Source organism: Tubulanus polymorphus, chromosome 3 (assembly GCF_964204645.1).
Source record: "Tubulanus polymorphus chromosome 3, tnTubPoly1.2, whole genome shotgun sequence".
Lineage (NCBI taxonomy): Eukaryota > Metazoa > Nemertea > Palaeonemertea > Tubulaniformes > Tubulanidae > Tubulanus > Tubulanus polymorphus.
Window position 1 is genome coordinate 3,114,069 of NC_134027.1, and position 133,805 is coordinate 3,247,873.

General features: G+C 36.9%; 17 protein-coding genes across 29 annotated transcripts; 9 read left to right on the forward strand and 8 right to left on the reverse strand.

Annotated features, from left to right (window-relative positions):
• Window positions 1–289: 289 nt before the first annotated feature.
• On the forward strand, window positions 290–13,012 carry LOC141901164 (retroviral integration site protein Fli-1 homolog). The gene is made up of 7 exons (XM_074788268.1): window positions 290–839; window positions 4,752–4,955; window positions 5,462–5,620; window positions 7,814–7,867; window positions 9,377–9,436; window positions 11,482–11,529; window positions 11,654–13,012. The coding sequence occupies exons 1-7, from the start codon at window positions 290–292 to the stop codon at window positions 12,178–12,180; spliced, it is 1,602 nt and encodes a 533-aa protein (XP_074644369.1). The 3' UTR covers window positions 12,181–13,012.
• A 1,605-nt stretch (window positions 13,013–14,617) lies between these two features.
• On the forward strand, window positions 14,618–16,963 carry LOC141901165 (uncharacterized). The gene has a single exon (XM_074788270.1). The coding sequence runs from the start codon at window positions 14,618–14,620 to the stop codon at window positions 16,961–16,963; it is 2,346 nt and encodes a 781-aa protein (XP_074644371.1).
• A 1,280-nt stretch (window positions 16,964–18,243) lies between these two features.
• Window positions 18,244–30,336, forward strand: LOC141901610 (maestro heat-like repeat-containing protein family member 1). Its single transcript, XM_074788957.1, has 39 exons — window positions 18,244–18,382; window positions 18,768–18,913; window positions 19,065–19,196; window positions 19,295–19,457; window positions 19,546–19,644; window positions 19,788–19,939; window positions 20,018–20,158; window positions 20,242–20,334; window positions 20,427–20,505; window positions 20,577–20,764; window positions 20,844–20,966; window positions 21,046–21,150; window positions 21,242–21,386; window positions 21,471–21,511; window positions 21,648–21,789; window positions 22,276–22,334; window positions 22,420–22,527; window positions 22,601–22,720; window positions 22,796–22,915; window positions 23,011–23,160; window positions 23,245–23,447; window positions 23,794–23,935; window positions 24,022–24,117; window positions 24,244–24,354; window positions 24,435–24,570; window positions 24,637–24,749; window positions 24,835–24,987; window positions 25,073–25,227; window positions 25,332–25,497; window positions 25,570–25,704; window positions 25,791–25,894; window positions 26,004–26,141; window positions 26,372–26,486; window positions 26,567–26,713; window positions 27,811–27,999; window positions 28,088–28,243; window positions 28,330–28,464; window positions 28,781–28,949; window positions 29,035–30,336. The coding sequence occupies exons 1-39, from the start codon at window positions 18,325–18,327 to the stop codon at window positions 29,115–29,117; spliced, it is 5,010 nt and encodes a 1,669-aa protein (XP_074645058.1). The 5' UTR covers window positions 18,244–18,324; the 3' UTR covers window positions 29,118–30,336.
• Window positions 30,322–31,600, reverse strand: LOC141901664 (pre-mRNA-splicing factor ISY1 homolog). The gene is made up of 2 exons (XM_074789070.1): window positions 31,518–31,600; window positions 30,322–31,253 (listed from the first exon to the last, which is right to left on the reverse strand). The coding sequence occupies exon 2, from the start codon at window positions 31,197–31,199 to the stop codon at window positions 30,333–30,335; it is 867 nt and encodes a 288-aa protein (XP_074645171.1). The 5' UTR covers window positions 31,200–31,253; window positions 31,518–31,600; the 3' UTR covers window positions 30,322–30,332.
• A 267-nt stretch (window positions 31,601–31,867) lies between these two features.
• On the forward strand, window positions 31,868–43,371 carry LOC141901611 (cortactin-binding protein 2-like). 2 transcript variants are annotated; one of them, XM_074788959.1, is made up of 19 exons: window positions 31,870–32,002; window positions 32,103–32,234; window positions 32,356–32,457; window positions 32,910–33,149; window positions 33,461–33,568; window positions 33,654–34,766; window positions 37,071–37,164; window positions 38,260–38,454; window positions 38,782–39,032; window positions 39,352–39,516; window positions 39,605–40,016; window positions 40,111–40,206; window positions 40,279–40,358; window positions 40,436–40,522; window positions 40,747–41,002; window positions 41,084–41,150; window positions 41,514–41,810; window positions 42,007–42,321; window positions 42,410–43,371. In XM_074788959.1, the coding sequence occupies exons 2-19, from the start codon at window positions 32,136–32,138 to the stop codon at window positions 42,660–42,662; spliced, it is 4,230 nt and encodes a 1,409-aa protein (XP_074645060.1). In that variant the 5' UTR covers window positions 31,870–32,002; window positions 32,103–32,135; the 3' UTR covers window positions 42,663–43,371. The 2 variants fall into 2 exon arrangements, with proteins under 2 accessions (XP_074645059.1, XP_074645060.1); XM_074788958.1 differs by having other exon boundaries at window positions 31,868–32,234.
• Window positions 43,372–43,800: 429 nt separating this feature from the next.
• On the reverse strand, window positions 43,801–46,133 carry LOC141901645 (sphingomyelin phosphodiesterase 5-like). The gene is made up of 7 exons (XM_074789024.1): window positions 45,340–46,133; window positions 45,184–45,259; window positions 44,760–44,894; window positions 44,581–44,670; window positions 44,291–44,354; window positions 44,079–44,217; window positions 43,801–44,005 (listed from the first exon to the last, which is right to left on the reverse strand). Exons 1-7 carry the CDS (start codon window positions 46,129–46,131, stop codon window positions 43,919–43,921), a joined length of 1,383 nt encoding a protein of 460 aa, XP_074645125.1. The 5' UTR covers window positions 46,132–46,133; the 3' UTR covers window positions 43,801–43,918.
• Window positions 46,134–46,924: 791 nt separating this feature from the next.
• Window positions 46,925–51,913, reverse strand: LOC141901654 (beta-alanyl-dopamine/carcinine hydrolase-like). Its single transcript, XM_074789032.1, has 11 exons — window positions 51,899–51,913; window positions 49,096–49,307; window positions 48,916–48,996; window positions 48,735–48,833; window positions 48,561–48,659; window positions 48,291–48,429; window positions 48,112–48,207; window positions 47,901–48,000; window positions 47,623–47,820; window positions 47,341–47,525; window positions 46,925–47,104 (listed from the first exon to the last, which is right to left on the reverse strand). Exons 2-11 carry the CDS (start codon window positions 49,150–49,152, stop codon window positions 47,004–47,006), a joined length of 1,155 nt encoding a protein of 384 aa, XP_074645133.1. The 5' UTR covers window positions 49,153–49,307; window positions 51,899–51,913; the 3' UTR covers window positions 46,925–47,003.
• On the forward strand, window positions 50,588–70,961 carry LOC141901670 (synaptophysin-like). Of its 2 annotated transcripts, XM_074789077.1 has the most exons (6): window positions 50,588–50,698; window positions 51,626–51,691; window positions 65,723–65,841; window positions 67,587–67,782; window positions 68,221–68,418; window positions 68,622–70,961. In XM_074789077.1, exons 1-6 carry the CDS (start codon window positions 50,681–50,683, stop codon window positions 68,754–68,756), a joined length of 732 nt encoding a protein of 243 aa, XP_074645178.1. In that variant the 5' UTR covers window positions 50,588–50,680; the 3' UTR covers window positions 68,757–70,961. The 2 variants fall into 2 exon arrangements, with proteins under 2 accessions (XP_074645178.1, XP_074645179.1); XM_074789078.1 differs by lacking the exons at window positions 50,588–50,698; window positions 51,626–51,691 and adding an exon at window positions 58,017–58,139.
• LOC141901166 (uncharacterized) lies at window positions 70,837–71,926 on the reverse strand. The gene has a single exon (XM_074788271.1). It carries the CDS (start codon window positions 71,924–71,926, stop codon window positions 70,838–70,840), a length of 1,089 nt encoding a protein of 362 aa, XP_074644372.1. The 3' UTR covers window position 70,837.
• Window positions 71,927–75,660: 3,734 nt separating this feature from the next.
• LOC141901606 (uncharacterized) lies at window positions 75,661–90,945 on the forward strand. Of its 3 annotated transcripts, XM_074788949.1 has the most exons (50): window positions 75,661–75,772; window positions 76,382–76,539; window positions 76,850–76,922; window positions 77,040–77,150; window positions 77,590–77,714; window positions 77,802–77,985; window positions 78,071–78,142; window positions 78,306–78,644; window positions 78,761–78,886; window positions 78,982–79,176; window positions 79,257–79,402; window positions 79,482–79,725; window positions 79,816–79,913; window positions 80,269–80,373; window positions 80,455–80,592; window positions 80,940–81,045; window positions 81,127–81,240; window positions 81,331–81,531; window positions 81,845–81,954; window positions 82,070–82,093; window positions 82,573–82,663; window positions 82,776–82,913; window positions 83,007–83,153; window positions 83,238–83,297; window positions 83,395–83,546; window positions 83,635–83,728; window positions 83,811–83,950; window positions 84,040–84,214; window positions 84,310–84,407; window positions 84,492–84,614; window positions 85,205–85,285; window positions 85,380–85,651; window positions 85,729–85,907; window positions 86,025–86,176; window positions 86,266–86,355; window positions 86,431–86,639; window positions 86,717–86,885; window positions 86,966–87,116; window positions 87,194–87,331; window positions 87,406–87,584; window positions 87,683–87,846; window positions 87,921–88,077; window positions 88,162–88,265; window positions 88,356–88,504; window positions 88,608–88,778; window positions 88,858–88,953; window positions 89,037–89,225; window positions 89,331–89,379; window positions 89,464–89,669; window positions 89,760–90,945. In XM_074788949.1, the coding sequence occupies exons 2-50, from the start codon at window positions 76,403–76,405 to the stop codon at window positions 89,853–89,855; spliced, it is 6,867 nt and encodes a 2,288-aa protein (XP_074645050.1). In that variant the 5' UTR covers window positions 75,661–75,772; window positions 76,382–76,402; the 3' UTR covers window positions 89,856–90,945. The 3 variants fall into 3 exon arrangements, with proteins under 3 accessions (XP_074645050.1, XP_074645051.1, XP_074645052.1); XM_074788950.1 differs by lacking the exon at window positions 82,070–82,093 and having other exon boundaries at window positions 84,043–84,214; XM_074788951.1 differs by lacking the exons at window positions 88,608–88,778; window positions 88,858–88,953; window positions 89,037–89,225; ... (1 more) ...; window positions 89,464–89,669; window positions 89,760–90,945 and having other exon boundaries at window positions 88,193–88,265; window positions 88,356–88,486.
• A 324-nt stretch (window positions 90,946–91,269) lies between these two features.
• On the reverse strand, window positions 91,270–92,458 carry LOC141901169 (uncharacterized; the record flags this gene model as incomplete). Its single annotated transcript, XM_074788275.1, has 5 exons — window positions 91,270–91,720; window positions 91,802–91,935; window positions 92,011–92,135; window positions 92,224–92,362; window positions 92,445–92,458. Coding segments are annotated over 5 exons (855 nt in total), but the record flags the coding sequence as incomplete, so codon positions are not given.
• A 5,750-nt stretch (window positions 92,459–98,208) lies between these two features.
• Window positions 98,209–102,492, reverse strand: LOC141901643 (serine/threonine-protein kinase Kist-like). 3 transcript variants are annotated; one of them, XM_074789018.1, is made up of 11 exons: window positions 102,371–102,492; window positions 102,020–102,197; window positions 101,821–101,938; window positions 101,421–101,568; window positions 100,880–101,012; window positions 100,463–100,801; window positions 100,251–100,378; window positions 100,099–100,175; window positions 99,907–100,008; window positions 99,725–99,813; window positions 98,209–99,640 (listed from the first exon to the last, which is right to left on the reverse strand). In XM_074789018.1, the coding sequence occupies exons 2-11, from the start codon at window positions 102,164–102,166 to the stop codon at window positions 99,491–99,493; spliced, it is 1,431 nt and encodes a 476-aa protein (XP_074645119.1). In that variant the 5' UTR covers window positions 102,167–102,197; window positions 102,371–102,492; the 3' UTR covers window positions 98,209–99,490. The 3 variants fall into 3 exon arrangements, with proteins under 3 accessions (XP_074645119.1, XP_074645120.1, XP_074645121.1); XM_074789019.1 differs by having other exon boundaries at window positions 102,020–102,193; window positions 102,371–102,440; XM_074789020.1 differs by lacking the exon at window positions 102,371–102,492 and having other exon boundaries at window positions 102,024–102,150.
• Window positions 102,493–104,419: 1,927 nt separating this feature from the next.
• LOC141901620 (FYVE, RhoGEF and PH domain-containing protein 2-like) lies at window positions 104,420–112,652 on the forward strand. The gene is made up of 19 exons (XM_074788975.1): window positions 104,420–104,782; window positions 105,029–105,214; window positions 105,441–105,545; window positions 105,880–105,948; window positions 107,057–107,688; window positions 107,772–107,888; window positions 107,999–108,147; window positions 108,279–108,438; window positions 108,707–108,794; window positions 108,911–108,961; window positions 109,042–109,100; window positions 109,224–109,373; window positions 109,476–109,571; window positions 109,659–109,738; window positions 109,839–110,082; window positions 110,173–110,310; window positions 110,394–110,522; window positions 110,609–110,739; window positions 110,863–112,652. Exons 1-19 carry the CDS (start codon window positions 104,587–104,589, stop codon window positions 110,924–110,926), a joined length of 2,844 nt encoding a protein of 947 aa, XP_074645076.1. The 5' UTR covers window positions 104,420–104,586; the 3' UTR covers window positions 110,927–112,652.
• Window positions 112,653–114,926: 2,274 nt separating this feature from the next.
• On the reverse strand, window positions 114,927–116,980 carry LOC141901631 (uncharacterized). Its single transcript, XM_074788991.1, has one exon. The coding sequence runs from the start codon at window positions 116,976–116,978 to the stop codon at window positions 114,981–114,983; it is 1,998 nt and encodes a 665-aa protein (XP_074645092.1). The 5' UTR covers window positions 116,979–116,980; the 3' UTR covers window positions 114,927–114,980.
• A 257-nt stretch (window positions 116,981–117,237) lies between these two features.
• Window positions 117,238–119,746, forward strand: LOC141901659 (sorting nexin-20-like). Of its 6 annotated transcripts, none has more exons than XM_074789053.1 (4): window positions 117,238–117,259; window positions 118,076–118,293; window positions 118,538–118,668; window positions 118,818–119,746. In XM_074789053.1, exons 2-4 carry the CDS (start codon window positions 118,131–118,133, stop codon window positions 119,487–119,489), a joined length of 966 nt encoding a protein of 321 aa, XP_074645154.1. In that variant the 5' UTR covers window positions 117,238–117,259; window positions 118,076–118,130; the 3' UTR covers window positions 119,490–119,746. The 6 variants fall into 6 exon arrangements, with proteins under 6 accessions (XP_074645154.1, XP_074645152.1, XP_074645155.1 ...); XM_074789051.1 differs by having other exon boundaries at window positions 117,247–117,259; window positions 117,944–118,293; XM_074789054.1 differs by lacking the exon at window positions 117,238–117,259 and adding an exon at window positions 117,282–117,300.
• A 238-nt stretch (window positions 119,747–119,984) lies between these two features.
• LOC141901661 (uracil-DNA glycosylase-like) lies at window positions 119,985–122,068 on the reverse strand. The gene is made up of 6 exons (XM_074789056.1): window positions 121,980–122,068; window positions 121,457–121,726; window positions 121,222–121,372; window positions 120,862–120,993; window positions 120,595–120,773; window positions 119,985–120,499 (listed from the first exon to the last, which is right to left on the reverse strand). The coding sequence occupies exons 1-6, from the start codon at window positions 122,055–122,057 to the stop codon at window positions 120,356–120,358; spliced, it is 954 nt and encodes a 317-aa protein (XP_074645157.1). The 5' UTR covers window positions 122,058–122,068; the 3' UTR covers window positions 119,985–120,355.
• Window positions 122,069–122,266: 198 nt separating this feature from the next.
• LOC141901653 (GATOR1 complex protein NPRL2-like) lies at window positions 122,267–129,000 on the forward strand. 2 transcript variants are annotated; one of them, XM_074789030.1, is made up of 12 exons: window positions 122,267–122,424; window positions 122,740–122,932; window positions 123,013–123,104; window positions 123,210–123,378; window positions 123,470–123,578; window positions 123,956–124,092; window positions 124,240–124,337; window positions 125,146–125,182; window positions 125,271–125,364; window positions 125,601–125,718; window positions 127,540–127,694; window positions 128,053–129,000. In XM_074789030.1, exons 2-12 carry the CDS (start codon window positions 122,852–122,854, stop codon window positions 128,118–128,120), a joined length of 1,158 nt encoding a protein of 385 aa, XP_074645131.1. In that variant the 5' UTR covers window positions 122,267–122,424; window positions 122,740–122,851; the 3' UTR covers window positions 128,121–129,000. The 2 variants fall into 2 exon arrangements, with proteins under 2 accessions (XP_074645131.1, XP_074645132.1); XM_074789031.1 differs by having other exon boundaries at window positions 122,267–122,932.
• The last annotated feature ends 4,805 nt before the right edge of the window (window positions 129,001–133,805 follow it).

A 133,805-nucleotide genomic window follows, 5' to 3' on the forward strand; every position in this document is an offset into this window, starting at 1 on the left:
TGCTAAGATCATGAAAATATTGTTTTTTTTTTTTACAAATCAATATTTACACCCCGGCAAATTTTTGTCAATTGATAGTTAACTATAGGGTCATATTTTACTTCAGGAGATAACTGCGCATCACAAGGAGATAAGCGATATTTCTACGAACTGGGACAACTCTCGAATTTATCCCGTCAAATCTGAAAATCAAAGTTTGAATATAAGTTCGCCAGTGAATGTTTCCTGCGATGTAGAAGGAAAGACCGGTCATCATGAGAAAACCCAGCCCTACAATAATAATTGGCACATGTGGAACTCCGTCGGCGAAAAAGGTGATAATAATGAAATAGGCGCGAGTCCAATGGCAGATACGCAAGTTTATTCGGCAGATTATAACTGTCAACAGCAAGCGACAAGTTGTAGCAATCAGTCACGCGATATGAGTAGCATGCATGGCCATCCATCTACATCCACAGGATACGGAACCTTTCAACCGGCAAGTCGGGCTGATTGCGCCCAGTCCGAGACAAACAACTTATCCGCGTTCAACGACCCATTGATGCCGCCAAACTCAGGCGCCTCAAGCATTCAGGTATCGAATGCAGTTGAGAAAGACACTGGACAACTATTACAGCCAAAGTTTCCAGGACCGGAAATGAGCAAAATCAACAAACTTGACTTAGGTGGTAAATACGATGCTAAGTATAACAATAAGAATCAACAGCAGTCAACAGAATTCAATAAATTCCATCAGCAACATTCACGCGTACCTCTAGATACAGATAACAACGGTACAGGGTCATCAGCACGTCAGGACTGCTGCTCTTCGGGACAAAAAAGAGTCATCGTTCCAGCAGGTAAGAAAATATATTAACATATATTACCACGTTTATTATCAAGAAAAATACGAATGCGTGTGTTTTTTAAATCATAAGCCATAAGAATTAGCCATAAGCCTTCAAATTCTTTAGTCATATGACAATAAGAAAACCACAAAAAAGTAAAAACTCGAAGGTATACATGACTTATATGTTATTCATTGTGGAATATTTTCGTGATACTTAAACTGTTTATTGATGAAAAAAAAACAGGAGAATTTCTATTTTTGTATCAAAAACTCGCGCACGTTTCGTACGCGCGCCGGCTTCAGAAATTAATTGGAAATCAGGTTTAATCGACCTTTACTCAATAGAGCCGCAGAATTTGGTGCGCTTTACAATCAAGTTCGCGACATGTTTTGCCCGAAGCAAATCGTTAGCATGATCGTTATCTTCACGCGGTTTTAAACATCTGATTTATTACGCGTGCCAAGGCGTGCCAACCTGTCGTCCATTTGTCTCAATTCAGTTATAACAAATGACCACTGGATTTGGACTTTCGATAAAAACTGAAACTCGATCATAAAATGAATTCATTTATTTAAACCAACCGGCGAATTATTCTCCAAGTACCAGCGAGAAATTGTCGCCATTGTTTCATACGGTTTGGTTTGATTATTTTTACTGGGCAAACTAATAACTATCCCGTTTAGTTAAAGAATCAAACTTGAAATGGGATGAAATGGATTAAGTCGCTTTTAGCGCGCGAATGTCTGATATCTGTTTATCGCGTGTCGAATGTCGTAAAGTTTGTCGCCGACAATCAGTTGTATGGGTTAAGCACGATAGGAAGGAAGTCGTAGTTTGTTGTTGTACACTATGCCGCAACGGTAGATACATTAATAAATTTCACCGGGGCCGGAGACTTCGGGGGAGCTACAGATCGAAAAGAGACATGAATTAATAGGTTCATCACGCATCTACGTGGAAATCACCTGCCTTGTCCGGTGCGAGGCAGATGCTATTGATAATTGCCTTCAGTGTGTCTCCCCCATCAAATTGATACACATAAAATGTACCCGGGATGATGGTCGAAGTATTCTTAATGGACAGAATCCAATTTACAACATATCGATTATAATATAACATACATTGTTTTTATCAAGAAATTACGATTCTCATCCGCTAACGTCATGCAATCTCGTGTGTCAAATTTCTCAGAAACCCGCACAAGTATACATATGTATACATGGATGTGGCAAAGCGAGACATTTTATTTCTTTAGAATTTTTTATTATTATGGAAAATTGGAGACCTAGCAATATACAATTGAAATCGATAGATATGCGCGGTTCGGTGAGTGACGTGGAATATTCTTGAGCGAATAATCTACCAAATCTTAACTCGTTCTTCCTCGAATAGCCGGAAAACCCACTAAACTGAATCGTAAATTTCTCGTTAGGAAAACATTTCTCTAGTACATATCTTAACCTGCTGGTGAGGTTACTGTGGCCCTACCGACGTCCAATTTTCATTGCACAACTTGTCGATTTTGTTGAAATTTCATTTATTTATAAAGGCCACTGATAATTTCCGATTAAACCAATGCCCAAAGCGGCCGAAAGAAATTTGATATTAAGCGCACTGACCCACCGATTACTATTACAGCATAGCGGACAGTCTGGAACGGTCACACCCGGTAGAGCTGAACATTTTAGTGATCATTTCCATAGAAAAGTACATAGTAACAACACTAAATTACGATCTATGAAATAAGATATTATTACATCCGAATTTTTGGATTCATAGCATCCTATTTTGTTTTAAGTTTCGCAGATTCTTTTAAACGAAATATTTGATTCGAAATTGATGTAAAATGAGAGCTGAAAACCGCAAAAACTGCGGTCTTTTTTCGATTGTCATTGATTTCGATTTTATTGTGGTATTTGGATCTTTTGGCTTAATGCCTCGCTTAATTATACTGATGTGCAAAAACCGTGTTTGAGAACGAGGAATCAAGCTGTATAGGAGGCTCTTATTGAAAGAACATTTCTAATGAAGAATGAATTACATTGACGAACAAAGTGCGAACACCTTGTTCACTGCATTATCAACTATAATAACGAAGCGCTGATGAAGTAGACGGGTAGATTTTTCGACCACCTGCCTTTATAGGATGCACAAATGAGCTCTTATAATGTATCGACAATATGGGCGTAATGCCGGTCATTAACGCGTTTAGGAATCTTACTGATGAGCCACGTAAATGATTGGCTTTGTGCGCTGATGATCGGCAAACTGATCGGGGTATTTGCACATCATGAGAACAGGAATTAATTAACTCGTCTACAGGATGCGTTTTCACGAAATTGTCGATCATCGGTTGAGACAATGAAAGATGATGAATTTTTTATGACTCAATTATTCTTTCGTTTATGACGAAATTCTTATTTCGCCTCCCGGAATCATATCGGATCCTCGAAACAACAATTTTTGATATCCAGCATCTGACAATCCCTCGAGCTGGATGGATGTTGAATATATTTGATTAACACGATTCACGCATGAACCATCCCATGAAATGGTGTAAATGGTTTGTTAATTCATATGTGTAAATCGCAGGTGCGCGTAGAACTTCCGTTGAAAAGTTGAAAGAGGTACACCTTTCCCGTGATTATACGAGAATTGAGGGAAAATATATCTCAGACTAATAACATAAAATCCCACTATTTACAGATTAAAAGAATTTAAAAACCAGAATTTATTTATTCAATCAAAAATATATAAAAGACACTTTTATAAATAAATTCTGGTTTTTAAATTCTTTTAATCTGTAAATAGTGGGATTATTTAAAAACCAGAATTTATTTATTCAATCAAAAATATATAAAAGACACTTTTATAAATAAATTCAGGTTTTTAAATTCTTTTAATCTGTAAATAGTGGGATTTTATCTTATTATCCGTTCACCACGTTTGAGTGTGGTTATCGTTCTATATCTCAGACTGTTTCAGACATCAACAACTATTATGTCTAAGATAATAATATTTCTTGATGTCTGAAATATTCGTTAATTGAAAATGTTTGATTAATCACCTCATTATTTTTGACACGGTGATTAGATGGGTTAAGCGCGTCGCCGGTCAGGGAATTTTCTACAAATCAATTAATGTTTATAACTAGACCATGTTTTGACAACAGTCATCAACAGAGACATTGTATTCTATTGACACGACTTCATTTACAATTACGCATTACATTCTTAAAGAATGAGTCTGAGAGCATTGTTCTTTGAATTATGCGGCGTAGAGAAAGTAGAAAAATAGAAACACTCTGGAGAGGTTTGAAGAGTCAAATACCGCACGCTGTGGTAATATCGGTAGACGCTGACGAACCCCACGGGACCTGCCATCCGCCATTGTCGTCGACTTCCGAGGGTGTCGACACAACCAATCATACGTTTTATAACAAAAGGATACTAACTAAGTGGGCGGGAAAACATGTTGAACGCACGTGCAACACAGCTGAAAATAATTCAATATTTTGGAATTCCCGACACCTTGGGCCATTCAAATAGCCGCTATGGTAATTAATGTACAGAGGTAAATCGTAATGAATCAAACCTGACTAATCAACCGGGTATTAAATACAAGGCGATTCCAATCAAATCTTCATTAAATCGTCAACATCCTTACGGGACGAAACTATCGACTGGACCCGCAGATTTTTGGCATCTTTGGAATATAAACATCGCGTTACAGAATTAAACACGTTTGTACGACTGTGTTGATTTACGAGCGTCTGAAGATATAAAACTGCATTTGAAACTGGGACACGAAACGGACATTTTTATTTACTTCATCGCCTGCGCATATACACACGACGTACAGAGGCGGTTGCTGGGTTTATATAATAATTAATAATGTGTCGATATTTTTGTAATGATACAGATCCAAATCTGTGGACACCGGATCACGTCAGGCAGTGGTTGGAATGGGCGAAGAAAGAATTTACTCTGACGGATTTTGATACGCGAAGATTTCAGCATCTCGACGGACGGGATTTGTGTCGACTCGGTCGAGACGATTTCAACCGACTGACTGGTCCGTACAACGGAGAGATTCTCATAGCTCATTTGGACGTCCTACGAAAATGTAAGTTAACCAAGAAATTTATTTTCAAAAAAAAAGTTCAAAAATAAGCTCCGTTTCCATTTGGTTTTTTTTTTCAAGAGCGACCCGAATTTGAAATAGTTCTATAAGATCGATACTAATTTCACTTAATTCATTATCACGTATACGGAAGGATTTCTGTAGAATGGGAAACTGTGAAAGAATTTTTGATATTTTTTTATGCACAAGCAAATCATGTTGGCCATTAATTTCACTTATATACTTTACCATAAACAGTTGATATTTATTTGGTTCAATATTGAAAATGTCAATTACATTTAAAGGGCAACACGCTCCCATAGTAAGAGGTGGGTTTTTTATGAAGTGGCTATAACTGAAAAGGACATAATTCTTAAGTTGTCATGGTTTTGATTGTGATACCAATCTACGGTTCTTTGAATTCAGTATACTATTTGAACCTTAGGGTTGGCAAAATATATACAAGTATAAATCTGCTGATACATGCTGCGTATAAATGTATCTTACAGCTTCTTCGATGTCAGCTTGCTCGAATACGGCGACTGACTGCCACGAATCAGCCACCGCTCCCAGAACGACTGGTCGTAAACTAGCTGCAGATATGTCGCACCTTTCTCCCTGTTCATACGCCAGTATGCCGGAACCCGTCCGAGATACATTGAAATCCGGTAAGTTCAACAGCGGATCTAGGAATTTATAAATGCCAGGTGGACCTGAAGATTCGAGGGCTACAAGCGAAACATTGGTGGGGGTTCTAGTGGTTCTTCCCTCAGAAATTTTAAGAAAAAGGGGGCTTTCTTTGAATTATCTTAGGTCTTTTTCAAATTTTCTTTAAAAAAAACAGAATATCAGATTATTTGAAGGGCACATTCGAATTATGAAGGGGGTGGACCAGTCCACCTGGTCTATCCCCCCCCTAAATCCACCCTTGAAGCTTGCTAATTACAATAATTTGCTATCGACCATCAACTTGTGATTTGATATCTTGTTGATCTTTTTTCAATTTGTGCTCATGGATTTCATCAAAAACACATAGTATTTTTTATTTCATCACTCATAACGGATCTAAAAATCTCTTATCTGATGGCTTGTTGATTGTCGGCGCGGGACTCACAAAGTTCAGCATAGTTTCAGTTTAGCTTCAAGATTTTACGGCCAGATGTCGCATCGATCTACGAGCAAAATTGCTCGTAGCATCGATCAAGAGGATTTTATATTCATTTCGACTCAATGACTAATTATTTGAGGCTTAAACCACGCTATTGGCCTTCGCAAAGTAAATGGATTAGGAAACGCACTTATTGGCGATTCTCCTTATCGCAAGAATAGTGCAAATTAGCAATTCTTCAGACTCCATATGAGTGGTCCCCGGAAAAATCATTTGGTATTGCTTTGAACATTAACATCTACCAGAAGTATGGTCTCCAAACAAGGAAATAACTTATAACAGAGGTACCACGACCCTGGGGTCAGTCTTATAGACCGGTATTAACTATAACCTGGGGCTAACTCAATTCATTTCCATCGGGTTTAAGTTGATACCAGTCTATAAAACCGTTAGGCCTCAGTTTTATATTCGCCTCAGATACACAGTAAGTGAACCGCACTTTTTCTTAGCTATTTGTATAGTGTTGGTCCACAACAAAACCACAAAATAGTCATCTGGCTCTTTCGTTAAAAATCTACAATCAAACACAAAATGACATACATGTATATGTAAAAATGATATGCTGCATTTTAAGTCCGGTAATTTGAGAGACAATGTCTCAACTCGTTATCTGTTCTGATTTCACGAATCTGAAAATTTTTTGCCGTTAACCGACCTAATCTCCTCATGCCAAAAAAATGTGTTCATGTCCTTTCCAATCACAATAGATCAACCTCTAATCCCACTTAATCAGCTGCAATTATTTGATTTTTGCTCTTCCATTTAGTCGGTGGCTTTTTTCGATAATCATTCTCTTTGGATGTGTCATTAACACACGGCCTGCGGCCCTCATAAATCTTGGCGCGACGCGAGACTTCCTCGGCCGTGTAAATGTCTTCCTGCTCGGCCCGGAACATTTCCTGAGCGATTGCGATACGGATGCGCTCTTTAGCGGCTCAACGGAAAAGCTTTTCAATTTGCTCGTGTCTATAAACTCATTGACAATAATCATATTAGTCTGTCACTGCGCTTATCGGTTGCGCTCAGATTCATTTCGGCAAATCATCATGTTTAGAAAGTGCAGCTTTCACTTGACGATAAACCCAACTCCATTTCCAGCGGCGTCAGTCATGTGTGTAATGCCGTTAGGCGGACGCAAATCAGCGTCAAAAAACTCATGGCAGAACGAGCAAATTTAACCAGCATAAAAGGTGCTCACGGAACCTTTGTTTTGTCAATATTGACATAAAATCAGTGGATGTAACTGCACAAGGCCTGACTTACGGTTGACAGGACACCATGTAAACGTCATTAGGGCACGTTTATAGCTAGTGCGAGAGATCGGTCGACAATCAGAACTGGTTCATCATCATCAGGAGTCGATTGTGACAAACGACATGCAGGAAACCACCAGGATGTACCTGGGCCGTTTGGCCGATATGCACTGCCTGAAACAGGCTGAGTATCTACGCACATCGTGTTTGGCGGCCGGTTTCCAATTTCATGGTACGAACCAAATAAAAAACTTTTTAAGATAAAGTTTTTAAAAGCGCGCTTTTTATACGTTCTATTTGTGCGCGGCTTGATTGGTATTGTAATCTGAAGTTTACACTAAGGATGCGATGCGGAGATATTGATAGAATATTATATATATTTTATTGAGAATTAGTTTGTAGTTATTACAAAGTTACGAAGTGTGTTTTTGTTGTTACAGATCCTCTTCACGCTAAAGCCGTATGGTCACCTCCACCTACTCATCAGAGTCAAGGTAAGCAGATTTTATACTGATTTATTATCAATGACTAATGCAGGGCAACTGCAATTTTCTTTTTTGTTCAATCATTCAGAAATATTGCGAACTATTCATACATGGAATATAAGAAAGCCTCTTTGATTATTCAATTTTCTAAAGCTTTATTGACTTACATTGAAAGGAATTTATTTACAGTCAACGTAGATAGGATATATCTTTATATTTCTAAAAACGTGTAATGCTATAGTTAAATTCCAATAAAATCGTAAACTTATTACAAATGATGATTTTGAATATAAGATTTAAAAGAAATTATTACCGAGTTGAAATACTAACCAAAATGAACAGCAAAGCGTGTCGTTTAGTTCATTATACAATTCCATAAACTGAATGGAAATCAAAAAAATATTTTAGTTAATGGATACAATTGGACATATTTCGTCCGAGTGCTAGTTGAGATAAATTTCCAATCCATCATAGTCAAAAAATCTGAATGTGTCATTTAATGTTTATTCACGCAATGTACGCGGCGGCTCTTCCATAAACTGCTAAATGGCACCGTTATGTTTATATAATATTCGTAATGTGCATCGGGACTGACGTTTTGGTATTTCAATCCTTTTGGTTCATTAGCATCAATTAGAGAGAATTCTGAGCGGTGTTTGCATTGAGTAAACCTCGTTATTACCGCAATTGTGCTTCGTATGAGGGAAATGTTTGTTCTTTTGAAATACGTAAAAATATCTTTGAAACATCAATGATCGAAATAGGAAATACCATGCTATATCGGTCTACTTTGCGAGAGTTTTCAGTCGTAGAACTTAAAGATTATAGATATCCTTGTTAAAAAATTCGAAAGCCATAGATAAGAAAATATGTCATGAAAATAAAATCAATTGCAAATAAGACTATGTTAACACAATACAATAATTTGGATAATGATGCCGTGCTATGTTTGAAAAATTTTTCAAAATCTTGTTATCATATATCCGTATATTTCTGGTTGTTCCCTGCTGCGTTTCTAATATGGGCTAGGGTGGTTCAAGACGATTGAAGACTTATTAAAGGGCGTTGTTTGCACGGGAATCATCGCGACTACCAAGGGACGAGTACTGCGCGATCTGAACTAACTAGTACTATTATCACTGCTGTGCACTACTGCCACAGTGCAGCCAACTGGAAAATTAACAACCACGAACACAATACACATCAGACTCTGCAGCCAGGCTGAAACGGTTTTCCGGCGTGTTAAATTTGTCGTAAAATTCCACCCAGATTTCAAATATGAATCCGTCGAATCGTTGATAAAATTTCCGGATATGGAAGTTTATGCGGTTCATCGTAATCAGCTGCGCACAGGAAAACGAATATTACGCTCAACTTGATGCGTGTTTTCTAACAACCACCGTCGTCTACAAGAATAAATTCTCTTTCAGACATAAATACTTTTTGAAAAGCTCACGTACATAGGAAGATTCCATTGAATCTAATCAGTTTCCTGCATTTATTTTTGGTTTATTCAAGGTTACTTTCACAGCTGCGTTCAACAAAACAGAGATGTGCACCCCCACTGGCGGACACAAGGTAAGGGTATTTTCGTGAAATTCATAATTTCTAACGACAATCTCTTATAACGAAAAACTTGGAATCGGTTCAGCGCGAAAAAATTGTTTTGATAAGCCAAAAGATGATGCGCGGTATACACTTAACCAGTGACTGGAATAACGGCGCGCTAACAACTGGAAATCAGAGGATGAAATAAATTTACCGGTCTGTCATTGGCATTTACCCTGATATGTGATTCGATTTAGCGACTTATTCATAACTGACGATAAACACAATTAACTGTAGAGAATACGGAATAACCGTCTAAACGGTAGTTCGATCACCAATCACTTCTCTTTGATAGTCTGACATCCTTGGCATGGGTAAGATTACATCGTGAAAGATATCTTATCGATTCGTCATTAAAGTTCCTTGTGAGGTTTAGCAATTCAAAACTATCAACAGGAAAAAAAAACATTTTATTCATCGATGTGGTTTTAAATAGTCAGACTCGATCAAGAAAATTATTGATTACTTCCCAAACTTGTCACCGGAACTGACGTAGTAGATGGTGATCGGCAGTGTTTACGCGCAATAGTTGTTCAACCCATAAAATGAGTGAGTGAGCGAAAATCGGAAATACAAATGGGAAATTCATGGCGCTTGGCCTGTTATGTGAAACTTCCTTCCTCGTTTGTGGGGGGCAATTTACCGGGCAGATTACAACCCCTGAATTGACAGGTCCCGAGAGAAATCAACAACCGACTTGGCTTGCATAGCGTATGCTAGCGACGGTAGCGACGACCTAACGTCGTTAAGCAGTATGGGGAAATCACTTTATCAGGCTGTGTATATTCAATAAAATTGGGCAGAGCCGCGTAAAATCGGTTCGTGAATTGAAAAGTAATGGCGCCAAATCGCGGAATCGGCGCAGAATCCGAGGAAATACACCGGTAACCTCGTCATGCTAATGTTGCCGTGTTTGAAAAGATCAAGGAACTACCGACTTCCACGATGACGATTGTCGAAGATTGTGGAATTGAGTTTTCAGATAACTTCGTCTCCTCTTGATTTCTGCCACTGGTTTTTATTCCAAATTAGCGGTCGTTTCACAAGTTTCTACCGACTCTTTCATCAACATAATAGAGACCTTTAGGGGATTCATACACAATCGACTGAAAGCTCAGATCGTCGTCACACCCCGGAGAATGACACATCATTTCGATTGATATCAATCCAGAATTGATAACATCGTTTTTAATTTCCTTCTCTTTTCGCGCGTGTTTGAACCAAAAATCTAAACGATAATTCGATTACGTCCGGTATATTTGCAATCTGTTTTTAAATTCATTTAACTTCACGAAAGTTTTTTTTTATTCAATCGATTGTTTCGAAGAATTTAAGCCAATACGCGCGGTGGTCAACGAATTACCGTCAGACAACAAGCCCGTCTGTCTCCGGAGATTTCGTTGATGGAATTTGTACCTTCATAAAACGTTCAGCTTCATCGTCGCGAATCGGCGAGCAAATTACTGAGTAAATACCACTCACAACGACGTAAATTACATTATTCTTGTAGAGAATTAAAACGACAGATACCGAGCTTCAAACATGGGTTAAATTGGATGATTATCGGATCGTTTAACCGGGCAAATGGTTTTTGACGTTAGCTATCAGGCCCGGAATAGAGTGAAACTTGTAATCAAGTTGCAGTCGTGATTTGATAACTGATACACGTGCCTCTGATTGGGGGGTGTCTTTCATGTCGTTAAGTGGCTGAGACAACAGCGTAATCAAATACTTTGGAAATTATTCCGGATAATCTCGACGTTTCGACCTTCGCGTTTTTCGGAAGTTCAAACAGACCGGCGACGCGTTCGATTTTTCACTGATAATCAAATCACGCGATAAGAATAGGAAATGGCGCCCAGGAACCGGATAATCAGATGATATGCGTAGAATTAGAAATGATGCGTCGGGATCGAAACGAGTTGATAATCGCATTATGAATCTCGAGATGACGATAGTAAACATTGTTCGCTACCGATACGCATCTAATATCCCGCTTCATTTTCTATTTACAGATCCATATCAACTGTTCGGACCAATATCGAGTCGTCTGTCAAATTCAGGTAAATTATTCTTCGAAAATCAAAACGATACACGGAACAATTTATTCATCACTTTTTTTTTCATTTTGCACAGAAATTTTGTGTGTACTATCTATATTATATCAACTTATATCATCCTTTACAGGGAGCGGTCAAATTCAGCTGTGGCAATTTCTCCTGGAACTTCTCAGCGACAGTAGTAATGCTAGTTGTATCACGTGGGAAGGTACGAATGGAGAATTCAAACTGGTCGACCCGGATGAGACGGCGCGACGATGGGGCGAGAGAAAAAGTAAACCGAACATGAACTACGACAAACTGAGTCGAGCACTTCGGTATTATTACGACAAAAACATAATGACAAAGGTGCACGGAAAACGCTACGCTTATAAATTTGACTTTGCCGGTCTCGCTCAAGCCCTCCAGCCGTCTGCTACCGATCCGATTTCGTATAAGTATCAACAAGATTTGTTCATGACCGGATATCCCTACAACCAGGGAATCAACTTTATGAGTGCCCATTCTTCGATGCAGTCGACGCGATCGGATTTTTTCGCGACGCCGAATCCTTCGTGGTCAAATACGGGTGCTAACATTTATCCGAACTTATCTAATCATAGTATGCTTCACCAGCCGCGTTTATCATCTCACATCAGTCCGTATTACGCGTAAGATATCTGTGCTATGAATGTATGTACGCTTATTTCGACAGTAAAAGTGTAACGATTCCCGCCGACAAAAAAAAACAATACATTGTATTTACTGTTAGTTTGATTTATTGGATGATTATGATGATGATCATGATGATGATCATGATGATGATGATGATGATGATGATGATGATGATGATGATGATTTATATGAATGTTTTGTGAGGTTACTACGCACGGACAACGTCGTTTAGCTGTCAATTGTGACTCCCAGTCCACATTGCCGAACTTCGGTTATCGGAGTCAGTCGACTATTTGTGAAATAAGTAAAACCGAATGTCAGTAAGTCGTAACGAGTCCGGAAATCGCCGATATTCCTACTGAGCACGGTCGCTGTAGATCGGGCCTGTATCAATGATCGCCGATACTGTGATAAGCATAAGACCGAGTGTTTTTTAGCTTCGACCACTAGTCGACTAACTACGAAATGCGGAGTTCGCCTTTAACGGGCAATTCGACAGCACGCTGTGGTGTTATGCATCCTTCACATTCCTAAGCTATTTTTGTTGTGTACATAAAATGAAATATATGAATATATATATTTATTGTTTTCAACTTTTGTTTAAAAGTCGACCTGATGCAGTTTCATGCAACGGAATATCTGCAAAATTAAAAAATAATGAATAATATAAGTTATGTATTCTGCGCTAAATTGTATAACATCCAACATTGCTCCGCCTAATAATCCCTCGTAACGTTTCTTGTATACTTGATTGAATTTCATGCTGTATTCATTTAAAAAAATGAAAAGAGAAAAATATAATCAAAATAACAATATTTTAATGTTATAGATATATGAGATGACCTTGGTGACGATGGTGTCGTAATGTCCATTAGTATATAGATATATATCATTTTGACATTGGACAGAACGCTGTGAAAATAAAGTATGTTGTCCTACATTTGCAAACTCATCTTCTTTCGATCTTTAAAGTGTACGAGAAATTCAGAAGAACGCCCAATTTGAACTATTTATTTTTCGACCGAAGACGACAATGGCGACTTTTTCAATCAAAAAAGGACTGATGCTGTACATTCCAATAGTTGACCGAAAACCTTTCTTTCTTGCCTAGAAGAATTATTCTTGTTATCATGATGATGAACATCCCAAAAAGCGTCATATAAACCGCTATAAGGTATATTTTTTGCTTATTAGTATCTCTTCAGAGCAAGAAATCGACATTCCCTTCCTGAGTGAATGAATTCAATCTTAAGATATACCTTGACCATTAGAGGTATACTGAGAATTCATTTGAAATTGCTGAAACCATTTGTTGACAGAGAAACCCTCGTGGCGACGACATAATTCATACCTGGCCTGTATTTGAATAATTCTCAATTGAATCCTTTTTAGTTTGTGAATGGAAACATACATGAATTTCTATGATGCAACACAAAAAGATTTGAAGATGATAAAGTATCCAGAAATCACACATGATTTTCCCATGCAGATATACCTTTTAGTAAGGTACAATTACTGTATTATTTACTTTATTCCCGATAAACTCAGGTCAATTATATATGACAATAGTGTAATACATTAACAAGGAAAATAAGAAATATCAGATATTTGTAGTGTCATATTTATATATGTATACAAATGATTAACCATCGTTAATTAGTATCGTTTCGGTCGCATTCGTTCTCATGTGACCAATTATTATCTATGAAACGCGTGTTTGATTCATTCAATCGGTCAATCATAGATTTGAGATTTAGAAATACACGAGAACAAATCGTATCTGGTAATCTGGTAATAATAATAGTATCAACGATCGCTTTAATGGATGTTATTCGAATATCCAATTACGCTATAATTTACGACAAATTAAAAGAACTCCACCCTTTTGACCAGAAATATGTGATTTGATTAGAATTGTTTATCACATTTATTGGACTGACTTCTCGGCGACGAGACAGGTGCTTCGCGAACATGAGGATCGGCTGCGCTATTTGGCTTGGGATATATCTTATTTATCGGTCGATCGAAGGTATGTTCGATTATTGATAGAAAATGATAATGATGAAACATGCATGTATTTCATAAGACACTAGAGACCGGCGTTCTGGAATCTCACAGTGACCATTGCCCGGTATACTTACTACAACACGCCTCATTAAAAGTTTTTCTTATTTCAGTTGACGCGTATAATTTAACAGGGTTGTTGATGATTAGGAACGAATCGTCTACAGATCCAAAGATTATCGGCCCAGATAGAGATGTTTGCTTCGAAGATGAGGTATGCAAGAACGGTACTTGTGATGGGCTACATAAAACCTGTTACTGCGATGCTTTTTGTCATTTGTTCAAGGACTGTTGTAAATTCGCCGATCAATGCATTCAGCCACCAGCGGAAGAAAAGCAAATGTACGACCTTATTTCCCCGCTTTCAGACAAAATGTCTTGCAAAATCTATGGCAATTTTTATCCCGAACAATATCTTTCTGTAAGCGAATGTCCACCTAACGCAGATCGTTCTACCGAAATTTTTTGCAAGGCGTACATGCCAGGTATGCTGACCGAACTTATACCAGTAGTCGGACCTGGAGGCGTTATATATCACAACATTTACTGCGCCTTATGTAACGGCGTTTCTATCAAAGAATTATCGTTTCCAACATTAAACGCAACGTGCCCATTCGTTATAGATGCTAAACTCGGAGATATAAATATTTTAGTTGATACATTTGGATGCGATTCGATATTCCAAATGGCTGACCCACTGAAATTCCGGACCGACACGTTTGATAGAAAATGCTCGAAAAGAATAAGGAGTTGCGAAGATGAGAATCCATATTATAAAGGTTGTATGTCAAGTCTCCATAGTCCAGTGACTAAAGGTCGACTTTCATTCAGCAACGTGTACTGTGCAATGTGTTTTGGATACAAAAATACAAGTATTGAATGTTCGGATAAGGCGACGTTTAATGGAGATAGGTCATCAGAACGGACGCAATATTCGATGACTTTGATATTCAGAAATGGAAATAATCGAGACCAGAAGATGAATCCAGGCGAATGCCCGGATAATTATTTCTATAATAAACTAACAAATTCCTGTCATAATTTCATGTGCGGATTTGGTCACACTCTTGTAAACGGAACTTGTCTTGTCGATCCATACGATTCTGCATATTTTATGCCAAACACTACCAAATATGGAATTTTTGGAAGCCTTTCATTGTATCTCAAACGTTCTTCGCATTTGTTTTTTGCCAATGATTCGGAACAAATCGGTAAGCAATTTGCCCAACTGGTCACATTGCTCTTGAGCTTGAACGGCAGCGTTCCGAATATAACATCATTTCATGATACGAAATTGGGTGCTCATAATAAAATGTATTTATACTCGCTTCCAGACAAGTCTGGATATTTCTTATTGGAACGCGGCCGTTATAACATAACTTTCTTTTCTGAAATGGACATGCGGGAAGCATTCGGCATATTGAAACAAATGAAGGGAACCTTGGACCGATTAACGTTTCCCATTTTACAACAATTGAAAGTTCAATTTGAATTGTCCAATATACACCCGGCAGATCTGGAATCTTGTACTGGTGGCCAATTGAAGGTTGTTCAATTACAGGGAAAACAATTATTCCCACCAGTTAATTCTCCTACGAGATCTGATTACTTTGCTTTGAAATTTCAATATTCATACTCCGATGATTCTAATAACGCAACTGCTTATCTTTGTGATGGCATCAGTCGAAGGTTCGCCGGTTGCCAGCTAACAAAATACAATATTTCGGAAGTTCAGATCAATGAAGATAATTCGTTGAAAATCGGCGGGACGAATTATCTAAGAAATGAATTTTATGTAGATGATTCGGCAGCATACATTTGCATTAAAAAGTTAACGCGTGACTTTTTAACAGGTGATGTCACGGGACAACAGTATTTCTCAACAATAGCCATGGCAGCATCAATCATAGCTTTATTCATTACTATTATGACTTACTTATTATTTCGGCCATTAAGAACTGTGCCCGGTAAGATGGTTTTATGTCTCTGCACTTTTTTGGGATTGGCTCATCTTGTTTTCATGACACTGACGGGAATGACAGATCCACCAATACTCTGTGTCATAGTAGCCATGCTTCAACATTTTCTCTGGTTGTCGGTATTTTGTTGGATGAACTCTTTGGCTATTGACACCGCTCACACCTTTTGGTGGGGTACTGTAATTTCCGCAATGGCCAATCGCAAAAAGATTTCAGGTTATATAATCTATTCTATTATTGTCCCAGTTGTGTTCGTTGGTATCAGTGCGGTCTTTCATTTCACTCAAATCGTCGAAGGTCCAGTCTACGGTGGACAAGTTTCTTGTTGGATTTTAAACTCGACGGTGTTTACGTTCACGTTTATAGGTCCACTCGGATTCGTTTGTAGTTTCAATATTGTCTTGTTCTTGCTTACTTTGTACGGCATTATTTACGCCAGAAAACAGACAAAAGCTGTAAACAAGAACACATCAAAACTAGATATCTTACTGTATCTCAAATTATGTTTAGTTTTGGGTCTTACTTGGATCTTTGGTATTATGTATTATTTTTCGGGTGACACCGTCTCGGCTTATCTGTTCCTCGCGTTCAATGCTACTAATGGTGTACTGATAAGCACGGCTTTTATGCTGAATCCAAGAGTTCTGAGACTTTATCAGCGCAAGCTGCGTTCTCTAAGAGGCAAAGACACCACAACAACAAGCATGAGCACCAGCCAACAGGTATTATCGGCCGATTAGAATCGGTAAGATTTACCAGATTTCACTCTAACTTTTAGAATCAATAGCTACCGTGCTGATTCACTTTTGATATGTCAAAGAGCATAGATCAATGTTTGGTATCGAAAAAATCACATTCATATCATATCTTGATACATGTCAATAAGTTAGCCAATTGTTTCACCACCGGGTCTTCTAGTATAATTAACAACTTTTATCGAATGTCTTCTGCATTTAAATTAGACGCTATTCACACAATTTACGTAATGCTACCAAAGTGACATGATCACAAACAAGACCGCGGCACTTTTCGTAGAAACTTTCGATAGAAAGAAGGTTTATTGTGAAGGTTTAAAAAATTGAATTACAAAATATTGTCCTTCTTTGTAAAATGAAAAGATCAATGTATAAGTTACGAAGTCGTAGTTATAACGTACATGAGAATGTATGAAAATATATAAAATCTTATGTCAAAATGTTGTTAGTTTTCAATCATGGTGCAGTGTTCCAGAGAATGTCAACGCCTTTGAGCTTGTTCAACGTTATAAACACCATAATCTCAACGTAGAAATCATCTCGGTAAAACTGTTACAAATACTTCGTGCAATTAGAACAGAGAGATGTTGGAAAAGATAGGATCATCCCTCCCCCTAATTGGACTGTATCTTGTATGGTAATCCCAAGATAGTATCCCCATTTCGATTCATTCAAGAGGTACAGTAGACAGTGGCCTTTAAGAGCTGCAAACATTTATCGGACTTGACTGATATCCGATTTGGATGATAAGTATTTCACAAATAATGTCCCAAAAATATTTTAACAAACATCCGAGTTGAACAGTTACGAGTTGATCGGATTCGACTCGACGAGCGGAAATCGTACTGTAGGAAATCGTATGAAACAAAGCCCGGCCGATTCAATCTCGAAGGCGTTCCGAAAAAGCAACGACTACTAAACAACCAGTTGAAGTACCGTGGGCCGCAAAACCGCAAAAAAACGATCAGATTTACAATGAAGATCGTGGACCACACACATGCTCGCAGGGTTTTGTCATCTTTTTGCGGATAATCGGAATCAATGATTACAATACCTTGGCCCCACACAATTACAGCGGCACGGTCTACTTTTACGCATAGGAAAAGAATTACGTTGTCCAAACTCGCAGTTTGTCAGTAAGGTTTTAGCCACTGGCAAGTGAGTGAAAAGGGCTATAGTTCTGCCTCTGGCAAGTGAGGTGCTTTTTCATTCTACTCGTTCGCCGTCTATCGGCATAACAATGCAAACCAGGAAATGAACTTTCTCTAAACCAGGAAGTGTCACATGAAAGATTGAAATTTTTTTATTTGTTTCCTTTTAAAATTGTCAAGAGTGATGCACCGTTTATGATAATGCCAGGTCCAGAAGAGTGTGATATCCGTGCTACAGGCGGCAAAGTTGATGGTGAGAATTGTCATCAAAATAAGAGAGTGTAACCACTAAAAAGATCAGACTGCTTCACTGACTAGTGAATGATGACTGACTGGATGTGGTGTCCTGGCAAAAAAGCCATTGCGGGCTTAACCCCTAGAAGAAGGTCCAATTGGTGCAATCCTGCAATATTCATCATATATTATTCTATTAGAAAACATACCATCACACTGTCTGTTCAAGATGCAAAAAATCACTTCTTGGCGCTTTTCACTTTTGTGAAGAAAATCACACCCCGTTCAAGTTAAAACTTTTGGCCTAGTTCAACGGCAGCATAGGTGCATCCATAAACTTACCCTACCCGCAGGAAAACAGTTACCTTCATAGGGTTTATATGAATCCATAAAATATTTTCCAGAGCTTGCCATGGCCTTAATCGATGCAGCCCATGACAAATCGGAAAAAGTTAGGAATGTCATTAGCTCATCATTGGTTGAACTTGGCAAAAAACAACCAGCCATGGTTCTCAGCTCCTGCCATGCATATATTGCCAAGCATACTAAGGTAGGTCGAGCACATATTCTTCATAAGTGATTTCATTCATCAATTTAGAATGGTGTGAAACGGTCTTTGAATGATGATTACAACATTGCAGGTAGAAATATATTTCATCGTTACATGATAAGTTTTGTCATTCTAAAAATTCTAACTTTAGCTTGGTCAAGGCCACAGAGTCATTATTCTTTCTACAATGGAGAAAATAATAAAAGAAACTCTTGATGAAATTAAAGAGTCCTTAGCACTGGATATAATCACTTTAGCATCCGATGAGCTTACCAAATCTAAGGTAGATATATTATAGCCCTATAGCCTGATAATTGTTTTTGAGGCTTATTTTGATGAGTTCTAGCTTCAGCATTATGTTTATTCTATTTTCTTGATTAGGAAGTTGTTCCAGACTGGCAGACTGCTGCTAGTGGAGTGTTAGTTGCAATGGGTAAAAGGTACATCATTCAGGTCATGGAGGAATTATTAAAGAAACTTGTGCCAGGAACATTACCTCATTTCTTTGTGATTCAAACGCTTGGAAATTTGGCAACTTCTAACGGTTTGTACTTTAGTTGAGAAGATATACCAGTGTTTATTAGTGAAAAATGAATAGAGGTATGAAAGTCAAAGATATTTTTCTATTTCAGTCTATGGAATGGTTCCTTTCATTCGAGTAGTTTTAGGGACTATGCTACCGATGTTAGGCATGGCAAAACTAGACAACGTGCGCTGGGTCTTTGCAGCAGGTGAAACTTCATTAAGAAAATCATTTGGCTTCCAGTGAAATAAACTATGAAAAATCTTATGATAATCAGTTTATGGATATGGTGATAAAACTTAAGGTCGTATGGGACTAGTGAAAATGATTTAAGTTTCTACGTTTTTTCAGCGCTTGGGAAATTTTGTGATGCTATTCTTGACTATGTAGCTAACATTGAAAATGCACCAGATACGTCAGTGACAAAGGAAAGCTTTTCAGCTGAGATGTATTCAGCATATGATGTGCTTTTTAATGTCTGGCTGCAGTCAAAAGAACCAAAAGTATATATTTGAACATTCCACTTTCCCCCTGATTATGATAAACGTTGATCATTTATTATCTATACCTTTCGTATTCAGTTGAGAATAGCTATTGTTGAGACAGTTGGTCATATGGCTCACATAATAACATTGGATAAACTTGAGGAACAGTTGCCCCGACTATTGCCAGGCATCATCGCACTGTACAAACGAAATCAAGAACCGTACTATGTTACCCAGGTAGATTAACACAATCCAACCGAAATAATACAAATAGAGTGAAATTTTAGTAGTTCATTTGTGAATTCGTTTTGATTGTGTAGGGATTATGCTACGTGTTGGACGCCGCTACAAGAGATGGATGTAAGATGCTTGAAATTCATTTGGACAATTTACTGAATAATCTTTTCCCACAAGTAGGATTTTATTTTATTTTGTCCTGATTGTTGAGAATTAGGTAAAATACAGTTAACGACCTGTAGATATTGACTTGCTTAATTTTTCTAAGGTTTGCCACAGTCCAGATTATTCCAATCCATATACTATAAAAAACCACAATGAACTTCTGCGCTGCTTCGCTGTTTTAAGTAAGTATCCATCTCTAGATGAACCAACTTTATACAATATGAATGTTCATAGATGTTTTTTGGTGTTTTAGCTCGATCATTTTCTGATAGATTGGTGGGTTTCCTACTACAAAAATTAGAGAACAACAATGAAAAGATAAGAGTTGGAGCTTTGTCCATATTCAGACATATAGTCAATGCAGCAGATGATCACATGGAAAACAAACAGTCTCTTGTCGTTAGTGGACTAAAGATAATGCTGAATGAAACGAACAACAAGGTGAATGGACATTTTTCATTGAAGAACTAATATATTATCGATGGTGATTAATATATCATGAACGTGTTTTTTTGTAAAGGTCAAAAAGTCATTTGCTCAAGTAATTATTGCAATGGCTGATCATGGCTACCTTGAACTAGAGGGTGGAGAGTTGATGGTTGAGTTTATCATACGACAATGCGCGCTACCAGCAGACAGCCAGGTTAGTTGCCAGATCTACTCAAAAAGCTGTTTCTGTGTTCTAGAAAGTCTGGTATTTAGTTATCAATTTTTGATTTTAGTCTAGGCGACCGACTGATGCGGAATATGTGAGCAATGATGCTCTTCGTAGCATGTGTGGAAACATATTGCAGTTAGCAACAACTACTGTTGAGAAAATGGAAGCAGTAAGAATTATTTCATCTTCTGTATGCAATTGTATAGCTATTTAGTTACCGTATACATGTTAGTTAATGAAAAGCATATTTTTTATATCAGGTACTTTGGCCTTATTTACTTGAATTCATTGTACCTGACCAATATGTTGAAGCTCTGGGATCGGTTTGCAAATGCATTGCTCACCTTGCTGGTAAAAAGAGGGAGGAAAATGCTGATGATTACATGATCGTCTACGATGAACAAGGTATGGTGATTTTAGAATCTGTAATTATTTCGGATAAAAATTATTGTTCCAATCGCATTCTGTTATAAATATTAATCATTGCAGTAAATGTTCCCAAGCCAACAGCACTAATAGCGAGACTCTTTGTAAGTTTTCACTGAAATTGAATGCAAGCTTATTTATTTGTCCATCATGAATTTTGACATGAAAGCATTTCAAATTAGATCAAATAAACTGATTACAGGTATACTGTATAGACTGATTGTGTATTTGTACATGTAGGTACTGGCTGGCTTACCTAAGAATGGGCAGAACAGAGGTGTACACGTGCTCAATGCCATGAAAGCGTTATCACCAACTCTACATGAAAATCTTGTGAACCTCTGGGATACCGTCATACCAAAACTCATTCAGTTCCTTGAAGGTATTGTCCCCTTATTGAATATCTCATTGAGAATGCTACACGAATTGATGCACTGATCCTAATACATGTACATGCATGTATGACATCATGACTCATAAACAAATGAATGATTTTCAGTTGCCGGTTTGACCAAGAAATTTCAGCAATATGGTAAACATACATGTACATTAATATGTAGCCTAGTGAATGAATATGGGAGATCTTTTGTGGAAGGAGGGAATTTTCTTTTATTGGATTTTTGTTGTACTTTTCACCCATTAGTGATGTTGTTTCATCTGCTACTTTTTGAACATTTTTCACTTTACTTCATATTCATATGGATAACAGAATATGTTGTTCATCACAAATTTCAGTACTTCATGTATATTTACAGAAATTACAAAAAAGGTTACAGAATTATGGCTCTGTTATTCAACTCTGTCTTAGATTTCCAAGATTGAATAATCAGAAAATGTTATATATTTCTATGTACATGATATATTCTAGATTCGATTGAAGATGATAAGAAATGGTCACAGAAAAGTTGGGAAGACCTGCTACTGAAGGTTTGTTACTAGTCCCTTCACAGTTTTATCGTGTTACGCCCAAACTTTTATCAAATTTGAATACAAATCATTGTCCAATTTCAAGATGTTGTCAAAAAGCCTCGACGAAGTAGAGTATGAGGACTGGATTTGTGAACTTGGTGAAGATATGAAACAACAATTGAGCTTGTACCATTCACTTCCTGAAGAGAAGGTACGATATGATTAGTTTATGCTTACAGTTTTCTTTTGCATCAGAATTCTTAATCTTCCATTGTACATTTCAGAATTTTCTGTACAAGTCTCTTGGCATTGTGATGAGGAAAACGACTAAGAAGGATTTTGTTACCAATTCTTTGGATGTCATATTCGGGACAGTAAAACATACCGAACAACTGGAAAGAGAAGTATTTATCTATTGAAAACCTGTTGCACGATGCTTGGTTCGATATGTGATGATATTGTTATTATGAAATTTTCAGGGTTGTGCCATTGCTCTTGGATTCTGTGCATCTTCACATCTAGACACAGTGCTCACAAAACTGGAAATGATGTCCAAAACAGACAGCAATCGGAAAACAAGTTTCCTAAAAATATTCACGGTACAATTTCTTGTTGAAATCCTTGAACATTATTTGAACATCAAGTTTAATTGAGGTACTATATGTTGAAAAACGTTTTGAATCTTTTGCTGTAGGATAAGTCTGAAGGACCGAATGAGCAAATGAAAGCCACTTTGATGTTATGTTATGGCTATGTGACATTGTACGGACCTCCTTCATTGATAGTGTCACGAATTGAGGCATCGATACTCAGAACTATTGATCCTCAATTTACTTCAGTGAAAGTGAGTCATTTATTTCTGTAAAACACATTGAACTTGTAATGTTTGTTATAACAAGTGTGAACATGTATGTAAATTTATTTCCAGGATTCCTGTGTGAAACAAAACTTGATTCGTGCCGTGGAACTGATTGCTAAAGCATTACACCCTTCACATCTGCAGATGGCGCATAACTTCACGAAAAAATCCGATCTATTGACATATCTCGAGAATTACCTGAAGGCTGAGAGTTTATCTGTTCTGAATAGTGAAACGCGTGCTTTGTGTTTGAGTGCTGCTGCTTCGTTAGTGTATCTTTATACATTTTAGTATTGATAATGTCTCCCTGGTGGGGAAAGAAATCTTATTTTAGTCAGTGTGCACTGATAGCACAGTACAGCCTGTGATTCTTGATGATTTCACTAAACTTCGTGCAAGGATTGGGACAGGCGAGATGCCCACCCCCCCCCCCCTATCGAAAATGCAGGCTATTCCACCATTTACTATGGCAACCGGAGGCAGTTGATGGACAATTAACCAAATTTTGTAGTTTTCTGTGGGGTCACATAGGTGGCTAATGCCACATTTAAGTACTGAACTCTTACCTATTCATATTGCATATGGTAAATCGATATTTTTCTTCACTGCTGACCTAAGTAAACTAGACCCTAAATTGAGTGAAGCAGATGTATTTACCCTTGTTAAAGTAGCCATGGATAGCGTGTATGGTTTGCCGTGCCCTGGTGTATCGGGCAAGAAATCAAAAGAAGAATCATATGAAACCCTGGTTGAAAAAGAGGTGCTGTGCAAAACCAAATACAATCTTGCTACTGTCTAAATTTCATTTTCAATTACTTGTATATTTTGTATATCTGTATATTTTAGGCTCTTTTGGAAGTGATTCTAGATTCATTAAATGACATGTTGAATGAGATTCTAATGAAAGATTTAAATCCTGAAGGGTTTGAAAGTATATTTAAGGTAAAAAAAACTATTACTGTTAGTTTAAGGGTTTTAGTCAGAGGAACTCACTCTGTCAGTTCATTTAGAGGCTTTTACTCATTTTGATTTGACATTAATATCTCACAAATACTGCTGCTTTTGAAGCATGTTGTTCCATGGATGGTATCGGTCAGTGACCATGAAAGGCAACGTGCTGTGCTCACAACTTTGTCCATGTTAACCTGCTACCAGAATAAAATGCAACTTGGAATGGGGGTAAGTAAACCACATAGCAGTCTAGTTTATATAGCTACTGTCGCTATATTTCTTATGAGATATCATATTGCCATTTTTAGCAACCGGACATGATGTCAAATGCTGGATCCGTGTTGGGTTATCTTGTGCCGAGATGCACCGACCCAGATTTACTTGTTCGACAAACTTCAATTGACTGTGTTCAAATTGTGCTGAAAATAATCCTCAAATATGAAGGTAAAAAACATTCGAAAAATTGATATTGAACTTTCTTTTGCTTGATGTTAAATGTTCTTTTTTAAGGTCACAGTGACGATCATCATGACAAAATGGTTGATGCCTTACCTACATTAAAGGACCGTCTCAAGAAAGGAGATTCAAATGTATTGTATAGTGTTATTAATGATTTATCAAAGGTATTATTAAAATTCATCTAAGTTTCATTTCATACATTTTACAAAATATGAACAGATGAATCAATGTGTGTACATTGAATTTTAGGTTTTCACGAAAAAAGTTCCACCTGGTCAACTGATTCAATTTTGTGATCGCCTTTGTGACGGACTGCTTGATGCGCAATCGCACAGTTCATCTGGAGTGTGCGTAGTACTGAATAATGTTGCCAAGTCTCGCGGTGGTGAATTCCATCATGATGTAAGGTTTTGTGCCAATTACTTGTGATTTTCAACGAAATGTACCTCACTGGATTTTAATCTGATAATGCTGCATTTTATCTCAGGTCGAAAGAATATTAGGTGTTCTGCAAAAGCAGCTAAAAGAGATATCATTCCCGCAAACAAGAACCGGTACATTGAGGTGTATTCGAATATTTGCTACCAATCATCTGAACACTACTCTGTCAACATTTCTGAACTACAATTTGCCGTACGATGAGTAAGTTATCACAATTATGAAATAAATATTTTGTATGTACATGAAGTTCCAGTAGGTATTACCGGTAAGCAGAATTGGTATTCGATTGCTATTTCATTGTCTAGGGATATGGGTGATAGCTGGAAAATGATTGCTCAGGATCCACAGTTAGCTCAGAACATTATAGATTTTATGTTAGACATGTTGAGTAGAAGTTTACCGTATGAAGAGAAACCTGATCCGAAAGACAAAAAGAAAACAATTCGAGTGGCAATGCCTCACCCTTTGGCAGTAAGTAGATTCATTAGTGAAATTATTTGTGGTTCAGCAGTTCAACGCTAGTTACTCTTCTTTGTCGTTTAGATCGCATGTGCATTGGGGGAAATGTTCAAAGTTGAAGAAATGAAGGAAGTTATGAGAGAGAATTTCCATCGATTGTTAGCAGCAATAATGATATTGATGGCCTCGATGGTTGGAACAAAACCTCCAAAACCAAAGGTAAACATTAACCGAGTCAATTGATATAGATTTTAGTAAAACTTTTACACAAACTAAGATACTTGGTGTATATGATGTGCATGTAGGAAGAACCAAAGGACAATGAAACCAAGTCGAAAGATAAGAAAGACAAAAAGAGTAAGAAACCACCAGTGTCACCGTCGAAAGATGCACAAATAGAGCCTTGTAGGTGAGGTTTATACCGTAGCTGTATCGTATAAAAGTTTAAGGTTTAGGTAACTAACAATTAGTGATAGAATAGTGAGTAAATCATCGTGAATTCATTATACTTATTACAGCGAGGTAGTCGCAACCTTCCAAACATTCCTCATGAATGCTAACTGTGAAGGAATAATGGAATTACTGGAGGGTGAGGAAGCTTGGAAAAAATTCGAAGATGAAGAAACATATCCTGAAGCATTTGGACTGCTCGCAAAGTACGTGGAGTAACAATCGATCCTTTTCAGAAATAAACAGTTCAGTCAAATGTCATATACAGTGAAAGTCTGTTATAACGCTGCCATCGTTTTTAATGCCACTTAACTTTTTCAGAGAACGAATTTGCTCATTCTTAGCTCAAATGCAATGAAAATACCATTCTTTATAACGCGAAATTATGTTATAATTCCATATTTTTCATTGATCCCAACTGTAACTGTTTTCACAGGGGTGTAGCTGGTCATGAGTCACAGAACATGACGAAGATAGTTGCAAGTTTGAACGTTGTTTTATCAAGCTTGTACGATCCTCAAAGGATTGCAGTCGCTGCTTTCTTTGCAGAGGTGAGCGAAATGAAAATGAACTCAGCGCTATCAGTTTACATCGTACGAATATAGAAAGTTTGAATATGATATTTTTTCAGCTTGTTAATCAACGTTGTAGCGGAGACATGACGCTAGTTGAGTTATTGGTGAACAGCTTACTGGGTCGATTAGTTGATAACAACTATGTGGTCAGGAAGATGTGCATTCGTGGTATGGGGAATGTGGCCAGCGTTGGAAGCGAACAGGTAGGTTAACTATATCTAGCTGATTATCTCAGCTTTTAGGCTAAAAAAAATTGATACCTTGTTTCTCCGCTCTGCTGAGCTTAAATGTTGACCCGGCCGGCCGCCTATCTACCCTATACATTACTTTTTTAAAAATCGTGATCAATTTTACCATAACAGACCCGGCCGCTATAGAAATGAACTGTTTACAAATTTTATGATATTTTACAAAAATGACCCGGCCGCTGCGGAGAAACAAGGTATCATTTTTGTTTAGCCTTAGTGAAATGTATGTGTTTATGTACACACAGATGTAAATAATCCCAAAATTTTCACCTGGATTGTTAACTGCTAAAAGATAAAGATACATTATTGCAGATAATCGAAAGACGAGGAGTGGTAAATTGTTTAGTTTATCTATAGTAAACCTGTTTACTCTGAATCAGCTTGATAATAATAATAATGATAATAAAGTCTTTGTTTCGTAAAAAAGATACAAGGTGAGGAGAGAAAAAAGAAAATACAAAAATTCGTATTTACAATTTGAATGATTCGAGGACATAGATTCAATTGGCGATCATTGGTGATCATAATCTATTTTGTGAGAAGTTACAGGTTAAGCAGGTTTTACTGTATTCATACATAGATTTTGGTGTCTTGATATCGTAAATGAGTAGAGAAGATATTCTAATAGTTCTTGAGAGAGTTCTTCATTAATGACGGTTACCAGTATAAAACATGAAGAGTTGTATAGGAGCCGTGTTTGTTAACCTGGTGTCAAATCAGTAAACATGAAGACAGATTGTACTGTAGATTTCCTCATACCGGCCGAATATACTAGAACCAAACGTTCATCTTCAAAATATGAACTTATCCTACACAGAACTGTCTGTCTTTACATTTACTTATAGTATATAACATATTCATGCACATACTTGGTACATTCTTCACAAATAACATATAATTTAACTTTTAAACGTTAGCTATTGCAGTGGTTGCATGATTTACCCATGTTAGGACTTGCGGGTCTTTATTAAATGTCAGATATAGGAAATAGCTCTCTGTTCCTCTTGATGCGAGACTGACGGCGAGACTAATATATATTCACCTTTTTACAGGTGCAGAAGTTTTCGACGACTGTACTGTCAGCAATGATGGCAGGTATGGATGATAAGGAAGATCCGGAAGATGATATTACTCTCGAAGCCATGAGTGGACTATCTAAAATACTTGCTGAGATTGATGAAGCAAACATTCGAGCCATTTTGATCAATATTGCATTGAGAATACGGCCCTGTTTTGAAAAGGTGAGTTTTTAAAAAGAAAACCTCCGTAATTTACAACATTGATGTTGTACATGTATATTAAATCAACATTGTTAACCTCTTTGAATAGGACAAGGCTTCTGTCAGGGCTGCTGCCTTTACTTTATTTGGCAATTTATCCCGATTTGGAGATGGACCGTCGAAAGCACCTTTCCTTGAACAAACACATTCCAATCTAGTCAGTCTGCTAATGCATCTGAATGATCCAGATTCAGATGTTGTGAAGGTATTAAATAACTAATAATCAATACAGTGGAACCTCAAAGTATTTTACTGAGTGAACTTATTTCTTACCGGTATCTAATTTTTCAGTCTTGTAAATATGCACTTCGCCTACTGGGCCCGCTGATGGGATCTGATGACTTGAATAACATGTTCCAGAAGTTTTTACTGGATGAAGGACATCTTCACTATGGAGAATTTATAAACGACCTTGTGAAAGTTTTGGTAAGAAATCAAAATAGAGGAAGAGAAAGTTATTCTTATGAAGTTATTCTACTCTTAGAAGGCACGTTTTGATTCGTAGAGGAGCCATGTTAAGGGAGCATTCATAAATTACGTACCTCCATTGGGGGCGAGGGGGGTTACTGAATTTTGAGGTACGTAATTTGTGAACGCTCCCTAACGTTGTGTAGAATGAACACGAGACGAATAGTACTTCATAGGTTCACTTGATTATTATACGCTCAAGCTTTCGCTACTAATGAATAGTAGCTTCATCAGGCGAATGGAGCATGTGTAATGTAAAGTTCTGTTATTTCAGATTCACGATTTTCCCGATAAGATCAACTTCTACGTGATGGGAGGAGTTGCATTTTTCAAGAGCATGTGGTCGGAAATCAGAAGCAATGCCGGTTTATTTGTCGGTTTCTTACTCGGTAATTTGCCGAAAGAAAAACATGCCAACGTTTCTAAAGAGCATGTTTGTGGAGGTAAACTTCAACAATTCATCGTGCATTTTATTAAACATTGGTTTCATTTCTTATACTTTTATGAATATACGTGTATCCCTTTTAGCTCTCGTATTGCTGTTGAAAGATGAAGATGCAGACACACGCTGTAAAGCAGCAGAAGCAATGAGCCTCCTTCATGATTATTAACTAGGAAAGAGATTCACTCGAGAGATTATGCAATTTTACGCATGTTTCAGATGACCTGTCCTTATATGCACTTCTGGATTATTGAGTTGTATGTAGCAGAAGATAAAATAGGTGTTATACAAGTTTTCACACTACAGAAGTAGTGAGCTTCCTTTGATAATGAGAATTGTGGCTCAGTTTCACAAAAAGCTTTCAAATTTTTTGTTTGGTTCTGGAAATCATAGAATTTGACCGTAGTTCTATGGGAAAATGAAATGTTTTTCATGAGGAGAGGTCTAATACTTAACTGTTTAGGCTTTCAATGAAATCTAAGAATGTACAACTAACTTGTGTTAGATTAATTACCTAATGCATATTCGAATGGTGCTACATGTGTTGCTTATTGTTGAATCAAACTAGTAAGACTTGATTATTCCAGCCAGAGATAGGCTAACAAATACGCTGTGTTTGATTATTAAGAGTAATTATAGATTCTAATCTTAATTGTTATTGTCTTAGCTTATGTTCATGTTATGTAAATGTATTATATCGATGATTGCTTGACTTTAAAGCTATTTTGTGATAATTCGTCGATTCTAAAAATAAATAACGAACGTTTCCATCATTTCGATTCTAAAAATTGAAAACTCATACCTCTCAATTTAATGAAAAGTTATATCGAATTTGTATTTAAACAATGATACATCAGTTTTCAGTATTCAGATATCTCTCGTTAGATTATCATACATAATATATACATATATTGATACAAATACAAATTTGTTGAAAATTATAATGATGAATGAAATATCAGTTGAACCAAAAGTTGGTTCGATAACCCAAACTTGGGGCAAGTTTCATAGATGTGGGGGAAAGATAACACTTGGAAACATTGAATTTATCCTAAACAGTTTTCTCCATAGGCTGGAATTTTGAAAGGGCTGCATTCATTAGATGTATGTCGTTATTGTGGCTGCTGAAGAAGCAAGGCTTTTGATCCCCAAAAACGAAAATTGAGCTGAATTTTAGTGTTTCTATAAGGGATGGCTGATTTTCAGAGGGGTGGATGTAAAATGAAAGGGGTGGCCGCTCCTCTGAAACCTGTAGTGCAGAACAGTGTCAAGGGTCGCTTTCATACCCAGTCTATGAAACCTACAAACCACAGAAAAACATGATTATAAAATTAAATGCTTCTTTTCAATCCTTAAATAGGAAAACAAATAAATTGTTTCATAATTATTCCGGTGTTGTTAGTCCAAGTAATTTACGAGTATCTTCCGAATCGGATTTCAGCACATCGGACGCGTATCGTTCTAACAATTCCATCTTTTTTCGTCGCACCAACGCTTCTTCGACATCTTTTTGCGATGGCACGGGAACATGCGCGATAAAGTTCGTCTCAACCTCCTCAGTCTCCATGGCAACAGGTTCCCCATCGGTTTCTTTTACGGCATCGACTGCGTATATATCGTCATCATCATCCTCGTTTTTCTCTTCGGAAACTGGCGCCACCTGGTCGGATTCTTTCTTCGCCTTCCATTTAGCGACGAGATTTGCGACAACCTCTTTTTCCATTTGTTTCTCTAACGGAATCAGAACTCCGTCTTCTTCATCTCTATAACCGTAATAATCGGCGCTGACTTCTTTCATCAGTTCCGATCTCGTTTTACGAGGTGCCGGAGGCGGCGCTTGTTCGAACAGTTCTCTCACTCCCGGGAGATCTTTCGCGGCCCCGAAATATTTATAACCGCGATTGCCGGGAACTTCTCTTCCCTCAGAATCGAGCATTTTTGGCCCGATCCTCTTATAGTTCGGACCGTGAAGTTCGATAATTCGATCTTCCCAGTGTCTTTTCTCGCGTAATAATTTATTGATCTCGTCGTTGAGATCGCGTAATTTGAATTCTCCTAAACCGGCGTTTTGAATTTGAGCGACTTTTCTCGAAATTTCTCCGATTATTTGTCGCCGCCATTTCTCGCATTGCGTAAGATCATCGCATTCCGATGCGAGATACGGCCGTCTCGTTTGTTCGTTCACTTTGTCTATATGAGCCGCACGCCAACGCGCGAGCGTCGTCATCGCTTTCTCTGAATTTCTTGCCATTTTGTTTTTAGTTTTGTTTCGTTATAAATCCATGAAACGCACCGAGTTTAAAATCTACAAAATAAAAGAAGACAAACATCACAATGAAATACAGCGCTAAAAATGGAGTTAATTTCCAACCGCCTACATCTCGGGAAAATAAGGTCTTTTCTGAATGTTGGTTTTTTGTTAAAAAAATGTTTAATTTAGTCTTGACTTTTAACAAGAAGCGGCTGTTACACTTTGGTCCTTATCTATCATATACACACACTTCAATCACTCCCTATTTTTGATTAATGATTATTTTGGCTTTGTGTAAACTGGGGATTTAGGACGTACCGGTACCAAATTGCTTTCTCACAAATCGAAATCTACTACGTTCAGATCACGGCGGTGTAGCCCGTAAAGTGCTGCCACTTGGTCAAACTTGGGAAACAGTAAAGTACGGAAGTGGATAAGGAATACAACCCACGAATAAAGGCATTTGTAACCACAGCATCATTGGCAAATTTCTCACGGAGCTTAGACATGACAAAAAAAACTTACTGATGAGAAGGAGGCAGCTGTGTTCAACCATTACTACCCTATTCAAGCGAGATCGCTGATTTTTACACCGTTCTTTCCATGATCCAAATCCACTTCCGTATTTTAGTCAATACCCTCATTACCCTAATAATACGTCACGTGACTATAGACAATGACAGATTTTGAGTATTCATCGATCAAAACGTTAGAATATGTCACAAAATGACTGTTTCGAGAACTAGGTTTGAGCTGAATTGAGAGGATGCTTGCGCTGATGTATCGCGCTAGCGTCGATTAAAGTTGGGACTCTCGTGTTTCAGGAAATTGTGCCTTGTTTAAATGTTGAGAGACCGTGAAAAAATTAAAAATTCAATCAGAATCAATGCAATTAAATTTTAGTATCCAATACTGAGTGTACCTAAAATTATCGCGATGGCAGGCAGAAATCCCCGGTTCGGAAGTTCTGCAGCTATGAATAGATTTGATGTTGTGCCCGATCAAGTTACTCAAGTTCCATCAAATACATTGAAGGTATGTTTTTAATAAGCCAGTTAGGGCAGGCCAGTTTTAGTTAGTTGCTTTATGAACATGTCTCTGCTTGGCTGATTGTTCTAGTTTCATCGTTGATGAAATACTTCAATTTATGTTTCAGCGACACCCGAAAATGGAATTGAGTAAAACGGACCTGATTCAATTGTTAAGTTATTTAGAAGGAGAGTTGCAGGCAAGAGAAGTTGTTATAGCCGCGCTTAAGGTAATTTCTAAATCTCTCAAAGGACTCCACCATTACCAGCTTAACCACTAGATGACATGCCTGTCAATAGGACAACTCAATCAAATTGTTGTTCATTTCATAAGAAACGTCTTAATACCGAGGGTGACACTCAGCTAGTGGCCTTTGGCATAGCTACTTTATCCGAGAGATGCCTTATATTTTCTTCTGGACCTCAGCCTTGCAATTTTCCTAGATCTGCCCCTGACTTTCTTCTAGAATTTTAGCCTCCCAATAAATCATTAGGCAAATCACATCTCTTCATAGGCCTAAACTTGGATTGATCTTTAGGCTTCTTATAGTTTGAGATTTTTCTAAATGTACCACTAGTGAACCTGGTGTATCCTCGATATCCTTGCTAGACATTGTCTAATATTTTGAGAGTCTTAATTACTATGAATAACTATCACATGTAATTGTTTATTTGTTTTCAGGCGGAAAAAGCCAAACAGTTGATGTATCAAGCGAAATACGGACGTTTCGGTTTGACGGACCCGTTCTGTGCGTTACAACGTGACTCAGAGGGTCACAACGATAAGAGCTTCGACGAGAACGCCATTAAAAACATGTACGAAAATCAACTCGTGCAACTTGAAAAACTGATTACCGTTCAGCGGAAAGCTCAAATAAAAATGAAAGATCAAATTGGACTAACTGATAAAAAATATCACAAGGTAAGATTTGAGTTATGAGTTATTGAAATGTGCTAATCTGTGAGACGTATAATTGAAGTGAAAAGTGTCTTAACAAGTCTTGGAGAAAATTCAAAAACTTAAAAAATTGAAACTTATTGTTTTTGCTGGTTCCAGCCATCATCAGGTAAAATTGGTATTTATTAATTCATCTGATGTTTTTGAATTTTTCGGTTTTCTTATCTTCATAAGGAATTTACTCATCTCTAAAGTTCGAGTTGAATCAGATATTTGTACAATATGACATTTGAATGAGTTATTGATATCTATGTGTGTTATATCCGTATTGAAAGGCTTGTCACGAGTTGGATGAAGAGAGAAAGAAACATGCTCAAGATATGGCTCAGGGAGATGACGTCACCTACGCTCTGGAGAAAGAACGACAACGGCTGCGAAATGAGGTTTGTTTTTGAGAATCGTTGCTTCAAACATTTTCAACGCTGCGTCTATGAATGGTTTTGGTGAAATTTTTATAAAATTTTGCAGATCGATTTCGAAAAGAACAACGCGAAAAAATGCGAGAAGGAGCTGAAGAAATTAAAGGAGCAGTTCGAAGAGGAGCATAAATCATCGGCCAAACATAAACAAGTGGCAATAATGCTCATTAAGGAAAGACGCCAAATGGCAGAGAAATTAATAGCGGCGCATAAAAGATGTCGAACGGCCGAAGCTAAAATGAACGAAGAGAGAACTCGGACTAAAAATATGGCCGAGGGATTAGTCGAGGAGAGTAAAAAATCATTGAAAATGGAGGCAGCAATGGAAAAACAGCTCGCTGAGTTCGATACCGAAAAACAACAATTAAAAATGCGCTTGCAACGCGAGGAAACTAAAAATAACGAATTACAACGCGATATCGACCACTTACAACAGCAGGTGACAGCGCTTCAAAAACAATTGAATTTAGATAAAAATCGCGAAGGCCCGAAAAGTATCGAAATCAAAAGCAGCGTGATAACCGGGGTTGATAAAGAGTCGATGCCTAATCCGCAGGTAGCGACGACACAACCAGTGCCTAAATCGCAACCAAAAGTGTTTCGCAATACGCCTCCTAATACTCCCCCCGAGTTACGTAAGAATATGCAAGAAGTTCCCGAGAAAGACGTGGCCACGAAACCCGAGTCGAACATCAAACGCGCGATTTTACAACTTCAAAAATCAGAAAAACCGGAGCGCCCGACAGAGGTCGTGTTGAGTCCGGGCGCGCGAGTTAATTTAAACACCGGCGCCAGTTCGGGAACGACGGTGTTCTCGACGCCTTCCGGAGGAAAAATCTCATTCACCGTCGCCGGAGCTAACGCGCCGAGAAAAACTAGTCCGGCCGGGCGCGGCACTCCACCGCCAGTCCCTCCAAATAAACCTGTACTTAGTGCTAGTTCCGTTCAAAAAGGTTTACGCGCTAATACGTCGAATCTACCGTCAGTCGGCGCCGGTTCGACTAAATATGGACAGACAGGTGTTCGCGAACGTTCCCTTGAATGTCCGCCTATCGAAGGTGCTAAACCGGTTACCGTTACATCAGGAGTACCATCATCATCATCGAGTCAATCGAACATGATCGTTACTAGTGATGGATCGACTGCTCGAAAGGTATCTCAGGTTCGTGTTATAGCTGATTGAATTTACTTTTTACAAGTTTAGTTGTTTATTATTATTATTATTATTATTATTATTTATCCTCACTGTTGACTAGCACTCCTCATCTGACATTCAGTAATAATAATAATCCTCGATTCAATGATCTGACACACTTTCACCAGGCTTTACTGTAGCGATAACCTTTTCTCCTGAAATGTGGCGATATATTCCTATTTCTGTGTTTAGTTGATGTAATGCTTACAGTGATAATTTTGTTTAATGCTTTTAATTCTCTTTCTCGTATGCGACGTACATTCTCTTTGATAATGTTTGCAATGGTTATATAACTGTATACAATTGTACCTTACTTTGACGATGCCTCGCAAACATTACTACGTAGAATATATGTTTTACCGCTCAAATTGTCAGAAGTTTATTTCTGTCATTACAAACCCCTAACACCGGTGTAGTTTCGTTACTTTCTGATTTCATAGCAATAAAAAGTTTAACATACCTGAAGAAAAGATAACTCAACTGAGTAGCTCAATCTTTCGTGGAACTGCTGAAAGTTAAACACTTCTGAAGCTTCTGATAATTTGAGCTATAATTGGTTAATAATGATTTTGGATATTAAAGTATGTTGACTTTATGATCCTAGTACTGATTTCATTTCTATCCTAACCTGCTGTTTAAGTGTATAATTACGCTGTGCTTTAACCTGTCTCAGTTTCTCATACATCAAAATAAGACATTACATCAAAAAGGGTTATATTAAGTTTATGCGGCGGTCTGGTTGGAATCTCTGTAGATATTGTTCATGTTTTTGAAGTTTGCTGGTTAATGATCTGCTCAAATATTTGAACGGATGGAAACTTTACAAAACCTTGATCCAAGTTAGAATTAACTGTTGGAGTAGTGATCTTGAATGCAGTGAACTAAGAATAGGTTTATATTTGAGGCAGTATTTCATTGTTTGTATATAAGAGTTACCGTTGAATGTTGAATATACTCGTATTTACAAAGTCAGTGGTATTTAATAGTAATGTAATTGGCCAACATATTTCAGTGTTAAGACAGTACGTTTTACAATGATTTTAATAAGTTCCCAGTGTGCGTTCGCCAGTATTTTCGAGAAATGTTTATATATTATATCAATGTTAGATGCATGTATGATACTCTATAGATATTGCTTTTATGTAATTGATTTAGGATATTATAAAGTGATAAGATTTGCATGAATTTTGGTGGATATTCTATGTACATGGTTCAGCGAAGAGAAAATCCAGCTGGTGTTAAAAACTCGAATTGTGTTCAGTGATTGATTAGCTTATACAGGGTCCCTATGACTCCTTGATTCCTTAAAACCTTCTTCTAAATTGAAAATGCTTTTTAAAAGTGCTTGAAACTCCTTTGATTTGAGTAAAATGCCCAAAACTGGAAAATAGGCAATTAGGAAAGTTTGTACGTAGTTGTACAGTAGACTATATGCCTAAGCCAGTACAGTTGGAACCAGGATTTTTTGTTACGCAATTAGGCGGTTACCAAATTAGAATTCGAGTTAAATAGTGTGAGGAATTAAATTCGCTTACAAAACCACTGAATTAATGGATTACTGAGATAACAGAACCGATTTAGGAGGAGTCTACAGTAATTGGGATGCGCAAATGATGCGGTCTACTTAAAATAAACTCCTTATATCCAGGAATGACTGATCTTTAGGGACCCTGATATACGGTCGGCCCTTGAGTGAATGATGTTAGTTTAAATTTAGAATGAATTTTTCTATAAAAAGATGATAAGAAATAAAAAAACGATCAATTAATTGAGTTCGATGTTTCGGTTTTTCTTGAACAAGGATCTTCCCGTTGTTATACAGCAAGTATAGGTCTGAGATAGTATTGTAACTATCTTTCCGCGATGAAATCAATTGATAGATTGGTTGCGAAAATTATTATGCTACAAAGTGAACTGATTCGGTGCTGCTTCATCAGAGGATGGTGTGGTGGATATATCGGAGAACTGATGAAGAATATATATCTCGTAGCGCATATTAATTAATACTCTTTAACTACACTTTTCTTTTATCACACCGAGGTAGACCAAGTTTTATTTCTTTGAATGCACATAGATCTAACTTAGATATTTTAGAAATGCTAATTTGTGTCACTTCGTAGAAACTATTTCGAAATGAGACATTTTCCTTTTTGTTGTGGGTGAGCCTCTTTATTTTGCATGTACACACTTTATTTGTCTGTAATTTGTACACGCTATTATTATATTTGTTTGTTATGTAGCTATGTGCATGTGTTGATTTGTTTATTTCAGTTCGTCATCAGCATGTCTTCTAGTAGTACTCACCTTTCTGATTTTGTTTCAATCGACATGGACGATACTGAAACTATAGATCTGAATTCTGCAGGTAAAAGTCCATTAGTTGATGTTCTAACCTGCCTGCTGCTCTTAGCCAGTCACAATTTCCATTTCCTGCGGTAGAAGCTATTTATTTTTAGATTTTTATTAACTGGTAATTTTTTGAAAAATCACTAATGAATATTTTTGTGGATTATATAACAGTGTTTGATTATTTATGCTTAGAATAAAAAGGTAGGTTCAACTGCTTCAATATACAGGAAAAACATCATATAGAACTCTAGATGAAAGTATAAGTGAATTCCTTTGCCATGCTTCCTGATATCTCTACCCTGTAGAAATAAATATACAGCGAAAATTGACTTGTTTCCTACTGCCTCCTACGCACAGTAATAGTTTGTTGGCTTGATTCACCGAGGACTCGCTCTAGAGATACAGAGCTGGGTATTAATACTACACCGCGCGCTGTAGCATATCGCTCAGGTATGCTCTCATCAATAAAGTGCCTTGTGAACTTGTGAGCAAGAATTCTTCCACGCATTTTTCGACCGTTATGCATTTCGTCCAATATTCCGCAGTTTATTTATTTGATATGTGTAAGATTAGCACCCGTATGATGTTAATGCTATGCTATAAATATTTGTTTATGCATTAAACGGATAAAAAACGGCCATAGGAACTGATTGCATTAGTTTCTTGTTACTGATGTTAAATGACTCATTCAGCCATCTGCTACGAGTTTTACTCCTTTCACACACACTAATGTAGCAATTCTACGCTTCACTACTTAAGATATATGATATGATGTATATTCAACAATCACTGCTCTGAAATCCTCTCTATCACCAAAATGTATTTTTTATCTCGAAATATACCCTCATCGTATAAGCCCGTATGGTACATGTATTTAACCAAAAACATTGTTACTGTAATTTGAAAGGTAATTTTTATATCAGTATTTATAAGTATAATTCTGGGTAAAAAGGGTTTTTATGTGCACTGACCATGACATGTAAATATTTTTCTACTCGTAAGAAACAAGTCTCGAAATGCAAACTACCACAAAGCGTATTGCGAGAAACTCGTGTTACAGACATCTGACTACCGGTAGCTAAATGTTGGTTTTATTTTCAATTATTTTCAGGTGAGAGTAGTGCACCTTCAGTAGATCTCTCATCAAATCTCCACTCTTCTCCTTTACATACTTCAGCAGCTTCAGGCGACTACGCTCAACTTTTAAGTTTAGTTATAGATAATCACAATGACACTATAGACGTTAATGAAACCCTTAAAGATGGTGCTACTGCTATTCACTGTGCAGCTGAAAATGGACATGAAGGTATACATATTTACAATTCACATACGTTTTCCTAATGAGGGGTCAGAGCGTGCAAATGCCCTTCTGGGCCATTGTGCCTTTTTGAAATAATAAAAAATATTTTTTTACTAACATGAATATTTTTACTTACACCAAATTCTAGCCAGTCATTTTTGTGTTCTATTTAAAAAACCATTGCGGCAGTGTATGATAGAACCTAGTGAATTTGACCCTTTTAATTAAAGTCTAAGAGAAATTAGACCCCCTTTGATTCATATAGTATTTGTCCAGTTGAATCATAGTGGTGCGTTTTTTGGTGTTTTGTTAAATTTTTTTTTTAATGTACAGATTGTTTGCGACTATTATTGCAACATGGTGGAAATATAAATGCTAGAAGAGATGACAAACTAACACCGTTACACGCTGCATCTGGAGCGGGACATGAGAAAATTGTTCTGATACTTCTGAGCCACGGAGCCCACGTTAATGAAATAGACCAATCGGGCAGAACCTCTCTATATTGGGCTGCTCGACATGGACACTGTGGTGTATGTTCATTGCTTATTAATCACTCAGCTCGGATAGATATTGTTAACTTTGTAAGTATCATTACTATCTCTATAGGACTGTACTGTTACTGTTTAATTCTGCATTTAGATTCATTTTAGTGGCTTTCAGGGGTTTATGTAAAAATGACAGGAGTGGCAGCCCCTCTAACACCTCCTGTGGAGAACACTTGTTTAGCCGTGATAACTTGAAAATGTGAATACTTATCTATGTACATCTGGATCCAGTTATTTAAGTGGGTGGTTATGTTTGACTGGAGGGTTAAGACTAGTTTCGGTAGACTAGAGAACTGATGGAACTGGGTCCTGCTGCACTTGTAAAATTTGACTGACTAATGAATGTTTTTTGCAGGCTGGATGGGGTGTACTTCACGCAGCTATTAATGGTAACCACAATGATTGTTTAGAACTACTGTTGAATCATATCACAAAACATGAATTGTACAAACACTTGTTAAACAGCGGAGATGCTGATGGTCTGACCCCTGTTCATTTAGCAGCCATGAAAGGAGACACGGTCAGTAGTTTTACATCAAGGAATATTTCTATAATAGATTCTAATCATTCGGTTTAAATGTGAATTACTAATTTCTCATATTGTAAAGGCATCGTTGGAGATTCTGGTGAAAGAAGCCGACCTCGATTTAGAGAAAAAAGACCACTACGGACGTACGGCGTTCGATCTCGCTTCTGAAACGTGTTCGGTTTATCTGTCGACGGCGGGATTAGTTTGTAGAGAACGACATTGTACTGTATGCATCGAACCGGATCATTTAAACCATCCAACTCTACACAACTCCTCTCCATTCATAGTCGGCACTGTTTGTATAACTGTGGAAACTTCATGGCCGTCGCTAGAGGGAACACTTAGTGATTTGTTTTTAAATCACTTGACTATCATATCTAAGGGCTTCCATTCGAAGAGTGACAGCAAAAATAACAACCACATTAAGAAATCTCCCGATGCTCCGCCTATGCTTGGCCTGACATTAAACAGTATTAAATACTTTTGTATGGGTGAGTTGAAATACTATTTTATGCGCGAGTTAATTTGACAAGTTTGAAAGAAATTCATCGTCTTTGAATTGAAGAACATTACAATATTTGACAGGTCAACACCACTGGTCACCTGGAACACCATCAGAATATACGCCGTATGATATCTTGATCACTCACAACGCACAACAGATAACTGTTAGTCTGTTCGGTAAGTATATCACTTCAGATTTATGGTTTCATATCTACATGAATTCTAACTTTGCTTTTATATGCATTACAGGTTGGGAAGATAACTGTCAAGATTCTTTAGCCTACGAGATGCTACTACCAGCAACCACTTTACAAAATTACTTAAGACTCGTAAGTTCAATAAACTTAAGTGAGAATGATATTTTGGTGGTGACCCTGGTCTTCATTTCTCTGTCTTATTTTCAAAGGCTGAACAATATCGAAGCGTTGTATTTTATGGTCCTGGTGGAACTGGTAAAAGTTACCTGGCTAGACGATTGGCTGATTGTATACAGGTATTTACAATAATAATAGTAATAATAATAATAATGATACTGATACTAATTTATTATTCAAAAGCGCTTAACATTAAGGAGTCTCAAAGCTCTTCACAAAATATATTTAAAAGAAATACTAATCATAAGATTCTTTGATGAATATTGTACTTAGAAAATTGTACCTGCTTAATTTACTGTCTTCATCAAGCAACGAATAATTGATATTTATTAATTTTCTAAAGACTAAAGAACGACAGAAAGGTTATACGTGCGAAGTAGTTGTCATAACCGTGAACAGTGATTTAAAACAACGAGATTTCACATCTCTGCTCATCGAGGAGGGAGTATTGCTGGAACAAGACGTTACCGATGTTCCCTCGTACACACCTGTCTTAGTATTAGACGACCTCAGTAAGATTTGTTTGTCCGAGATTCTGCGAGATCTTCTCAGTTTGATCGAGAAAAAAGGTGCTGAGAATTCGGTATCATTCGTACGGGGTAAGTCGAGAGTTGAATTACGATTTGATTATGATGTTTTAAAGCCAGCCGTAGAATGAAATTTTGTTCGTTTATGTTTAGGCGGTAAGGAGCGTTCCTACTATCTTCCATCAAATTGTTATATAATTGGAACAATGGACAGGAGCAGGTAAGTTGATACACATAACTCATAAGAATAATTCTCTTTTGAATGTTTGTATGATGCACTGTCAGCCAAGACTATTGATATCCATATAGGGGTCATTCATTTATTACGTACGCATAAAATTTGAATTTTTCAACCCCCCTCCCCCTCTGTACGCAATATCGGCCATTTTTTCATATACATTATGCATTACAGTACGCAATTGCACTGACACCTCCCCCCTCCTCTAATGCGTACGTAATAAATGAATGACCCCATAATATAAGTGTAGTGCAGTATGGGTATATGATATAAACGTTTCCATAATATATGTAATAACAATGATAAGTGTAGTCAACTGTATGTATCATTTGGATGTATTTTCAGGTCTACTGGAATTGAACTATCTGTTCAGCAGCTATTCCGATGGGTTCATTGTCGAATTGATACCGAACCTTACTGCAGTTTGTTATCACGATACTTCACACGTAGCCTCATACATATCTACGGAGGTCAGTATCCACCTGTGGATTGTACTGTTCATCAGGCTCTACAGTGGACGACTAGAGTATGGCATCGTCTGAACGAAGCATTGGGGAAACTAGGCCTTCCAGAAATAGTGTTCGGACCCACACATTTCTTATCATGTCCAGTAGAGATTGGGAAAGTTACTTCAGTTTTCAGGTAAGAATATCCAGGATATTGAAAATATAAATGAATTCTATAATTGCGGTATGCACAGTAAACCTCGCGTAACTCTGACAACTCTGGTACTGGAAAAATAAGTCTTATTTTGTTGGCTATGTCCGAGTTAGGCAAGGTTATTGTATTAGATAAAAAGTTGACCATGAGATGATTTGATAATTGTTTGTGTTTCTAGATGGATGAGTTTATTCTGGAATCGAGTTGTTGTGCCTCTGGTTACCGATGCTGTTATACGCGGAGCGACCAGTGATTCAGAATCGAGTAACCACGAGAAGGTCGCTAACACGACCCTGTACGTGCTTCTACAGAGAGCGGTTTTACCCGGGTGTCCGATCAATGAAGAGGAAAAGGAAGAATACATGGCTGGTTTTCAGGGTTATAACGAGCTGGAAATGTTGCTGAAAGCTGACAATTCTCCGCACGAATCATCGAGTTTACCTTCATCACCTACAACTGAGTCTCAATCCGATACACAAGGACATTACGCGCTGTTAGTATTCAAATAGAAATGACGGATTATTCAATAGGGATGTCATTTATTTGTGTTTGATTCGAATTTCCGTTGTTGTTTTTTGCAGTGGTCATTTAACGTGGGCCGGACGTGGAAAGAAAAAACACAAGCGAACGAACACGAGTCACTTCGACATCCAGAAATCGAAACCTTCTCGAATTCCTAATCTTGTAGCGATCCATAAGTCGACGAAAAAGCATCCCGAGAATGGAGCGAGGACGGGTTCCTCGGCATCAGTAGGAGCAGTAGGAGATACTACAGTTATCACACAGCCTCAGCATAGTATCATTGAACAAATGAAATTATCAGCAGCTGAATAGACTCTAGTCATTCAACCATACAAATATACCAACACTGCCAAATTATCTAAGGAGATTGAATGATAGCCTGTCTATATTCTTCATACTATAGCAGCATTCACACAAGATTCTGGGATTAGGAAGTACCGCACTTACGTGGTGCCAATTTGCCAGAATTTCAGTTCTGTACTTAAAAAGCCACGAATAGGCCTCGAATTATGTAACCATGTGAGCTACCATACAGAAATCCTCTCGTGGACGCTGCTTATGTCAGAATTATTGTAATCGTGTGGTAATGATTTGTGGATATATACCTAATATTGTAATGTCTCTACGAAAAACTGATCGTATGCACAGATGAACCTGTTACTTGACTAGTTTTTAATTGCTGGAATCGTGATGAATTTCGTTACACATTTTTTCCCACTGTACAAATGAACAATTGATGTAGTCACTGAAACAAATCAGAGTGTACTGGTATATTATTATTTTATTTTCCAACCCTAGTTATGTACATTTTGATTTTATTCATAGCCCTCGATTCGTTGGGTTTGTTTCAGAGTTTTACCCGTATCAGCAGATTCACTCAGCAAACGTTTATTTCATTTACCACATTTTTATTTAACTGTAGCCCTGAATCGTTAGAAAGTCGCTAACATTGTGAAAACATCGGTTTGAATATTTAATATCCGTTTACTTTTGTACAATTGATGTTATTTTAAAGGAGATGTGGATAGAATAATATATAAATAATTTATTATTACATTTATTAAATTGAGTCTTAGTAATTTTTTGATAAAGGACATTGTCTTTAGTTGGAGGGAGGTTCGTGTTTCCTTTGTGTATCGATAATAATGAGTGCGAATAACATTAAGTTCATCCAGTCGAAGATTCTCGGAACTTTCTTCATACGACTTGTAATATCAGCAGTTGGAGAACACTGACATCATGTATGTCCTGCCCGAATATCATGGTTTTAACCCTCAACCTCTGAGTGAGTCCGACACCCTTCTCTACAAAGATGTAACGTATTTAAGCCTTTCTACAAATCATGAAATTGAACTTCAAAAATAGTAATTTATTAAATCTTCAGTAACATGATTAATTGTCTAAAATAATTCATTGAACAACAGAAAATTTATCTTAAAAAATAACCACAATAAACTATTAATCGATGCATTTTTCCAACTTAAAAATCAACAACATTGAATAACTGATGAAATACCCTGAAGAACGCTAGAACTACTAGTATAACAAACAATCCGTACAAACAGTGATTATCTGTTTACTGTAAATGTCATAGAGCATGGAATGTGGTCAGTAAAAGTTGAAGCGGCTGTGATGAATGAAAACTCTTCCACTGACTAAAATGAAAGATAGCAGTCTTGTATTCCAGATCGAAAATATTCATCTACATCAATATCTACCGGAACTTACTAGGTCAATTTTATTAGGGGGACGGTAGAGGATGTTATCCAACTTGCGTTTACCATTAAACTCAGGCATTCCATCAGTAGCTTTCTTTCTGTATACGCTTTCAACAAAATACTGACGTAAACCGTCATTTTCCATAGTTCTAGAAAGAAAATGTGATCTTCGTTTTAACTATTTATTCATTACCAGCCACACATTAGAAAGGTTTATCTCACCTCTTCAATCCATCAGGTGTCGAGATAAGTTTCATATGAATGTCATCCGTGATCAGCTTCGTACCTAGAAAGTGTAATCCATAAAGAGTATCAAGGCAGCCACTTTCCGCCAATTTACAAATTCCCTGAGTTTCCCACCATTTTTCTAGTATAACAAAAAAATTCCCCGAGTGAATCAAATTCCCTTTTTGAGTATTGCAAATTTTGTAAAATGTCCTGTTTTTTCCAGGTCAGGCCCACCCTGATCATACATGTGTTTGGCATTTCATTTTGCGGTGTAAGTTATTTACCTACTACCCATGGTTTATATTCGCCTCTGTCATTAACGCAAGGATCGCAATAAGAATCAAATATTGAATGTTTCCAATTCGCTTCCTCTCCTACAGAAAATGAGTATCAAATTTTACATTACGAGAAGTTGAACAAAAGCTACAAATGTTATATATCGAAATGCATCAACATTATTTACCTAATGACATACGATCGAAATTGAAATCTCCGCAAAGAATATCGAACAGTACAACTTCGTCTTCTACTTTGGTAGCTCGTTGAAATAGTTCGATTTCACACAATACAGCGTCCATCTGTAAACAGCGTATTTCTCCTACCATAGAAATATAAATATTTTGAAAATGTAAAAATCACTGTATCATATTTTTGCCCAAGAAATCAGTATATACAATGTAGTTGTGCTATTCTCTTCTTGAACCCGGTCTGGCTGGAAGTGTTGTATGTTGTAATTTGGGAAAGGATAGGATGGCGCCTTATAAATTGAAGGCCTTATAAATTGAAGAAAGAACTATTTCCGGTGTAGAGATATCACGGAGGGGTTGCGGGGTAGGGAATTCCATTCGATGGGTGCAAATGTCCCGAATACACATGATCTAACTTACGTCCGAATTGCTGCAGATGCGTATTAGCGATGTATCCAACCAGTTTCTTGTTCGAACTTGTTTGTCCAAGATCAATCTGCGTATTATAAGATTAACACAAAATTACGACGAATTCATGAATTTTCTTTGAAAGGGACCGTCGATTGAAGAGATTACCTTAGCCATCAATACACCTTTCGACAGGAATTTCTCTTTTCCTTCACAAGCCCAGAACCTCTTGAAGTCGGCGTCTGTGATCGGATATCGACTGGCGATAAACAAACCACTGTTCAATAACTGAACGCAGGATTTACATCCAGCATCGTGTAACATGAAGCCAAAACTTTCGCTCAGAATCTCTCTTAGAATTGCCGAAGCATCGGAATCGAATACTTCTTGTAAACAGAGGAAATCAATTGATTTTGGAAATTTCGTTGATAGAGGATACACGAAATCGACGAGGGTCGTGTGTCGTCTGAATCGAGCATTGAATGAGTTACTGTCATCCGTTACAGGCGCTTCTACCATCACTAATTCATCTGATTCTACATCGTCTCCGTGAATTATAGCTGATGCTATGTTTCGAGCTCTTCTCTTCACGTTGCCCAGATTCTCAGTGCGTGCGATCGCTTCAGGCAGAAGACAAGTATTCGCCGTTACGACTGTAAATTTGGCATCCTCACCAATTTTCTTGATTTGTTTGCCTTGCTGTTCAATACTCTCTTCGATCGACTTCGTTATTGCGGGTAAATTATTTGCTTCCTTTTCTACAGATGTCTCCCCTGGTGCTGATCGCTGAGTTGATTTTTGGCGGATATCTTGGATGCTTGCTGGGTTACAAAGCTCTAAACATTCGTAGTAAGCGTATGAATTCTTAACCTGCCCGAGAGCAATCCAAAATGGCAATCCTATCAACATTATCGGCGTGAAAATGCAAATGATAACAATCAGAAAAGGAGCACAGATCATAATGAAACAGTATCTCTCATTGCAGGGTGCATCTCTTTCAGGTGTTGTTTGGATGAACAGCGATATAAAAAAGTTCAGTAAGGAATACCACGGGTAGATGAATCCCCAACTAACCCTGTATATCACGTGTAGAAACTTGTTTGAAAAGAGATCTTTTACCAATGCCATATTTCATCAGTCTGAAAATATGAAATACATCGTATGAGTGAAAACCAATCAAGGCGTCTCGACGACAGGCGCTGGCTGAGTCGTGGTGTGGTACAAGGTCAGAGAAACGTAATGAAGGATAGGATAGGATAGGGGTTTAAGAAACAATAGGTTGGTCTTCATTCATTCATTTAGTGAAATATAAGGTTTCTTTTAAAATTTCGTATTAATTAGAACTTAATAGCGTACGTAAATCACCGCCAAATATGCCGAAAATCATTTAGATGCGCAAAACTCAATTCAAAATTGCGCGTACTGTCGCCACAAAACAAAACCAATGTCGCGGAACGAAATTAATCTATTGAAATACTGGCAGCACCGTACGGAACTTAAATCCGCGATTCGGGCTGGATAGCGATAAGTTCAATGATTGGCCGGCCCTCAGATTTAAACTTCCCATCTATCGATTGTCTGATACCGGAGTAGTAACAACAAATGTAAAACAATATAGTAATCGTATCTGGGTCGGCATCTCGTGACTACAAATTCCCGCTCCCGGGCACTGGGCCGGAGAGGCCATGACCGGACCACAGGCAAACTGACATGGCGTTTCACTTTCGGGCTTTTGTAGATTCGAATCAATAGGTTGAGACAGAAAGATTATGGTAGTTAGAAAGTTTCCATGTTTTTATTCGATAAAATTCACCAACACTTATTAGGTCAATTTAGAAATTATCGAGTTTAAGTGTGATATCTGGAATTCCGCCAAGGCTCGGCCGTTTTGATGTGTACACTTCCAAGTTTTCATTTGCTAAATCAAAAATTGCTGAAAATTGATTTAAAAAACTATATATTTCATTGCATTATTGATTTATATGATGAACAATCTGAGTCATGCACCCGGCCGCTTGCCAGGATTGCCTCCCCTGTCCGCCCAATAAATCTTGGGCGGTGTAATTGAGCAGTGAAGGGTCTGCGGCCAGGACTTGTGTTGAGGTGAGTTTCGGGGGTGGGGAGGTGATAAAATCCTGGCAAGCGAGAGAATGGAATTCATAGTTTTACCACAAGCTAAAGTGAGTGAACCATCTTCATGGCCATCCATCGATTCAATGGGTCTCCATATTCTTGGGTGAGACAAAATGTTGCATAAATCCGCTTTAGTTTGTGGTAGCGTGGAGTTTTCAAGGAATTCCGTGCGCTTCTGCGAACTTATTGTGGCATCACACGCGTCTGGGACGAGTCGTAATCTTCAAATGATTCATGCAACGAAAAACGTATCATTTATATTTTTACCAGGTTTAACAGACCATCCTGAACAAACTCAGGGCTAGCAGGACTACATACTGATTGCAATGATAATAATATCCATATACGGGTTCAGAAGAATGTGATTCAGTTGGCACTGATTCAGTTGGTACTGATTCGTTTCGCTTCTTAATTTCGATAAGTTTGAAATTTGTTTGCACGCGTTCGTCTGTTTCTTTATTGTAGATCTCGTAGATGTATACTACATCTTTGTTGGAAAGGAAAGCAGCATTCATACTGAAAATCATAATCACAGTAGTTGTAACAAAATCAAAGCTATACATGTATACCACGAACTCAACAGGTGAACAACGCACCTCACGGCAGTCCCGACTCCCGATCCCACATTTCTTATGATTTCAGTCAGATGGTCGGGTGAACTCGCCGACAGTGAAGCTCTTAACAGCATGCTCATAGCTACAATAGCGTAATGATTGTTTACAATCGAACATCGTCCTAATCCAGTTCAATGTGTTTGAATGTTTTAAAATTACGTGTATGATAATAATCTATTCAAATGATATTTACGTAATCGATCTTTTTTGACGTATTTTCCCGTGATGTAGTTTACTGTAGTAACTAATCCATCGCTGTTGTAAGAAAATGCTGCACCAGAAAGAGCGCCTAAAGACATCCAATTTTTCGACATTTTAGTCCGAATTGCCTCATCATTTTTAACATAGATTATTTCTAGGAAACTACTATACCTGGATAACAATAGGAAACAAATCGTTCCTCTGGTACTAACAGACGACCTCGAGGTCTGTCATTAATACAACAAACGTCGACTATGAAAGAATAACCACATTCCTTCGATAATGCATCCTCGTTATGCGCTATCACTTGCTGAAATGATGCAAAAATCATTCTTTAGAAACATATCACCCAAAAACCATGTTACCATGAGTCAAATATTGATGAATGTATTACTTGTATATGTAAATTGTTATTCACAAAGAATTTGAAATTGAACATACAGTTGATTCTGTGTTGAGGAAGACGTCCGTACACCGTAGACCCATGGCTTCAGATTTCCTTTCGAGGATCACCAGTTCATAGAGGTTTGACATGAAAATCTGAATGCAATCAATGGATTCTTAAAAACATGCTTGTTAATAGATAAGGCCTACTTTAGCAACTATATTCTATACCTTTTCAAAACTAACACCGGCACCATCAGCAATTCCCTGCAATTCCTCAACATATTGAGGGTAATTGTCATTGGTTACCTTTAGATATCCACTGTACAACTGAAATGAATTTTACAACATCTTATCAACATTTTTACGTTTGAATATTCTACTCTTTTTAAGATACTCGTTGCAATCAGACCTTATGACATTCATCTGTTTTAAGAAAATCCTTCTCCACAGTTTCAAAATACCTCTGCAAAAGCTGTTTTACTTGCGTACCCTGAAATGAACACATTTACTTGGTGACATTTTGATTAGTAAGCTCGTCTATCGTAAAGTCTAAGGAGTCCAAAAGCATGGGTAAAAAATCATTACTCACAATTTGGCGTCCAACTTCATAATGTGTTCCTGTAGCTTTTATGATTGGCAGCGACATTGAGAGTGTTTACGTTAAGAAATACTGAATATATATATACTGTGAATATATTCTATCATATCAAGGCTTGACAATCATTCAACACTGGTAGTGGTTAGACAATGATCTCGCGCCCGGCGTACTTTTTACCTATGTCACACATTTACCAGATTGAACTGTCAACGAAATAGATAACTGGTGTAGAGCTATGTATATGCTTTATTTAGGGTAATTGATCCGAACTACATTTCGTGTGGAACGTAAATTTGTCCTAAGTGAACTGTGAGGGTGTTTCAACGGAGGGCATATTGATGTGATAACGAAATTATGGAATATCGAAAATTAATCGTTAGTAAAGCCTCTGGGTTTAACCAGCACCTCCTCCAGCATTCAAACCATTCAATACACCCGCTACAACGACTTTTAGAATTTCTTCTGGGTGGCCGCCGAGACCTAGGCCTTAGCGACATGTGCGTGGCAGCAGAGCTAGCCAGGGCCTTGTAAGAAGCGGACAATGTTGTGTCTGAAAGCTCATATTATGCCCGGGTATTATGCTGATGGTTATTTTCATCATCGAATTGCGGTTAATTTGGTTTTCTTGTATATATTGCACATTGAAATGTAGTTGACGGATCGCAATCGTACGACACTGCCACTTGCGCTACCTTTCGGAGGATATCTGAAATGCCAATAGTTAAAATGCCATAAATTGACACTCTTTCATAATTGCAACTTATCGATGGAATGAATATAGGTGTAAGTAATTTCTAGAGAATCCCAAAAATGTCGATAACGTATTGACTATTAAGAAAAAGAAGTTGGCTGAATTGTTTGTACTCAGTTAGCAACACCAGCTTGTTACAGTGGCTCAAATTTTATATATTTCGGTAATTTCTTCGTCCCGCACTTGGGAAATGGTTTAAATGCTCAACCCACGTACAAAAGTACGTTTTGAAAGTTTTTTGATCCCTGAATGGGGATAATCTGCACATCATCAAAATTATTGCCGGTCATGCGTTTAATATACAATGGTCACATACCATGCATGAGTTCTGGGGAGAAAATTGCTGGAATTGCCTTCTGTGAAAGTCCCGAACTGGATCGAAGGAGTAAAATCCGAGTCCATCACCAAGTTATTTAACGAAAAATTTTTCTATTTACCGGCATCCATGAGATACGGGGCAAACAACAGCGAACGGCGTTATGAATGCGAGCACAAATACAGCGTTGTGAATGTCTTGTGCACCTGTCCTTTCTTCTTTTTTTTTAATACAAGACATTCTCATAGATGTTCATTGTCAGCTTTCCATTATTGAAAGTGGACATTATTCAATGCGGATTGGCATCTTGGACACATTTCCTTGCATCGTTTTTAATTCTACAATATGGGATTCGAACCTCGAGAATTTGTGATATGTGTCAAGCATTGTGGCGCTTAGGAATTAACATCGACCTCTCCTACCCGGAAGTGTTTTAGAAGAATTGTTTCGATTTTTGGTATTTTTCCGATAAAAAACCTATAATTTCAAGGTGATCACAGAGTCAGAAGATGGAAGCGATAACTGGGGTGAGTTTTCTTATTTTCGAAAAAATTCTGAGATGCAAGTATGATCTGCTGAAGAGTCGTGTGGAGTCGTCAATACTCAAAAACAAATCTCAAAGGACGGAAGGGAGGACGGGTGGGTAGTACAGTAGAACTAGAAGGGGTGTGTGCTGCTGGTTGTGTCTGCCTGCCTGTCTGTCTGCCTGTCTGTCTGCCTGTCTGTCTGTCTGTCAATCCTTTGAGATTCTAATGAGTCATGAGATAAAGATCTCCTTGATTTAAGGAACAGGTTTCTGATATTTTTAACAACCAAAACCATCAGTTTCTGGCTCTGTGGTTTTAGTCACACTTCTCTAGCACTGCATTGCTGTTGGCTGCTATGCTCAGCTATCTAGCATTTGCTATTTCTTGTCGGTTGTCCATTTATATACAAAAGTAAACTACAGATGAATTGATGCATTTAGACTTTCCCAAATATATATATATATATATGTTGTTAGTATTTTACTGCCCCTATTAGTAGTACCTGTACTGCAGACCATTTATTAAGATGACACTTGTTTTCTGCAGTATTGCTTAATTTTTGGGCCTACCTCATGTACGTCTTAACGTGACGAAACTGAGTCGAATGAATAACCGATATTATACCAATTCTGTACCGATTTGAAAGATTACCCGAGTGTTTTCATTTACTCAACTCGAATCAGAGAAAAAGCCCCCATTTTGCGAAATTTCTTTTTTGCTTTTAATACTCTTACCTTGCATACATGACATATCATGATTTAATTTTTGTAACACCCCAGAAAAATACCTTCAGTTCTTAATGAATGGACTAAAGCAAACCTTGGTATGAAGGTGCCCAGTTGTAGTCTTAAATCGGATATTATAGTCTTGGCCTCTTTGATTTATGTTATACGCAATATTATGAATTTATTATGGTTCATCTTTCAGTTGATTGCTACAAACAATGCTGGTGTAGTTAAAGAACCAAGAGGATTTATTAAAATATTGCAGTTTGTAAGTATCTAGGTGCTGCATCTATCAGATGCTGCCCTCTATGGTTTATTGTTAGTACTAGACAGCACTGTGTCCAGAGATGACTGAGTCTGGGGACTGAGAACATTGTGATTATTTTGCACTGGATGTGTTAAATTTTTATATCAAACCATGGACGTATAAACAAGTTGATACGTCCATGATCAAACATAAACTAGGTTAACTCACCCAACCTGGATCACAGCAACTGATGTTGATGACGTCATATTGACAAAAATGCTCGATCGTGAATAATGTTTGAGCTCGCGACTGATAGATGGCTCAGGTGAATCATAGTCTGACACCAGTCGTTGAATTTGTGCATTTACAAATAGTCTTCGACAGCTGGTTGGTGCGTTAATCTGATATAGATGAAATGATAATTACGGTTTTCAAGAACGCACAGATATCAACTATTAATTGAATATTCAATTTTCTATTTGATTCAACATATTAGATATTGCCGGATGACTAAGAGCAAAATGAAACGAACAAACCAATCTTACCACTCTACGATGGGTGTACATTATTGTATGTTGCACGGTTTTCAATATCGTCATGTTCTTCTTTAGTCGCCTAAAGCCGGCTTTTATGTCTTGTATGTCGTGGAAATTTCCCAATAATATGATCAGATGTTAGCGATGAATTTCGTGATGATGAAATCTCTCTGGCATTCAACATATTTTCTACATTAAACACTGATATTTGTTGTTAAGGTTGTATGGAACAGTTTCCTATTTTGTTTGATATTGATTTGAAACTATAGAAGAAATATCATGCAACAGCCCTCATTGAGAATTACTTAATATAATTCAATCAGGGAATTTTTGGTTAAGGCTAAAGGAAAAATCGGGGACAGATCTGAGAATTTTGGATTTTCTCATCTGTAAGAACCGTGATTAGTGTTTCTAGTGCTTACTGGGAACCCGACCGACCGTATTGTGTTAATGATTACTGAGTGACGATGTGATCTATCTTTGATCTGATGCTGTTACAGCTGTTATCATGGTTTGACTGCTGAAGTAGAAGGATATTTCTGCTCGATCACCCTCTGAAATTTCAGTCAGATCGAAGATGTGACAACTTGTCCTCCTCATACTGTTTTTTCGAGTAGGTAACATGAACCTTGTATATTGAATGCATTATTAACTCTCGGTAAGATCAGTCAATAGAATGGATATTAGTTTATTGTCTATGATCTCAGAACGATATCTCCATTCACGCTATCACTAGTTAGTCCGTTCTAATTTCACCTTTACCTGGAATGGACCAATTTAGAATAGACCAAATCAGTGCTGCGCATTTTTGAAATCGCTGGTCCAGATGCAATTCTGGGATTGACAGGCAATAAAAGCAAAGTTTCGATTCAAACAGACGAATTTCTGAAATTAAGAACAAAACTGCGTGATATTATTCCCAGGATTCATTCATTTAAGAGTCTGTATCGATCTAAATGTCAAGAGTTGAATTGTTCATTTGAAATTCGTCCTCTTCAACCCTTAATTGATGGGTCGGCATACCATGTTATTACCATCAGTCAAACATAGCTATGGTAATGTCAGTGCTATTTTCATTCTGAGCTCGCAGTGTCCAGCTTTATTTATTCCTTCATATCTGTGATTGCTAAACAAACTCTAGCTACAGTAATCTTCTTGTTAGGAAAAATCCATTTTCCATGTCCTGTTAGTTGAACCGTTATCCATAAATAAATACGGGCTGCATTCTAGTTGATAAGACTGTAATTTCCATTTCCCATCGACGGCTTGGGAATTAAGCTGTCAACGAAAATTCGAGATTTCAAACAACTCCAGCACGGTTGTATTCGAGTCAATAACTTGGAATTTTTGAGAAAAAAAATTGCCTTATTAACCCCCCACTTTTGAGGACATGGTAATACATACAAAAACATATCAATAAGCTTAGTTTATGTTCAAAATTCTCTGATGTCACTGGTGATGTGAAATTAGCTTTTCTTTCCGGTAATGCGCGCGCTCTGGAGGCGAACTTATAATACTTCATACAGGCTATCTGGATGACTGTTTAAACACCGTTGTGCTCATCATCAGCGCCCGCTGGCTGTCAATTTAGCTACAGCTCGTGTCACATGGTTAATAAATGATCTAGGCTTTTAAAACGTTGCTAGATGCTTCGAAGGCAAGAGAATGATAATCTCTTTCGATGTGCTCTTGCGAAAAAGAGAATTTAGCCTGATCTACGTGAATGAATGCGACGGCTTTCCACGTCATACTATCTGTATCATCATTAATTGAATTTCGAAGTGACATCAAATGGATGAAATTGATACGTTAGCCGTGTAGAAGGAAACCTGTAATGATGTTTTCAATCCATACGCATACCATGCTTTTTCAAGGTGTACTTGTCGTTGCATGCTCAATGCCATCGACGTGGATATTGCTTTAGCAGAGACATGTTAATGTCTTTAGGGTATCATTTCTAGTAACAGCTGGACTGAGGTTTTTGTTTTTGTATATTATCGATGATGCTAATAGTTTATCACGTATCCCGTGTTCAGCTTCTCACTTAGCAATCGATCATATTTCTCTATTCGGGCTTCGCCATAAATCAAATCCCTCTTTCCATCGTCAACTGGTCATTAAAGTAATGCCCCATTAGTAAATTTGTTATCTTTGCAGTTTAGATGCCATGTTTATAAAGTCTCGTTAGGTTTTAGAATTCTGCTTGAAATTAGCTCGATAATATTCAGTCCTGCAATACTTGGGTAAGCTGTGTAGCATTGTATATCTATTGGATTTCAATGCGTTGTCTTCATCAGAACATCTGTAGCTATTAGAAGAAATTTATTTGTGGCACCTGTTGCTGATGATGTACCAAATTTTAATGGTATGGATGGACATCGTTCAATCCCCAAATGTCTTACATAAAAACAACAAGTCTAATAGCTTGATGGATGTAACACTGTAGAAAGATGCATGCCCTTATGGGGGTCATAATTCCTCCTATGGGTGTTAAATACAAAAAAGACAAAAATAGCTGAAAACTGACAGTAGTGAATAATACATTTGTGATTTACGATGAGCAACCTGCGAGAAAATACACCAAACTGAATCGTAGATCATGGAGGGTATGCAGGGTATTGTGTGTGAAGGCGTAGCTCGGTGATATTGGTGTTCATATTGTCAGTCAACTGTAGTTGATAGTCACAATATGATTGACAATACGACGCATGTGAACAATCAAGCGTAACCTATATACCTGCATCTCGTAGAATTTTTATGATTATTGGAAAAAACGGATTTATATTTGTTTTTCCAGATTTGGTAGACATAAATAACGTCATAGGAAATAGTGTGTATGAATATAGATATACAGCGGAACCTCACAGCGAACTTCACAGGACCAGAAAATATGTTCGTTATAACCGATAGTTCGTTGTATCCAGTATGACATTGATGAAATTTTCTTCCTTGGGATGAAATTCTATATTTGTAATATGCAATGAATCTTTGTATCCGAGTTCGTTATAACGAGGTTCCACTGTACGTGACATTTTCCAAGGCTCTCGAGTATCGCAGAGCTGGACACAAATAGGTCATGATTGGAGCGTGATTGATCGGGATCATAATCTTGACGATGTAATGAGCGCTGACCGCTCTTAATTTCCTGTTGGTTAGCATCAGTTTACAACTTGTGGTCATCACAAGTAATACAATACAAACCATACTGTAACGGATGAAGATGGTTTTCATTTGTTTGAAATAAACCGTTGATAAATGAGCTTTCAATTTCGAAATCGCCTCGAAGCGACGACGTTTAAGATCAATACGCTTTTTGATGGCGTTTTTGCCTCGAGCGAAAATTTTCATTAAAATTCTTTAGGTTTAGTCGGAATAATTCGGCAGATTTGATCACATCGATTGAGACGGTCTTCGTCGGAATAGTTCGTTGTGGTCGCGCGTTATTTGCCAATCTAAATGGAAATTGTTTCCGCCTGAAGTTTAGATTTCTGATTGAAGCCTGTTGCGCTGAATGCAATATGACTCCGCTATAATGGAAAACATTTCAACATCTCTCGATTCAATTTTTTCTAAAGGTAAACGTCGCGGTAAAGATTTAAAGATTAATATTGGATGTCATGTGACATCATTCGAGTGTCAGTTTAATCCGTATCTCTCAGGCACTCTCAATGCTCATATTATATTCACTGTTTTTACTAAGCCGTATAACCCTGCCATTGTCATTTGGCTCATTAATTATTCGAAAATATTTCTTTATCTGGTTTTTTGGTAAGACATTCATTTTTAATCGCATCGCGCTGAAGAGGAATGAAATTATAACCAAGAATTTGATCAGAAAAAATACGTCGCACTGAGTGTTAACCCCTGAGTCATTCACTGGTAAGACTAGTAGAATTTATCGATTAGAAATATCATCATTTTTAGGCAGTCGAAACATTGAAATGGATCATTATCTCGAGGAAAACCTTTTGAAGTCGAGTAAAATCCCACAATAAAAGAATTAGATGATAAAATATTTATTAAAACATATAAGAAATATTTCGGGTGAAATATTCTTTTGAAGTCGTTTTGTGTTGAATTTCTTTATTCCGAAAAAGATGTTTTATTATGTTTGGTGGTGTTTACCGATGAGACACTGTCTGTCAAACGTCGTAATCGGCGCTTTTGCTCTATGTACAAAACGAGTTTTATTCAGGAAGGAACTATCCGGTTGCCGTCGTGCATATCATCATCGCTTATGAATAAAACAGATGATTAAGCGTTGCTTGTAAATGGGCATTTCATCTACTGATAGTTGATACTTCGAATCAATAAACCTTCAAAGTGACTCGATCTTTCCCTGTCTCGGTCGACATTCTCTTGTCACAGTCAGATGATAGGAAATATATAGGATGTGCTCGATGGTAAGATGGATTTTTTGCCGATGTTTGCTGCTGGAAATGTGATTTTATGTATATTCTAATAATTACCTCAGCCGTCTGATAGTTTAATAGTAAAGCTCTGATTTCCCTCGTGAGCTGATTGCGTATAACACTACTAGTTTATGCATTAGTCCTGTCTATCGTGTCATAACCTCCATTTCCATCAGTATTTCCAGTCCGACCGGCAGACGTGTCGGTTTTCCTTCTCGTTTCAACGTGATTTGATTTGTACCGGGTCAATTTGAGATAATCAGTTTGTTTGCGTCACATCGCGTTGTGAAGTTGCATCACGTATATCGTAAGATGATTCGTGCGCTCCGCGATGAAGGGCCATTTTTTCCCCGATACGTGTGACGATTTTCTTCTCACCTAAAACCACTCACCGGTTCGTCGCTGATTGATATGATGAAATTCACTGAGCTGATAATGTCATTTCTCTATCGGAGTCGCGTGATGGCGAGGCGACGACTTCACTAACTGTGAAAATACGTAGCCGCGAGGCAAAACTCTTCCGATAATTAAGGATTTAAGCTAGAGTGATACTCGATTGGCTGCATTTTGATCAAAGTTTTCCTCGATATATCTTCATTCGTTACTTTTGTTAATTAATTTTCATTAAGTAAAGTGACTGGATATAGTTCGGTTGTTCTCTCATCCCTATCGGAATCCCAAATACACCGAGATTTAGCATAGATAATGACTGCGTTAATGGAAAACTTGTTAATAGCTTTAATATTTCACAACTTGGTTTTCATGGTATTGCTATCAGTCTTCATCGAGTACATTGATTAATTTCTTTGATCGCATTGATTAATTTCTTTGATCGCGTACGCATTTTATATTTGAAAATTTATCATAGTTTGTTGCTCGAGAAATTTTCATCCGATGAGTTAAGACGCAAAAGTTGGTGTGATAGTTTGTGTGCGCTGCAGTGGTGTACTATCACGCTCGGTTGTAGTCAGTAGTTCAGATACGACTCGCGACGGAACCCGCTATTGCTTTTTACAGTGACTTAAGAACAAGTTTACAGCCTCTGATTGTCTCATTGAATCTCATCAAACCGCACTTCAAACCGCCATTCGCCGAGATAAGTTGTCTCCGTTTAAAGAAGCTTAAACCTCAGGTGACGTTTTCATTTGGAATTATGGTGATTTCATAGATCTGGTTATAGCGGCTGTCAAAGGGAATTAGAGTTTTATTCTTTATGATTTCAAATATGTGCAATTCTTAAATGTGTGAATGTAGTTCGGGAAGTGAAGGTTCGGTGCCTTGGAACGAGGATTAAAAAATAGATTTTATCAGAAATGTGTGTGTTTCATCATGTCGCTAATGATATTCGTGATATTCATGGGATGATACTGGTGGTTAATTTACAAGTGGATGAATTGATGTAGGGCTATTATGAAGAGGAAATGTTGCTTAAAGTGTTTTGAATGACATTGAAAGGGAACTGAGGAGTAGGTTCCATCGGCCATGATCGTTGTAATTTTCACCCTTAAGATTATTTGTCTGGTAAGTTGAAATGTTTTTCATTTTACTCCTTACATAGAAAAATCATCACAAAATAGCTCGACGTAATTACTGCTTTCAATTTGCCCTCGCTTACAATCAAATCTTAGCTATCGCGTTTCTATTCATCGACCACACCGCTGCGCTATACATCGACCATATTTGATTAAATTACGAATCTGAATGAAATCGGTTGCAATCAGATGCATAAGAAAATCATATCGTTCTTACTAAAGTAGAGTCTACTGATGTGAGATGAGTTACAAAAATATGATGGATGTGAATAATGTGAACATTTTCTCATGAATAGAATAGTTATGAGACCATCATTTCAGCTACGAACATGAATCTTTCGCGGTCAGACGAAACTTTTTAGTAATAGATTTATTAGATATTATCGGATTATTATTTCTGCGAGACACGTCAGATTCGAACATGTCTCGCAGTCATCTTTAGAACCATAAATTGTCAGTGAAATTATACCACAAGAGATTTTAATGATGCGTCTCGAGGCGTCTGTATGAAAAAAGAAAAAGTCGAATGATTAGGTGAAAGTCTGTTGACTATTGTGAGATATGTGTGACCAGTAAAAGTAATGTCTGGTGTTATGTTTCAGTTCCCTAGCGTTACATCTTCTTCTCGCGAGTGACAATATCAGAAATATTGGTGTATTTTCTTTCATCGAAGAAACTTTTCTGTTTCGGTAAATATCGTTGGAATTGATATTTCTGTCAGTTACAGATGCCGTTTAGATCGGTATATGATGAATTGTCTCGCAGACACAGCACGCAATTCTGAACATCATGAATTACGGTTCTCGGATACGTTTTAGTCCTTCGTCTCAGTTCGATATTATCAAATGCATTTCACCATTTGTGATCTTTAGGAAAACTACGCAGGGAAGGAATATTAAACCTCGAACAATTATATCAAAGATTTTTGGACAGAATTTTCAGCATTAATCATTGTGATCCGGATTCAATTTTTTGTTTATTCCTATACTCTTAAACCGCGTTCTAGATAGTTCTAAATCAAGTCTGTTTTAAATTTGAGACCGGACGATAACTGTATTTGTTAATGAGATCAATGGCTGCCTATGGTAGTGCTGTGTTTAGCTGGACCAGTGATAACAGCTTATTTAAAAATGTCTGTGGAAGGCACAACTTTGATTTGGTCCATCCCAGGTATGGGCTAAGTCTGAACGCACTAACTAAATAGTGTGAATGCATATTAAAATTTTCTAGTTCGACCAAACTCTTCTATCTTGCTTTCATCTTGTTGTTTTCATCGTCCACTAGCTGATAATCTTCTCTATTGCTACAGGCAATTACTAGTTGATGGAGAGGTGAATAAATGTGATCAGTGAGTTTAATAGAATTTAATTGATCTATAAAAGCTCGTGCGAAATCTAATTACATCGTCTAACGAAGGTAAAGGAAGATTCACTACAGTGATCACTACAGCAAAATCTCATTTTTTAAGTTGGCTGAGAGTAGAGTGATTCATTCATTCTATTAGTCTGTTAGATGATATGCAATGGTCCCGTGGTGATGATTTGGACTGGGTCAGACCCGAGTCAAATAGGCTGCCCTTTACACAAAAATCGTGCTAAAATGCTATCGAAATGATGCTGTGGCAAGTTAGTTGATTCACTTCCGTAATCAGTTTAGCGTGCACACAGAACAATTTGACCCGTGCTGAAATTTGGAATGGGCCTGGTCCGACAATTTTGGTCGAGCCAAATTTGGCCCATCTCAAACAGGCACAGACCCATTCATCACCAGTATTGTTGGTTGGCATGGGTCAAAGACGCTTGCATCATATCATATCTTTGTATTTCAGTATACCTATTCCAGAATGCAGGTTTCCCTAATGGTTTCAGGTGAAGGCTTTGTCCACTAGGCCTAATCTAGGTTTTTCATATACCGCTAGACAAGGTAGCATGTGCATTATGTATAGACATGGATGCTTGTCCATTACGGGTGTTGTACGGTAGAGAGTGACCACACCATTAATCAGCTGATAAATGGATGAAATATTTCATCACGCTTGCATTATAAGGTGGACATCTTTCTCGCTCACTTTCTAATGGAATTTGTCTCACCCAGGATGCTATATCATTATAGATGTTTGCATGTCTCTCTTTCCCTGCCCCGCGGTCGATTTTTTCGATAAGAAAACCGTGTAATTCTCCACTCAGATTACATGTTTATTGACTCGGTCTATCTCTCTCTCTCTCTCTCTATTTCGTCCTGCCTGATGATACATGTAGTTATTTTGTATATAGCCTGCAATGTAATTCTGTTTTTATCAATGGAATCTTGGAGAAATCATTCGACTACTCCAAGATGGAATTTAGCATCTACGATCTCTAGATTGTAAAATATAGGCCTATCACATTTTTTATTGTTCAAAGTTGATGGTGAAAAGTCGGAAAGAGAAAAATGACAAAACTGACAAATAAATTCCTTTATTCGGCTACATAGCTTACGTGACAATTTAGCATTTTCCGATAACGGCATTATGAGATATCAGTATAATGATAGAACCGTGGTTCTGTTTCCCCTTCAAATCAATAGACAATTAATAGTTCTCTACCGAAGCAGTTCTAATGCAATCATTGTTTTTGATTAGTTTAGTTTAAGCAGGTTGATTTCTCTCGGTCGACGCTCTTTTTTCCATGCTCTATTCCGTCGTATCTGTAATAGTTTCAACAGTTTAATAGTGCGCAGGAATTTTAAAGGAGTAGAAATATTAAGGCATATTTCCATCATCTCTTCTCATTTTATGCTTATTCTTAGATTTCAGTTAAAATTGGCTTCTTTGTGACACGCAAACACAACATCAAGTTGTATAAGTGGATTGGTTCTACTGGTTAGCGTGCTTTCTTGTTAATGTAAAGCACCTGGGTTCGATCCCCAGTGAGTGCGCATGAAGTCACATTGGTGGTGAATCTACTTTTTACTAGCAAATATCTACATACATATGCGTCAAAGTAAATCGAATGTTGCTGATTATTTCGTTGATATTATACAGACATATTCTTGTTCTAAAAAGAACCCAGGGTTCGATGTGATTAGCCGAACTCAATCTAGCTTCAGCTGCGTTAATGGAATCGCTTTGCGGGATTGAAATGTCAAGATTATATGCCTGCCACGCGTAATACGCACGAATAGTGCATCCTGCTATTAGACTCAATCGCGGCAAAAAATGGCGAATTTCCGGACGATTCCCGTGAGAAAATGGAGACCGTTATTGTCACTATTGAAACGTATCGAGAAATGGCTTCATCTCGTAAATGTAGATACGGCTTCGCTACGAAGACGTGTTTAAGTGGCTTACGTTTACGAAAGTGCTTTGTAATTATCTTATTTTCTGCGGCATCGGTCTCCATAGTTTCCTGATATAAGTACGACGACGTCGTCACACCCGTGTTTCACTAATCTATACTCATCGGCGATACATTTTCCATTTGTAGTTTAAGTAGCTAAGCTGTTAAGCGCGCTTGCGTGTTATTACTTTATTCGCTTCTTTATTCTGTTGCAGATGTTATGTTTTCATGATGAAGCCGCAGGTTATGAGTCTTCGTCTAGTTTTTCATCCTGTTTGTAGTTGTTTTCGGTTGTAAACGATCCATTATTCATCAATTAATTGATGGACTCTTTCGCCGTATTGAGTCCATGCTCAATCCTAATTCCATTCAATTATTCTTCGTTGCTCGGTAACTTAGTTTTACATTATTTGACATTGGTTAATTTTTAGCCCATTTGGGACTTCAGCCGAAAAACAGGCCCGATCAGATGATGGCTGACTGGCAGCCATTGTTGTTTGCCAAAATCGGCATTTTTTACACATTTTTTTAAGTTTTCAAAGGTAATTTTGAAGACGCTTAGATTAATTTTCTTGATTTTTCGTATATAGTTGTATCCCCCTAAGGCCCATGAGAACACGAAAAATTGGGTCAATCGGACTCAAGATGGCCATCCAGTGACCTTTTTTGAGCTATAAAAGGTCAATTTTAGCTTGAATTCCGAGACCTGTAGCTTCCTTTTTTTATCATTTGTGATGGGTTTTCTTTGAGAAGAGGTCTTTTGTGTATCAGAGAGGTTACGTGAGCGGCCAATTATCACATAATTGGCGGCCATCATAGTGTCAACAGTCTTTATTCGTAGGTGTAAAAAGGTTTTTTGAAAAAAATATCAAGTGTTAACTAGTCATGTTTTAACTAGTCTTGATATTTGATTGTTATTAGCACTGTCATAGGAAACGCTTCCTCACACGGAATTAGGGATCACCCATTATTTCATTCTTGCCACCAGGGTGAGTTAGATATTGAATCATCTACAATTTGTCTAATTACATTCGTACTTAGGCATATTTTATCAACACAATTAATTGCAAAATTGTAGCTCATGACACGTTCTATGATTGTGTTGAGTTTCAGGGTCATTGGTTTCAGTATATGTTCAGCAGGGGGCCCTAGGCATGGTGTCCCTGGACCACAAGTTTATTTGGTTATGAATAAAAAAAAACAAGTTGTGAACACATTTATATTTCATAGTCATATCAGTAAAAAAATTCAAAGAGTTGGTTGAACATTGTTTAGGCAGGTGGATACTCAATCCACTTGTATAAGCAGGTGGATACTCAATTCACTTGTATAGGCAGGTGGTTACTCAATCCACTTTACGCATTTACAAAACCTTTCTCTATGTTTTTCCCTACACATTTACGCATAAGTTCAAAAGTCATATCTATAGATACATTTGTTCATAAGAATCCATATTGATGAATTATGGGAAGGAACAGTTAAATTAATTTAGTGCTTGTCTTATGTTATTAGGTTTTTTTTGGTGGTTATTCTTTATTTTGATCCTCACCTTGTATTCATTGATCTTGATATATTTTGATATGTTATTGGTTCTCGGGCTTCTGTATGACCATTATTCTTGGTCCGTGGATCTTGATGAAACTTAGGTACAATTTTAGTTTAGGGGTCTAGCTGTGTAGTGCAAGAATGGGCCTGGTGCACCACCTACTGGCAGCACTGGGTACCTGAAAACTCTTTTTCTTAGTCACATGACCTTGAAGATGACCTCATAACTGAGGAAAGGGGTCGAAATTCAAAAAGTTGTCATGAGAAAAAATGTAGCGATTGGCCCTAGGACGGACGGAGCTCACGTTTGAGCCCGAGCCCGAGAACGGTTATCGCAGCTTGTTTGCATGTCCCTTCAGCGGCTCTATACTAGTAATAAGTTTCTGTTGAATGAAACTGATTTCGATGCTGACCAGTCGTTAAACGGCTGCACTGCTGACTGAACCAGATACTATTTCTTTTTTACGTCGGTTGTAAAATAAACGAGAGACTACTTGTTTGACAAATTTGGCTAACTTGAAACTGGTCGGATTCCCCACCGGAATACTTATTATGTTCCGTGATTGGGCAATAAATCAGGAGGTTTCGTCGTCGACCTTTATTCCACATGACTAGTGTACGCTAGCAATCACTCGCAATCACTGACCGAACTCGCCGAGTTCAATACACCGAGATAATTACCGGATAAATCATCGAGATAATATTCACCGCGTTGATCATAGCCACCGAGAAAGATGATGCCTGCTGGCGGGATTAATAATTATTAGAAGTCAATATGGCTGTCATGGCAGGATTATACTTGTGGCTTCTTCCCATAAGTCTTGCTTCTTTGTCACGTATATTTTTGGTGCAATCCGAATCCTATCAATTTAATGAAAATGATTAGTACGTCGTGTTTGATGGTTCAATATCTATAGGGTAGTGATTTATTTATTTTCTAAATTGCACGGATGAAGAGCATCGTGTTGCGGTAGCCTAACATTTACATAATTTTGATGTATCGTTTGCATTTTTTTATACACGGTGACATAATACGGGTTCTGTTGGTCATTAATAGCATAGCATATTCTCAAGGCGTCAAAGCTTTCACGTAATAAATATTGATTCATTAATGAATGAACGGTGAAAGTAATTACTTTCTTCGCTGAAATGACAGTTCCGAGCTGACTGCGCTATCTTCATTATGAAAATCGAGCTATTTATTTGTAATAACTATAACTATTTAAATGCATGTTCTGAATTGGTAATTGATACGTATGTGCAGTGCAGAGATTCATGTGAAATTGAATGAGGCTTTTGAATAATGGGAGCAACCACATCTGCCAATATAGTCGCGATCTCACGGAGACTCGGCCCGGATCAGGCCCGAATTTATAGTGCCACGTCCACATGTGAACCCCTCACTCCACACTGAACAACGCTCAACAAGCAGAGTGAGTCATTTCTGGAACCAGTTGCAATTCAAACGCAAGCATTTGTTTATCTTACAGGAGTCATTGTACATTTTTTGGCTGAAAATATTGCGATTCATCTGCCGTTTAAATTCATAGATGAACAAAAATTCAATATGCTTTTTCGAGAATTTTCTCTATAGTATTAAGCCATGATATATCTGAAGTTCTACATTTCTGGACAATACGGCATAATGGTTTTCATTTTCAATGAGTTGAACACCTGCCTCATCCCTCAGCGAGTTGATCCCCTCAGTCAGTCATGTGCAAAAATGATGTAGAAAATGTTTCGTCGTCGTCGGTGTAAAGAAGAATGTACTTATTGCAACTGGTTTGACGTGGGAGGAACTGACTGTTTTTCATACATATTCTTACACTCGACAATGATCTTACATGACACGAGCAATCTTCGTTCAATTTCCATGACATCGCGTTGCTGCGGAAAATATGATACAAAGCCCGCTCTTTCAGTCGGTAGAACGTCATTTCCGATACGGACAAGTGCATTTTATCATGTATTCAACATTAATGAAAGAGAAACAGCTTTAGTAAAAATGCTCTCCAGATTGCTACATAATCCGCATCCCCTCCGAACTTAAAGAAATCCAATTATCAGTGGAATTTATTGCTCTAAAGATAAAAGCGATGGCAGCAAATTTGATTTTTACATTCAATCGATGGCATTGCGTCTACATTTAGCTTCACTAATGCGACATTATAAAAGCATTTAGTGGACATCTTGGGAAAAAAATGTTTTTAAAGATTGAAAGTTTGGATTTGATCCAGAAGAATGGTATTTTGGGATCTGGTATTTTAGTTTGAAAAAATGTTTGACATTCAACGCACATTGCCTCATCCGCTGAATTTAAATTGTAGATTGAGGCAATGTCACTGAAGCGGCTATCAGATGAAGAGAGGTTTCTGCAATTGCATTTACAGTGAAGATTTGAAATATATATATATATATATATATATATATATATATATATATATATATATATATATATATATATATATATATATATATATATATATATATATATATATATATATATATATATATATATATATATATATATATATAAAATACATATTATATGGCCTTTTGTCTTGCCTAGATTCATCGAATATTGAGCATTGACATTTATGTTGATAATGGTTAAGAAGGGTGATAGCGATTTCTACCTTGTAGCCCTTATGTTTCCAGAAATATTTTCCATCTGAATTATCATATATTCTATTTGATTTTCTCATTTCAGATAATTGCAATATTTGCTTTCGCAACAACATGTGGATATAGCGGATCAACGGAATTTAAAGTCACATGTAATAATACAGAAACGCAAACTAGGAAGATCTCATTTGAATATCCATTCAGGTACTGGGCTGTCTTAAAATATGCTGCGTTCACTTTTCATAAGCAGCTTTTATCTTGTGAAATTCATGCCCCGTTGTAAAAGATCATAGCCCTTCTCCTTTCATGAGATCAGCTGCCTATACCCGACCACTAAATTGGAACCTTTATCAAAGGACGAAAGCTTTTGAAAGGCGATCTAATCAATAAGAGCCTCCCGTGTGCCATTTGGTTTAGATCGCATATTGGGGGAGATTGATCAGAAGCAAGGTGGAGGTCAGCTGCTTCCGATCAATCAACAGAATAGTTTGGTCATTAGATAAACAGATTCAGCAGAAGATATTTTTAAAGCCGTTACAGATTTTTCGATGAGGTTTAATTTCATAAGCTTCATCATCAGGATTCGGCGGTTTACTGAATGAAATATGTTTGTTTGTACTTGTCCTGAAAATCCTGGAAAAGTCGTGGAAATTAGTAAATGTTTTTTCAAGAGGCTTGGAAAAGTTATGAAATTTTATACTTTGCCTCTAAAACGATGAAGAATCTATGGAAATTTAGAATTTTAGTGTAGGCCTACTACATGTATCATATCTTAGCTGACGATTTTATGTAGCTATTATTTCATTCATCGTGCATTAGAAATGAATTGACGGTGGCATAAGGTAACATCTTACGCGTTTACCATTTAGTAGATTAAATTAGATGTTTTGCCTCTGAGAAATGGAATATTTAAGGCTAAAAATGTTGCGAAACCTGTACACATTTATGGAAGATTTGTATTTTATATGACCTTCTTTTGCGAAACCAAGTGACAGAAACTGCTAGTATTTCAGTAATCAGATTCTGACAAACCGCTGCGGTTTGTATCTCCTATTGACAGATTAATCCTCTGCAATGTTTCGTGCATTAGGCAATTGTTAAATCACTATTCCTGCTTCAATGAAATTGATGGTTGTTTGAAACTGGCTGCGCTATTTGGTGTCATCGGTTTGTCTGATTATACTGTGATATATTGACCGCAGGAAGGAATTTCTGTCTTGTTGCCTCGTATAATCCTGTAAAGAATTGTTTCCTTTTATCATCAGTTTTAAGCCATCTCCTACAAATCGCGGCGCACCAGGAACTATTTTATTGCTTTTTCTTCTGCAGTTGTTTTTGTTTCAAGGGAATAAATGAACGTAATTCAGGGACTGATCTAAGGAAAAAGAACCACAAGAGCATAATTTTTCTTGCCCCCTCAAGAATCTACTTGCCCTACACAAGCAGTCCAACTGTTGTATCGATTAGCAAAAAGCTTTGAGACATAAAATTGCACTAGCCCGCAGGACAAGTGATAATGATAACCCATTGCCCTTATGATAATATACTTGTCCCGGGCAATCGGACAAGTGCTTAGATGGGACCCTGTTAGTAATCTTTCTGATTTTTCGAAATGTGTATGAAAATGTATGAATCTAGCTTATTGGCAGAAATGGTACATCGTATCAGTAGATTTCTGTCCAGAGAGTTTCAGTTTTCATGTTGAATTATTTACAGCTACATATATGAAACTGCTGTGTAAGTCCCAGTGGTGTGATTGACACATACAACCGACCACCTAAAGACAGTTTGCTGAGAAAGGTTTTGATCTACACCCATTCAATCATTTTTCCATCATTAGCCACGGCCACAGGGAGATGATTTGACGCGGGTCAAACTGGCCTGGACCGGACCGAACAAAATCTAACCATTAACGTTCTTATCTATTTTCCTTGTTCATTTATTTGAAGGATTAACGCTGAAGAAATCAAAGTTCCGATCTGTGGAGCAGCAGATAAGACAGTTCATCCATGGGGCGATTTTAAAGCTCCAGCCGAGTTCTATGTATTTGTCGGCGTAATGGCGTTTCTCTACTGCATCGCCGCCGTCATTTTGTACGTTTTCTTTGACGACCACTACCGCAAGAATGATAAAATTCCAATAGCTGTAAGTCAACTGGTTTCTGTCTGTGTACGGAAAACAGATCTCCGCCTTATCTATGCATAGAATACAGAATATGAGCGTGCTTAATTTCTTTTGTCACGTTGTTTGAATACGCACGGTGACATATGTTCACAGTTATCTATGTGAAGACACTTTTTTGAAATACACAGTGACATATGTTCACAATTATGCAGAAAATTGTTCAATACTAAACTTTTCAAATCGAAGTACTTGAACAGAAAATAATTGTGGTTATCAATTGGGGTACCTGGTCCCATGTTTTTCTAGCATAAACAAATGCTCATTATGAAACCTGTCTATTTTATCGACATTTATTTTAACCATGTTTTACGAATCTTATATTGCTCTTTTTTAAACTTACTTTTTTACTTGAAAGCTAAATTTTCTAAATTTCTAATGGATTTTGCATTGACTTTGTAGGATTTTATTGTGTCTGTCGTGCTTACTGTGTTATGGTTAATCGGTTCTTGTGTATGGGCACAAGGTATTGCTGATATACGGTCTTACACTGATCCAGCTGAGGTTTACAGGCTCCACATTCCTGAATGTCGAGGCCCGAACCCGTTGAAATGTGAAGTGACCGATTCTGGAAATTATGCGGGTCTATTTGTTTCAATTGTAAGTAATAGTTTATCATCACAGAATTCCTTTCAGACACCATCAAAAAGGGATGTCATGTACGATGTATTACTTCCTAAAATCCTAAATGGCCCAGATTATTCTTTGGTTTCATCATGGACTCTGAAACTCTTCGATGTATGCTATCATTTCTTTGGAAATAATTTTCTTGTTGATATTTCACTTTTGCTGAATATTTTCAGATGTTTGGCTTCTTGAATCTATTTGTCTGGATCGGCAATTTGTGGTTCTTATTCAAGGAAACCGCCTGGTTTAAAGTTCGCCAGAAGCCCGCCGAAGAACCAGTTGGTGTTGATCCATCTCAAGTACAAGTTTGAACAAACTAATCAGTATTGATCTATGATATGTAAATGTTGCAGCTCAAATGTAGCCCAGTTAATATTATTTAAAATACTCCTTTAGTTCAGACACATTCCCATTATCCTACTGCTTATAGCAACTATGAAGAATGGATCTAGGATTTTTCACAGTAATCAATAAGGAATACGCGTTATTCATTCAAGCATGAAAACGCTTTATTGTTTATAATCATAATGAATTGGTAATAATTTGCAAGGAGTTGTACGTGAAACATCACTGCTTTCATCGATGTACTGCTGCAGCAGAAACCTCGCTTTATTTTACTGATAACGTGAATTCATAGAGGGCAGAAGCGTCAAATATTTGGGCTGCATCGCGTGATAGTTCAGTGTGCTACACCAGTAAACCTTCTTGACTTTCACTCAATGTTTTCGAGAAAAAGAATAATCCGCTTAAATTTGGAAAATATAGCTGTAATAGGTGTATTGAATGTAAACTTAAAATCATAATGCTGCATGTAGTAATTAACGAATTGTTGTTTATCATTTTGCTCTGTGCATGTACTTGCTGTACTCCCTGTACTCCTTGTACTCACCATGAAGTTTCTATTAGATTTTCTAAGTGTCTGTGTTTTTCAAATACTGGTCAACATCACCATCATTTAGAACAGAAATCACGACGTTTAGACTTGATCTTGCTTGTGTCATAAATTGTACATATGTATTTATTAGCTAAGGAATTATTAAATCTATCTATGCAATCTCTCCATCAGTTTATGATACGATGACGTTGTATGACTAGCTGTACATACGGAATATTTTATTGTTTAGTTTTTGAAAATACAGTTGCACCTTTTTGAGTTCACTGAATCGAATTCTCTAAAAACTAAACCTACAATGATATCAATGATAATGGCAGGGGATTTATAAGATATTCAGATTACCGGTTATAGCAGAGTTTACAGACACAACTGAATCGCACTAATGAGATTCAACTGTATTGATATCAATTCTCTTAGTTCTCCCTCTAGTTTCATTGCATTGCAAAGTTTTGGTTGAGATCAGTGTTTTTTTTTTGTCATGCGTGATGAATATTTGTTGTGAAAATTGTCGAAGTGTTTGTCATAGAAACTTTGAATACAGGATTAATTTCAATCTGATCGAATCAACGTTCGCTTAACTTATAAATATTCAATGATCAAATGACTGATTGATCGCAAATATTAATACATGATTCATCAGTACAATTATTCGAAATATACTGTAGATTTATAGTTTATCATATTTCTTAGTTATTTTAATTCACTAGTTTTGGTTTTAAAGTCGTTGATCAAAGTCGCATCGTTTTATATTTTTATTTCGCTAGCTTTGTCGTGTGATTTATTTTCAGATTTTTCATCTAAGAACCAGGGATCAGATGGAAATCTAGTCTTTAAGTATTCACTATTGTAAGAAATCATTGGTTTCATGAATTGAAAAGAATGTCAGTCTGAAATGTAAAATGCATGGTTAATGGTGAGATCGGTAGGTTGTGTGTTTATATTTATTGGATTATCCATTCAATACTACATGTATGAACTACAATAAAATTTGTATCAAAGTTGCTTGTATCAAAAAAATTGATTTATATTCTTTTGTCGTGAATGTTGCACCGGGAATATTTACGCTTTGTGTAGATTACAAACATATCGACTACAATGTACATGTAACTCGTAAGTCAGATTAGAATTTGTGTCAACATTAGATGAAGAACTTAAACTGTGCGGAAGGGTTCTTCAAACCATGGACGTATAAACTAGATTCGTATAATCTAGTTTATACGTCCATGTTCAAACTGAGTAGGTTTCATGCGGGGACGTTTCTATTGATAAGTTGCAAAATTAGAAATGTTTTTCGGAGTTACGGGTTGGCAAAAAACACAAAGGATTAATTAATTCATATCGAGGAACATCTAAGATAACTATGAAAAATGAGATCAAAAATTTGAATAAAAACTAGAAACTGCTTGAAATCACGTGTGATATAGAATTATATATAATACCCATTCAAGAGACACCGAGTCTGATTATTATTATAATAGTTGATACATTCGCTGTTGATTATTGAAATAAAGTCGTATCGGGTCCATTGCTGTTGTAAAACTGTTCCAGAAATTGCTTTAACTGAAAGCGTTTATGTACGAGGTGGTTGATGTGGACGGTTTTCGAGCCGATAGAACGGATGTATGTGTTCGCGAATTGATGTACAGTATACTGCGTGGACAGCGGTTTCGCCGGATTCCTGTACGAGTTTTTATCCAGATATTTACACCACTTCATTCCTTCTTTGTTTTTATATTCAATGCGGATTTTCGTGCACGATTTTCTCAATTCGTTTGTTATCAATTCCGAAAAATGGGGAACAAATTTATAATGCGGCGCTAAGAAAACTGAATCACAAACCGACGAGTTATTAGTTATTGTTTGGTTGTATTCGCGAATTTCTCTGGTTAACATAAACGGACCTGTTTTCGACAAAAAATCGTCGGATTTAGTTTCTACGTTCACTTTGGGTAGATCTTTTATGACTTTTCGAAAAAACGCGTGTCTTGGAACGGAAAACATTAAGGCATTAAGAGGAATATCTTCTACTTGCCAGTATATGAATCGATGAACAGCGTGATCTTGTGGAATAAGCGCGGTATGAACAGAAACTAAATCATCGAGTCTACGTAACACTTTCATATCTAAATCGGCATATATTCCACCAAATTCATAAAGTATAAAATAACGCTGAGCATCGGCACGCATTATCGGTAGTTTGTACGATCTATACATCGATATGTAGTTCGGAAATCTTTTCGCTATGAATTCTTCCGCTAATTCGTCCGTCCAAAACCAATATTCATAATCCGGATGAATTTCATTCCAAGAAGCAATCGCGTCCTTCATTGCAACTGGTATTAATTCATTTTTCCATGTTTGATGAATCCTTTTCGGGAGGGATGGACACTTGCTACTGTTGCGAAGCCACGTAGCGTAGTCTCCATAAACGACCGGTAAAAACGAGTTAGAATTTGTGAATGCAACAGTTTTGATCCGACGCCGGAGTTCGATGAATGCGAAGACATCAACCTTCATCGAATACATGTAAAAATATCCGAAAACCAGAACCAGGAATATTCCAGCAAAACTGCGCTTTGTTGACATCATACCAACAGATATGAACAGCTGAATGTTGAGTATGCCACAACGCGTTGTTCAACCCGCCAATATATCAACAAAACAAGCTGATATGTAATCAAGATTATCAATTAGGACTTATGGAATAGATGGAAAGCAATAGAATTACGATGGAATTAAAACAAAACCACCGGTTTTAGCTGTTGACTATCGGTGAAATTATATGAATATAACTCCACCGCGATGTGGGCTGTAAGTCAACAGCTGAAAGGCGGTTGTTTCATTTTGATAAATTCTAAAAGGCAGGTGTTGTAGAAAATTCTAGTGTGGGACTTATTCATCTATCCACAGCTGACACGGATTAGTGATTATTACACTATCAGAGTATATGAGACCACATATAATTATCAGAGTGTGATAATACCCCTGGGCCCGGTTTTAACGAATGGTATCAACTTTAATCTGAGGGTTAACTCAATGCATTTTCGATTGATTCAACCCCTGGGCTAAAGTTAAAAACCAGTCTATAAAACCGAGCCCTTGCTGGTGATTTTGCATACTTGGACGCGTCAATGTCAATAAAATGACAAATTTTTGTCTGCGAAAAACAAAGTTCTAGTCTCAGCTGCGTTGTTTCAAGAATTGTTGATTTTTTAGCGGATGAGTCGGCCTGACGCCAGTAGTGTTATATGTTGACTGTCCTACCAGTAGTGGGCCGCGGTGAACATGAGAACTAAATTCCACTGCACGATATTCGCACTGTGGCATGCGAGTAATATGTTAGTTCACATATCTACCGTCAACGATGTTTTTAGCGGCAGCACTAAACGGTTAAGATATAAGGGATCGATATTCCTGCTGTGGCATGCAAGTAATACAGATATAATTTCTCAAGCACGTTATCTGGCATTTTCTATAATCGTTGTATAAAAATAAACATGATTCACTTTAAAACCTTCCAATCGTTTCATGACGTTTTTAGCAACAATCAAGCGTTGAGGCTTTCCTACGGAAATACCGATTTCAATCGAGGTTCTATCGAAAAGGAGCAGCTCTCGACAAATATGAACAGATGATAATCATTAATTGCCCTAGATATATTCTGATTGTCACAGTTTAACATCTCTTTATTATGACGACAATTTTTTTGGCACTTGTAACAGAAACTCAAACGTCTCGTCCCCTTGCAACCGGGTACGGAATACACGTGGCTTAGGGGAATACTAAACGGAAACAAATTCGCCGGTGCGACAATTAAGTTTTTGAAAGGCACCCGGATTCGTATCGGATTTGAATGTGAAGATTGTTTTTAAGTGAGCGACTTTTGAATTGATGTTGATGTTGTGAGTTTGTCTCAATGATATTCATCAAGACTTGGAAACTATTTACGTCAACGTCCCCAGATTCATTGTCACTGGTAGTCTGACAGGCCCGTACCCAGGAGCGAACGCACCCCCGCTCCCCCTCCCACAAGTTTTGTCAAAGAAAATTTCTAGACTTGATTTCACGTTTCTCTTCTCTCGCACTTGCCCACATTCATATAACTATGATATAGATATTGACTGTTACCAATTTACCAGTCGAAGGATGGGAATCCAGTACATGTTGTTGGATTAATAGACCTAATAAAAACTTATTCTGAATGTGTTTCGAGGATTGATTATATTTTTCAGTGACATGTTTATATGAAATATTCACTAGAATTTGGCCGAAAATGCATCTTGAACGTTTCTATTTTCAAAATTAATTTCATCGTTTTTTCTACCGCATGAGTTTTCTTCGAATGTAATATTGACTTTTGTAAAAAGCATCGAACTATATAGTGCGATTCGGAAGATTTCGGATTTGGATTAGTTTTTGGAAACTATATGCTCACGCTTGTAAGCTTTGATATAGGGTTCCGTAGTGAAATTCCTAGCTCAGAGAATTGACAAGAAAAGTAATTGTTGAGTAGTTGATATAGGGTTCCGTAGTGAAATTCTTAGCTCAAAGAATTGACGAGAAAAGTAGTTGTTAGTTAGTTTAGTTTATTAATGAGCCAACCGAGCTATTGCGAGAGCTAGAACAAGAGAGCGAGTGAGTCCACGAGAAGAGTATTCACTCTCAGATGGCCACGTCAATTGAACGATGACCATCTGGCTCAACTCGATGATCAGGAAGGCCACGTTGGTAAAACAATGACCATCTGGATTAATCACGAAGGCCATAATTTACTAATGTAGAGTTTCAAATATGTGCTCAAATTTCCGGAGCATATGTTTCGCTGTAAGCTATCTAGCTCATCTTCTATATATCAGCTTATCCACGGTACATATCTATATCTCTTAGACTCTCAAATCGATTTTCCCTCGTTTTCTTCCACACTTCGAACGGGATTCCAAATCCACAACGCGTAACCGTCAAAATGCAAAAACATACCATAACGTTTAAAAGAACTTCGATTAAGGATTTTATTTCGATACCGGTACGTATCACATCAATCTACGAATGTTCGTCCCCCTCATACATTTACAAAATATATACATCCTAATTTCACATAAGGTCAAGATCAGAGACAAGTGTTCGGACTCTATCCCCACCTCTCTGATGAACACTATCTCCAGATTTTAAAGAAGAGTCCACCATCATCTGGCCGTCACTTTTCGATGTACTAGGAAATGGCTCAGCAGTGTTTGAATCACTCAGTGCGTATGCTGAAGCTTGTGTCTGCGGCAACTGAAATTCACGGGTCTCAAACTTACTTTTCTTCTGTTGTTTCTTCTTGTTACTTCCATTTGAATACATAGCCCTGTATGAATATATATATATATTCCTAGACATACACGACTTCTATTCTATTCACAGTAAAAAGATAATACGGTAGAAATTTCGGAAACAATGAACACTTTTCCTCGACAAAATGTCAATGACTGTATTTGGTTGATCGAATTTAATAGACGCTAAGCGTCTCTTCAAAACACAGAAGAAGCAGAGTGGATGAATCTGATCAGAGATTCTCTTCCCGTAGTTCGTAAGAAATTTCAAACTTCAATGCAAATCGTATCGCCGTCAATGTTCCTTTCGAATACCTTAAACACCTGATTTTTGTATGAAGAATCGATCGACAGTTATCCGAACAATCATTTAAACTAGTTAATGATCCATATCTCCAATTGAAGGTACTTGAAACCTGATGCCGATGTTGTATGCGGATGTATTTAGTGTTGAATCTCAGTGCTGATGATATATAATCAATGCGTATAATCAATATTCGGTCGCGTTAATCAGACTGAGCACTATATTGATCACACCAGTAATTGAATTTATAAACCAAATAAGACTGAGTAGGCATGAGCGGAGTGAGTGCGGACGACGAATCCTGAATTGAGAATTATGATGATAACAACTCCAATTGCCATTCCAGTGCGATTTCTTTGATATTTTCTCCCTTTCGCCAATTTAAACATCAAACCATTTAATAGGTATTTTAGGGGCAGGTCGTAGAATTACAACACAAAAATGAAATGGGTCCCGAGGCAGAACACTGAAAAAATGCGGGGGTTTCGGCACGTAGGCCTACGAATTAAATTTGTGAAACTAAAAAAGAAAAAAATTACAACGCATAATGAAAATTTCTGATTGAAAGCAGTTTGTTGATGGCTACTTCTAGGAATCATATCTAATATTCGTAGTAATAATATTCATCTAGCCCCGTACGTGTACGCCCTCTGTCGCGCAAGACTAAAGGTGAAGGTTGTTTCTGTGGGTATCGAATGTACACAAATTTTTTTGACAGTTTGTTGTTATTCCTTGTTATTTGAATAATAATGACTCGGATTATAAGATAAACCTGCATTTCTTGATTAGATAAATGAAATTGATGCATTGTCTTTGGTAAGGAAATAAATCGCCGAGTTGTAAACCTGTAACTGATCAGTGATAATATATCCCTATCTTATTTATCAGACAGACAAGACAAGAGGAGAGGACAAGGCTTGGCTTCTTGTTATAACGTTTGTTTTTTATTGTTGAAGCCCTTCCTTTCAGTTTCTATTTAGCTTGCCTTTTTGTTCAACGTGTTGGACTTCCTTCCTTGCCTCGCTTTTTTCTGGTGAACTTGATGTTCCTTCTGATTTTTGCTGACCTGTCCCTGTCTACAGTGTGCAGAAATAAAATCTTAAGATAGCTGAATATAGAAAAGTGTTTTTAGATATATGATGATGAATATTTCTACGAAAGAAAATGTCCAACTCCTGATGAAATCTACTAATCAGTTGACCCAGTATGTAATGATACATATGGCTTTTCAAATAACTGGACCATAGGCCTACTTAAAACAACTGCCATATAGAATTAGGTCAGGGAGTTATCAGACATGATCTAGGGCTTCTAGACATTTTTGGCAGGTGTCTTTGAATATAGGGTAGGCTACACTATGTAGTGTTAGGCCTGTTCGGTGTAAATTTACATTTTACTGAAACCGAAACGATATTATTTTGGCAGGTAGATTGGCCGGGATATAAGATGGCTGATATTTACCGAGTTACCAGTACGGAAGGAGTGAAATCATTGGAAAGAGATTTAAACAAAGAATTGAATGAACTAAAAAATGAAATCGAAGAAAATGAAATGGTGCACGGTATTCCACCAAAACCGATATGGTAATTATTGTGTTGTCTGTTCTTTAGTGAGTAGTATCATTTTTGCAGGCAAACCTAAGATTTTCCTTGAATGTTAAAGATAAAAGATTTTAACCAGTTTCATTATGCATAGGCCTACCACAATATTCAAAGGAAAGGAGGCTAATTTCCAACAAACTGTGCAGTTAACTTTCTGTTTCCTAAATATTCAACTTATTTCATTATAAATGGTATTCAATCGCTAGCTGAATGATATAGGTCATCATTGAAAATTTGTGTAGTTTGAAAACAAAGGTGGTTCAGAATAAAACTGATGTTTTGATTTTTGCAGCTCGGTGCCACTACCAAAAGATGTTGACTACTTTCGTAAAGAAAGGAAGCTTATCTTGGATCGAGCTACTCAAGTAAGATGATTGAATCGATATTAAAAATTTAGTGATTCTTTTAGAAAAGAAGTCACTCGTCGATTTTCTGAATGAATAGCTGTACATACTACACGTAATATGTGGTGTTTATTTCAGGTGAGTGAAGCTCATCCTATCGTCATTCAAGCTGATGCAATGTTTGAAGAACTCAGTAATGCAGATAAAAAAGAGTACACATCTGAGGGTATCCCTCTTCTACTACACCAAGTACGCGCAGAAATTAAGTTTATAACTCAATAATATGAAGTCTCACACTAAGAACAAAAATATTCTGAAATATTTCTTTGAGCTAATAATTTATATGATGTTTTCGAATGTTTTACTGCTGTATATATTTCCCCTTGTTTGTATATTACATGACTTAATCACCCTCTTGCTGAACTTAATTAGGCCTACTTGATTATTCTCTTTGTTCGGGATTGTATATAAATCTCATAATTCTATCATAACACTAGTACAGTATTTCTGGAGATGACTATTAGGAAAGAGTGGAAATGTCGAATAGATATTATAAGCTCGAGGAAAAATTTCAGACTTTTTCATTCGGAGTTTGGCATTTTATATTTTCTTTACGGGCAGTATTTCCTGGGTTATGAGTGATCATTTTTGGAGTAAACTATAAATTATCCCGTTTTCCTGTTTTTAGTATTTCACAGATCGTATGTATCAACTAGTCCAATGTAAGCATATGCACATGTTGAGGTGGCAGAGATTCTGTGAACACACAAGCACACTTGAAACTCTATATCCTTACTATCAAAAGCGTTTGCAGTAAGTTTCTGCTTACAAAGAAACAAAGGTTCATTTTTCTCCGATCCAGAAATTACTCGAAATTTATGGTAAATCGTTGAATTTTAGGGAGATAATGTTTGAGTATAATGATTGTATAAAGCGTTCACAGCGATTGTCATCATGTCGCGAGGCATTCTTAGGACAGAGCGATGGAGGAGCGCAGTTCGTAACTCAAGAAGATCTACTCATTTATATGAGATGGTTCATTACACATTTGCACTCGATGAAAGTATTCAACCAAATACTCAGAGTATGTGGCATTCAATCTACTATTTAGTTTCGATCAACATAAGGCAACGTAAATTATAATACGGAATTTATATTTTATCGAACAGTTGATTCAATGGTTTCCGATGCTACGTAAAGCAGATGTATCAACTGACGTACCTGGAATCACTGCCGAAACCGTCAGTATACCTACGCAATGAACTCCATGATCTAATTCTTTGCTCTACATACTTGGCTAAAATTGATTAATTTTCAATTTTTCAACCAAAGTCAAATTCTAACCGAGAATTCGACTCGTCAGCCAATGATATTCTTAAATTAATCGCTACATGTTTGTTTCAGACCGATGAATCTCATACACCTCAGATGGCATCCAGATATCAGGATGAGACGACCGTTATTATATCGCGTCCCAGCTCATCGGCAGCGAAATCTCGCCCGAGTTCGAGTAGTTCGGTACAACAGCCACCTTCACCAGTGCCTCTTCCGCCGCCTAGTGTTAATCCTTTACTACTAACGACGAATCCTCTACCGCCGTCGGTAACAGCGTTCGCGGCTGCAGCAACTGGTGGCGGTATCGCTGCTGATGAAAGTAATTTGTCATTGCCGCTACACGTGAACGATTTCGACAGCCTGAAGCCACATCTCGCTATGTTTGTCAACATGTATGGAATCCAAGCGGTAAATAGTGATCGAGTTATCGATGAAAAGTTATCAGATTTGTAAGACCCCCTGACCACTACGTAGACCAGCGCAGTTGGAGAGTAATGTATACCTTTGTATGTTTATGATTTTAGGATGTTGATAGTATCAAGCATTCTGCAGATGAAATGGAACTCTTCGGTGCTGTTAATCGAAAATTCAAACAGATATTCACACGTCAAGAAACCATGTTGTGTTTCAAAACATATGACCGTCTGGAGGTGTGTAAACAAAGAGAATAATAGTAGCGGTTCTTCACTCGTGCCCATTGGACAACAATGGATTGAAAAATGTACTTGTGCTCTCCCTATTTCAGACGGGTTTAGAGAATTGGGGAGCTGACCATTCGACTCATTGTCTGAAACAAGATTCTAACTGGATCGATTTTGTGAAATTGAAACCTGAAAAAGATCCCGTACAAGAAAGATTCTTCGTGAAATTGAAACAAGATAACAATATTGATGAACTACTGCGCGCTATGTCAAGATTTATACAAATACGCGATGCTGAGGTATTTGCTTTATTGCTGTCAACAACTTTCAGATCGCATTGAATTGTAGTTAATTCCCTTTTTCTTGGCATCGTATTCAGAGGGTTCAAGACGCCCTTCGAGAACATGCAGCATCAGTTAGAAACCGTCCTTACTTCAATCCAGTGTCAGTGACATCTAATCGTACTCAGAATAACACCAAAGCTATTTGGAAGAAGATCTACACTAATCCAGAACTTCTTACTACGTAAGTTTAGGTTTTCACACACCTTGTTTAAGCTCTATATCTATTGAAATATCTAACGTTTTTGTATGTGCTTTTACAGGAAAGAAACGCAAGAAAACCTCATGATCCAAGAGTTCGAAGATAAAGACACGGATAATGTAAATTTAGCGAATAGATCTGTCACGTCGCGAAAGCGTCGAGATAGTTACGATTACGGCACAACTGTTCAGATTCTAGGCTTAGATGATGGCGACCAGGACAATAAAGACCCTTCCAGTTTACAAGGAGCGTATCTATCATTCCTCAATTTGCGTCATTTACGAATTCGAGATCTACGTCGTACTGTGAGTATAATGTACACTGTATAATAAAAGTCTATTGATAGTTTATGAGTATGAGGTATTCTAATGGGATTATTTATCGTATTTAACTAGTGCCTCAGTGGTCTCAATTACTTCCGATCCCTGGAAAGAACATTGACAGTTAACGATGCAGGGTTATCTTTAGAATCTAGTCGTATGAAGAGAAGCAGGTTTGTTATATTTATTAAAATCAACTGTTTTGATACCGATTATTACTACAGTCAACTTCCTGCAACTTCGGTTAATCTGTTCCCGCCTGTTTTTGGGTAATTTCACATTTCCCCTAAATCTCTGTGTCTAATTCATACTCCATAATCCGGTTTAAGCAGGAAATTTAAACTTCTGTATACTGGTTTATGCGCTAGTTTAGGCCGGATAATAGTTACTTCGAAAAACTAGATATCTGTCACATCACTTAATCCGTTTCAAAACACTTAGTCACAAGGAAATATGGATTAACCGAAGTTGACTGAAGAAATGTTTCTTTTGATTTTTATGGACACTCATAATATTGATATATTTCAGCACACAAAATCATAGGCGTGGAAATGCATCTGAGACTGGTTCATTGGGCGGTGGTGGTGGCTTAGGATCTCATCATTATCTACACAATACTCCAAAGGATTTCAAGTTAGTTTTGGATGAATTAGTCTCGATGAATTAATCGTCTTCTTGCTTGTTTACCTGTAGTTATGATTGAAAAATTTGTAGGATGAGTGAGGTTGAATTCATGGAATTTGCTGAAATCGAGAATCATGATGATTTTTATGCTATTGATGAAGGCAGAGTTCATGTTCAAGATCAGCGAGGCTACTATATCATGTATGATGCAGCAATCACAGATATGAAGTAAGAATTCATCTAAAGAATGGATACAATGGATAAAAGATTTAATTTGGGGATCAATTGTCCGGGGGCAATTGCGTGATACCAATGGATCATGGTATCCTGATTGTCCTGATACCAATGGATACATGTACTTCTGTAGCATCAGCAATTCAAGCAAAACTGAATTAGTTATAGAATATCCGGTACGCTGAGACATGGAGAAGAGATGATACGGTTAAAACCTACTATATACAATTTAAAAGATTTAAATCAAAATCTATTTATCAAGTATTGCAATCAGAAGACAAAGCGTTTCAGACTCTTCCTCTAGATACCATCTTCATGGTGTGAATTGAATATCTTTATAGGGAGCTGGAAAATGATTTGCTATTGTTAGCAACTCATTATATCGAGAAAGATAAGGATTTGAGGACGGCATCTAGAATCAATAGAGGTTCAGCAAGACGCGGCCAGGTACAGAATAACTTTAGAATTTAACAGATTTGAGTAACAAATTCGGATTGTTTTGTTTAAAATGTTAATTTTCTCATTAAGGCACAGGCAGGGGATTTTGATATTCCTAATTATGCTCATCAAGAGGTCGATCGATTTTCTATCCTGCTAGATCTTTGGAATAACGAGGCGACGTACATGGAAGCCAAACGACAGGTTAATGAATACCACCTACATATTCAAACTAGTCCTCGCCCATTGCGTGGTTTCTTAACTAATTTCTGTTGTTCGAAATAATTTTCACAGCTCATCGACTGTTATGTCGAAGCGTATCATCATGTTTTCGATCGGGATGAAAAGCGATCACTCGCGCAAGTCATTACTAATCTGATTCACAAACGACCACGATTTGATTTCAACGCCGCGTATTTCATCAGATCATACAGAATGGAGTGCATATCGTTGAGGTTACAAGCTCAACTTGTAAAATCAATCTTTGATAAACAGGTATTTAACATTACATGATACATGTACTTGTTAACCATTGATGGTAATATAGAAAATCCCAACTAAGAATGAAAGATAAGGTCGGAAAAGTTTCCTTGAGCTTTTAGATAATTCAACATACTATATCCTAATACTAATCTGCAGTATTCCTGGACATGACTATTAGGATACAGTAGAAATTTTGAATAAACTGCAAGTACTAACTCAAATAAACTTGGTGTGGGATTTTTTACATTACATAAACTTGTGGATCAGTATTGTGTATTCAGACATTGTATCAAATCAGACACACTTACCGTAATCATTCATACAGATTGAAGAAGAGCGTGAATATTTGGCAAAAATTGTCAAAAAGGACGACCATCAGCCTGGATTTCCATTCAAAATAATCCAGAAGCAACCGATATCTATCAATATGAGCAGGTAAGCTGTGATTTATCAGTTGAATCTATTAATTACTTTGCACGGTATTTTGAGAATTATTTAGTTTTAAGTTCTGCTGTTAATTGTTGTTTTGAATGTTCGCGTTGTGTTTCAGTAATGAGGAAGACAGTTTACCCAGGTTAGACAACGTATCACACGACAAACACTAACTTCACATCGATTTTATTGTATTTGAATCGCATTTTGTCATGAATTTTAATTCCCTGTATCTATAATATGACTAAACTTCACACAGTCGACTACTATTACCTGGACACATTCAAAACGATGATTTTGTGTAGTTTGAAGTCATATTGAATTCGCATCCCTTCCCTTCGCTTGCTGTGTCAACATCCAAATACAGGATCGCTGAATTGTGCATTTTGCTCTTCTTCAACAGCATTTTAAACGCATTTGATCCATTATATTTTTTCATCGATATGATATACACGTATCTTTTTTCATATATTTGTTTTTGTGCCTTGTCAGAAAATATGTAACAGAATGTTTTTATTGCACACCATAAAATTAACATTTTGTATCGATCACGGAGAATGTTGTATGGTTGCACAATAGCATGTTTTTTCTCTTCACTTACCTGTTTCTTATTTCGTACAGGCCTGCATTACGCAATGTATTTATGCTAGAGTTCCACCCATCACTAGCTATAGCTAGCCGAATTCCTGAAGCCCTTGATCATGCTTACTGGGTAAGGGTCTCTTTTGAAAGTTAATGATATGTAACGCAGTATCAGCAAAAAGAAAGCCATAATATTTCATCCAAGTTGAACATTGCACAATGGTTTCATCATAAATTTCTAGGAGCTTCATCATATGTTGAAACCAGAATCCATATTAGAAGAGGTCGCACTACAGAAGAGTATGTTAGAGTTATTGGTTGAAGATGTTGAGAAAATGGAACCACTCGGTTATTCATATTCAAACAATACGCAGAAGGATGTAAGTAAATTCCCACCTAACCTTGACAAAAACATGTGCAGATATTATTTGTATTAAATGTGTTTACAGCGTTTGTATTAAATATATTTACAGCTATTCGCAGATGTATTTGTTGAGGATCCAAACATCATGACTGATATCGTAAAAGAACTGATATTTGAAAATGAACAAAGTGGAAAGCAGCGTTCTCAGAAAGTGAAACATTTGGATATGATTGGTGTTTATGGAAATGTACTGGAGGTTAGTAGTATCATTGTTCCAGCAAGAATACACATCATACACCTTATGCACAACATCTGTAAATCATTTGAAAATACTTTTTAGATGGCTACTAGACGTCATCGTTTGATGGATGCAGCTTGGGAAGCAGAAATCCTTTCAAAGGTAAGACTCAGGGAATTATTAGCATTTTGTTTTTACATCGTATCATGTCCACTGTATTAACTCTTTTTACATCTGACTTTCCGACTCACTGTTTCAGATCTATAAGAAACAAGCTATAGATTTAGGTTTTGAAGAATGTCATCTGTTTTTGCGATTTGTCCAGTTCGAATTTGCCAACTTCAAAGAGAAAATTTCTAAACCTCCAATGTTCATCACGTCTATACTTGACGATGATTCAATGGTTGACAGGTTTGTCTCACTAGATTGAATGAGCAGTTTTGGAATAACTATCCAGGCACGCCCTCTAACTATGCATCTCTATTCCATGTTATTACAGGTACAGCCCATCAAATTTGTATCTGGGAATTCAAGAACTTGATGAAACACATGTTGGAAAATTCAGTTTTCGGAGTCATGAAGGCTTGATGAAGGTGTACACTTAATTCACATTGATGCCTTATGTTCAATCATGAACTTTAGGTAATTTTCTGTGTGTGTCTAATTTATTTGTAGATTTTGAAAGGTCAGGGCTTAGAGAGTTTAGCAGTTGTATTGATGTGTCAGATAGTCCATAAGAATTGTCTAATATCAGCAGTACAGCAAGTGCATGGATGTCAACCGGTTCGACCGACTGTAATTGACACTAAAGGAGGGTAAGTTCAACAAAATCTATCATCTATGAATAATGGCATGTGTTCTATACACATTTCACATCAAACTGAAACTTTGCTATTTAATATAGGAGCGGCCGAGTGACTCCAACTGAGACAAAAAGTGAGAAGAGTTCAATGACTGCGATGACTGGTATATCAAGTAACACTGGAGCCACCCAGCTTCTGTCTACCAAAAGTGGTGGCGGTTCAGGGCATAATTCTGGCCAGATCCCACAGTCATTTGTCTCATTGCAATTGGAAAAGGTCCGTGAAATATTGATACTTATATTACCTCATTCATTCGTAAAATTTCTTCGTTTTTTATACAATGTCTACACATTCTAATCCATGTTATTTAGCAACCAAGCCACGATTATATGTTGAATGAATTCGTGAACAAGAAATCTTCCATGTCAACTATCCTTAAGAATCCTGAAGAAATGGAGAAAATAAAAAGGTTTGTGGATATTTTCAGGATGAAGCATGTGTCATACTGATTCATCATGCTGAAGGATAAAGCATTCTTATTTATGTATTATAGAAAACTGATAGCTGAATACTGCCATAAACTTCATCATCGATTCACTCAATTTTCATTACGGAGTCAATTGATCGCTATATACAACAGTATACATAGTTTATTAGAGCAGTTTCCTGACTTGCGGTGAGTACTTGGACCCTTTACCTATGTACCGTAGTCTAGATAGCACTTGGTGAAACACTGGTCCATCACGATAGGTAAAACACAATATCTGTGTTGACGCGATGAGGAGAGAATCCCACAATGATAATAAAAAGTCCGAAAATGAAACTTCGAGATAGTAGTTTATTTCAACGTTTCGACTATATCCTAATAGTCATCTTCAGGATGATTGTTGTTTATAATCACCCCTTAGTTTGCTTCCCTTTAATCTATTTTAGCGTGTAACTGTTTCTACGTTAATTTTCCTTTAGTTTGTATCATCTCTGATTACTTGAATTAGTCTCTTTGTCCCTGGATTGTATATATATCTCATAATTTCTGTAGTATCTCATTATTCCTGAAGATGACTATTAGGATATAGTCGAAACGTTGAAATAAACTACTATCTCGAAGTTTCATTTTCGGACTTTTTATTATCATTGTGGGATTCTCTCCTCACTCTGGTCCATGTTGTCGCTTTTCTTTTCTGAGTATGGAATTTTCTATATAACGCACTACAGAACTGTTAATTCTCAGATCTTTGATTGGTTCTGTGTTTTATGATGATATAGGGACACCTATTTCATGATTGGTGAACCAAATGAAAAGAAATCGGACATAGACTCACTGGAAGGACTTGTACCTGATGCGAGGTATTTTACATTTCTCTCATCGTTTGGAAACCTGTACATTCATCATCGGCATGTTCACAATACAATTGAATGATTGCTGCCACTTTACTTGTAGATCATTGAAGAAGAGGCCGAGAAGGTTGCTGTCTCAAGATGGACGTCATTTCCTCAATATTTGGTTTATTCCGCATTGCACTGAAATTCTATATATGTTTAAAAACCTAGAGGACGATCAGTGTAATAAGATATTACGTTATGCAGTCACCGCTGCATCTGTGGTGCACGATGTCACAGCATATCTGTGTTCACATGCCAAACTAGGAAGTGCTGCTGCCCGCCGTGGCAAACAACCAACATCTGCAGAATGGGGTGGAGTTGAGGGTGTTGGTATGTAATAGACTTCTCGTACCATAATCAATTAAGTCTCAATTCAATAAATACCGCAACCATTTTATGTATCCTAGGGGCTGAACTGCGTGAAATACAAACTCAAATCAACAATCTTCCTGACCCAACTAGTTTAGAGCAAGTGGTTGAGTTTCTTGTATTACGTAGGAACATCATGTTTTTGGAATATGATGTTGCTGTACGAATCACAATGAGGAATACATTCTTAGCTATGGGCAACATACCAGCGTATAAGGTGTGTGAAGCAAATATATATAGCCTTATGATTTAGAATCTATTATCTTCAGTTAATCTTATTAATCAATGATTATGATTCAACATGAATATTAATTACATTCATTCATTTTCACAGGCTATAACAGACAACATGATCATTGGACTTCCTCCAATCAGTAACACCTTACATCCTAGTTTATTCGCCACATATCTCAATGTACCTGAGCCTTTGGAGGCAACAGATTTCCGTGCTAAAGAACTTTTTCCATGGCGAACATTTATTGGACAGTAAGAAAGATTCAGCTTTCTTGAGACTCTTCGGTATTATTCATGTTTTGTGTATTGTATCAACAAAATGTATAATTTTCTATTTCAAGGAACACTGCTTTTCCGGTGTCATTTTGGCAATGGCATAGAATTGAACAGTTTATGCATATATGCATGGCTGGTCTTAAAGATGTTGATAAGTATGTGTATTTTCCTAGTATTCTATAACGTTTTTGTCTAAGGACATAATTATAATTTCATAACCTTGATTTCAGGCAAATAGCGCATGGAGAAATTCTCGGTGTATCATTGTTACTAGAAGATGTATTGAATTCCGGAACACCTGACTCATCAGGACTGTTAGCCGATAGTGATGATGAGAATGCAGATAGTTCATTACGAATGGTTGGACACGCTGGAAGTCGTATGAGTTTAGCTAGTAGTTACAGTCGCAGATCGAGCAGCTTGTATAGCCTCAAATCAGGTGCTTGATAATCTTTAGATGATGTTTATCAATTATTTCATTGAATATCGTAATAACTTTTAGAATCGTATTTGTAGTTGGTACTAAGAAGGCATTATCTCGAATGCAAGATCCAGCAGAGTCATACCGACTGCTCAGACAGTTTCTGCTTCTTTGGAAACGTTTAGAAGTTTTCAAGTTAGATTGGGGTTTACGCAAGCTTTCTCTACAACGCATAGATACTGTCAATTCATACAAGGAATTTTGGTGAGAATCCTACAGTGCACAATGTAGACTTTCAATTGTAAACATCATGTTACTGATGAAATCTCATTTCTACCTTGTAGCATCATATACAAGCAAGAGAAACTGCTGCCATCTCTTCGTAGTATTGCAGCTCGTCATGGCCATCCTGATTTCTACGATGGTCTTGCGTCTGATAACGAACAGTTAATCATGCCACCAAATTCGACAGACTTCGAAATCAAATCTAAACAGGTATGATTTCCCCCAGTGATATTTACAATTGAAAATAGGGCGTGACTGATATTGTAGCATCTGTGTTATGTTTGTAGCTCGTCAGGTTATGTGAAAGTCTAGAATCTCACATGATTATGGAGGTGCGCAAAAAACTTGCAAAAGAACTGAACTTGGTGCTAGCCGAACGTGTTCGTGAGGAAGGTACTCTACCAACTGATTTATGGAAAAAGCCGGTATGTAATCAAAATGTTCATGTGGAATTCCATTCCGTATCATCCTTTTCTTATCTCACTGTATTCATCCTCAGGCAATGAAGGAAAGTTTTACAATGAACAAGCCACATATTTCGGAGGCGTTTGCGGCAAAGCTTTACTCAGATTTCCAGGAGACAGAAACTGAAGTCACGTTCAACAAGAAGCACTTGAACTCATGTTTATTGCAGCTGGGTATTGATGTAATGGAGCGAGAACGACACAATTATGAAAAGTATATGATATATTGTTTACAGTCTGTTCGCAATTTTCATTAAAGATGCATTTGATTTACTGGTATTGGTATTCACGTATTATCATCTATTCTTAAAGCTATACGATGTATTATGAAAATGTACTGCGAGTTCATCATCAACTACTGTATCAGAAAGAACAAGAGATAAAACAACTTAAAGACCAGCTGAAGAACACTAAGAATGACACAATGGTTGATGTACAGTGCCAGTTGGCTGATCAAAGTCAAGGCTTGTTACTCGGTAAATGTATTTCTGAGGCGCTATAAAAATCATGTTATTGACTGTTAACCACGTGGTGTACTCTTGTTCTATAGAAATCACTGCTCTTCGTGCGAAGATAGCCGAAATGCGAGAAATAAGTCTGACTCAAGAGCGGGACATCCGTCAACGTGTAAAAGACGAATACGATGACTTGATTCGTAATCTTTTCTCTTCAGCTTTTGAATTGAAAACTAAATTCGATGAGTTTAGGTGAAGGAAAACTCCAAACATTTCCAATCTTAATGTGCTAGCTGCATTGCGTAATAACGTCTCTTGTCTAAACGTGCATTTCAGGCATGAACTACATGATGATGTTTATGAAAAGATTGGTGAAGCTCGAAGAGAAGCAATTGAGAGTATGACGAAACTGAAACAGAAATCTGGTGGAACAGCTGGACGTAAGTTTCATGTTTATTCCTGTAGTCTTATATAAATCTGCGCAATTCACATTTATGTAGACGATGAATGTGTGTAATGTATTATTCTAGACGATGAGATGTCGGAAAAACATATTCAAATGTCGGCTAAAATCCGTGATTTTGAGCATGAGAACTTCAACATGACAAAACTGATGTTGAAGTCACGAGCCATGTCTAATTGGAGGCATAATTATACCACAGAAAACTTTCTCAAACAGGTGAAAGATTACATTTTTTCATGACCCTTCCTCGTGAATTAAACTTGGATTTTATTTTCATTTACTTATCATTAAGAGTCTTCTTATTCTTTGTTGAATCTAGATCGCTGAAATTCGCAAGGAGGCAGACTTGAGTAAGAAGGAATACTTGGAAATAAAAATGTTAGCAGAAGAGGAAGTCATACTTCTGAGACAGCAACAGGTAGCGCTGAGAAATTATCTTCGAGATATAGAAAAAGAGTGCGTGGATGTTAAAAAACAACTGGAAAAAGAGGTTAGAGCTAAATACTGATATTGTATAACAAAATAATTGTATTTGGAATCATTTTAACGTGGAAATTTCTGTGTTTCAGCTGAAAGCCAAAAAGGAGAAGACTCATGCTGTCCAACAGAAATTACGCAGTCAAAAACAACTGGAGATGGCTAAACAAGCAAACGCTGAACAATTGGTATGAATCGATTATATCTTAAATTGTTTTAGATGTAGAATTATTTGAATAATGATTTAATGATTTATCGTTTTTAACTGAAGCTCGAGGAACTGGAGGAGAAAGAATTACGACTGAAAGCATTGACAGAAGAGCAAGAGAAACAAGTTCGATTGAAACAGATTGCAGAAGACAAAGCAAGAAAAGATGTGTCACAAGTTCGAAAGCAACTCACTCATGAAAGAAACCTGAAGCTCAATGCTTTTCACAGAGTGGATGAACTGCAGAGCCAAGTAAGTTGTTTCATTAATTGATAAAAGATCTTATCAAAATGTTATTATGTACCTTTTGCAGTTGAGATCGAATGAACTCTTTTTTGTTATTCTTGTATTAACCAGATTTATGATGGTGAAATTCGACCTCAGACTTCGACATCACTGATCACTGGTATGTTCATCTCACTAAAATCTACCGGGTATTTCACTGAATGAAAATGCTCTTTACATCTAGAATATCTATTGTATTTGGTAGTTTCGAGACCCAGAACCAGTGAACCGAGAAGCGCATCTGTTAGACGAGCGACAAGTGCAACAGTGCGATCATCAGTTACTACTGGTACAGGAGTGTGGCCTCCACCAGTTTCGTGGCCAGCTAATCGATCAGTTACTCCAGCACCTGAAGGTCATAACAAGATAGTTCAGTTAGAATTGTACAGGAAATTCCAAAGGCCAAAAACGGTACGTGTACACGCACATGTATTACAAGTGAATATCACTGTTATATTTGTAAGATATGTGGATTGAAATTGTTGTATTTTCGAAATATAGGTCGGTGGCCGTTTGAGAAGTCAAATTGCAGAACAGTTACTTTCTGATTTGGATCCCGATCCGCATCATCAACTCGTTAGTGTACAACCGATCTGAGTCACTGAATCACTCGCTGCAGACACCCGCCTACTGAGACCAACTGAGGCTGAGCTATTCGATGTATTGCTTCATGGCACGTTATTAATCTAAACGAATAACCACATAATCATGTTCTCAGGTACATTTGTGTACATTTTAGTATGAAAATAAAATTGTACGAAAATGAAATTGTACAATGTAAATGTAACTATAATGATAGTGATCTACTGGTTATAGAGATCCGAAACCCCTTGTTTTTATTTGGCATATGTGTGTATGTACTTATATCGCGTGTTTATGAATACGTGGACAATTTGATGACCGAACAATGATTTAGTTTTAATCAACTGGTAATCAAAATTTTGTTCGATATCTACGATAGATGTAGATTTTTCTATTGATAGTAATTTGAACGAAGTACCATTGATTACCAGGAATAAGACATATACCGCACACAAGTCGGTAGAATAACTCCGAAAAACACTGTAGATTTTGACGAGTATTTTATGATTGCTGTTTACAAAACATATTGATTATTCATGTTTCTATTTGATTTTTTATATGTTGATTTCATAAATACAGCGTTAATGCCAATATGATATATTATATTATAAACCCCTATATACTGGTTCATATAGGATACTGAATCACTTGTTTAATGAATAAGGAACATGTATTTAGACTATACGTTCTTACAGAATCTCATTTATTTTGTAATCCTATTGCAGCATGCTTTATTTGATATCATGACAATATACAGAATGTGCAGAAATCTATGTAATTTGTACTGAAATAGTATTAGTTATGGCAATGTCTTAAGCACGGCGATGGTAACTAGTCTAGTATCCAGCTATTCTGGTATTTAGATTATGTTAGGTACCTGTAATTTTTACTTGCACACTACAACTGTGATATTGTATGACCCGTATATATCAATTAATGATTTATAAATGCCGTCCACATTGATAGGAAACATTTCAGGAATATTTTGAAATTGTTTTTGTTGATGTATTTCGTTACTAAATAGCTATTTATATTCAAAACAATATGTATTTTTGAATAATCTGTGATTATTTTTGTAAATCATAATATATGCAACAGAGAAATAAAGCACAGTCTTCCAAACATATAGTTTGGAAGAAATTATATGTATAATGAATTTTGATATTTGTTGTTGTATGTTTCTGGTAATTTGTAGAGAGGATTTTTCATTGGTTATAATACCAGCCCTCTTCCTGCATCGACTTCTATTCACACTTTTCAGGCTCTCGGACACGAAATTACTTTTTCAATTCATCAAGAAGTTGAATTAAGTAAAAAATATTTAGTTCTGTTGAAATATCGTCGACACAAACAAAAACAACTGATCGCGTAGAATTTATGCAGATTATCTTGTATGGCTTCATTTACATTTATTACATGAATTGCGTATCTGCAGTTTTATTTATCTCCAAAATTCACGACGTCGCCATCTATCAATTTCAGTAAAACTGACATTTTGGGACCACCACTTGTTTTATCAGATGACGGAACCGTTGAATCGCTCGAGTCCTCAGCTGTTGAAGATGTTTCTTGGTCATCAATGCGTTTCAACGTTCCTCGTCGCCTGCCTTCCAAACGACTCGTACCGTGACTCAAGCGTCTTCTACTGCTACTCGCGGACTGGCTCAACGACGCACTCGACTGGGAAGGATCCAAGTAGAAGCTTTCCCGTCTCCCGTGGCTGATGATGCTTTGGCGACTGCGGGCGTAGTTACTGGCTCTGCGACCAGCGTGGTCGGGTAAAATCCCACCACCTGGAGTGTAAGCTCGGTGAACTGCTGGACTGATAATCTGACGTAGACCGTACCGTAAAGAAAATGAGAAACGCGAACCCTCTTCATCTGTAGAATAAGGAAGACAAAATTACCGATTCATACATGATACATATGACTATCACTGAAAATGATGAACTCATGACGAACCTCCACTGACGAGAACCTTCTTTACGTGAGATGTGTCAATGTTGAAATAATCAGGGATATCGTCCATATGATGAGGACTAATGTGTTCTTGCTCCGCTTTTCCCACTAGTTGCGCAACCCGATGATGTAAGAATCTTAAAGTGAATTTTTTCAAAATGCATATCTGAAAATCTGAACGTGTAGGCAGGCGTAATCGATAACAAACTCACCGACTCCAGAGATATGAAAGTATTGTAAAAATATTGACCGTTGCATCATGAAATAAACCGCGATCCATTGTGGAATGTCTGTAATCAGCTAGTATTGCTTCAGCTACTTCATTGGCAATGTTCACCTTAGAAATATATGATCATAGATAAAACAATATCATTCTGAACTTTTGCACGGTAAACATACCGGTAACGTTTAGTTCTTTGACACACCTGGACTTTAGGAGGTAATTCCGAATCAATGAAACAAGTGATAATAGTTTTAGCCTTCGATTTGACCAAGTATTCATCAGCAGAAGTAAAGTTTCCCGCTGCCAAACTGGCATTAGCGTTATCAACTAGTTGACGATACCTAAAATAAAATATATGACAGTCGTTATTTTACTTTCAAAGTTGATAAGAAATGAAATAAATTCTCAAACTTTTAGACTTACTTTTCAACTTCTATCAGAAACTGCAAGTCGTTAGTAAGTTTTTCTAGAAATACGACTCTGTTCCTGATAACACGTCGGTTTGGTGAACTTGCTACAGCCGTCCCTGCTCCGTGAACTGTTAGAACAAGAAACTCATTGAAACCGGGCGGATTATCTTTGAAGCAAACAAACGGCTTTTCAGCTTTACCTTCTGGATCTACAGCGATCTTATTCTTCAAATAATCTCTGAATATTTCAGCAGTCCACGGATTTAGAATTCCTCGTCGGAATGTAGCTACACCTCGTACAAAGTTTATCCACAATGCTCTCTAGAAATACAGGATGCGAAATGTAATAACTCATAACGGCAAATGCTATCAAAATTGCTTTGGAGCATACCGTTTTTTCTTTACTCCATCGTCGTTTTTCTTCGTCAATTTTCATTTTTTCTGTCGATGTTTTCGATTCAACTGCCTCGCCAAATGTTGCCTCATATTCGGGCCATCTGAAACCAAGAGAAATGAAAACACATATACTATATCGTAATCGGAATAATCTTTACTCAATGTAAAATGTCTTACAATTTTTCTTCCATAGACTTGAGAACAGCTAATTGAGCTGCTATGAGAACGGATGTCGTGACGCGCTCCATTCTGGGTATTTCACGAATAATATCAGCATCGCATTCAAGAGATGAGCCTATTGTATAGAAAAACCCGTCTCATTTGCATTTTACCTTCAAAAACCGATGGCTTTATTTCGATCGTCCATGAGTTTATCCCAATTTGTCTATATTTGCGCATTTAACAGATACCTTTCCCAGTTGTTTTGCTGAAGAAGCGCTTGAGAATGTATTGTATTTTTGTGTTTCTATCTCTGACCTCCTTCGTTTGTCTCATGTCGTCGACGGCCAACCAAAACAAGAGTGGTCCCTCTGTATAGTCCGTTAACAACCACCGACGGAAAAACTCAATGTGGATTGGATCATGAAGAACTTCTAATAGGTTCCTTCAAAGTGAAAAGTGAGATGATGAGATTCTTTCAAACTTTAGAAAACACAGGTATTGGGAAGAGATAGTCGATAACCCGATAGTTATTGTGAAAAATCCAAATCTATATCAATTACCTCGGTTTTGGTGGTCTTTCGTGGGTAATTCCGTTCTTTTTAAGTGGTTTCATATACGAAGGTGTTGTATCTTTAACAGTTTCCTGTTCAATAGATCCGTCTTCACTCAGATCCTTCAATCGTTTTATATCGTCCTCATTATACAAGTCACCCATACTGACCCGAATAGATTCTATATCCAGTTTTTGTGGACGGGCCATTTTACGTAGATTAGCTGAAAATGGTAATACTTCTGCTAACATTTTGCTTTGATGATGAGTTAATGCAGCAGATTTCAAAACATCGGCTTTATTTACGTTGATGGAACACTGGCTGTTCCTTGATCCAAAGACTTCCTTTATCATTGTCCTGACTAAACGTAAGTAGTGAGTTAAAGTCGAGTGTAACATCAGCTGGTGAAATGGAAGAAATGATCATTTGAAAACAGTATAAACGAGGTTGATTTGTCGGGTCTAGGTATAAGCTTACCGCATCCAACTATATCAGCAGCTAGTTCCAGAGCTAGCATGATTTCGGCTTGTTGTAGACCGACATGTCTCTCTTGAACAATAACATCTGGAGTCTGTGATCGATCTTTAGATCTTTCAATAATCTGTACATTTCCACGAGGGTCGATATTGAATCTGTGTTTCGTAATTTTACCTTTGGGTACCAACTGAGATGAAGCAAAATTTCACATACGAGAATGCTAATCGATTAATCAAAATAAATATGTAGGAGTCCAACAATTTGGTAACGAAAAATAAGATAGTATAAAGTTCGAAAATGTTTCCTTGAGCTAGTAGTTTATTCAACTTTATTCTAATGGTCATCTTCAGTATTCCTGAACATAGTCGAAGCGTTGAATAAACTACTTGATAATTACTAATTTTTTCGTTATCATTATGTGGTATTCTCTACGTATCAATGTGATACACAGTGTAATGATTAATGATATCTTAGCCACAAACAATTTACTGGCTTACCGCTGCTCGAACGAATTTTTGATATCCAAGTTTGAGAAAGGCTTTCCAGGCACCCCGTAGATACTGCAATTTTATGACAAGTAGATTTAAACATCGTAGGATTGATGTTTGTACAATCCTGTAGTTAGTTATATACAAACCTCGCATGCCATATTCTGCGCCTGTCTTACGAACTCAACACCGGCATCGTCGGATATATGTTGAAATAATTCCGCTTGAAGATAATCTGCGAAATCTATATGACATTCTCCATCGATGTGCAAATATTTCAAAACTATTTGTCGCCCAATTCGAACTTTCAACTTCTCTCCAAGTATGTCTACCTCATTACTAGTGATTGAGAGAAGTTTCATGCAGTCTTTAAAGAATTTTACGTAGCGCATTGCACTCGATCTTCGTTGGAAACGAGTGACAAATTTTTCGAATGGATGGCCAGCCATGTCATCAGATGTGATTGAGGCAAATAATACGCTGTTTTCGTGGCGATAATGCTGAATCGAGCAGCGCAGAGGTAAGTTGGGATAAAACGGTTTTAAGTATGGATCAGTGGGAGTTTCCCAACCCACCGCCGACAAAGGTTGCAATAATCCCGGAGTTACGGACATTCTCCTGTCGGACGTAGCCGAAGCCGATTGTAGGCGTGGTCCCTGTGACGACAACTGCTCCTCTCTGGACGGATTCCTCGCCGAAGAACTTCGTCGATTCCCGTGGAGCCATTCGGATACCTTTTGTTCGGATATCTTTCTCTCATGAAGAATTTCATCCCCGAATGGTGACGCGGATGATCTACGTCTTCGTGATTTCGGTGGAGGACTCAAAATAATTTCAGTGCTATCATGTTTTATGAGATTGCTTTTGGTCAGAGGAGAGGCAGATCTTTGTTGGCTCGCATCTTCGACGTCTTCCTGGGCTGGTGAAGTACTCACCCGTCTAACAGCTGAAGAACGTCGTCGAGTTCTTTCTTCAGGTGACGGGGATGTGTCATATTTTGTTGGTGACGTTCTTGGAGATTGATTCTTATCTGAAAGATGTACTATATATGCAGAATATATGAAACATATTATGAAGAAACTGATCAAAGGCAATATTTGAGCATAGTGCACTGTGTAATGGGAAGTCTCACTATATTTACCAAGTAATGGAGATTCTGTCCGCGACTTTTTATCAGGAGAAATGGTTCTTGGACTTGTGTCATCTTCTGCACTTTCATCTGTAGGACTGGGAGGTAACTCCAGGGGACAGTCTGACGCTACGGACGCCGACTGATCAACGGAGGCTAAGAGATTTTTTAACAAACTGTATTTCTCTTTAAGTTTCGGGAACATAGCGTTCAATTTCAGTAGCTTTACGCGCTCTTTTGGAATATGATCCATTAATTTGCCAGCATCTAGGGCTGTTGCAAGTTCTGGATTTGCTATGTTAAGTAAGTCTATGTCCTTTAATTCTGAGAACTTTTCAGCAATTTCTTTTTTTGAATGATGCCAACAATGAAGTATATATCGTGGGATCCAATAATTGTGCAGTACATCCATCACCATGTTCTGGAGTAAGCGGAAGTTTTGAGGAGTGTAGTCAATGTTACCGAATATTGGAGTGGATTGTAAGCGGGAACCGGGTGGTTTTTTGCTGTCAGTTAAAACTGAATTGTGGCCTTGCTGCCTCGAAAGCGGGTCACTGTCGACCATTTCTTTAAATAAAGATTCAACACTAACTTACAACTATTTGTAAAACCGATTGAAAAAGAGTAAATTGTTTTATATACCTAAAAACCTTAGCCATTTCCCGTACTCGGGGAACTCAAATCGAGCTCCGTTTCGGAAATATTTCGCTTGGATATCGCGAACCGATGCTCGTATTTGGTCAGTATTGTGGGCTGGTATCCTAGAGTGACGTTCCGCATCCATCCAAAAGTTAACGATCTTTTCGCCGACGCTTCCTTTGAGAAAACGACGTAATTTCCGCATCCCACTAACATGACCGATCGCCTTTTCAACCAAGATCGCTGTTTTTTTCTGTCGGTCAGCTTCTGAAATCCGCGATTGAAGTGCAATATGTTGAAAGTTAGTAATTGATGCATCGTTCTTTGAGATTTTTGATGATGAAAATACTGGTTTTTTTTCTGCAGACTGTTGAACTTACCATCCTTTGGATTGTGGGAACTTGGAGTCAGATGTAATTTTGTCTTGGCCAATTCTTTATTCAGGCAGTATTCAAGATACAGATTACTTTTCAAGAAATATGGAACACGTTCTGCGAGAAGCCATTTCACGAGGTTACGTGTATCTACATGCTGCAAAGAAATTGGATGTAAACATTGAAATGAAATAATGAAATCATTTTCATGTTGATATTTTCAAATTCTGCAAATTTAAAGATGCAGTGTTCATTTGTTTATCTACCCACTCACATATTGAGTCCGTCTGATCGGTGGGTCGAAATCGAAGTCGTTCTCTGAAAATTTATATCGTACACGTTGAGAAAATATCTGAAAGAGTTGATATTAAATCGTAATTAACATCGGGTGCATTCACAGTTCAATAACCCGTAAATAATCAATCATGCTAACAATAAAAACTAATTATCAAATACTTGTCGAAACCTCCCGACACGTCGGAGATGATTGATTTCTGATGAGATTCTTTCACGACGGATAATTGAATGTTACTTCTAATGTATATCGAGTTTAAACTACATAAATAAATACCATTTCACCTATGGTTGATATTTTAGATTGTATATATATATATATATTGATATGGATTATGAAACTTTCGCCGATGTTTTGACGTGTTTGACTCGTAATTTCCATCTTAAGGATAAACCAGGTTAATATTCCCTAAACAGAACTCTTTCTGTAACTACTTACCGGTAGTGCAAGAAAAACATTGAAATAGTCAACGAAAGTTCTGTCTCTGAGCAGAATAGCGAGTTCTTCTTCCGTGAGCGTAGCGTCTGCAAATAAATCGCTTTCAGAAATGGAATCCCAATTATCCGTAAATATAGCCGAATCTTTGGAATCAATCTGAAATGTCACTTGGCGGCTACATGGTGACGATGATAACCTTTGCCCGAGCCGATGATATCCGTATTGAAAAGAACCGAACATTTTGAATACATCTAAAACCTAAATATTTGCCTTAGAACTACGAGTTGCAATATTATGTTACCGTCAAACAGTTCCAGAGTTTATTCACGAATCGGTAATCATTGCGACAAACAGAAAATCGATACCACATAGTCGTCTGTTAGTCTGGCATTTAAACTCTTGCTCGTTTCTAATTTGTCATTTTTATTTGCAAGTACTTAAGGGCGGTTACCACTGGTATTTGATTTACTTAAGATAATGTTCTGTTGTAAAGAGGACAGTAGCGGGTCAACTTTCATCGAATTGTTCGGTGCTTTTGACTACGCAAACAGTAATGTACATTTATTCTTACCAAGAGAAAATAAGTTTTGATTTCTTTCACCTCTTAATCAACTTTTAGCTATTTCTTGAAATTGATCTTCGTCATTAAGAATAATTCAATGACGTGTTTTCTGGCGTGTTACTTACCAGCGTGCTTTTTAGATTTTGGCATGACGTTTACTTTTTTGCAACACATAAAAAGCTCAACTTACGTAACAACCATGTCCTAGTAACCGTTTCATAACCATTGGTAACTGAACGACATTAGCAACAAAAGCGATTACGGGATATTTTACTTTTATAAGCATTTATTTTCAACTCAAAAATCAGAATATAATAATGTATAATGTATATAACATAATCTTACAGACCACAGTTTTCATGCAAGTAAGCTATAAATAGTCTTAGACAATGAATTGATTAGCAGCACTACAAAAACCATCTGATTCTGACATTGATACGATGTAATTTCGCTTCTCGAAAAAGATAACCTCCCTCGCGATCACCTGAAAACAGGTCAATCAAACAAATTGCTACTCTTATGAAATACACAAAAATGTAAATGATATAAAACAAGGTAAAATATTGGATCAACAACACATTCAGATGATAACAAAACTAAGACATAAAAACAGCAAAGTCTCATTGAAAGCAGGTAAAAGGTGAATTATTGAATTCAAAGCAGGAATAGATAGATTTCATATCTGATGGCGAGTCCCATCAATCAATGAAAACAAAACTTATAGAATCTATGATAATATAACATAATCCCTGAGTATAAACGTTTTACTCATAGCAATATAACCACAGATATCTGATAATGTCCGCCATCAGGCGACCTAAAATTCTGAAACCAAATTTTTTGTTATTCAAAGAGATATTTAAAATGATTGAGATATTTTGTCACTTATAGAAAAACTTTGCAGACGAATTGAAAATTGATAAATGCAGTAGTAAACACCAATGCCCATTCGATGATAAAACCAAAGTATCAAAATGTGAAGTGTATAAAAATTTTATCAATGATTAAAAAAACCGTCCTGTTCTTTTAAAAAGGGTAATCTATAATGTGGATTGATCAGAGTTTTGGATAAAATTTTGTTCATTCTGTAAGTGATACATTGCATTCAATAAGTGGCACCTTTCTGACTATTCGATCGCATGAACAGCACCCTTTTTACAAATATGCTAATAGTCCCCAATCAATATTTGGTTAATTCTGATAAAATAGTTAGAGGTGAGACACTATTCACCTAACACAATAAATGCACCATTATTGACAGTTAGATATGCCAATGCAGCTATAATCCAGCCTCATAATAAGCTTCCTATCATCACAGAGCATGACTATTTTCGAGGCTCCTATAATTACTTCCTATATCTTATAAGGATTATACAAAGTAACTACTATAGTCTTCAATATTAAGCAATAACAATACACGCATTATTTCCACTTCCTACATTGACGAACATCAACATACATGTAAAAAGTCGCAAAAGCTTCAAATGCTACATATGTAAAACTATACAGTTATATATATATAATCAAAGTTCACCGGGATTTATTTTACTAGTTAACAAGAGAATTAGATTCTTGTGTTTGTTTGAACAGATCATAAGGATAATACGTAGTGATGACCGTGCGGTGATTGAATGTTCGTCCGTTCAGTTTGTTCCAGGCTTCAATACAATGTTTAGCATCGGTATAAAGTGCCAGCACCTGAAAAATTTAAAATTCAAAGGTACATTACAGGTATTCACAATCAAAGTACATTTAACTAACATCTGGACCAACTCTACTTACTTTACCATATGATCCAGGTTCTTGACCAAATATACACTTCTCTACAGGACCAAATTGGACACATTCGGATTTTATGTCATCAAGTATATCTGAAAATAACACATTCACGCCAAATTACTCTTCCATTTATCGGTCAAATATTCACATCATCAAAACCAAAAATACAATATAAAGTATAATACCTTCAGATTCATTCTGTGATAAAGACTCACAATCCTGATCTATCATATTCAGCAGGCAAAGAACTCTACTCGGTAATATGGCACTGTCTTGATAAGCTGCTTCTAAACAATCAAAGTTCATAAGATTAATAAACGGCAAACCGGTATATCGATAGCATGAGCAGTAATGGTTTAGATGACGATGTTAGTTACCGAGAGTATGTGCGAAGAATGGATGCTCTAGAGCTTCTTCAGCTGTTATCCTGTCTTCAGGTCGACACAACAACATCCTGAATGACAAATAGCATACATTTACATCAATCAAAATGTCTTAAAAATGAATCAGTAGGATAGACCAATCATACCTCCTTGTTAAGTCACGTAGATCATTGATGGCTATGTTGGCATTTTCCATAGTGTCAACTTCACGTTTTCGTATGAGAGCTTCTGATACATTAGTCGCGTACTCACAACGTAGAGAAGTGTCAATCATCTGAATGTTCAATTATATACGGTAACATATCAGAATCTGTGCTTCATAAATTTGGCTAATATCGGATTGACCTGAAAAACTTACGCAACAATTCTTGCAAAAGTCACGACGTTCTTCTCCGTGTATATGCACCTTTCCACAAGTGATAAGTTGCAGAATTACTCTCCCCACTGACCAGATATCAATAGCAGATGTTAATTGAATTGGCTGATCAGATTTGAAAGGACGTCTTTGCTTCCGATGACTAGATTTTGAAGCTTGTGGAGTTGATTTGACATTAGTTTGAGTAATTTCCTCATCATATAACCATTCGGTCCAACTATAGGCGCTAGTAGCTTCAGGAACGGCCATTTTCTCCAACTGTTTCATACGAAGCCAAGTTTCGGGAGCGCGATAGAATGAAGCTTGTACTGCATGTGCAACCTGTAGACACAATTGATAAATATCAAGGCAAATTAAAGCAAGAAATTTAGGATATCGAAAATGTATGAAATTAATTACCTCATAATCTGATGTATGAAAAGTCAGACCAAGATCGATCAGTTTAGCGCATCCATCCTGTGGACTCCATAAAACATTAGTTAGCTTAACATCAGCGTGAATATAACCATGTGAGTGAAGGATTTCCAATGAACTGAAATCAATAATAATAAATTGGTTAGGAACAGATATGGAAATATTATCTACTGCAACTTAGAAAAACAAAATCAAATCCCACACTAAGCATAAAAAGATTCCAAAATTCTTGTATCATAAGTACGCTTTAGTTTCATCTGCATTAAATTTGTTTAGTTTGTAACAGTTTTCATGTTGTATATTACCCCTAGTTTGCTTCACATTTTATTGCTTAAGTCTTTTTGTTCTGGACGGTGTACATGTATATATCTCCATAATTTTTTTATAACTTAAGTATTCTTGAAGATGACTACAAAAATAGATGGCTATTAGCTAAAGGAAAAATTTTCATTTATAGTGTAGGATTTTCGATATGTTTTAAACATGGACGGAACGTTTCATCAATGGTTATAACTTAGGAACTTACCCGAGAAGGTCACGCAACAATTTCTGTATCAACCAAAGTGATAAATCTTCTTGGTCATGTTTAGCAATGATCACTCGTAAATTATCTCCTAAACATTCTTGGACCAAACATTGATGATTTCTGTACATAAATTCATCCAACATTTTCACTGAATAAAAAACAAATTGATAAAAGGTAAATTGGATATTTCAACGACAATATGGCTAAATTACTTTGATCTCTATTTTGCCAAACATATAATTAAGAATTCTTACCCCTGAGATTAGAAATAGGGTCTGAGTAAAATTTTAGGGTTAGGATAAGGTTTATAGGGTCAGATTTAGGGATAAGGGAAGACATATAAGGTTAGGTTGAAGACTATAAATAGTTCCAACTAATAAATAAAATAATGACTTCATACCAAGGTATCTTTTTTGACTTTCTTTTGGCACATTCTTGCTTAGGAAATTAAGCAAGCCAGATTCTCTCAGACTAGCAGCAGCGAAGTTTTGATCAGCATCATAGATCTTCACAGCACCCTGTAAAATTATAACAGCAAGCTGTGAGCAGATTCAAATTCATTAGAGTGATAAAAAGTTCTACATAATTTGTATACATACATACACCTCCTCTCCGACTAAAACTCCTTCATGTACGACACAACAACGACCATGCCCTAAACGATGGCCAAGTTTCCACTGAATTCCACTGCTCCCGGGAATCAAATCATTCTCCTTGAAAGGTATTGATGGTATAATGCTAGCCATCTTTAAGGTTCTATCTCTACTTCATTCCTGGCTGAAATTATAGATAAAAACAGGACAGGCGTCATTTGACTTTTTTTTCACTTTTTCATCAGACATTTCAACCAATACAATGATTAAAGCGTATCATGTTAGCATCAGTTTGCATCTAAAAACTAAAAGCATTTATCGTTATCAAGTTTTTGTTGAAATTACGAAATATTTTACCTGGAACTTCATTAAACCAAACTCATTAATCTCCCACGGCAATCTACGTCTTAATTATAGAACCTCAGAAAATTAAAAACATCTTCAGTAGAATTACTTCCTGCTCCACACATAACTGTTTATCGCGCGGTTCAGACACAATTTCCGCGGATGCGGCGCCATAAATAGATAGCCAATGAAATCATAGACCACGCCCAATCTAAAATGAGTTGATTGGCTTATGGTTGGCGGGCTTTAGCCGATTGGTCACAATTAGTTCTAAAGCATCAACCAATAGATGATCAGCTGGCAATGCGCAAGCGCACTCGCTTACATTCCTCCACGGGTTCGAATCCTTTAATTCTTCATTGAAGCTCCTGGTTTTCCCTTTTTATGAGTCAAAATTACTTCCGGGTTCTGAAATTTATCATTAAAAATGGGATTAATGTTAGAATTATTAGAACTGAATGGAAAACATGCGATGAATTGAAGTTTATTATAAACGATGGCTCATGTCGAGAGTATATCCAACCGCTTTGAAAAAACAAGTAAGCAGAAAACAAACTATTTTGCGAGGTTTCTCAATAATTTAGCCCTTGCAAAATTGAAACAACCTCATTATTATTATCTCCGCTCACATCTCTGATCTCATGACCTCTGCGTCAAGTGTTTGTTGGCTTGCTGGTTGCTACCACCAGTGATTCGATTATTATCTATATTCTGTAAATATAAATTTATACACATCAGCCTCATATCATAGTCTAACGACGTAACGTTAGTCTTCGTTTAAATAATGGTTGGTAAAAATTAGCTAGGCCTTGGCCGACACTTCTTTACTGAATTTATTTTCAATGCAATCCTAAATTTTAGTTCAATGGTAATGGACCTAGTGCAAAGTTTCTCATCCCCTATGTAGAATCTGAGCATAACCTAGGCCTAAAGCATCAGAAAACTGGCTGTATTCAATTCGAGCCCAGAAGTATATCTGGCTCTTTGCCAAACAGGTGATGATTAAGAGAAAACACTGTACAATTTAGAGAAAATTCAACATGTGCCACAGGCCAGGCCTGAATATTGGAAACCTTGAAAAATCAGAAAAACATTAATGAAACCGAGACGGAAAACTATGAATAATTTCAATAAATTCATTCCATTCCATCTGGTGTTATAGAATATACGATTTATTGGTTATTATGTATATATTGAAATGTGTTCATAAATACATTTCACTTCAGTGCTTCACCCTCATTGAAAGGAGAAAAATTGTTTTTATTTACTTGGGGACTATTTCATGATTTCCCATGTTTAGGAGTATTGCGATAATAACTTAGTGTTACATTGAGATGCTCCCTTTAGGATGTTGCTTACTTAATAGACATAGTGCACGTAGGAACTAACAGTTAAGAACTAACATCATAAATATAGTGGATATGAGATATCTTGCCTGGTTAACCTCAGAACATGGGCAATTTTGTGGGAAGTACTTCTACAGATTGTGGATTAATCACTTGTCTAAGAAGAATATGTGAGTTATATGTTGTCGGTTCACAGGCACAATATTTATAAGGATTTTAAGAAAACTTCATTTTCTTGAGGATTAACAAAATCAAAACAATGATATTCTCAATCAAAATTCTATTGGAATACATGTATAACGATCCAAAAAAGCAAGTCATCAATCTTATTGTACTGACGAAATATCTCCTGAGGAAAAGCTCCTAAGTAATGTATTGCATTGAGAAAATTGGGGAGGCTTTTCGCTTGGTTCAAACACCTGTAGATGCTTTATATTTCTGCACAGATGAGTCAGGCTGACATCTCTGAGCAACTTAAAACTGTTTTTTTTTCCTACTGATAGAGAGAAATGAGAAGTAGGTTAGAGCAGTAACTAAGAGTGTGTAAAGCATTGTCCTATCATTGTTGTTGAATTGAATGATATTGATCTGAGATTAAAATTGAATATAGGCCTGTTAAGCACAAAGCTGTGGTCATACGTATATAAACTGGTATTTAAGCAATCAGGAAGTTAGAATGTTCAACTTTGAAAAGTATATATATTTATTGACATCATGAATATTATATTCGCTGCATACAGCTGATGAGTGACCAAGGATAGGTCCTATTTGAATTTCGTAATGAAATGAAATCTCATGGTTGAAGCTAGAAAAAGATAACGAAGAAGGGAATTAAATGATAATATTGTGTTCAATTTATTAATTTGCATTTGAAAAAACGTAATGACTTTCTTTTTCTCCGGGAATAATGCTAATGCTAACGCAGAATCTTGGATTGATAAAGCTTTAAGACGAAAACGCGTTCGTTTCAAACAAACAAAACGTAAAAAAGAAGGCTCTCGAATTTGTTGGTTGAAAAAATTACTGTTTGGTGATCAACGTTGCAGTAAAAATAGGGAATTTGAAATCGTTAAAATCTGTGAGTAGTTTAAAGATTATATCGTAGAATATAGGGAACGATAGTGAGAGGAAACCAACCTTCTCATTCACCTGCTAGAAATATTCATATCACCGAAACAACAGCTGGTTTTACTAGCCGGTTTAGATATACATACAGTAGTATTGATTTGATTTGAGTCACAGGTTTTTGGAGTGAACTCCCTTATCCAGGAGCAGTTTCTCTGGTTGATACTGGTTGTAATGTTTTGTCTACCTTTTCTTGTAGGGAATGGGGCGGCGAATGGCAGGAAAGAAGGCGACTTTGCTCGTCCCGGGTTTCGGAAACCTGCCATCAAACCAAAACCAGATTTACTGGATACCGTATCATTGGAACAAAAACCAAGTTTACCGGAACCGGTATCGGTAGCTAAACTTCGTACGCAGTCCGTAGAATGTATCGATGAGTTACGAGGTAAATTGAAGTATAATCTTTCAGTTTCATCAATGATGGCTTTCGTAGTCTATAACTGAAAAATCCTCTATTTGCTCAATATTTGAATAATTTCATATTGGCAATGATTGTGCAAGAAGCAGTACATGTATATCTAATTTGGTTGTAAGGAATATCCGAGCTTCCCTGTGAGATCTCCTTTTCCAATAAATCCATATTCACAGTGTTGAATTATGTATTATTTCAGTGTCTGGTCTTGTAACGGCCAGATTGAGAGAGTTAGCAAAAAGAGAATGTTCAACATCAGAAAAACGTCGATCCTTCACTACCGATGACATCGACATCGTGAAGAGTAAGTCTTGAATTATGAAAATCAAAACGTTGTATTTTTACAGATACTGAGTTGAGAAAGATCCTGTGAATCGCTTGTTTAAGAATGAAAATGCATGAAGAGATTATAGAGATGAATGAAGAAACAATGTTTGCTTCACTTACTAACTTTTATCGGTTTTCTGATAATGACTTGTGATATTGCTTACAAACAACATGTTTTGGTATATGAAAATCGGCGTAATCAAATAGATACTGATGTTGGAAAACAAAATTTTCATCATGACACCAGCTTGGCTTGGTTGGGTATAAGGTTCATTAGATACCCTTGTCTGTAGAGGTTTTTCTTCTGTCAGGTGATGGAAGTATAGATATGATTGTGAAGCGATTGTCTGAGGTTGAAGAATCCGATGAAACAAGTGAAGGTATATTCCTAAATATAACAAACATACCTAACTTACTGCTTCACAAACTAATCTGGCTAATATGTATGCTTATATACCTTCTTTCTCGTATTTAGATCTTTCACAATTCATTTATCATTTCCACCATTATAAGTGTCCGAGTTGCATCATTTTCTGAAGGAACAATTCATAACAGTTGTAACTCATGTCTGTTGCTAATTACTTAGTACCTGATTTATTCTTTAATTTGCTATCATTCAAGAAATCTGTTTGATTTAAAATATCATTGAATGATGAACCTCACAAATTGATAATCTATTTATTCTAGACACTATATTTGCGGTGCACTCATTTCATATGATATTTAATCAAGGAGTGCCACCTTTATTACCATCAGCAGCTTCTAAATGATAAGTAATACCAATAACTTCAGTCCTGAAGACAATCATTATGAAAATTCAGAAATGCTTATTGTAAGATCTTTCTTTTGAGTAAATGGATACAACAGAGCATCTACTGGTACATATTTGGGTTTATGGATTTCCTGTATTATCAGATATTAGTTATACGTTGGAAGGAGTATTGTCCATTGAATGTGCAAATTTGATATTGAAAATGTGAATTGCATCCTGTTTGAGTGTATTGGAATGAAATAATTACCGGGTATATAAAACCTATTTTCCTCTGCCTACAATATAATGTTTTCAATGTTTTGGCAACCGGGAGGTTGATTCTATGGTTTTATCGTGAAATCCAAGAATTTTGTTTCAGTTAATTGCATGGTTTATTGCATAGTGGCATTCCAGTGGAATTTTTTCAGTACGAAGGTCATTATTGAATGTATTAAGCTGCAGTACGAGACTGGACGGGTTAATTATTAACTGACTGTTTGTGTCAGTGTACAGATGAACTGTTTACATTGCTATATCCAGTAATAGTGTAATTAGCTTTACTACCAGACTGTCATATGCATAGAAGCATAATCATCTTCATTGTGTTTTGTTAACTGTTAATTAACAGCTATAGCCTGCCATGTGCTCTATGTGTCCAGTAAGCGAATGATGATTGTTATATGTACGTGCTTATGATGCTTCAGGGATCTAACTCATTTTCTAATTTCTGATTTCAGAGGGACCGAAACCGAAACCACTTCCGAAACCGGCTTTTTTGAAAAAGACGTCTTCAGAGGGCAGCACATCCGCTGGGCAGACGGAAGAATTCATGAAGTTACAGTGGAGGATAACGTCATCAATGAGAGAAAAACTGGAGAAATCGCCGGATCGTGATCTAATACCAGATAATCATAAAAATCTATCGAATGCGTATAGTCTTGAAAAACAAGTTGAAGAAAATTACGATCTTTATAACGAGAATCAGAATAGCGTCGTGAAACAAGGAAGTTGTCCGGAATACGATTTGTACGACAACGCCTCGAATCTTTATACCTATGCAAAGTGTGACAATCATGATAAGATGTATCGTCCTCCTGTATGTAACAACGTGACCCGAGCTACTATCGATTATAAGATAGCAAACTTTCCACCGCCGATGACTTCCACGCCAAAAAATGTTCCCGACGCTCATGGACTTTACGCCTGTTCAAATATAGTGGATAATGACCAGCGTCGTCAGTCACCAGCGAGGAGTATCGGAGATTGCGAGTCTATTAATTCAGAAGATGGATCTTTATTTGACAGTGATAGCGATGAGCAATATGAATCAAATTTAGCCAATTCTTCAGCTGGATTATCAGCTATGCAAGTAAGATCCTGATTTTGGCCCCTTTGCACTTAAGCACATGTAAATTTTGCAAAAATAGTTATTTTTTTGTACTTTTTACCTAGCGCTGTTTGCAAGAAATAGATGAGGCCGGAAGCGATATGTCCAAACTGAAGAAAAAGGCCTTTGAACTGTTGATTACGGAACGAGCATATGTAGAAAAACTTCGTCTCATTTCACAGGTTAGAATTCTCAGATCAGATCAATTAGCTCAGATCAGATTTTTTTGTTGCTAATTCCAATTTTTGCGCTTAGTCACTGATATGATATGTTTTTTGCTTGTTTTTTATAGACGTTCTGTGGAGAAATAGAAGCAGCCAATAAAAAACATCGATATTTTCCCGATGAAGTTATTAGTCAGATGTTTTCCAATATTGGAAGTATATACACACTTCACCATGATCACCTACTTCCTCAACTTGAGGATCGCTGGAAAATATGGTAAAAAATGCTCAAATCTCACTTCATAGTTTCACAAAAACATACTCTAAAGTATTTGAATCCTTCAGCTTTTCAAATAATTCTTGAATCTGAGGTGGAATAAATACATGTTCTTTTATTTACTCATTTAGGGAGAAAGAAGAAAGTAAGATCGGTGATATAATGAAAACATTTGCTCCTTTCCTAAAGATCTACTCTGAATACGTAAAAAACTATGATAAAGGCACAACCCTGTTGATGTCATGGTACCAGAAATGTTTACCATTCAAAGAAATGTTGGATTCCATTCAGGTGAGATCTTATAGATCTGAAATATACGGAAGCTATAAAGGACCTCGAGTTATATATTATTTATGGTCGTGAAAACGAAATATGACGTCAAAACGTCACGATATATCGACATATTCATGTCGACTTGACGCGATATATCGCGGTATGTCGACATAAATATGACGACTTGTCGAGTTGGAACGCGTCAACTCGAGGCCCCTTATCGCTTCCGTAGAAATATGTGTAAAATATCGCTTCATTATACAATTCATGATTATGTGTAATTCAGATGAAACCGGAATGTGGGAAGTTAGGAGTACAGCATCACATGTTGGAACCGATACAGCGTGTGCCTCGGTATCGGTTATTATTAGAAGGTTTGTTTTCATTCTGTGTAAATCACAAATCACTCGTAAGAATATTTATCTCAAATATTAAGGATTATTCTTATTGGATAGCAAAGTAATAGCAGATATATTTGTGATGATTTCAGAATATCTTCGATATCTTCCCGAAGATTCTCCGGATAGAGCAGCCACTCAGCGTAAGTATAATCTGGGGTACAAATTCATTCAGTTGATACACGGAAATATTTTCGATTAGCCGTGTATTCTGATATTTCAGAGGCTCTGGACTTGGTTTCAACTGCTGCTGCCCATTCAAACCAGGCAATGAAGCAAATAGTGAGTAAATGTGCTGAAGAAGTCTTTGAATTATTTTACGAACTTTCATTCAGTAAAACTTTATCACAATCCGTCCTGAATACATGTATACATCCGGTTACATTTGTCATAATTGGGATTTAGGAAAAGTTTAGCAAATTGATGGAGATTTATGAAAAAATTGGAGGTGCTGTTGATGATCTAGTCAATCCAACGCGAGACATCATCAAAGAAGGCAAAATAATGAAGGTTTCTGCTCGCAATGGGCAACGTATGGAACGATATATATTCTTGGTATGAATCGATCTAAAAGCATTGGGTTTATTGAATCGATGTCTTTCCTGCTGCTCCTCAGAAGATTTCAATTACTCTTACGATTAATTGTTCTTATTTCAGTTCAATGATTTGATCCTTGTTTGTCAGGAACAAGCTATATCTCTAAATGGTGCTATGTATAAACTCAAATCTAAACTCAGTGTAGAAGGAATGAAGGTACATGATAAGAGCAGTGCAATACACAAGACTTTAATAGGATGGGTGACTGAATTATTCATTGAGTACCATGTGTTTGTATTATAGATATATGAAGGTGATAATCAAGATCTTCCTAACACAATTGTAGTAAAAACTCGAGAAAAGGTCTTGGAGTTGGATTGCGGGTAGGTTTACAGTTTCAAATCTTATCCCAATTTGTCAAATTATGATCAGAAATTCATGTTTATGGTAACCATGAAATCCTCCATTTCTTGTTAACAATAGTGACTCAGATGATGAGAAGTTGGCGTGGATGAAAATACTATGGGAAGTTGTATCCGAGTATCGTAAGCGAAAGTTATCATTGAGGAAGTCCGAGGGTATATTGTATGACACAGGAATATCTGCTGGTGATGTGGGAAAGTCAGCTCCGCGATGGATTAAAGATGCCTCTGCATCTATGTGCATGGTGTGCTGTACAACGTTCTCAACATTCCGAAGACGGCATCATTGCAGGGCTTGTGGAATTGTGAGTTTTAATACCTACCCGGTAATTCGTTTTTGAGCTCTTTAGTATTAGGTAATTCACAGTGTAATCCGTTCGAATTTGAATTTTCAGTTGGCCTGCGCAAAGTGTTCGGCTTACAAATGTACGTTATCATATGATGGGAATATTCACCGGGTTTGTAAGAAATGTTACAATCTGATTGAAGCCGGTGGCAATGTGGAAGAGGAAAAGAAAAAAGGAATCAAAGATGTAAGATCGGATGAGATTTGTCAATTCATCTAGATCAGTTTGTCGTAAAATGTTTTAGTAAAAAACCGTTTGAATATATTTAGGTTAAAGGTGATGAGAAATCAGTTGTGAGTGGTTATCTACTGTATAATGTTGATGGTGGCAAGTCATGGATACGCCGTTGGTTTGCCGTTCATAAAGACTTCGTTTTGTACGCTTTCAAAGCCAGACAGGTAAATTACATACCGATATTATATTTTAGCCACTAGAACACTGAAATGATGGCTTGTTTCTCACATATTTTGAAAATATTTTCTAGGATGTTGCAGCTGAGTGGGTATTACCATTGCCGGGTCGCATTATAGAAGAACGGCCTGATTTGGTTTTCCACTTGAAGCACCCGAGTAAATCGTACTTCTTTCAAGCTGACGATGAGAAAGTAAAAAATAAGTAAGTAATTAAGTCTTCTCAATCATTTGCATGCGTTAATTTCTAATTATCGCTGGACTATTGTAGATTTTTCATCCTGAAAATGAACGTGTATTTAGTTATTTTCAATCTCGTAATTTCCAGGTGGATGAATGTATTGAAACGAGTTGTGGCAGCAGAGTTACCAGATAATATTGATCCCACCTAAAAGTAATAGATTGTCTCAAAGAACTATCATTCCCCTCATTTGTTTATACTCATCGCTCATTGTTATAGAAAGATTTTTTCTCACATCAGTAAAGATCAAATATGATTTTGAAAAACCAATGCCGGTAAGTGAATACTGCCGTAGTTCATTATTACGAGTCACGTAGCATTGAAATATGCGAACTATAATATTGAAGCTGATGTTGTTGAAGTCTACTTAAACTGTACAGTATTCAATCATGTTCATGTGCAACTGCTTGTCTATCAAAAATTAATTTTCAACATTGTATAAGTACATTATTATGTAGCTTCATTAACGCAAATATGACATTAAAATGACAGACTTGACATATATTTAATAATATGACTGAATATATATTGCAATTACTCCTAATATACATATGTAAAATCAAAAAAGAGGAAATGTATGATTTTAGCACAAGCCTTGCCGCTATATCAAAAATCTGCTTCCACCTTCCTTGTTAATCATAATTGCTAAAATGTGCCCGTATGCAATTTTTGATTGCTGTTTATGTAATATTTCGTAAGCCTTTGATTCTGTGATATGATCAAATGTATATAAATATATTGACTAACTGGAGAAATTTTTATGATGATATAATGCTGAAAAATTTCACAACATACACAAAATCAATAATTGTGCGATTTTCTGTGATTCAATGAACCACTGGATTAGGAAATCTTTTCGTCAGTAGACCATGAGTATGGGTATTCATTATCCCGGGACTTTACAAATGAGTTTATAAAAACGATTATATACAGTAATTGAGGCAGACCCTGCTGATTCTTATCATGGACGTACTAGTTTATACGTCCATGTTCTTATTAAGTATGAGTACTTCTGAAATATTGAGGCTATTGTGCATGGGTCATTGTATTTGCAATCTAAAACTGTGAATTGATTGTCTACACAATCCAAGATCACATTTGCCAATAATTAATGCAATTGATTCAGAGTTCAGATGGATTTTAACTAGTACAGGGTATGTGATTGCCTAGAAATACATATGGCTTTAGATATATGTAAACTATATAGATGTATAAGTCAGTACTGGATACTGTTCATCTGATTGTTGTTATTGTAATGAAATTTTATGTGTCTTCTTGAATTGAGTCCTGGAATATGATATAATTATGCTGCTTACCAAGCGCATCAGTAGTACATTACTGATGTTGTTGCTGATGTTACTGATATGCTTGCTAGTTTGTATCCAGTTTATTAGTGCAATGGTGATTGGTTAAATAACAAATCGCTTCAATGATTATAGTGGTTCGATTAACAATAAATGGTGTACCGGTAGTCATGATTTAATCGTTTATTTTTACTGGAATATAAAAGCAGGGGATTTTTCAGATAAGATGTTATGTATATGTGCAATGTATTTTTTTAAATTGCTTGGGCTATAACTAATAAGTACCTATTGCTTTTAACAGTTTACACGTTGTTCAATTTTTTTATTGGTGCAAAACAATTTATACACCGAAATGAATGTATTTTGAATTGTAAGGTTGATAGCAGTCGTCAATAATTTTACACGTGACCAATGTTTGATTTGTCATTCCCACTTTTTAGATGATTGTGTTTTTTTTACTCGAAGAGTTGTAAATTTTTGGTACATAAAATTTTTGTAAAAAATGTTTAGAATAAGTTAATAGTTGATGAATAGTTATTTGGTTGTACGTGTAGATGTATGTATGATCATCATGCGGAATATCTTTTATTCTAGATTAATAAATCAGAAGTTTCGTAATTTGGTGCTCTTGTTTTTCGTGATAGTTATGTTGTTGGTGGCCGTTGGGTTTCATGCAGCAATTTCAGGTGATAACCCACACATGATGCACGCGAAGGAGTCTTCTAACACGTTAAGACGGTGGTTTCATAATAGCGGCAGATCCTGTAATTTAGAATCAGGGGATATAAGGGGCTCAAAAACTAGCCCTAGATGTTTGTACACGAGTTGCAAAGCCTTTGTACGGGGGCCGGGGGAGTTCACCTCTAAGAGAATTAGAAAAAATGATAATTTTCTGACCATCTAGAGAGATTCTGATTCTGAAACAAAATGACCGACCCCTCGGTAACTATTGATTAGTAGGTTTTGAAAATTTTGTCTTGGCAAAAGACCTCATCGTTCAGCCTTTCTTGCTGAGTAAATCATATCCTCGTCACATTCGGTAAGTAATATATCTATTAAATAGTTTTCCTCTTTTTCGAGTGTTATGTTTAAGTGTTTCAAATATCTATGTACTGCCGTTTTCTCATGTACTTCAGTGCAAATCGAACTCGTTGAAAGTTCCTTTAAAGTAAAAAAAAATCAATCTACAAATACCTGTCTCTAGAAAATCTGAGAAGCATTAAGTCTCAATCCGAAGGACTGCGTGGAACAGACCCCACCCGTGGAGAATATTCTATCAATACTTTTTAGAGAGCCTCGTTTATTAATTACTTTCGACGGACAATAAAATGAAAATGAATTTCCATGCTAATGTTTTTTCTTCATAATAACACAGTGAGAGAAAAGGAATTTGTACAGCTGATTTTTTTTCTCATTATTTTCGACACAAACCATGCATTGATTTCTTATTATTGGTTCTATTGAATGCGATGATACAAGTTTTTCGTAGGCGATTTTATTAATCGTTTTAAGGGGAGACGAGACGTGTCGTAGTATATTTAACTGACACGACAGGATACACTCTCGAATGATACGTAGCTGCTTAGCGTAGAGGAGGTAAGAACATTTATATTCTATTTATCGAACCGGTGTGTATAACATATCTTCCAAGGGCAATAAAAAAACCCATTAAGGAACAGCGAGTCTAAATCAACCGTGGTATGAGACTCAACTCTTGATTTCCCTACAAGTCTTCCAAATACATACACCATTCATTGATCCATGGTTTGTAGTAGTAAGGCAAGCGAAGTCACTTATTGTGAATTGCGTTCATGATAGACATTGTAACCTGCAGCTCATCGTGATTTGGTCAAACCATCTCATAGATTGACCCATGTACACACGATTTTCTTATCTTTTCAACCAAGACAAAAAATCGGATAAAATAATGGAATCATTTCTATTAAAAAGTTTAAAGTCTTTATTAAGGAAATAATTTCATAAATTAAAGCATCAGGGTGGCTTAGAATTGACGATTATAAATATTAGCCCGATATCATAAAAACCCATTATGTAGGCCTTAAATCAAAAAGTTTAAAATGACACGATGTTTCGAACTTTCACTAGAGATCATCGTCATAGACTTGCTAAAAACAGTGTGATCGAAATGCTCGGTTATGTTTTGAAAAAGCATATTGAAACTTGTTATAATTTCAGCGATGAAGCTACTAATGATTTACTGGCTTATGACGACAGCACTGATTTTGCAATCAACGGCAACCCGTAGAGAATTCGAACATGACAAGACCACGACACCTTCACCGGAGACACCACCACCAGCACCAAATATACCAGCTAACCCACCAGCAATTGGTGCACCACCCCCAGGATGGGTAAAATGGGGTTACAAACAACGTCACTAGGATCATTTAAGAGAAGACTTCACACAATTCCCTTAGAAACAATAGTAGGAACATTCGCAAATCTGGTGCCTTATTGTGTTCAAGTCGATTAGATTTAATTCATTTTGAGACTCTTTCACGGATTATGATCTAGGACAATTTCAAATATCTAATACTCATATTTCTTAGCCTTACAGCTTTGCTCAACTTCATAACCACTTTTGTGTTCATATCGGAATTGTCTTCACGTATATGATATCATTCGCAATCGAAGCACATTTAACTTTTCCTCTTGGATAATTTCGAAATCTGACATTGCCATTCTCCACAACATGGCAGTATGGTTGGTTCGAATCGATCAGCAAACAATTCCTCGCCAGAGATTAATTCAATGAATGAATAAAGAGTTACAGATTTTCGTACCTTTAATTTATTATCAAACAAATAAATAAAAGTCATATGTAAATGTATCACAAATATCTTGGCAATAAAAGTTGTAAATCAACTGAACAGTTTAATTTCATTTAAATTCAGGATCAGAACTAGTCGAAAAGGCTATTTCTACTAACTGCAGAGGTTGTAATGTCACTAAATTAGCATTTCCTGATGCTGTTAAAGTATGCGATGGTTCTAATTGCAAAGGCAATGATTTTTCAACAGATTGTATGAGATTTTCATGTTCAGATTCATCGATAGTATTGTGTCGTACAGAATGAAGCAGTTTTGAAACGTCGCTAGTTAACAATAATTGAGTTTTCTTGACATGAGAATTCATCGAGTTTAAATGCTCGACATCGATAACCTGACTTAGATCTGAATTAGTATGTATCAAAGTATCACTGCCGGATAGTAATTTTGCGCTAGATTCTGAATTCTTTTCTAAACTATTTTCACTAGAGTCTAGCACAGGAACGTGGGTTAATACCATCGATTGAGATTTCACATATGAGTTAACGACGCGTCGTTTTTTAATCGGTTTTCCAGCGGCGTGCGTTTTATTCATATGTTCATTCAGTTTATCGTAGCGTGTTGTAGCGAACGGACACTGCGTGCAGTGATGAGGTCGTTCCGATGAATGTAACAACATATGTCGTTTCATATTCTTCACTAACGAAAAAGCTTGGCCGCATACGTCGCATTGATGAGGTTTTTCTCGAGTATGAGTCATTAAATGCGCGGTTAAGTTCTGTTTTTTGATAGTGCGGTACGTACAGCCGGTATGGGTGCATTTAAACAAGTCGCCCGTGTGAATTAAATGATGCGCTTTCAACTGACTTTTATGCGCAGTAGCGTAACCACAAATATCGCACAGGTGATTCTTCTCTTTAGTATGAACGAGATAATGACCTTTTAACGCGTGTTTCCACTTGAAACCTAATCCGCAAATCTTACAAACGAACGGTTTTTCGTCTTTGTGTTTCGGAGCGTGTAAATTCATCTGAGCGCGCGTTTTAAAACGTTTGTCGCAATAATTACAAAAGTACGGTAGATGACCGGCGTGTTTAGCCAGATGATCGCGCATCTCTTCGCCGTTCTTAGCCTCGAAATCACAAAACGTGCAAATATTATTCATATGTTTATGAACTTTGTTGTGAGCCGTTAGTTCACGAAGTTTAGTCGTTGAGAAATCGCACGACATACATTTATATCTACCGCCCGTGTGACAAGTCATATGTCGACTCAGTCTGTACGGTTTAGTGGTCGTAAACGTACATTCCGAACAGATTAAGATTTTCGGGATTTTTTCTTTCTCGGAATCGGTGGTTGAATGAATATCCATACACGGACGGCCGTCCTCGCTGATAACGTTCTCATCAGTCGCGATGATCATATTATCTTCATCTTTAGAATCAACGACGTCGTCGCATGATCTTTGACGAATAACGTCCACTTCGTCATTTTCCGATTGTTCGCCTTCGTTACCGCAAATATCTAATGTAAGACCGAAAACTTTTAACTCATCATCTGCTAGATCAGTTTTACCCCCTGCTATAATTGGTTGACTAACAATAGTTTGTTGTTGCCGGGTTGAGGGAGCGTTCAATTCACAGTTTGATTCATCTCGCGGCTCGACTTTCTCAATGATCTTTCTCTGAGTATCTAAAAGCTCAATAATATGCGGCGAACAAAGATCGACCAATTTTTCCATTTGCAGAACTTTTGATAACTGCAAAACCTGAACGATGTTGTCGCCCGATATATGTAAAATTCCCGAATACATGAAGTCAATGATTTTTTCGATAGCGCTCGAAAACGATTCGCTGGCTCCCGTCTCACCAATTTGCAATTCGACGATTTGGGGCGCAGCAGGTGAAAATCGTCGGGATGCGTTCTGTCCAAAAAACGAACTAAAATATGGACTTGAAGCCGCAAGGACGTTAGAGTGCACCATGTATTGTTGTCCAAATACTTTCAAAACTACATCGCAGAATATACCACGTGTTCTTTGAGAATGCAACTGTTCCAGTAGAGAAGAAGAATGTTTTTCGTCGAACGAAACGATATGTTTTGAAGCCATTGCCTCCATGTTGTTTTTCTTCGCCAATACAAATGTAAATCCAATTTATTCAAACGAAAGTACGTCCAAAATACTTATTAGGAATAGATAATATTCAATCCTCTGTGTAAACAATCTTAACTAACCAAACATAAACAATAACATCTGATTTAAAGATAGTAAATGTATATCTTTCAATAATCATGGTTTTTTATTGAATGTCTTGTGGTTTCTCGGCGATAATTAGTTAAACCAGGAAGTGATTCATTTCCGGTTTCGACGAGCTGTCAAAAATCGAGAATGTAAACAACACGCCTCGAGAGAACAGGACAAATAACTATCAGTTGAATAAGACTTACCGTCACAATATGGTGGCGCTATTGCACTTTCGTACCCCCCTCCCAAAAGTTTTTATTTCAGCATATTTATTATCAGGGAGGTCTGTAGAGTCAAAATAAATTACTTTTGACCAAAAAAAAAATTTTTTCCAAGCCAAAATTCTGATAATTTGGGGTCGATTTCCTCGATTCAAACCGACGGGTCGGCCATGTTTCGGCACTAATTACCACCTAAAAACATCTGAATAAATATATCTCAATAAATGGAATTGAATTGAATTGACATGATTTCGTTTTTGGGTACATAACTTTTCTTCATCAGGACATCTTTAAATCAATAGCTAAGTATGAAAATAATGCAATCATACGCGTTATTTTCAGAGATGGTTATGTTTGAAAACATGGTTTTTTGCAAAGTTTTTATGTCATGACATTTCAGTGGAGGGTTAGCAACTTTGATTGACATCCAATATGGCGTTGTTGACGTCGCGAATCGGCGAATTTACACGCGATTTAGGGCCTAAAATAACAAAATTTTAACCTAGAAAAAGTAAGTTTTTTGGATCAAAAGTTACTGATTTTGAATCTCTAGACCTCCCTGATAATAAATATGCAGAAATAAAAATTTTTGGGAGGGGGGTACGAAAGTGCAATAGCGCCCAATATGGTGGTGTGAATGAAACAAACACCTCAATCCTCACCCCCTACTCAATGAATCTCAGAAAAATGGGAAAATAGTAAAGAAATGTACGTCTTTTGTCTTTGAAAAATGATTGATAGTTTGGACGTGGTCAGATTTGGTTAAATAGTAGTAAAAGCTTATAGTTCTGTGAAAATGGCATCCGTGCTTCAAAGATTTACTGATTCAGTTGACTTCGATGACAGTTTAAGTGCGGATAGTGAGCTTAGTCTTACTGATGACACAGATGAAATCAACATCAACTTCAAAGGAATGTTACAAATCAGTACAGAAGAAGAAAAGAACAGTTTTGGAAAAGGTATTATGTTATTAAGAAATATAATTTGACCAGAAATTACAAAAAGTTCCCTTTATTGCCAGTCATTTAGAATAGGCGGTGGCTACGATTAATGGTATTCATCATCATCATCCTGGTAACCAGCCTCCTTCAATGATTTCCGATAGCGCCAATTGGAGCCTTACCATTTCAACCCTAATTCTTCAAACTTTTCCTTCCATCGTCGCTATGTTTCAAATAAGGCAATTCCAATATGAAATTCTAGGTTCGTGTTCATCTGCTACGCGACCAAGTTCTCTTTCGATACCAGCTCCAATAACTGATATAAACAGGGAAACAGTACACTTTGAAATAAGCAGTGCAAGAATTGTTAAAAATGGCAGACGGAAACACGTGGTAAGATGTTTTTACAAACAAATTATCATCGGAATAAGAGATTTGTAATAGGAGTCATTCATTTATTACGTATGCTTATGGGTATGTAATAAATGAATGGTCGCATAGTAGAAATATTTCAAGTTCTTCATTGATTATTGTATTTCTAGCTCTACACTATTCTAATCATAAGAATTGGTCGCTTGGACGAAGCACAGGCAACGATAGAACGCAGATATTCCGACTTCGAGAGATTACACGAAACACTGAAGAAAAAATACGAAGAGATTATCGAAGGAATATCATTTCCAAAAAAAGTAATATCCGGAAATTTCAAAACAGAAACAATAGCCAAACGCAGTCGAGCTTTTGAGCAATATTTAATGCATCTCTACGGAATCGACATAATACAAATGAGCAAAGAATTTGCCACTTTCTTTTATTATAAAGACTTGAGATTAGCTTACGAATTTATTTGCCATGGAGATTATATCGAAGCGTTGCCACTACTGCATAATTCAGTGAACATTCAGGACAAACTACTGGGTGAAATGCACAAAGAAGTCATTGCAACGATGTGTGCTATTGTTGCCGTCAATACTGCATTAGAAGAGTTCCAGGAGGCTTATGAGTGGGCAGAGACTGCCTTAAAATGCATTGGTAAGCGTGAAAACATCCGATATTTGATTCCATTATTACAGATAAGTATTCGTCTGTGTTGGACTTTGGGTAAAGACAAAAAGGATTTAGAAATGCGGCTGGAAGATTTGAGAAAGCGTCAGTTCCCAGTAGATGTAGCACAGACATTATTAGAACTAGCAGTACAGAGATTTCCCGATTGAAAATATCACCTTGCGGAACCAACTGATCATCCACGTATTATCAACATAAATTCTGTCAGTGCGCTCTCTAAACGGCTGAATTGAAATGCATTATGACATGTAATCATAAAATATCAACTAGTTCAAAGTACATACAAAAGCAAAGGTGCCTACTACTTACGTTCAGATGGTGCTACAAAATCTTCGATTAAGAATATTTTTATGTTGTGTAATTGTATTTGTGTTAAAAAGCCAGATGATGATGATGGTTGCATAAACTTCAAATGAACAGCACGCATTCATGGATTATCTCATAAACAATCGAACTATACTCGTATATATTTAACAACTTAATCAAATGTTTATTGCTGTATTCTTTTGTATTTACACAATTAATGCTTAATGGACATATCATATTTATGTACATGTTTGCTAAGTATCGGTAATATAAAAATAAATGCTTTTTCAAATAAAAATCAAGTTCAAAATGGTAGACTAGATTACATAGACCTAAGTATCAAGCCGATCAAAAAATTGGAAACTAGCGAATATATGATGACATTATATGCATTTCCCTCAATAGTCATACAAGTACAGTAGACTCTGCTTGCCTTGGATCTCGGACCAATAAATTCTCTCCGAAATATACAAATTCCGGTGTAATCAGAGAAGGCTTGGGTCATTATCACACAAATTGGTCAATGTATTTAGAAAATTTGTCATATATTGTCTGGCAGGCAGGTGATAATCCGAGGCAATTGACTCCAGGGTAAACAGTCTACTGTATGATGTAAAATCTATGTACAGTTATCGGGTGGATCTTAAAACGTAGAATCTTGCGATCAAAAAGTTCCTTCATGCACTTACAACTGAATTGCTGGTATCTTTTAGGGCAGATTGTTCCAGTTTATCGGTTCTTTTTTCATTTCAGCGAGAAACTCATTGGTCTTCGAGAAATGTTTACATCCAAAATATCCACGATGCGCTGACAGAGGCGAAGGATGAACACCGGTTAATATGTGGTGTTTTTTCTAAAAATTAAAAATAAAAGAAATAATCTATGAATTCAATGGGCGGTATTTTGACGTCTAAATACGCCTAACAGAAGAAATCTTAATGTAATTACCTTGTTTATAATAGCACCTTTCTTTTGCGCGTATGATCCCCACAGTATGAACACAAGTCCTGTACAGCTATTACTCAAATACTTAATAACAGCATCGGTGAACTGCTCCCAGCCTTTATCTTTGTGAGAATTGGCATTTGCTGCTTTGACGGTTAAAACAGCGTTTAACAATAACACTCCTTGAAAATAGAAATTATAGAAATGGTATTAAAATCAATTTGAAAATCAACAAAGCTAAAATTATCACTGTCTATTCATGTAACTTGCCTTGCCTAGCCCACCCAGTAAGATCTCCATGATTTGGAATCTCGAAATCAGCGATATCATTCTTCAGTTCCTTGAATATATTAATCAAACTTGGCGGAGCGGAAACACCTTTCTGAACACTAAAACACAAACCTGAAAAAATTTTCATCGAAATGCAATTTAAGTTTGTGGAGTTCTAGAGAGGAGCTGTGTTAACCTGGTGATAAGTTAACATGAAGAATGATACTAGTTAAGGTTAATTTTATCAAAAGCACTTGTAGTGAAGGCTATGAATAAAATCTAGTTAACGTACTAAGTACAACCAAGTTACTACTGTCAAATACTTGCAATGAATACATTGGCAATGAGTTTACAACTAACCGTGTGCTTGATGTGGTCCATGATATGGATCCTGTCCGAGTATAACGACCTTGACATCGTTAATGTCACTCATCTGTGTCCATGAAAACACTTGGTTAATCGGAGGATAGACAGTAACTTTCTGTCTTTCTCCTTGAACAAATGAACTTAACTGAAAGCAGAGAATATTTATTGTTTAGAATAATGATATCTTTGACGCGGCTCTGTGTTACGTCAATAGATTTGAAATCCTTACTCTTAGGAAGTATGGTTTGGAAAATTCCTTTTCAAGAGCACTGAACCACGATGGGCCTATGTTATCAACTAAACCATTGGTTTTCTTCTTGCACATAGTGATTGCAGCTGAAAGTCGATTTTGATCAATTCGCTGTTTTTGCTCCGGGGAAAGAGAGATGGGTCCACAATTCTCATCACCACTAACATGGTCTGCAGCCTTCCCTTCAGGGGTTGTTGCAGATTTCGATTTGTCTTCATTTCTTTTCTTGTTCTTAGGAGTTTCAATATTCTATAGAAAATACAATTTTATACAATATTTAAAACACATATGACTTACGTCAATAAATGGTAAGTCATAACATCAATCTCTGAGCCATTGTTTGTTGCAGGGTTTCCTGGGAATCATTTAAAAGGTGACTTCTTAATCAAAAGTGCTAATAAAAAGCCTTGCAAAGCCGTGTAGCGCATCCACAACAACAGCAACGGGAGCCTATTTTTAAAATATCACTGTGACTTTTTGCACCAATTATATCAATTATCACCTCAGTAGATGAAAGGCTACGCTTAGCGCTCCGTAAAGGAGAAAAGAAAGTCGAAATCTTCGATTGACCACTCATCATATCTATCGACACTGTCAAGAAACCGGAAATACATGTGGAACTTCCCGCGCGAACCAGCCTTTCCTGGTCGGAGAATTGAATTGGTCGGAGTAGTCCGTAGTGCGTACCGGACACTGCGCGTGCATGGCACCGTAGAAATTGATATAGCTGTTACTATATATTTTAATTTGTGTTCGGTCACGATCTGATCCAAATCCCTGTATACTTCCGGGTTTCTGGTTTCTTGTTGTAATCGTTCATTATTGTATTTTACAGAAAAATCCTAAATTCGTTATACATGTATATACCCTTCCCTTAGATTCACCCAGTCCTGGCAGTGGTTGTCTCTGTAGAGATCTCCGTCGCTCTCAATCATGACCTAAGCTAGGTAACCAAGCAAGGGGAGCAGACACTCACTCAAGCCAGGTTCTTAATCTTGGTGAACCCGGCTTTACTGCCTTAGCCTAGGTTGCGTGATCTGTGTACAAAATACAAGTTGATTATTATTCCAAAATAACCCTATAGGCCTACTATAGTGTGAAATATTAAAAAAATCATTGACAGTGACGTTGGTTTTGACTGGAGCACTGAGGTGCTGGTCATTAAATTAAAGAACCCTCGCTCGGCCTTACACACTTTTGGTACTTGCTGTGATCGTGCATTCATTATGCGACATTTTTATCAGTTTTTGATTTCCATGTAGCATAAACCCTGGCGCCTGGTGTTCAACTTCTACAGAACTGTGTTAGTAGTAGAGTTCATAGTCACAAAAGTGCGAATGAATCCTGGACCTAGATCTAAAGAGTTGATTGCGAATGATGAAAATGATGGACAAAATAAAGTGTATTTTATTCAGTGAGTTTCATCCGGTAGCTGGTCCTAAGATCGCGTATCAGGTTAGATATCATCAATGAACTATTAGCAATAGGCTTTCCGTGTGTAAGATGTATCTGTTATTTGTGTATGATTCATTCAGGTACCAGAGGATTATATCAGTAAAGAACAGTTTGACGCTGTACATGTTTACATTATAACAAAGCCGGAATTGAAGGATAGAATAATAACAATGTGAGTTTAAATTCAAGTGAGCCAGTGATTAACGCGATTAAAGAGTGTTTCACCAATGGTCATTTATACCATCAATGTGATGTGGTTGTTGATTTTTCTTTCTAGTAATGCTCTGGGCCATAAAATTATTGGTTTTCCAGTATGCATAGATAATCCTAAATATGCAAGGAATGCTCTGATATTCAATCTATGTTTTGTACTGGATGCGAATGCAAAGACTGTTTGCTATGAATCATTGGTGAAGAAGCTTGGTGGATACCTGACAGCGCTAGAGGTATAGCTGAAATTTGTCTCACTCCAAAACTGCTTCCTCTTAGAATGAGATATCCTGATTTTCATAAAATCACATAATCACTCTAATGTAGATGGAGACTGGCTTTCTTTCAAATGAAAAATCAAAAGAAACGCTTCCAGGAATTTTAAAACAAGTTAAAACGGAACTTAATGAATACGGATGTAGTTCTATTCAAATAAGTGAGTTTGATAATACGTGAAATTAGGTTTTTCTATAAAAATCCAAAACCTTTGAAATTATCTGACAGAACTAGCTATGAAATAATTCGCAATGTTTTGCAAGTAACATTTTTACTGACAATATTATTGTCAGTAAAAGTGTTACGTCCTTGAACATGCAAAATCCTTGATATCTCGTTGAGACGACCTCCTAAATTCATTGAAACATCTGATCAATTCTTTTAATGCAAAATAGTTGTATATTAATTCAGTCGGAAAATTCAATGTCTTAGAAATAAAACAGCTGCTGTGTCTTTATATAAATAATCAATGAATACTGGATGAATCTACTCTGGGTGAAGCCAATTGTATCACTACATGATCTTGGCTTTTTACAGATGAATCAAACATTGTTTACTTGAAAGTTGTCCCAGAAAATAAGTCGCCAGATGAGGTACCCCTGCACGAGGTGCCAATATTTACTGTAGATAGGTCAATAATCGTCCCCAGTCAGTGGGATCTTACAACTCAGCAGGTATCTTGTATTCAATAAATTCTCTGATATTTAAAAACTCGTAGATACAACTAATCTCAAAATCTCAATATTATGAAAACACTTGCATCGTTCATATAGTAATGTCTGAAATTTAATGTCTGAATGTTTTTTTTTTGTGAATAACAGATATTACCGTTCATCGATGGTTTCAATCACTTGTCCAGAATAGCAGCTGAGGCCGACATGGAAATCAATATCGTGAAAGCATGTATCAGAAATCTACTGTAAGTTTAGTAGATAATCATTTAGATTTTGTTTGACTTTTGATTAAGAAAACTGTTTGTACATGTACATAGTATTGATTTCTGCAAACCTAACATAAAGTAAAATGCATTTGTGAAAGTGTGAACTGAATAAATATCTTTCCAGATGAATTTCAAATCTAATAATTCTTGAGTGACTTAAACGGTTTATTTATAAAATACTAGAATATTTCGGGTGGTTTCTTCCACCCGTCTAGTCTAAAATCCTATGTCAAATAAATACACAGTTATTAAGTAAGATACGTCGAATCACTAGTGTACTAGGACTAGAGTACTGACGTATTTTGAAAGGAGTTCATTATGAAATGAATTATTTCAAAATCTAGAATTTGCTTCAACAAATATCATTCCCATGTTCTAAGTTCAATTAAAAAATCTGTTTGTGTAGACCTCTTCCTAAGATCTCATTTCCCTTTTAATAATTTCGTTGATGTAAATGATCCTGACTGCCCCCACTGCGATGAAATCCAATCGACTTAACATTTCCCTTTTCAGTGTCAAGAACCTGCCCTTCAGCTACAACTATTTCCAAACAATCTCTCAGAAAGACCTATACATGTAGTTGAATCCACTTTGATTTGTACTCCCTCTGATTCCCTAGTCCTCATAACCTAACTATGCAGTGATTTGTATCTTATTTTAGACTAAGGAAGGGTGGTAGGAACCACCGAAATATTTCTAGTATTTTTAAATGAACCTTCAACAATTCTGAGATTTTACATTTATTGTTCCATCACGGATATTGTGATCCGCTGATTCATCTTTGCAGATACTACGATGTTATTAAGTTGATATCAATATTCCAGGTATGAGTGTCCACTTTACTTGCAGTCAATCATTGTGACAATAAATGGTGGTATTTTTTTGTATTCATTGCCCGTTTAATAATTGTAGTATTCAAATCAATATGCAGCAACGCCACATTTACATAAACTCACCGAAGACAAACAAATGCAACTGGAATGCATTAAGTTTGTTGCTAAGCAAGGTACGAAAAACTCATAAGTAATAACCAGCACTTAATCATGAAGCGGTAAATGAATTTCGTGACCTTTCGTTGATTTAAAGAACAGATTATTTGATTCGCTTGATCAATGACAAGTACACGTGTTACTTGAGCGGATAGCCTCGAGTAGTGAAATTGAACAATTTCGAAAAAAGCCTGACACACGCTTTAGACAGCAAATATGATAATATGATGAATATTTGTATATGTATTTTCAGGAAGAATTTTACCAGGGTTTCATGATGTATTTATGTTGTATTGCGGTCTTATTCCGGGTACAACTGTCAGGGACTTGTGTTCAAGATGTAATCCACACAGCCTCAGAGTTGATGAAAGGTATATATATATTATTACAACTCGATTTAAGATTTGTAAGATGTGACTTCAATGTCCTATGGTATTACACTGATGATATGATAATATGATACGTGCATCTTACCATCTTATCAATTTTCTGCGCCGAACATCAGATCCGATTTCCGTGTAGATTTGAAATGTAGAAGCTAAAGGTTAATGGCAGATTCTGTCGTATTATCTTCTGAACCATTCAACATAAATGCTTGGTTAAATAATTCTTCAGATATTTCATTGTTGACATAAGTAGATAGCTGATATGTGCATTAAAAACCTTCTAAATGTTGACGAAGAATTCAAAAGTTTTATAATGACAAAGTTTCCAAGACTTTGTGATCCTTTGAAAATATGAAGGATAGATTTTGATGCCACGCGATGTGTAAAGCAAGGCCCCCGGGCGTATTTCACTAATCCTTTTTTCAAATAAATCCAGTGTATACTTAACAGCAGATGGATGGTACATCGGAGTTCAGCCATCTCTATCACAAGTATCCATCGGGTTTTTATCATAAAACTAGAAATATTTTATAACAAATCAAATAAAGGGTCATTTTACTGGTCATTCTATTGCTTTGTCATTGTATCCGAATGCAAGTTTAAATTGATGAAAATACAATTGATATAAGGTTAAGGTTTGTACCGTCACCGGGTTAATTCTAGAGCGAGTTTTAAAGAATGATTTAAAGATGATGATAACACATTGCTGGTGAAAGTTTATTGAATATATGATTATAATAGTGAATACATTTTGAAAATTAGATGCAAAAAGGGGGGAATGGATGAGTGAAATTTCTCAAAGGAAAGTTAACGTTTTATGTATTGAGAGATGATTGAAATAAGTTTATCGTAAGGGTAAAAAACTGTTGCGGAGATTAACGTAGTTCAAGATAGCATATTTTGTTCTATTGTTACTGCACGGACGTCTTGTTTCAAAGGTTATCTTTATCTATTCTTCCAGTACGAGTCAAACGTTTTTTGAGTCGAGACAATAATTTTCCCACCTTCGCCGGATCGTATATGTGATACAGGTGTCACAGCCCACGAAGGTTTAGATTAAGCGGGAATCAAAATGTCAGAGGTTTCAGATGAATGCATGAATTATGACCTGCTCCAAGTCGCCATCACACGGATCAGACCCGAGTCAAATTTAGCCGCTAAATTAGTGTGGTTTTTTCGGATTAATCGTGTCCATCTCGAAGTGTGCTTCCTAAAACCTTCGTGAAATCTCAGCCAGATTCATTTTGATCCTAAGATTGGGATTAACTTTGTTATTTATTTGATTATTTGATTGGTAGATTCGCGTTCCTTCCGAACCCACACCTGCCAGGAGCGACACAGGGTCTTTGATTTTGAAATCGGAAATCGAAATACAGATATATTTATGTGATTGGCGGTAGAATTTACAATTGGAAATTTCGGTTTCGGTTCATTCAAACAATCTTTCAACCCGATTGAACCGGCAAGCGACTGATGTCTCTTTGTTGGCTGCCTAATTTAAGGTTGAAGATTTTTATATTTTTGGTCTATATGAAACGAACATCGAAAGTCCGAAAGATTAATGTAATTTATTCTCGTGTATATGTTGATGTAGAAGTCCTCTCATTCATTATAAAAGCACCTTTTATATCATCAAGCTAGATATCCCCCCTTATATCATCAAGCTAGATATTCCCCGATCGCGTTGAGGTCACTTCTACGTTCCATTTTGCAGTGAAATGAAACTAACACTTCACTTAACCTTATATACGATGCCATTTTGTTACTGAAAAAGCCAAGTTTACTCGTTTATATTCTATTTCGTAGGAAGCTGATACAGTTTGGTTTGATAAAAAACGTCATTCGTCGACTGCATAAATACCCGATAAAGCTGCCGAATGAATCGGGTTCGAGTAGACTGCGTAATCTATACCGGTGGTTTAATGGTATTCACAGTGTTGATGAGATATGCTGTGAAACGGGTTAGCAAAATATCAAAACTATTTTCAATCATGATATTGATAGATTTAATTATTATGATTTAATCGTCACAATACTTTCCCAATTAACCGATGATTCCTGTAATGTTTATCGTCAAAGTCTCCGAATCTCTGGTATCTCTCGTTTGTATTTCAATTTCTAGCCATCTGAAAATGGCATTTCTTCAAGATTTGATGGATGACAAAATTGATGATACGCCTTTCCTTTTTGATTCAGCTGATTCAATATTTCCAAACAACAGTTCAGAAAAAATATTATAATATACATGCGTAGGATGTAAAAGAGAACTGAAACCTAACAGAAGATTTTAACGACGTATTTTCTTTCAATTTTATTTAGGTCTCAGTTTTCAGGAACTGGATGATAAAATCGAAAGTGATCCAAGTATAGTGGTTTGTCTAAAGTGAAATATCGGAACTCGCAATTCCTTGGATATTCTCTATGAACATTCTCTAAATCGCGATGTTTCAATTGCGAGATATTGAGGACTAATCGGTAAAAAGTGGTCCACAATTTCATAGGGCAAAACGAATATCAGATGTAGAACAGGAGCTACCCGGGACTACATAACCTTGTGTTTTGCATTGTCAGTTGCAATTGCTGCGCATGATTTATTTCAAACGAACTCAGTGGGAAACTAATGGCGTACCGAAACTCCGAATAAAGATTCTGACAATTTTTCAATGATGGCCTCATGTTTTTTTTTGCAAATTTCCTTCTCGGTTTATCATTGATAAAGCATATGCGAGGTGTGGATTTAATATAACGTGGAACCTCGTTACAACCAGCTTCAAGGACAAGAAAATAATATCCTAGGTTTGTAATGAACCGATGAATCGTTATACCAGAGGTCGTTTTAACGAGGTTTCACTGTACATGTATATACACAACGTGAAATTGATCTGTATCTTACTGACCATTTACTGTCACATTTCAATTGATGCCTTTTGGACATTGTGTTTGAATATCGGCATAGTTAAACAAAATGTAACAAATACGTTTATGAAAAACACTTCTAAAAGGATTTTATTATACAGACGAATATGCTGTAAGTGTTAGTGGACGGACTGGAAGAAAGTCCAAAATTACGCTCCAGGGAGTGCTGCAATAGCGATTAACATGTAAATCTTTCATCGATGGCTGGTAAAAGGAAACAATCTTAGTGCAGAACGGAAAAAGTGGCGTCATCGGTACAGCTCTCGTTTTCCTCATGCAAAATGTCAAACACATGTCATTTCTAAGAAATCCTAACAATGGGAGCATGAGAGTACACGTTCGAATTGTCTTCCCGGTTCAAACATTTTTGGTTAAGTTATAATAGATGCGCCAATATTCCCATGATTCATTGTAGAACACACTTACAGATGTAGCGCCACAATGATGCAGTCCTTCGGCAGGGATTCGAACCTGATGGCATCGGGATTGCCACGGTACGAATCCCTGCTATCAGGTTCGAATCCCTGCCGTAGGAGGATGCAATGATGCGTACGTTATTACTTTGATCAATTAGAATAAACGCGCAAAAAAATCCATTCTTGTTTATTTCCGTCGAAATTCGCATTTCACATCTGTTCCGCACGAGAGACAACTTTGATGATACTTCAGACTATTACGAACATTGATAAGCAAAACTTCATTGAATTAATGACAGATCCTCAAACTGATCTGCAAGTTTTAGATTGTTTAATGAAACTGTTAATCTATGATCAAGTGGACGGACGGATATAATCTTCACCGCAATAAATTTGATGTCGACGGATTATATTCTTACACGACTATAAGAAACCTCGGCTTCCAATGATCGAATCTCAGGTTCTATACCAATAAGTGATATGGTGGCAGTTGGATTTCAGTTAGCGAACGTAGAATATTACGTGGCGTGGGTGGTGTATAGTACCGCGTTAGGTGACAACTACTCGGTCAACAGTTTGTGTAAGGTGCTGTTGGAAGCTGTGTGCCAAACTATGGACATCTATAGGTTTCGAGCTGATCATTAAATTCCAGAGACGTTTGGATGATTGTTTCCCCTAAAGGTAAGTAATTTGATGGCTAGAAACGTTTTTAAGATTTCGATATGATCTGCTTTTATCAAAATTAACTTAAATTTTCAGATTTTAATTAGGTTTTAATTACAACTTAAAAATAATCTTAAATACAGATTTACGACTTTTTAGATTTATAGAATATACTTAGACGTGTTTTTTTATACATAAAGGGAAATATTACACTCTTGAAAATCGACAAATTATATAGAAATATTTATTGATGCGAATCGAGTGTTGTTTGGATTGATCAATTTTGTAGTTATGAATGTTGTATGGCAACTTGATACGATCGACGGCCTCGATGTTGGACGAGACACGGGCGTTTTTGGCCCGGAACAACGTTTCACGGGGGCCAAATGGGCCAAGGTATCTGGTTTGGGCCGGGCCAGATTTTTCACGGGACAAATTATTGCGTGTGAATTGCTACCCGAGTTTCCGGATGTGACTCACTTCGCTTTGTTTAAACATTATTTAGTACCGAGTGAGGGGTATGCGTGTGAACGCGCACGGGCCAAATTTGACTAGGGCCTGATCCGGGCCAGTTTTGCCCGGGCCACATCGTCTCCGTGTGATTGCGCTTATTTTCTCATCTCTTTGCTATTTGGACCCTTTCATAATGATACAATTGAAAAGAACTTCCATCATTTCCATTGTTAATATCGAAAATGCAAATGCAAATGTCAACTTATGTATCGTAATTTGAGAGATATTTTAACTTTTAAATGTTTTCATCGTCGCCGTCAGATAACTACGTTAAAATCAGTGTCAATACTCCACCCACGACGAATAGACTTCCCTCGGCAAAATATCGATGCAAACAAACGTAGTAACCGAACTAATCCTGACGAAAAATAGTCTCTCAGCAAATACAAAGACGTTCTGACGAATAATGTATATCTAGTTAGCGACGTTTGTGTACCGGAGTTTTTACGGCAATTTTATCTGTTATGAAGAATGCATCTATTTCAACGTAGGATAGTATATAAAACAAAGCATAAAATAACAGTATATCGCAGTGTTTTATGACGAGATTATTCTTTCTTATTTGTTAGAATCTGTGCGCTGTGTTTGTTTGTCTCATAAACTGATTTTACCAGTTGCATTTGCCAGACGAAGTGATGATATGGGCGTCATAAAAAGTTTGCTCTGCGTTATTGAATTGATTTGTTAGTGTGAAGAGTTTGAATTGTTAATGGGTTTCTGCTCATAACGCGGATGAGGAGTTCCGTGTTTCATGTTTCATTTGATTACTTTTGAGATTCTTTTGCGATATCAATGTCAATTTTGGCAATTGATGATGGGATAGAAAGGTATTAATCTGTATTGCGTAGGAGCGGTTCAAATCAAAATAGACTAACATAAAACTTCTCAAAATCAAGCTCATTTTCATTACTGTTCTTTTTCGTGAGGATGAATTATTGCTACCAAAAAACACAACAAACCATTTGCCAAACCTACCTAATTAGGACTTGTTGACTACTTGACTACTATGTTGAACTTTGGAAATTTGGAGAAACCCGGTAGCGTCGTCAGGAACAAGATTTTCGTCGTGCGTATTAACATTGTTGGTTGATTATTATGTCTTACTATTCAACTTGTTGACGACTGTTTACTAAATCAAATTATGAAAACCCTCAAGTTTTCCGACTATTTTCATCATCATGAGACATGCGCCTAAACTTCGTTAAGAGACGACATGCGCCGGTCCCAGTTGGCGTATTTCTATGGCTGCACACCCATGCCTCTAGATAAATTCTCTTGTTTTGGTACGATGTAATTCAGTATGCCTATTTTCTGCTGAGTCACCTTAAATCAGTTGCCAGTTTTTATGTTCAGCTATACGTATATATATATATGTTTTCAATGAAAATGAAAACTCATCTTTCTCGGAAATTCAATTGTTTTTCAAACAGATCGTTATTAATTGCCGTAAAGTAAATACAATTAATCGTTTTATCTTGTTTATTTGCATGATTTAGTTTTTTAGGTTTTTCACAAACGACTGAAAGTCATTAGTTTTATTTTACTAATGCTCTCCATAGAAATAGTTTTATAAATCGCACTTGAGCGTCGCGTGAGATTGACGTAAAGTAACGACCTGATTTCGATACTTCAGGACTAGATAGTCACCAACCGACAGTGATTTTCTCAGAATAATGGTTCTATTTTCCCTGCGCGCCTGAAATGCGTATTCTGTTTCATATTTGTGCAAAAATCGTAAACCGTTTCGTCTGAGTTGACGCGATTGTTCGAATTAATGAGCGTGTTTAAGAGCGCACACGTAGGCGTATCAGTGAATATCTCGGTTGTCCCTGGAGTCAAGCGATCGCTTGCTCTCGTTTCACATGAGATAGTTTCTTCGTTTTTACCTGGCGTCTGAACTAACTCCATTATCATTGACGGTCACGCTTTGCTATAGCGGATAAATCGTAAAGGCCCGAGTTAACGACGCCGATTACCAACCAATCAACAGATCCGAACCGGAAGGTTGACTTAATAACCACTTTTTATGAGAAAATTGTTTGACATTTTTGGCCATAAACGTCCATCTGAACGCTATTTTCCTTCGACCTGAGTGCTGACATTAAGTCCCCTTTTTATCGCCAAGTAATTGTTCTCGAGAATATATTAAGGTACAGATTATTTGTGATTGATCATCTAGAACAACAGCGATTGAAGTTACACGCATTTCCATTGAATAATCAACCCTAATTCTTTTCTGGATCTCTTCGCTACTGACATCATTTATCATCAGAATCGAAACATAAATAAATCGGGGATGATTTATTCAATATCAAATATATCTGTGTAGTATTTCGACGGAAATGGAATTTCTTATCAACTCATCATTTGTTATTTTCCCCGATTGCAGACAAAGCCAATTGACGGCTTCCATATTTGTTTTTCATTTTACTAATGCTCCCAATATTTATTTCAGCAGAAACCCGACAAGTCGAAAAAACCTCCGACAGAGAGTATTTATATACTGGATAAGTGAGAACAAGACATTGTTAGAGTAAATCTCGTCTCTTTCCGCACGAATCACGGTATTATTAACAAGTTTCGGAGAAACTCTTTCCAAGTATTCCGTGCGATGACGCGCGCCTACATGCAATGAAACATATCGCAGAACAAATGAATCTAAATGAAAGAATCTCAACTAAATGACAACACCTCTTCGTTGAACCATTTCGTCAATGATTAGTTCCGTATTCCGTATGCATTTAGCAACTAGTTGATTATTACGATCATTGCATTGAATTAATTATTTGCTGCGGTACGGTAATGACTGTTGCACATTACTGTTCTTACTCTCCAGGACCGCTATGTATCCAAGCAGCGGTGTCGTTACTAAAATGACGTCGACGGCGATTCTACTTTTATTCATACTTTGCGTGTCGCCTGTGCCAGGATTTCCCGTCGCGAACGAAGAATTAACTTTTCTTGTCACTAAACTCAAACATTCCAAGGAAAAGCATATGCGACATGCTTTGGTATCTCTGAAGAACTATGCTAGATTCCAACGAAATCCAACAGGCCATTTTAACGTATTCTTAGAAGGAAATCACGCCGATTGGCTCAAGAGCAAAAAGGGTCAACGACTATTCAATGCAATTAGTTCGTTTAGAAGTCTCGATTCCTTTTCTGAACGTAAAGCAGCGCTATCGGCGATTCACAGGGAACTAGACATACTTAATGGTTACTGCAAACCTCGACAAACGTCAAATGTACACATTCGGTCGCAAAAACATACCAGTATTCCGTGGAATATATCACCTTCTTTTTCATGGACACCCAAACATTCGAAATCAACACATCACCTCCCGAATTCCGGTTATAACAGAGATTATATCAACATCGATGGAGCACATCATCACAAGCCTGATCCAGGAAAAATAGACTTCACTAGTCGTCATATATTTATACCGGATAATTTCGAAGACCCGCAGATTATTGGAAAACCGAGATTTCACGAGCCCATTGATTTCGGAAGTAAAGTCGTCGAAGTCCCACATAATGATGATGAAATAAAGGGGGATACAAGTC

Bases quoted from the DNA above. Each gene is read 5' to 3' on its own strand.
- LOC141901659 (XM_074789053.1), top strand. From the start codon at position 118,131: ATGGCATCCGTGCTTCAAAGATTTACTGATTCAGTTGACTTCGATGAC. The intron at 118,294-118,537 runs GTATTATGTTAT...ATGAAATTCTAG, and splicing joins AAAGAACAGTTTTGGAAAAG to GTTCGTGTTCATCTGCTACG. The intron at 118,669-118,817 runs GTAAGATGTTTT...TTGTATTTCTAG, and splicing joins ATGGCAGACGGAAACACGTG to CTCTACACTATTCTAATCAT.
- LOC141901643 (XM_074789018.1), bottom strand. From the start codon at position 102,166: ATGGCTAGCATTATACCATCAATACCTTTCAAGGAGAATGATTTGATT. The intron at 101,939-102,019 runs GTATGTATACAA...ATAATTTTACAG, and splicing joins TAGTCGGAGAGGAGGTGTAT to GGTGCTGTGAAGATCTATGA. The intron at 101,569-101,820 runs GTATGAAGTCAT...TTTTTTATTCAG, and splicing joins AAGTCAAAAAAGATACCTTG to TGAAAATGTTGGATGAATTT.
- LOC141901670 (XM_074789077.1), top strand. The intron at 67,783-68,220 runs GTAAGTCAACTG...TTGACTTTGTAG, and splicing joins ATGATAAAATTCCAATAGCT to GATTTTATTGTGTCTGTCGT. The intron at 68,419-68,621 runs GTAAGTAATAGT...GAATATTTTCAG, and splicing joins CGGGTCTATTTGTTTCAATT to ATGTTTGGCTTCTTGAATCT.
- LOC141901661 (XM_074789056.1), bottom strand. From the start codon at position 122,057: ATGATGAGTGGTCAATCGAAGATTTCGACTTTCTTTTCTCCTTTACGG. The intron at 120,994-121,221 runs GTTAGTTGTAAA...AAATTTTTTCAG, and splicing joins TGGACCACATCAAGCACACG to GTTTGTGTTTTAGTGTTCAG. The intron at 120,774-120,861 runs GCAAGTTACATG...TCTATTTTCAAG, and splicing joins TACTGGGTGGGCTAGGCAAG to GAGTGTTATTGTTAAACGCT.
- LOC141901606 (XM_074788949.1), top strand. From the start codon at position 76,403: ATGGCTGATATTTACCGAGTTACCAGTACGGAAGGAGTGAAATCATTG. The intron at 86,886-86,965 runs GTGAGAATCCTA...TCTACCTTGTAG, and splicing joins AATTCATACAAGGAATTTTG to CATCATATACAAGCAAGAGA. The intron at 87,332-87,405 runs GTATGTAATCAA...ATTCATCCTCAG, and splicing joins CTGATTTATGGAAAAAGCCG to GCAATGAAGGAAAGTTTTAC.
- LOC141901645 (XM_074789024.1), bottom strand. From the start codon at position 46,131: ATGATCTGTGCTCCTTTTCTGATTGTTATCATTTGCATTTTCACGCCG. The intron at 44,355-44,580 runs GTAAATAACTTA...TACACTTTCTAG, and splicing joins ATATAAACCATGGGTAGTAG to GTACGAAGCTGATCACGGAT. The intron at 44,006-44,078 runs GTAAGTTCCGGT...CTTTCATTTTAG, and splicing joins CCCCTAATAAAATTGACCTA to TCAGTGGAAGAGTTTTCATT.
- LOC141901611 (XM_074788958.1), top strand. From the start codon at position 32,136: ATGGCAGGCAGAAATCCCCGGTTCGGAAGTTCTGCAGCTATGAATAGA. The intron at 40,017-40,110 runs GTGAGTTGAAAT...AATATTTGACAG, and splicing joins TATTAAATACTTTTGTATGG to GTCAACACCACTGGTCACCT. The intron at 41,811-42,006 runs GTAAGAATATCC...TTGTGTTTCTAG, and splicing joins AAAGTTACTTCAGTTTTCAG to ATGGATGAGTTTATTCTGGA.
- LOC141901165 (XM_074788270.1), top strand. From the start codon at position 14,618: ATGTCTTGCAAAATCTATGGCAATTTTTATCCCGAACAATATCTTTCT.
- LOC141901654 (XM_074789032.1), bottom strand. From the start codon at position 49,152: ATGTCGCTGCCAATCATAAAAGCTACAGGAACACATTATGAAGTTGGA. The intron at 47,821-47,900 runs GTGCGTTGTTCA...TATGATTTTCAG, and splicing joins GGAGTCGGGACTGCCGTGAG to TATGAATGCTGCTTTCCTTT. The intron at 47,526-47,622 runs GTATGTAGTCCT...AATCATTTGAAG, and splicing joins TATTATTATCATTGCAATCA to ATTACGACTCGTCCCAGACG.
- LOC141901164 (XM_074788268.1), top strand. From the start codon at position 290: ATGTGGAACTCCGTCGGCGAAAAAGGTGATAATAATGAAATAGGCGCG. The intron at 840-4,751 runs GTAAGAAAATAT...GTAATGATACAG, and splicing joins AAGAGTCATCGTTCCAGCAG to ATCCAAATCTGTGGACACCG. The intron at 4,956-5,461 runs GTAAGTTAACCA...TGTATCTTACAG, and splicing joins TTTGGACGTCCTACGAAAAT to CTTCTTCGATGTCAGCTTGC.
- LOC141901620 (XM_074788975.1), top strand. From the start codon at position 104,587: ATGACTTTCTTTTTCTCCGGGAATAATGCTAATGCTAACGCAGAATCT. The intron at 108,439-108,706 runs GTGAGATCTTAT...TGTGTAATTCAG, and splicing joins AAATGTTGGATTCCATTCAG to ATGAAACCGGAATGTGGGAA. The intron at 110,523-110,608 runs GTAAATTACATA...AATATTTTCTAG, and splicing joins ACGCTTTCAAAGCCAGACAG to GATGTTGCAGCTGAGTGGGT.
- LOC141901664 (XM_074789070.1), bottom strand. From the start codon at position 31,199: ATGGCAAGAAATTCAGAGAAAGCGATGACGACGCTCGCGCGTTGGCGT.
- LOC141901166 (XM_074788271.1), bottom strand. From the start codon at position 71,926: ATGTCAACAAAGCGCAGTTTTGCTGGAATATTCCTGGTTCTGGTTTTC.
- LOC141901653 (XM_074789031.1), top strand. From the start codon at position 122,852: ATGATGAAAATGATGGACAAAATAAAGTGTATTTTATTCAGTGAGTTT. The intron at 124,093-124,239 runs GTATCTTGTATT...TGTGAATAACAG, and splicing joins GGGATCTTACAACTCAGCAG to ATATTACCGTTCATCGATGG. The intron at 125,183-125,270 runs GTATGAGTGTCC...TAATAATTGTAG, and splicing joins AGTTGATATCAATATTCCAG to TATTCAAATCAATATGCAGC.
- LOC141901631 (XM_074788991.1), bottom strand. From the start codon at position 116,978: ATGGCTTCAAAACATATCGTTTCGTTCGACGAAAAACATTCTTCTTCT.
- LOC141901610 (XM_074788957.1), top strand. From the start codon at position 18,325: ATGATAATGCCAGGTCCAGAAGAGTGTGATATCCGTGCTACAGGCGGC. The intron at 19,940-20,017 runs GTATATATTTGA...TTTCGTATTCAG, and splicing joins TGCAGTCAAAAGAACCAAAA to TTGAGAATAGCTATTGTTGA. The intron at 25,705-25,790 runs GTAAACATTAAC...ATGTGCATGTAG, and splicing joins CAAAACCTCCAAAACCAAAG to GAAGAACCAAAGGACAATGA.